At 46.2% G+C, this 144,179-nt stretch overlaps 2 protein-coding genes across 4 annotated transcripts in view; one reads left to right on the top strand and one right to left on the bottom strand.

Moving 5' to 3' along the window:
* The window catches only part of KATNAL2 (katanin catalytic subunit A1 like 2), a 71,070-nt gene extending 36,019 nt beyond the window's left edge, over positions 1–35,051 (bottom strand). The window contains exons 1-6 of one of the 3 annotated variants that reach the window (XM_077283205.1): positions 34,893–35,051; positions 19,868–19,938; positions 17,585–17,751; positions 17,236–17,281; positions 1,994–2,117; positions 1,720–1,815 (exon numbers count right to left, since the gene is read on the bottom strand). In XM_077283205.1, the coding sequence (XP_077139320.1) occupies positions 1,720–1,815; positions 1,994–2,117; positions 17,236–17,281; positions 17,585–17,751; positions 19,868–19,938; positions 34,893–34,943 (555 nt within the window). In that variant the 5' untranslated portion in view covers positions 34,944–35,051. Of the gene's footprint in view, positions 1–1,719; positions 1,816–1,993; positions 2,118–17,235; positions 17,282–17,584; positions 17,752–19,867; positions 19,939–34,545; positions 34,678–34,892 lie in introns of those variants that run through there. The other 2 variants (XM_077283214.1, XM_077283223.1) reach the window with 2 other exon arrangements.
* Positions 35,052–63,291: 28,240 nt separating this feature from the next.
* Positions 63,292–143,974, top strand: LOC143804776 (factor XIIa inhibitor-like). Its single transcript, XM_077283189.1, has 8 exons — positions 63,292–63,511; positions 63,597–63,700; positions 102,609–103,125; positions 110,414–110,554; positions 126,690–126,890; positions 129,980–130,122; positions 131,408–131,630; positions 143,016–143,974. The coding sequence occupies exons 2-8, from the start codon at positions 63,614–63,616 to the stop codon at positions 143,267–143,269; spliced, it is 1,566 nt and encodes a 521-aa protein (XP_077139304.1). The 5' UTR covers positions 63,292–63,511; positions 63,597–63,613; the 3' UTR covers positions 143,270–143,974.
* Positions 143,975–144,179: the final 205 nt, after the last annotated feature.

Here is a 144,179-nt window from a genome sequence, read left to right as displayed (position 1 = left end):
TCGTAAACACTGGCATGTACTTGAGAGAGACAGAGAACTGAGGGGCAGAACTGGAGGAGGCCCTTTGATTTCCAACAGACGAGGGACTCGTCTCAGGGACACTTTGGTGCGTAACCGGTTGACAGATGACAGGACTACTTGGTTAGAACGCTCCGTTCCCACAGGCAATTTTCGATGCGGCAATTGCCGCTACTGTCGTTCTCATATCGTAGGACAGTCCGTGACGATTGGCCCGATTACACACATTGTACGCCAATTTATCTCTTGCAGGACAGAGTTTGTGGTGTACGTTGTTCTCTGTCCTTGCAAGAGATTTTAAATTGGTAAAACGATTCGTAAACTGTTTACACGTTTTAGAGAACATTGCAATTCGATTCTGTCAGGCAAGGGCGCCCCGAGATTGATTCAACATGTTAGAGAGATCCATGGAGATAATCCTGAAGTGTTAACTTTTGCAGGCGTAGAAAGAGTTTCCCTCCCAATACAGGGAGGTGATCTTCACAAAATATTATTACGCACAGAAGCTAGATGGATTATGCGCACACAGGCTACTGGCCCAGCTGGCATGAATGATAAGATAGATATGTCTATTTTCCTTTAAACCAGTGTTGGAATTAGGATGTATTAATTTGGCTTCGTTCTGTCTTTTCATTCTAGATTGATTATCTCACATAAATTGTTTGCATGTTTTCTTTTTGTTTCCCCTACAGGCTTGTATAGGGTTAAGTGTCGCATTAAGAAGAGCAGCAGCGTACGATACACGTCGCCGAATATATTTTTGCCGCGGTTTATTATTTCTATTAATTGATTTGGCTTTCCTGCATATGTGTATTTACCTTGTGCTTCAATATGTGTTTTTAATTGTTTTTAACAGCACTTTGCACTTTTTTTGTTAGATGGGAGGTTGACACAGGTGGGGATTAGCTGCACTAACCTGTATATCTTGGCGTCACTTCCTCTCTAACATAGACCCGTTGAAGCGCCGAACCCAGGCGCGAAACGGCCGTCGTCTCGTCCGTTGCACTCCTGCACTTTGTTCTTCCCGTCCCCCGTGCCGTGAAGACCCTTTGTTTTTCACATGAATCAATAAAGAATCATTGAACTGCAAGACTGGTGAGTGCTATGGCGTTTCTTCTACATTTTGTTGTTGCCATGGATCTTATTGCCTCACGCTAGCACCTCCAGCCTTTGCCGAACATTCTGCAGTCTCCGGACTATTTTATGTTGTTGAATCTCGGTGTTTTCGAGGTTGTGCTGCTTTGGTTCTCTTTTCTATTTATATGAAAATAAATTATAACTCTCCTCACCTAGACCCCATTTCAGACTGGACACAAACACGTGTCAGCAGGATGCACAGCGACAGACTATTTGGGGCAAAACTTTGATAACTTGGTATAAAAAAAAAAAACAAACGAAAAACTTTGTGCCAGAATTCCTGGGTAAATGTGGCCCAATATGTCACCTGAAGTCTGGGTTGTCTGGTTTACTAAAAAAATTGCACAGAATGGATACAATTGTAGCAAACTCTCAGCTGTGAGAAGCTCCTGGCCTCTGGATATTTACACAAATTTGGAAGCCCCCTTTATTATTGTGACAAGGAATCCTAATAGTTGTTCCGGCGTCTCCATCTCATGCACACACATTCGTTCTGGCTGGAGGTCACAGTATCGCTGACACTTTTCTTTTATTCTCTTCTTGCTTCGCTTGAATTGTACTGACCCTTCGCTGTGAAACGCCTTCTCCTCCATTTTTATTTAAAGCTGAAACGTTTAAGCCAAAATCTGAGACCTCGGGAGGACTGGAGCCACCGTTCTCCTGCAAAATGAGGCAAGGATTAGAATCTGAAAAATTAGTGTCGGCAACATTCAGACGATGGATTTATCCATTGTCCAACAGTAGACATCATGATTGTCAGCAATATACGGGGTGAACAACACATCCCAGCAGTCTCAGGGGTACACAGCGACCCCCACGTGATTTCAGATCCCCCCACCTGTCTGGAGAGCTCTCTGGTTGATGCTTTCTCCGCCATCCTGGCGTGTGTCCTGGACACCGGGCGCTGGATGATGTTATGGTTGGTGATTCTCGGCAGACCCGGGGAGGAATTGCTGGCTGTTCTGGAAGAAAGGAAGGAGACAAATGTAATGCCCAATCATTTCCTAATTATCCCAACTTCACGCTCTCCCGCTTTAATACTCTGTGCTGCTTTCAGCACATACAGGGGCTTCTCACTAAATTAGAATATCATCAAAAAGTTATTTTTTTTCAGTACTTCAATACAAAAAGTGAAACTCATATATTATATAGAGTCATTACAGACAGCGTGATCTATTTCACGTGTTTATTTCTGTTAATGTTGATGATTATCGACAGGGCGTGGCCTAGCAGGAGATGTGAGAGGACGTGTGTCGGACCTCTCCCGCTGCCCGAACGGTGATCCGGACATATTAGAGGCTCCGCCGAACGCCAATTACCGGTGGAGGAGCTCCTGAGTATCAGGGGAGCGGTGAGCACCAGCCGCACAGCGCGGAAGCCACAGAATGACGCGCAAGAGGCAGAAAGAGGTCGGGATGGCGGGCAGCACGCGCTCCCAAGATGGCGCCGACAGCGCTGTGGAAGAGGCGGCAAAAGCAAGCGCTGCCTATCAGAAGCGGCTGGAGGTGATCGCCAGACTGGAGCAGTTTGCCAGGACAGAAGGTGCAGTACAGCTGATGCAGGGAGCCGGTGGAGAGGGGACAGGAGGAGCGGCGGACTCAGGGGAGCAGGTGTGTGAGCAGGCTGGGGCACAGGCAGAGGGGAAGATGAGCGGATCCCCCATGACACCCATCAATGTACCAGTTATGAGAAGTGCCCCACTGACTGAGTTAGCTGAGCTGACCCCGGATTATGCTGCTCAAATGGGGAATGTGTGTGCTGATGGGACTGGGGAGCCGACCCTGAAAGATATCTTTTCTGCGGTAATGTTCTGTAAGTCTGCTTTGACGACCCTAAGGGTATGTGCACACGTTGCAGATTTCTTGCAGAAATTTCCTGAAGAAAACCGGAAATTTTCTGCAAGAAATCCGCATTTTTTTTTTTGCGTTTTTTTTCCGTTTTTTTTGCGTTTTTTTAGCATTCTGCAATCGTAATTAGCTTGCAGAATGCTAAAGTTTTACAAGCGATCTGTAGCATCGCTTGGAAAACTGACTGACAAGTTGGTCACACTTGTCAAACATAGCGTTTGACAAGTGTGACCAACTTGTTACTATAGATGCTGCTTTTGCAGCATCTATAGTAAAAGATAGAACGTTTAAAAATAATAAAAAAAATAAAAAAAATGCTTATACTCACCCGCAGACATCAGATCTCCTCACCGGCGTCCGTTCCGTATAGATGGTGTGTGCGCGCAGGGCCTTCCATGACGTCACGGTCACGGGAGCGGTCTCGGCCAATCACAGGACAGTGACGTCATTCGGCAAGGTCCTTCACCGCACACCAGCTACAGGAACCGAAGCCAGCGTGCAGCACAGAGGCGGGAACACTTCGGGGGCCATCAGAGGGTGAGTATAGGACTATTTTTTATTTTAATTCTTATTTTTTTACCAATTATATGGTGCCCAGTGCGTGGAGGAGAGTCTCCTCTCCTCCACCCTGGGTACCAACCGCACATAATCTGCTTACTTCCCGCATCGTGGGCACAGCCCCGTGCGGGAAGTAAGCAGATCAATGGACCCCTAGGTGTGCGGAATCCCCTGCAATTCCGCATTTTAATGAACATGTTGCTTTTTTTTCCGCGATGCGATTTTTTCGCGGAAAAAAAGGCTACATTTGCACAAAAAATGTGGAATACACTGAAAATAATGGGAGGCATATGTTAGCGTTTTTTTCGCGTTTTTATCACGTTTTTATAGCGAAAAAACGCGAAAAAAACGCGAAAAATACTGAACGTGTGCACATGGCCTAACTGTCCAGGTGGATGACCTGAAAGGGGAGGTTACCTCTTTTCGCTCAGCTATGCATAAGATGGAGGGGAGAGTTCAATTGTTGGAGGAACGTGTGGGAGGAGCGGAAGATCAGATTGCTGAACTGGCAAAAAGAGAGAAAAAATATGTCCAGCGCATAGCGGAGTTGGAGCTTAAAACTGACGATTTAGAGAATCGGTCGCGCAGGAACAACTTGAGAATTATTGGTGTGCCTGAAAAGGCAGAAGGAAACAACCCCACTGAGTTTATAGAGACATGGCTGAAAACTAAGGTTGGAGGGGACAGTCTCACTAAACTTTTTGCGGTCGAAAGAGCTCACCGGGTGCCGACCAGACCTCTGCCCCCTGGCTCTGCCCCACGGACCTTTCTTGCTAAAATCCTGAATTACAGAGACCGGGATATTCTGCTAAGGAGGGCCAGGAATATGGAGGAACTGTCTATCGACGGCAACCGAGTATCTATATATCCTGATTATTCTACAATTGTACAGAAGCTCAGGATGAAGTTCGGAGAGGCTAAAAGACGCTTACGTGAACTGGGCCTGGTTTATTCTATGCTGTTTCCGGCTAAATTACGTGTGGTGGCCATGGACAAGGTCCACTTTTTTCAAAATCCTGAGGAAGCATCACATTGGCTGGACTTGAATGCAAAACGTATTGGAGCGGAAAAGACCCGCTGAGGAGGGTCAAATGTGGTCTTCTGGCTATTGTGATGGGTTGGGGGGAGAAAATTGAGTTGATGGTTAATACTGATTTGCTACTAAAAGAATTTGATGTATGGTTCTTGTGCGCTAAGGTTGTGTTCGGCGGCGCAACTGTTTATATATCCTGTTTCTAAAGGGTGGGGGGAGGAACGACTGGAAGATAGTGGGAAATCTACTGTTGGTTGGTATTGGCTTCTGAGCCACTGCTGGGATAGCAACAGCGTTCCCCTTTCTCATACAGAGAGGGAGTAGGAGATTATATGTTGTCTGTTATAACGTTTTGGGGGAGGAAGTTATTGAGGGAAGGGAAGGGTAGGGTTAGGGGTTATTTTGTAATAATGAGGGCTTGGGGGGGAGGTTTGGGTAAGAGGGCTCAGTTTAGGGGGGGTAAAGAAGACCAATGGAAAGAAGAAGAGAAGGTTAATTATTATGCAAAATGATGGGAGATAGAGTTAAAATTTTGAGCTGGAATATTAGAGGTCTATCCAATGATACAAAACGTAAGGCTATTTTGCAATATATTGTAAAACAGAGACCCTCGCTGGTGTGCCTTCAAGAAACTCACTTAGTAAAAGAAAAAACGGGTATATTGCATAAAAGATGGGTGAGGAAGGCCTACCATGCGACATTCTCGGCCTATGCTAGGGGAGTGTCAATACTTGTGCATACTAGTGTACCGTTCGAGGAGGTAGAGGTGGTAATAGATAGTGATGGACAATATGTATTCCTTGTGTGTAAGGTGTTCGCTAGACTGATATGTGTCGTGTCAGTGTATATTCCTCCACCGTACTCAGGGAAAAAACGACAGGAAATCCTAAATATATCTGGTAGGTGGGGAGGAGTCCCATTGCTCATAATAGGGGATGTTAACAATATCATTGACGATCACTGGGATAGGGGGCAGCATGCTATGTTGAGGAAGGAGGGGAATTTGACAGCGTTCGGTAGTTATTTGAAAGAAGTGGCATGGAAAGACTTGTGGAGAGTGCGTAATACTGATACATACTGTTTCTCATGCTATTCAGCGACATACGGCTCTCTATCTCGTATTGACATGGCCCTAGGTAACGAAGAAATGGATAGGTTGGTACAAGAGGTGGATTATCTGCCTAGAATAGTGTCGGATCATAGTCCAGTGGTGGTAACACTGCAAATTGAAGGCCTTGGGGGGATGGCTAAATTGGGTTGGAAGATTAACCCCTTTTGGTTACAAATTATTGATATGGGGAAGATCGGGGAAGGGATAAAGGAATTCTTTAAATTTAATGATGGTAGTGCAGCGAAACATGTGGTTTGGGACACCATGAAGGCTTATTTGAGGGGTATATTATCTAAAGAGATATCTAGGCATAAAACACAAACAAGGGAATCTGATAAAGTGATATTGGAGGAATTGAGGGCAGCGGAGGCTGCATTGAGTAGTTTACGTTCACAGGACACCGTGAATCGTATGAAAACGGCTCAGGAGGAGGTTAACAAATTACATCTACGCAAAGCAGAGAGGGCGAGAGCTTTCCAAAAAGAGGCCTTTTACGCGGAAGGAGAGAAGGTGGGTCACCTTCTCTCAGTGGTGACGTCTGCACAGAGGGATTTGACACATGTACATGCTCTAGAATTAGAGAATGGTAGTATCGTAACACAGGGGGCCCAAATCTTGGAAGGTTTTAAGAGATTTTATAGCAAACTGTATGCATCACACACCGGGCAGAGAGAAGGTGAAATTGACAGATTTTTAGAGGACGCAAATTTACCTAAATTAGAAGCTGAGGATAGAGATTGGTTAGATGGGCCGCTTACGGTGGAGGAGTTGGAGGGTGCCTTGAGGTCCATGGCGGGGGGGAAGGCTCCAGGGGCTGACGGCGTCCCTGTTGAAATCTATGGTGTCCTTTCTGAGGAGTTGTTGACCAGATTGTTGGGAGTCTTTGAGGAGTCACTGGAGAGGGGAATATTGCCTGCTTCCATGAGGGAGGCCATTATTGTGGTCATCCCAAAACCTGATAAGAATCCAAGACTGCCGGAGTCATATAGACCAATATCACTCTTAACAACAGATGTTAAGATTTTGGCTAAAGCCTTGGTGAACAGACTGACCCGGGTGATAGAAAAGGTGGTCCATTCGGACCAATCGGGCTTTATGCCTAATAAATCCAATGCCATCAACTTGAGAAGGTTATTTCTTAATATGCAGATACCGGCGGAGAATGCTGGGGGGAGGGTGGTGGTCTCCCTTGATGCACATAAAGCCTTCGATAGTATAGAATGGCAATACCTGTGGTCGGTTCTGAGTTGCTTTGGGTTTGGGCCAGTTTTTGTGTCGTGGGTGAGGCTCCTGTACTCCTCTCCAGTGGCTAAGATCAGGGTGAACAATGCAATGTCAGACGGCTTTCAGCTGTTTCGGGGTACGTGGCAGGGATGCCCGTTGTCCCCGTTGCGGTTTGCTCTAGCGGTGGAACCTCTAGAAGCGGCTATCAGACGGTCTCAGTTAATAAAAGGGTTTGTGTATGGGAAAATGGAGGAAAAAATTGCTCTGTATGCCGACGACATTCTGCTTTTTCTTGAGGGTCCTGGGGAACCTTTGAGGAATGTAATTTCATTAATTTAAGAATTTGGGCACATTTCAGGGTTGATTATCAATTGGGACAAATCAAGTGTTTTACAGGTGGACAGAGGAGTGGATTGTACGAGGGAGGTGGAAGAAGGTACAAAATTAAGGGTGGTTTCACAATTTAAATATCTAGGGATCCAGGTGTCCCTGCCCTTGACTAGATTTGAGGAGCTCAATCTTGAACCATTAATAACCAAACTACGTGCCAAAATCTCAGCGTGGAATAAGTTGCATTTGTCGGTGGTGGGTAGAGTAAATCTCCTTAAGATGGTTGTGATGCCACAGGTTTTGTATATTTTACATAATTCTCCGGTTTGGATCCCACGGACTAGATTCCGTAGACTTAAATCATTATTTGGAGAGTTGGTATGGGGTGGGAGGTGCCCGAGAATTAGGCAAGAGATACTGCAGAGACCAAAAGATGAGGGGGGACTTGCCCTGCCTAATCCCTGGTTGTACTTTTTGTCGGCGCAAAGCCAACATCTTAGGGGATGGGGGAAAGGGCTTGAGGAAGGCCGGGGTCATAACAGTCTGATATATATTATTGGCATGTGGCCCTTATGTCAGGGCCTAGAAGCAGGACTATTCAAGAAATTGGGAACTCGTCTTCACACCATAAATTTAATTCATAAGGTATGGCAGACAATTAAACGAATAAGGGGGGTTGTGGGATTCACGGAATTTTCACCTATTTGGGATAACCCTTCCTTTCAAGAATTCAACCATATGGAAGGAAAGGGGGAATGGAGGGAAAAAGGCATTGGGTTGATAAGTCAGTTGATGCAGAATAGGAGCCTTAAACCTTTTGATGTGCTACAGCAGGAGTTCCAGTTCCCGGGGTTAAAATTATATCAATACAGACGGGTTCAGAACGCATTTCAGGCACAGAAGAGGAGGGGGCCTATAGTGATCCTGAAGGATCTAATGTTAGACTTTATACTAAATAACAATGGAACAAAGGGGGCTATATCCGAAGTATATGGTGATCTGCTACACACCTTTCTACTAGATTACCCTATAAAGGCCAGAGGGAAGTGGGAGGCCGAATTGGGGGAAATAGACGATGATAGGTGGGAGTCTATCTTAGAATACGTACCCAGGTTATCGATGAGTGAACCTGGGAGAATGTCACAATTGTATGTGATAAATAGGGCCTATAGGACACCTGATATGTTGTTTAAAGCCGAGTTGAAAGACGATTCTGGGTGTCCTAGGTGCTCCCAGTCTCAGGCGGGCATACTACACATGTTATGGCTTTGTCCCAGACTATTTGCGTTCTGGGTTGTGGTGCTAAACCAAATTGGGGTGATCTATGGGTGTTCGATTCCCAGGGATCCGGTGGTGTGTGTACTTGGGTATGTGGAGGAAATCCTGGCCGATGAAACTGCCAAAATGGCTATAGCTAGATTATTGTTCATTGCGAGAAAGGTGATTGCAAGGTATTGGATTAGAGAGGAACCTCCTACTAAACGTGAGTTTGTTGCACAGGCAAATCATATTGTCCAGCTCGAAAAAAGTATATATAATAAAAGGAATAGAATGGGCTTCTTTCAAAAGCTGTGGCAGCCATGGCTGGACGGGAATAATTGAGAGATTGTGATAAAAAGTTGCAAATACTATAATATGTATGTATTGTTTTCTGTTTTCTCTTCTTTCCAGGAGTAATGTTTGGTCGGAGATGGGTCTTCAGAGGGGAGGGGGGGGGGGGAAGGGTCGTTTCATTTAAAACAAAAACACAAATGTACCCTGTTTATTTGTATGGATACTGTTGTATTTATTATGTACGATAAAAATATCTGATTTAAAAAAAAAAAATGTTGATGATTATCGCTTACAGCCAATGAAAACCCAAAAGTTTTCATTGGCTATAAGCCATAATCATCAACATTAACAGAAATAAACACTTGAAATAGATCACTCTGTAATGACTCTATATAATATATGAGTTTCACTTTTTGTACTGAAGAACTGAAAAAAATTAACTTTTTTATGATATTCTAATTTAGTGAGAAGCACCTGTATGAATACTGTGATTTAGGCTACTTTCACACTAGCGTTAACTGCAAACCGTCTCAAAACGTCTTTTTTCAGAAAAAACGCATCCAGCAAAAGTTTTTGCTGGATGCGTTTTTTCCCCATAGACTTGTATTGGCGACGTATTGCGACGGATTGGCATACGTCGTGTCCGTTTTACGACATATGCGTCGAAATTTGGCGACACGTCGTCGGCAAAAAACGTTGATTGTAACGTTTTTTGTCTCCGCCTAAAAAAACGTGTCGCAACGTATCCTGCGGCATACGTCGTTGGCTGCAATGGAAGCCTATGAGCGACGGATGCGTCGGGACACGTCGTACGACGCAATACAGCGCTGCAATACGTTTTTTTTACACTGAGCATGCTCAGAAGCAGAATTTTGTTGCCAATTGGCCAGACACCCCCAAATCTATATAAACCTGGCCTGGGCCTTCAACCCCACATATGCCTGCAAGACCCAGAGAGGAGAAGACTGCCAGCAAGACCCCAGCCAGCCACAAGACCCCAGCCAGCCACAGGACCCCAGCCATAAGACCCCAGCCACAAGACCCCAGCCTGCCACAGGAGCCAGCCACATGAGCCAGCCACAGGAGCCAGCCACAGGAGCCAGCCACAGGACTCCAGCCACCATAGAGCCAGTGTGAGTATTGCAATTTTTGTGTGCATCTGTGTGCCTGTGCATTTGTGTGTGTATATGAGGTACTGACTACAGCAAGAGCTTAAAACCTGAAGAGAACCTGAGGCCTGCCATTGTCCTGCACCAGCCAGTGACATGCTAGAGTCCAGATCCACCATGATGCCAGCCACTGTGAAGACCTGCTGCTACAGCCAAAGGATTGTCAGCCTTTTGTATGTGTGTGTGTATGTGTGTATGCATCTTCTGATTGGGTTCACCTTTCTGCCTTTGTTGTACATATGTGTAATTGCATAAAGCTTATGTGCGTGCATGTGTGTGTGTGTATTTTTGTACGGCTGTGTGCTTTTGTAAGTATGTCTTCATGTGCCTGCACCTTATTATGCCTTTTCCAATCTTATGCCTGTTCATGTGGGAGGGTATGTGTCCACGTTCAGAATTGCATCAGGATTTGGTCAGGATTTTCCATCAGTATTTGTAAGCCAAAACCAGGAGTGGGTAATAAAAGCAAAAGTGTGCCTGTTTTCCTATTAAACTTTCCCTCTAATTGTTACACTCCTGGTTTTGGCTTACAAATACTGATGGAAAATCCTGACCAAATCCTGATGCGATCCGGAATGTGGACACATACCATGCATGTTTGTGTGCGTCTTGTTGATTGCATGTGCATTTGTCCATGCTTTAATTGGTTAATTGCCTTTTTCTGATGTATTGACTGTATAGTGGTCTGTGCAGCATGTGGTTTAAATGTGTTTTTTTTTTTTTGTTGTTTTTTAAATCTGATGTATTTTTTTAAAAGTCTAGTGGTCTGCAGCTTGTGGTTTGAATGTGAGTGTGGGTTTTTTTTCTATTTAAAAGTATTGATTTTACTTTACTGTTGAAACCATTTGCAGTTGATGTACTTGTATTTAAAATAAAGAGCATTTCAGCTCCTAATTGTGATAAAAAAAAAAAAGTTAAAAAAAACCCTAAAAATAAAATGTTTATTAAAAAAATGTTCGTAGTATCATTTCATAAAGGTAAATTTAAAACTGGTGTATGTACCAATGGTTACACATGCAATACAGAGTTGGTTGAGGGCTTATTTTTTAATAAAGGTTATACTGTAAAGGTTTTTTTGGGGGGGAGGTGATTTTTTAAAATAAAATGTGGCAAATATATTTTTGCATGGTGGGTTCACATTTCAAAATTTTATTTTTTGGGACATGGAAATGAATGCTATAACGTGCAACTTTTTTGGGGGGGTTTTGGTGTTCACCTGTAATGAACATTTCTGACATCATTTTAGCAGGGTGTTTATCGTTAAACATTACCTAGTTCAGGGGGTGGTCTAACTATAAATCCATTATACATATTATAGATACACCAGGACCGCAGGCACTGACCAGCCCACCAGGACCACACCCACACATCTTTCAAAGTAAGTTTTGAAGACCCCCAATCTGCTACTTCAATGTGTAGAGCAGATTGCAAGTGTCTTTTTAACTTACAGAAACACCAGGACCACAGCCGCTGCCTGCCTTGCCCACCAGGACCACAGCCGCTGACTGCCTTGCCCACCAGGACCACAGCTGCAGCAAGACACAGCAACAATGTCCTCTTCTGACAGCCCTCCTCCACAGCAACAGCGTGTATCGGTAAGTTAACACAAAAAATGTGGTTTTTTTTAGTTTTTTTAAATTACATTTTTATGGATAACTACATGCATAAATTATGTTTCAACAGGAAGCTGAATCAGATGAGGAGCTGTCAGAAGGGGGCGAGATGGGTGGAGAGATGCAAGTGGAGGAGGAACCAAGTGTAAGTAGTGGTGAAACAGTTGCTTCGCACATCACACTGCACCATACACAAAACAGATTTTCATACATAACTAAACACAGAAAATACATGCCTACATTACTGACAATTTGTTTCCTTTATTTCAGGCTGCTGCTGCTGCTCCTGCTGCTGCCGCTGAAGGTTCTCCCAGACACTCCCAGAGTCGGCGGACTCGTCGCCGCGGTCGGCCATCAGTGAGTTTTTTTTTTTTTTGGGAGGGGGATTCTATTGGTACTTTAGTGTTTCAGTGTAATAATTTGTTTGTTTTTCTTCTTCTTTTTTTTTGGCACAGGCTTCACAGCGTGCTCCCGCCGGAGAGTACGATGATGATGATGACATCGACATAGATAGTCTCATCGAGGAGGTTCGCGAGCGGGAGCCGCTGTGGAACATGGCTGACCGCAGGCATGCCGATACCGGTGTCACCCGTCGGCTCTGGGACGAAGTGTGTCACAACCTCTTTCCAAGGTGGGAGAGCCTTCATCCTCAGCAGCTGAGCAAACTAGGTAAGTATTCACTTTCCAGTGATGTTTTGAGCTGACTGTAATGTATTGCATTTACCAATTTTTTTTTCCTTATTATTCTTGTCTTCACAGGTGGAAAGGTTAGGAAGCGGTGGCGGTCACTGAGGGATCGCTTTAAGAGGGAATTCAACGCGGAGATGCAGGCCCCGAGTGGCTCTGCAGGAAGGAAGAGGAGCAAATATAAACATGGCCCGGCCCTCTCCTTCCTGAGGCGAACCATGCTGAGCAGAGTGTAAGTATTCTACAGCCCACTAATAACCATGTTAACCTGTCTACTTAGTTTGCTTTCAGTCAGGGCTTTTTCATATCAATATATTAATTTCTTTTGTTTTTTCTTTCACAGCACCTTCTCCAGCCACCGGGCGCCTGCATCTTCCTCTGCGCCCTCTGGAGCGATCCCTCCTGAGTCCGCCACTGAGGGCCACGTCGGTAGGCCCCACACCACTGACCCCTCCTCTGACCCCTCTGTCCCCTCCTCTGACCCCTCTGTCCCCTCCACTTCATCCGCCCCAAGCAGTGGAGCATTATTGCAGGCTTCATTGCTCGCATCTGATGCTGAACAGTTAGCGTTCCCTTTACCCCACCCCTCTGATCCTGCCACCTCGAGACCACCATTAGGTTCTTGGCGGCAGCGACAGAGGGGTCAGGAAAGGAGTTATGCTCCTGAGTTCTTACACCTGAATGCATCCTTCCAAGGCTCTTTCAAAATTTTGGGAGAGCAAGTGACTGCTGGTTTCAACATGGTGCAGTCACGCATCAGTGAAACAAGCCAGGAAACCAGCAGTCGCTTGGATAGGCTGCATTCAGCTGTAAGTCCCGATCTGGCCAATATTTTTTTCCAATCCATGCTCAGGAGCATGGAGAAGCTTTCTTTTGAGCAACAGATGCGGGTAATGAATACCTGCCATAATGCTCTACTGCAGGCCATTAACGAGCCCCAATCGACCCACACACCTCCCCACACATCCACTACAATTCCACCCCAGGCCCCACCCCAGGCCCCATTTCCACACCATGCCCAACCCCAGGCCCCATTTCCACACCATACCCCCCCATTACCAAACCCAGCCCCAATCCCCACACCAGCACCATTACCAAACCCAGCCACAAACCCCACGCCAGCCCCATTACCCAACCCAGTCCCACTACCCAACCCAGTCACAATACCCAACCCAGTCCCAACACCCAACCCAGTCCCCATACCCATCCCGGCCCCAAAACCAAATTCCTTCCCCACTGTTTTCTTCCTTGCCCAGCTTCCCTTCCCCAATAAATATTCCCCCTACCCCAACACCACCCCCCTCTGGTCAGCCTCCTGGTTTTACCCCCCCTTCCACTGCACCCCAAACAAGTAGGGTTTCCCCACCTATCGACGTGGTCCAACCTTCCAGCCCCTCCTCCCCTCGTATCTCCACCCCACACTTTCAAGACCTATAAATGGCTGTTTGTTAAAAAAGTTTTTACATTTTTGGGTAGAAAATAACTATTTTTATGAAAGTTTGAACAGAAAAAAAAAAAAAATAAAAAAAATAAATAAAAATAATATATTATATATATATATATATATATATATATATATATATATATATATATATATATATATGTTTTTGGGAAATAAAATAAATTTTTGAAAAAGAGTTCAAATAAAATTAAGTTTGATAAAAATTCTACTCTCTGTGTGTGTGGATTTATTAAGGTCATATGGTAACTAATAACAAAGGTAAAATAAAAATAAACACCAGACGTGTCACAGGTATAAAAAATTGGTTTTACTAGCAAGAAAACCACTCTTTTGTAATTTTTTTTTTTTTTACCTTTTTTTTTTTTTTTTTTTTTTTCTGAAGAAACACATTTTTTACATAAACAAACACATGGAAAACAGGTTAAACAATCATGTCTTGCCATGGGATCCGCCCGACAGGTGACACAAAATAATCGGCAAACTGGTCCCTCATCCTTGTAACAGAACCTGTAGAGCGAACCGAGCTGCTGCGGTAGTCCCACAAGGTGGTCTCCAACTCTTCGTCATCCAAGGAAACGGGCTCCTTTGAAAGGACAAAGTTGTGGAGCACCACACAGGCTTTAACTACCTCGTCTATAGTTGTGTTTTTCAGTTTGATAGCCGTCAGCAGAACTCGCAACTTCGCCGTCAATATGCCAAAAGAACACTCCACTACTCTTCGTGCTCTAGTAAGCCGGTAATTAAAGGGAACCTGTCACCACGTTTTTGGAAGATGGGATAAAAATAGCGTTAAATAGGGGCAGAGGTGGGCGTTACATTAGTGTGTTTGTTATGCGTTTATTACCCACCTAAGTTGCCGAAATACCTTTGCAAAGTCTCCGTTTTCGCCTGTCAATCAGGCTGGTCTGGTCAAAAGGGCGTTGTCTTCCCCCAGATTTTGCGTAGTTTTCCGTTGGTGGCGTAGTGGTGTGCGCATGCCCAAGGTCCCGAATCCACTGCCAGGGGATTTAAAAGAGCGCGCTGTTCGTTACTTCCTTGGTGATCGGTGGGCGCGGCCATCTTCCTTTGGCCGCGCGTGCGCAGAAGCGGCGCTCTGCTGGCCGCGGCTTCAGGAAAATGGCCGCCGCGATATCCATCTGCGCACGCGCGGCATCCCGCAGCCATTTTCCTGAAGCCGCGGCCAGCAGAGCGCCGCTTCTGCGCACGCGCGGCCAAAGGAAGATGGCCGCGCCCACCGATCACCAATGAAATCACGAACAGCGCGCTTTTTTAAATCCCCTGGCAGAGGATTCGGGACCTTGGGCATGCGCACACCACTACGCCACCAACGGAAAACTACGCAAAATCTGGGGGAAGACAAGACGCCCTTTTGACCAGACCAGCCTGATTGACAGGCGAAAACGGAGACTTTGCAAAGGTATTTCGGCAACTTAGGTGGGTAATAAACGCATAACAAACACACTAATGTAACGCCCACCTCTGCCCCTATTTAACGCTATTTTTATCCCATCTTCCAAAAACGTGGTGACAGGTTCCCTTTAAAGACCCGCTTGGTATGTGTTAAGTTCCGGCTACTGTATGGTTTCAGTAGGTGCGGCGACAGTTGAAAGGCTTCATCACCTACACAAACATATTCCATGGCTGGTTCACTTGTTCCTGGCAGTGGTCTGGCTGACGGGAAATCGTAGCTCTCTCCATAAAGGCAACGACCCATTGGTGAGTTTTTAAAAACTTGGGAATCGTTGGACCGTCCATACGCTCCTATGTCCACGGCAAGGAACCTGCAGTTGGAATCTGCAATAGCCATAAGGACGATGGAGAAATACTTCTTATAATTATAATACTCCGATCCTGTTCCTGCCGGTTTCGCAATCTGTATGCGTTTCCCGTCAACTGCACCTACACAATTAGGGAAATTGCAAATTTGCTGAAACTCTTCTGCACTTTGCAACCAGATTTCCATGGATGGTTGGGGGATATACTCTGGTTGCAAAGTGTTCCAAATAGCCCAACATGTGTCCTTCACTATTCCTGAAATAGTGGAAATGCCCAGCCGGAATTGGTAATGGAGCGAAGTCATAGATTCACCCGTAGCTAGGAAACTTTAAAAAAAAAAAAAAAATGTTAGAAAAAATTGCACAGACCAACAAGTTTCAATATTTAACTGTTAATTTTTTTTTAAGGACGGGACACACAATCAAACCAGCATGAAACCGGTGTAAAAAAAAAGTGGAATGTCCGCCAAGAAAACCAAAATTACATGCTGCAGAAAATAGTGCGCAGTATGCCAGCGCAGAATTGTCTGCAGCATGTAATATAACATTAAAAATAACCAATAACATGAAGAAAAGCAGTGGAATGTCCGCCAAGAAAACCAAAATTACATGCTGCAGAAAATAGTGCGCAGTATGTCAGCGCAGTATTGTCTGCAGCATGTAATATAACATTAAAAATGACCAATGACAGAAAAAAAAGCAGTTGCATGTCAACCAACCCCCCCCCCCCAAAAAAAAAACTGCAGAAAATGCAACGCAATATTTCAGCGCAGTATTTTCTGCAGTCTGTTATAGAACATTCAATATCAGCAATGACATTTAAAAAAAGCAGTGGAATGGCCGCAAAGAAAACCAAAATTACATGCTGCAGAAAATAGTGCGCAGTATGTCAGCGCAGTATTGTCTGCAGCATGTAATATAACATTAAAAATGACAGAAAAAAAAAGAGGCTTACCGCAGGGTCACCATCAGCCGCTCCGCCGGTGTGATGGCAAGCCTCATCCTTGTGTCCTGTCGTCGGATGACATCCTCCATTTTTGCAAGCAAAAAAAAATCAAAATTTTCCATCCTCATCCGCACGTAGTTATAGAATTTGTGTGGATTGTGCCGCAACTCCAAGTACAGAGTGGACTGGACACCCCGGGTCATCCGTAGTTCATTAATCGGATGAATCCACAGTCGCCTCCATCTCCGTTGCTGCAGAAGCATCCTCCGCCTTTCCGCTGCCGCCTCCTTCTCCCGCACTATGATGTCCAGGCGATTTGTCTCAAAGATAACGTCGGTAACCAAACTAGCAATCCTCACAAGAACACCTTCCATCGCTGCCACAAAACTAAAACCCTCAAAGATGGGCTGTAAATACAGTAACTATATAGTTTTCCATATTTTCCAGTAGCCAATCAAATTTGGGAGCCTCCCATTTTAAAAACGGATCCGTCGGAAAAACGGATGCAACGGATGGTAAAAACGGATGCAACGCATCCAGTATTTTCGACGGAAACGTTTAGCGGATTTGCGACGGATCCGTCGAAATGCTGGATGCGTGGCATACGTTTGTCACCGTTTTTTCACTTTTTTGACGCATCCGTTTTTTTCGGCAAAAAAGACGTTTTGAGACGGTTTGCAGTTAACGCTAGTGTGAAAGTAGCCTTAGCTACACATGTAACACAGCATATACGAGTAATACAGCAGGAGAAGACATAACGAGCAGATTTACCTTCTCAGTTTTCCTCCACTCCGAGGCTTTAGGAGCACTTTACCATCTATTAAAAAAAAAAAAAAGTAACATTTATTTGGAGATTACGGTAATCTGTCATGGCCGAAAGTGTTGGCACTCTTGAAATTGTTCAAGAAAATGAAGTATTTCTCACAGAACATTACTACAATGAAGGATGGCAGTAACGGGGCTGCCAGCTCGCATGGGTAATGGATCCATAAACTTTGACCATACGGACCCTCGCTTGGATCTCCCCACATTGGCTAAGCCATGTAAGTGGCTACACAGCAGTGATCGGACCTGGCTCCAGTTGCTGCTGTTATAGCCAGGCACCGGCAGTAAAACTCACCATTTTCTCCAACTTTTTTGGTGATTTTTGGGTATTTCTGGAATTTGACATAATAGTAACTCTCATATTCCATGAGGATGGTTTCCAGGTCAATGTTATCGCAGACTTCAAATCTTCTCAGGCTTAGTTTGCTTTCCTGCTCTAGGGCATTCGCCGAGTCCACGTAACTAGAAGAAAGGTGAACAGGCCGGTGTCAGCGTGACTTTGGGGGTAAACACTCTTTGGATTACTTACCGTATATTCTTAACATATGGATCCAGCACAACATTCACGGAAAACCTGCTCGGATTACAGCTACGGGGGAGACACAAGGTCGACATGACTGCTCTATTCAAAAAACTGTCCCACTAGCTTTCAATTCATCACTTTTTTTTTTTTTAAGATATTTTTTAGATTTTTTTTAGGCCCTGAGAACCCCCTGATGGCATCCAAGGCTCTTCATTTGATTAGCTGACCTTGTGGCGTGGCGCACGTCGTATCAAGCTAGGCCGGGCAAACAAAAAAAGGTTGCGCTGTCTTTTTTATTTATTTGTCATGTGACATGTCTGTATATGGTATAGTGCAAGCAAAAAGTTAAGGGGATGTGTAATCAGAAAATAAACTATTGATTAAATCAAGTTCTTAAATTAAATTATTTTTTCTTCATTTTTCCATATCGCGATATATATATAAAATCTTGCAGTTTTCACCCTGGTCGCTAAGTCTCCTACTGGACTCGTACTTCCTGTGCTTTTCAGCAGCCACATAGACATGGACACCGTTACATTGTCTCTTGCCCTTCTGACTGGTATATATGTATTTTCTGCTCATGTTCTGATGTGGGCAAAAGTCATTGTACAGGAGGAGGTGAGCTGTGATATCACCGATTGTGAATGGTGGATCCTGTGTTATCTACTGTATATAGAGGTGTGATCAGTCATTGTACAGGAGGAGGAGGAGGTGAGGTGTGACATCATCTATTGTGAATGGTGGATCCTGTGTTATCTTCTGTATATAGAGGTGTTATCAGTCACTGTACAGGAGGAGGAGGTGAGCTGTGAAATAATCTATTGTGAATGGTGGATCCTGTGTTATCTACTGTATATAGAGGTGTGATCAGTCATTGTACAGGAGGAGGAGGTGAGCTGTGATATCACCTATTGTGAATGGTGGATGCTGTGTTATCTACTGTATATAGAGGTGTTATCAGTCATTGTACAGGAGGAGGAGGTGAGCTGTGATATCACCTATTGTGAATGGTGGATTCTGTGTTATCTACTGTATATAGAGGTGTGATCAGTCATTGTACAGGAGGAGGAGGTGAGCTGTGATATCTATTGTGAATGGTGGATACTGTGTTATATTCTGTATATAGAGGTGTGATCAGTCATTGTACAGGAGGAGGAGGTGAGCTGTGAAACAATCTATTGTGAATGGTGGATCCTGTGTTATCTACTGTATATAGAGGTGTGATCAGTCATTGTACAGGAGGAGGAGGTGAGCTGTGATATCACCTATTGTGAATGGTGGATGCTGTGTTATCTACTGTATATAGAGGTGTTATCAGTCATTGTACAGGAGGAGGAGGTGAGCTGTGATATCTATTGTGAATGGTGGATTCTGTGTTATCTACTGTATATAGAGGTGTGATCAGTCATTGTACAGGAGGAGGAGGTGAGCTGTGACATCACCTATTGTATTGTGAATGGTGGATCCTGTGTTATCTACTGTATATAGAGGTGTTATCAGTCATTGTACAGGAGGAGGAGGTGAGCTGTGATATCACCTATTGTGAATGGTGGATGCTGTGTTATCTACTATATACAGAGCTGTTATCATTTATTGTAATCCTGTCTATGATGATAATGAAACTGCTGAGAAGTGATCTAAACAGAGCACAAAGTTGAAGTCCAGTATCAGCCTAGTGGCCATTGTGAAAGCTGCAAAAGTCCTACTTTTTTAAAATTGTATAATGTAAAAAAAATGCATACAATACGTATACAGTAAAAACCAAATTTAAGCAAATGGATGTTTTCCGATGACACATTCCCTTTCCCATTTTTTTAAAAAATCCAGTGGAACATTTCTATAAATGAAAGGATCCTTAAAGTTGATTTCCAGGATTACAACACAGATAGGTCATCAATATCAGATCGGTGGGGGAATGACGCTGCACCAGGGTCTGGGAGTTGGACCCCAATGATCTGATATTACCGACCTATTCAAGGGATATCGTAATGTTGGACGACCCCTCCAAGAATCGGATATCATGCCCTACATATGTGGACACAGTGCAATACCCACCCCTCCTGCAGCATGTAATGCATGATGAGTATGAGCAGGTTCTTCCTCCGAGCGTCCGTCCGCTGCTCATCCTAGAAGGACACGAGACATATTTATGTAAAGTGGTTGAAGAAACCCATCGCCAAACTTATCTACGGCTCCAGGATTTATCGCAACACAACTCAGTAAAAATGCCTTTCAGGACTATGGAAAAGTTGGATAGAGGCTATTGTGGTGGTCATATTCCCAGAAAACACAGTTTATACCAACCTCACCAGAGACGAAAAGCTAAGAGTTTCCAGTTACCGTGGCTTTAACTTTATATATAGTCAATTTGGAGATACTGTATAATCGGAGCGAGTAATGAGCACGAGGAGAGCGGCGATTATCACTCTGCAGCTAAAACGCCTGAGCGTTAACTAAGATAATGCATGAAAACTAATGAGTCCATTAAAACAAACTGCTACAAATAATTAGTGCACAAAAAAATAGGCAAAAAAGGAAGGAAAACTGTAAATAGAAAAACAAGCAATTAAGACTGTTAAGTGCAGAAGTCATTAAGCAAAGTTTATTAATGAGAGCGAGAAGGCGGGAGAGTCTCCAATACATGTAGGGTAAGAACAGAGCAGCTCCGCAGATCAGGATTCTCCTATACTTACCTGCACCCGCTGCAAAAAACAAATCAGACATTGTACAAGAGGAGGAGGTGAGCTGTGACATCAGCTATTGTGAATGGTGAATCCTGTGTTATCTACTGTATATAGAGGTATCAGCAGGGCCGGACTGGGACTAAAATTCAGCCCTGGCATTTGAAGTTACACAGGCCCACTTGTCACATGGTGACTGTATAATATCTTTGTACACTTGTAGGCAGGGCCGGTTTTAGGCAAAGTGGGGCCCTAGGCAAAGTTTAAAATGGGTCCCCAAATGCTAACATATTGCACATCACACAGAAGCCTTTCTGTTGTATTTACGTGCGCTGAGTTCAGGCCGCTAAACGAGTTTGATCGACAATACTGAAGTTGTTCAACGCTTGTTTCCCGGCCTCTTTCCACCAGCTGAGGAATAATGATGAGACAGAACGATCACTAATAGATCACCATACAGTATCATGTTTTCAGCAGCACATCTACAGTTTACACTGGCAATGTGCTGCTGACAACAAGGCTTTTTGTTCCAGCAAAAACAATCCGAATATGCAGCATTTTACTTGTTTAGTAAAATACACCCCATAGTCCTCCATATATTATAATGTGCTCCACAGTCCTCCATATAGTATAATACACTCCCTATAGTCCTCCATATATTAAAATACACTGCTCAGTCCTCCACATAGTATAATACACTCCTCATAGTCCTCCATATAGCATAATACAATCCTCATAGTCCTCCATATAGCATAATACAATCCTCATAGTGCTCCATATAGTATAATGCACCGCCACAGTCATCCATGTAGTACAATTCACTTCCCATAGTATAATGCACCCCATAGTTCTTCATATAGTATAACGTATTCCCCATAGTCCTCGATACAGTATAATGCAGCCCACATATAGTATAATGCAGCCACCCCAGAGTATAATGCAGCCACCCCAGAGTATAATGCAGCCACCCCAGAGTATAATGCAGCCACCCCACAGAGTATAATGCAGCCACCCCAGAGTATGTAACCCCATAGAATATAATACAGCCCACCTCCCCATAATATATAATGTAGCCCCCCATAGAATATAATGCAGCCCCCCATAGTATATAACGCAGCCTCCCCCATAGAATATAATATACCCCCACAATAGTATATAACACAGCCACATAGTACATAACATGGCCTCCCCCATAGAATATAATATACTCCCCATAGTATATAGCAAAGCCCGCATATTATATAGCACAAACCGCATAGTATACAGCACAGCCTGCATACTATAGCACAGCTCGCGTAGTAGATAACACAGCCCACACAGCAGTATTCAGCACAGAGCACAGCCCACAGAGAACTATATACAGCCCACAGTAGTATACAGCACAGAGCACAGCCCACAGAGAACTATATACAGCCCACAGCAGTATACAGCACAGAGCACAGCCCACAGAGAACTATATACAGCCCACAGCAGTATACAGCACAGAGCACAGCCCACAGAGAACTATATACAGCCCACATCTCTTCTCTTCCTCCCCTCACCTCCTCCGAGAATGGCCCCACAGTCCAGAAAAAAAAAAAAACTCTCCTCACCTCTCCTCGTGCCCAGCGTTGCTTCCTGGTTCCTGCTCCTGTCTCAGCAGCTGCAGTCTGCCCGGGACACAGCAGGTGTGCGATGATATGACATCATCGCGCACCCGCAGTGTCAGAGGCAGAGCGGGGAATGATGGGAGAGGAGCGTCTGTAGACGCTCTCTCCTCCATCATTGCATTCAACTGTACCGGCGTCTATACGCCGGTATAGTTGAATGCGACGGCGGGGGCGGCGGATTGAGCGGCCCACCACTGGCACCGGCCCTTCTGGCATTTGCCAGAAGTGCCCTATGGCCAGTCCGGCCCTGGGTATCAGTCATTGTACAGGAGGAGGAGGTGATCTGTGACATCACCTATTGTGAATGGTGGATCCTGTTATCTACTGTATATAGAGGTGTTATCAGTCATTGTACAGGAGGAGGAGGAGGTGAGCTGTGATATCAGCTACTGTGAATGGTGGATCCTGTGTTATCTACTGTATATAGAGGTGTTATCAGTCATTGTACAGGAGGAGGAGGTGATCTGTGACATCACCTATTGTGAATGGTGGATCCTGTTATCTACTGTATATAGAGGTGTTATCAGTCATTGTACAGGAGGAGGAGGTGAGCTGTGACATCACCTATTGTGAATGGTGGATCCTGTGTTATCTACTGTATATAGAGGTGTTATCAGTCATTGTACAGGAGGAGGAGGTGAGCTGTGACGTCACCTATTGTGAATGGTGGATTCTGTATTATCTACGGTATATTAGAGGTGTTGTCAGTCATTGTACAAGAGGAGGAGGTGAGCTGTGACATCACCTATTATGAATGGTGGATCCTGTGTTATCTACTGTAAATAGAGGTGTTATCAGTCATTGTACAGGAGGAGGTGAGCTGTGACATCAGCTATTTTGAATAGTGGATACTGTGTTATCTACTGTATATAGAGGTGTTATCAGTCATTGTACAGGAGGAGGAGGTGAGCTGTGACATCAGCTATTGTGAATGGTGGATCCTGTGCTATCTACTGTATATAGAGGTGTTATCAGTCATTGTACAGGAGGAGGAGGTGAGCTGTGACATCAGCTATTGTGAATGGTGGATCCTGTGCTATCTACTGTATATAGAGGTGTTATCAGTCATTGTACAGGAGGAGGAGGTGAGCTGTGACATCACCTATTGTGAATGGTGGATGTTATGATCTGGTGACCTTGGAGCCGCATGAAACTTTCTCTGGAGTCGGTGGAACTCCTGAACTAACACCGCAACTAGAAGTAGCCGTGGGGTGTGCCTAACATGCCCTAGACACCTCGACACAGCCGGAGGACTTGATACCCCTATAGATGGAAATAGGAATGCTAGCTTGCCTCAGAGCAGACCCCCAAAGAATAGGCAGCCCCCCACGAATAATGACTGTGAGTAGGAGAGGAATAGACACACGCAGGTAGAAAACAGGATTTAGCAAAAGAGGCCACTCTAGCTAAATAGGAAAGGATAGGACAGATTACTAGGCGGTCAGTATTAAAACCCTTCCAAAAATATCCACAGCAGATAATACAAAAAGTTCCACAATCTAACTAAAGACATGGAATGTATATCTGCCACTCCAGAGAATCCAGCAAGACTGAGAAAATACTGACACAATCTAAGCTGGACAAGAAAACACAAAGAATAGCACTGAATTGTGAAGCACACAACATGTGTGCCACAGGAAAAAAAAAAACAGACACTTATCTTTGCTGATTTGGCAGAAAGGCAGAGGTCCTAAACCTCCCAACAATTGACAACTGGCAAGGACTAATGAATCCTGCACGCCTAAATACCCCAGTCAGAACTGCAATCAGCAGATACACCTGACCAGGACGGCAACTCAGGGCCAACTGCATTACCACCTACAACCACCGGAGGGAGCCCAAAAGCAGAATTCACAACAGGTGGATCCTGTGTTATCTACTGTATATAGAGGTATTATTAGTCATTGTACAGAAGGAGGAGGTGAGCTGTGACATCACCTATTGTGAATGGTGGATCCTGTGTTATCTACTGTATATAGAGGTGTCATCAGTCATTGTACAGGAAGAGGAGGTGAGCTGTGATATCACCTATTGTGAATGGTGGATCCTGTGTTATCTACTGTATATAGAGGTGTCATCAGTCATTGTACAGGAGGAGGTGAGCTATGATATCACCTATTGTGAATGGTGGATCTTGTGTTATCTACTGTACAAAGAGGTGTTATCAGTCATTGTACAGGAGGAGGAGGTGAGCTGTGACATCACCTGTTGTGAATGGTGGATCCTGTGTTATCTTCTGTATATAGAGGTGTTATCAGTAATTCTACAGGAGGAGGAGGTGGTGAGCTGTGACATCACATATTGTGAATGGTGGATCCTACGTTATCGTAACGACATGAGCAGACAGGACGCTGCGGCTGCATTGCTATAGCGAGCAAGGGAACGAGTGCAGCAGCACACAGGACTCTCTAAGGGTTTCTTCACATGTGACATTTTTGCTACGAAGTTTACCGCATATTTTTGCCTTGGGGAAAAAAACAGCAAGAAAGTGAATATGATTCTAAAATCTCGTTCACTCGCTCCTTATTTTTTCCCTTGAGGATTTGAACCATCAAAGTGTTTCTCTCACATCTGCAGCGCATCCATTCCTTCAGCGTTTTTCACCCATTTTAATGCATGGCAAAAAAAATGCAAATAAAAACGCAGTTATTTTACACAGCGCTTTCCCTGCCAACACTGAAGCAGATGAAAAAAAAAAACTTTGCAAAAATGCCACATGTGAACATAAAACTTTAGGTTATGTGCACAATTAATACAAGCATCTTGAAATGCAGGTTATACTTACAAAATCGAGGTACTAAGACCAGGGGTTTGATCAAAATGTTTGAGCCCATCTGCCAGTAACAAGGCAATCTATCAAGATGGAAACCTGCTCTATCAGACTTAGGGCTCATACTCATTTGCTAGGAAAACGGACGTGTGCAATCTGATAGAAAAAATGGATTGCACTCTGACCAATGTTAGTCTAGGAGACCCTGCTCATCTGCGATTTTTTTTTTTCAGCTCAGATCAGAAGAAAAAAAAATGTCAGCATGCTGCGATTGTCCTCATACCTTGGACGAGACTCGACAGTGCAAGTCAATGGGTGCGAGAAAAAAAAATGCAAGTGTCGTCTGATTTTCACACACTAATGTCCTTTGAAAAGCTGCAAATTCATCTGTCGCGTAAAGTCACAGGGTGATCCGACAGGATAGAATACATAGATATAAAGATGTCAGCGACACATACAATTAGTACACTGTGTGTGCAGCTTACTGTACATGTATTTTATTACTGAATAAATTTATTTTCTGAAAAAAAATGGTGTGGGATCCGCCGACATTTTATTAACCAGCAGAGGGAAAGCCAATGGCTGGTGGATGATATTTATAGCCTGGGAAGGAGGTAATACCCATGGAGATTCCCAGGCTATTAATATCAGCTCACAGCTGTATACTTTGCTGGTTATCAATTATAGGGTGACCCTACATCATTTTTCGAGGGGGTCCCCCATTTTAATAACAAAGAAAGGCTAAGTATACAGCTGTGAGCTGATATTAATAGCCTGGGAAGCTCCATGGACCCGTATTACCCCTTTCCCAGGCTATAAACATCTGCCCCAAGCTGTCAGCTTTCCCTCTGCTGGTTAGTGAAAAATGTTGGGGAATCACACACCATTTTTTTTTATTTCACAAAGTAAATTTATTCAGTAATAAAATACATGTACAAAAAGCTGCACACACAGTGTACTAATTGTATATGTCACGTGCATCTTTATATCTATCTATTCTATGTGTATATATCTATTCTATTCTGTCGGGTCACGCTGTGATTCTACTTTACGTGGCAGATGAATTACCGGCTTTTCAAAGGACATGGGGGATCCCACAGATTATTTTTTCAGAAAGGATTTTATTTACTAAAAAACAAAAAAAAACAACAAACGTACAGTAAACTACATACACAAAGCACTGATTATATATTGTACTCACATATATATATATATATATATATATATATATATATATCGAGAGTAAAGATAAAAGAAAAACAGCACAAAAAATCATTAAAAAATTAGACTTTTGCTGTGCAATACGGGGACAACCACCAGGGGGAGCGGAAGGGAGGTAACAGGAGCTCACCTGAAACGAAGATCTGAAGAGCTGGGCAAACACCGCTAGGGGGCAGTAGAGAGGTCGGACAAGCTAAATCAGCAACAGCCGGGAATGCAGTATCAGAGGAGAAGACAGAAGCAAGGTCTGAACTAAGCCAGGGGTCAGAAGCCAGTCAAGAGCGCGGTACCAAGAGGACGAGACGAAAACACAGCCAGAAACACGCCAAAGATCAGAGCCAGAGGAGACAATCCAAAACAGGAACGCAAGATGGAAGGGCAGGTCAGAAATCAAGCCAGGTCATACACAGCGGGGAACAGACACACAGGACGCACTAAGTTAGAGGTCAGGTATGGGGCAAATATGAATACAGGCAGACAGGTAGCAAAGGAGACACTCAGGGTACGCTAGGTTAGCTGCTCTAGTGGAAGACATGAACTATATCACTGACATCAGCTGCCAACAACAGAGCAGGGAAATAGCCACCCATACACCAGAGAGAGGCAGGAAAGGTTAACCCGCGCATGACCAGGTCAGGAAAGAGAGAGCCTGAAGTAAAACCTGACCTGGATCATGACAGTACCCTCCTCTCAACGGGGGAACACAGGAGCTCCAGGTTTCCCTGGATATCTGGCATGAAAGGCCCAGACAAACCGGTCCGCATGGTCCGATCGCGACGGAACCCACGACCGGTCCTCAGTACCATAACCCTTCCAATGAACAAGATAGTGAAGAGAACGAGGAACCATCCGAGAGTCCACAATCCGTTCCGTTCATACTCATCGTGGCCATCCACTGAGACCGGTGGCGGGAAGATGAAGACCCCTCAATGGAAGACCCCAACGGTTTCAAAAGGGCTTTATGGAATACATGGGAGATCCGTAGAGACAGTGGAAGGCGCAAACGGAAAGCCACAGGACTGACCACTTCCATAATCTCATAAGAACCAAGGAACTTAGGCCCCAAGTTTGCAGAAGGAACTTTAACCCCTTAGTGACAGAGCCAATTTGGTACTTAATGACCGAGCCAATTTTTACAATTCTGACCAGTGTCACTTTAAGAGGTTATAACTCTGGAACGCTTTATCGGATCCCACTGATTCTGAGACTGTTTTTTCGTGACATATTGTACTTCAAGTTAGTGGTAACATTTCTTCGATATTACTTGCGATTATTTATGAAAAAAATGGAAATATGGCGAAAATTTTTAAAATTTTGCAATTTTCAAACTTTGTATTTTTATGCCCTTAAATCAGAGAGATATGTCAAAAAAATAGTTAATAAATAACATTTCCCACATGTCTACTTTACATTAGCACAATTTTGGAAACAATTTTTTTTTTTGTTAGGGAGTTATAAGGGTTAAAAGTTGACCAGCAATTTCTCATTTTTACAACACCATTTTTTTTTAGGGACCACATCTCATTTGAAGTCATTTTGAGGGGTCTATATGATAGAAAATAACCAAGTGTGACACCATTCTAAAAACTGCACCCCTTAAGCTGCTCAAAACCACATTCAAGAAGTTTATTAACCCTTTACGTACTTCACAGGAACTGAAACAATGTGGAAGAAAAAAATGAACATTTAACTTTTTTTTGCAAACATTTTACTTCAGAACCATTTTTTTAAATTTTCACAAGTGTAAAAACAGAAATTTAACCACAAATTTTGTTGTGCAATTTTTCCTGAGTACGCCGATACCCCATATGTGGAGGTAAACCACTGTTTGGGCGCACCGCAGAGCTTGGAAGTGAAGGAGCACCGTTTGACTGTTTCAATGCAGAATTGGCTGGAATTGAGATCGGATGCCATGTCGCGTTTGGAGAGCCCCTGATGTGCCTAAACAGTGGAAACCCCCCACAAGTGATACCATTTTGGAAACTAGACCCCCCAAGGAACTTATCTAGATGTGTGGTGAGCACTTTGAACCCCCAAGTGCTTCACAGAAGTTTATAACGTAAAGCCGTGAAAATAAAAAAATCGCATTTTTTCTACAAAAATGATATTTTTGCCCCCAAATTTTTATTTTCACAAGGGTAACAGGAGAAATTAGACCACAAAAGTTGTTGTGCAATTTCTCCTGAGTACGTCAATACCCCATATGTGGGGGTAAACCACTGTTTGGGCGCACCGCAGAGCTTGGAAGAGAAGGAGTGTCGTTTTACTTTTTCAATGTAGAATTGGCTGGAATTGAGATCGGACGCCATGTCACGTTTGGAGAGCCGCTGATGTGCCTAAACAGTGGAGACCCCCCACAAATGACACCATTTTGGAAACTAGACCCCTTAAGGAACTTATCTAGATGTGTGGTGAGCACTTTAAACCCCCAGGTGCTTCACAGAAGTTTATAACGTAGAGCCGTGAAAATAAAAAAAAAAAAAAATCGCATTTTTTCTACAAAAATGATCTTTTTGCCTCCAAATTTTTATTTTACCAAGGGTAACAGGAGAAAATGGACACCAGAAGTTGTTATACAATTTGTCTTGAGTACGCCGACACCCCGTATGTGGGGGTAAACCACTGTTTGGGTGCATGGCTGAGCTCGGAAGCAAAGGAGCGCCATTTGACTTTTCAATGCAAAATTGACTGGAATTGAGATCGGACGCCATGTCGCGTTTGGAGAGCCCCTGATGTGCCTAAACAGTAGAAACCCCCCAAAAGTGACCCCATTTTGGAAACTAGACCCCCCATGGAACTTATCTAGATGTGTAGTGAGAACTTTGAATGCCCAAGTGCATCACAGAAGTTTATAATGCAGAGTCGAGAAAATAAAAAATATTTTTTTTTCCCACAAAAAAGATTTTTTTAGCCCCCAAATTTTTATTTTCACAAGGGTAACAAGAGAAATTGGACCCCAAAAGTTGTTGTCCAATTTGTCCTGAGTATGCTGGTACCCAATATGTGGGGGTAAACCACTGTTTGGGCGCACGGCAGAGCTCGGAAGAGAAGGAGCGCCATTTTGGAATTCAGACTTTGATAGAATTGTCTGTGGGTGTTATGTTGCGTTTGCAGAGCCCCTGATGTACCTAAACAGTAGAAACCCCCCACAAGTGACCAAATTTTGGAAACTAGACCCCCTAAGGAACTTATCTAGATATGTGGTGAGAACTTTGAATGCTCAAGTGCTTCACAGAAGTTTATAATGCAGAGTAGTGAAAATAAAAAAATATTTTTTTTTCCCACAAAAAAAGATTTTTAGCCCCCAAGTTTTTATTTTCACAAGGGTAACAGGAGAAATTGGACCCCAAAAGTTGTTGTCCAATTTATCCCGAGTACGCTGATGCCCCATATGTGGGGGTAAACCACTGTTTGGGCGCACGGCAGAGCTCAGAAAGGAGGGAGCACCATTTGACTTTTTTAGCGCAAAATTGGCTGTCGTGTTTGGAGACCCCCCTGATGTACCTAAACAGTGGAAACCCCCAAATTATAACTCCAACCCTAACTCCAACACACCCCTAACCCTAATCTTAACCCGATCCATAATCCTAATCACAACCCTAACGATAATCACAACCCTAACCCCAAAACAGCCCTAATCTCAACCCTAACCATAACCCTAATCAAAACCCTAAATCCAACACACCCCTAACCCTAATCCCAAACGTAACCCTAATCCCAACCCTAATCCAAACCCTAATCCCAACTCTAACCCTAACTTTAGCCCCAACCCTAACCCTAACTTTAGCCCCAACCCTAACCATAACTTTAGCCCCGTCGTCACAAAAAAAGTTCAATGTAACCTTTTTTTTGTACGTCGCGTCCGCCATTTCCGCGCATGCGTGGCCGTAACTCTGCCCCCTCCTCCCCAGGACATAGACTGGGCAGCGGATGCGTTGAAAAACTGCATCCGCTGCCCACGTTGTGCACAATTTTCACAACGTGCGTCGGTACGTCGGGCCGATGCATTGCGACCGCCCCGTACCGACGCAAGTGTGATAGAAGCCTAAGGCTACTTTCACACTAGCGTCGTACTCGGCCCATCGCAGTGTGCCGGGCCGACGTACCGACGCTAGCGTTGTAAGCGCCGCACAACGGGTGCAGCGGATGCTGTTTTTTCAACGCATCCGCTGCCCCATTGTGAGGGGAGGCGGGGGCGGAGTTCCGGCCGCGCATGCAGGGTCGGAAATGGCGGACACGTCGCACAAAAAAGTTACATGTAGCTTTTTTTGTGCCGACGGTCCGCCAAAGCACGACGCATCCGTCGCACGACGGATGCGACATGTGGCAATCCGTCGCAATGCGTCGCTAATGCAAGCCAATGGAGAAAAAACACATCCTGCAAGCACTTTTGCTGGATGCGTTTTTTCTCCGACGCATTGCGACGGAAGCCAAAAAACGCTAGTGTGAAAGTAGCCTAACCCTAACCCTAGCCCTAACCCTAAATTTAGCCCCAACCCTAACCCTAACTCTAGCCCTAACTCTAGCCCTAACCCTAACCCTAACTCTAACCCTAACTCTAACCCTAACTCTAACCCTAACCCTAACTCTAGCCCTAACCCTAACTCTAACCCTAACCCTAACTCTAACCCTAACCCTAACTCTAGCCCTAACCCTAACCCTAACTCTAACCCTAACTCTAACCCTAATTTTAGCCCCAACTCGTCTTCTCCTGCCGGCCGGCAGATGGCAGCAGATGGCGGGCGCACTGCGCATGCGCCCGCCATAAGGAAAAAGCCGGCTGGCAGGAGAAGACAGAAGAGGACCCAGGGACACCGGGTGAGTATTTTAGGGTCCCCGAATCCCCCTATTTCTCTGTCCTCTGATGTGTGATCACATCAGAGGACAGAGAAATACAGATCGCTTTTTTTTTTTTTTTTTGCGGTCGCCGGTAAACTGTTAATTACCGGCGATCGCAAAACAGGGGTCGGTGCAAACCGACCCCGATCATGTTCTTTGGGGTCTCGGCTACCCCCGGCAGCCGAGACCCCAAAGATCTTCCGGGTGCCGGGCGGCGGGCGTACTGCGCGTGCGCCCGCCATTTTTTCCCGGAAAAAAGATGGCGGCGCCCATGGGGACCCACGAGGAGCACCGGGGGAGGTAGGTAAGTATCGGGGGGCTATTGGGGGCCATCGGGGACCCTATTTCTCTGTCCTCCGATGTGCGATCACATCGGAGGACAGAGAAATTAAACGGCACATCGCGTTTTTTTTTTTTTGTTGCGACCGCCGGTAAACGGTTAATTACCGGCGATCGCAACTCGGGGGTCGGTAAAAAACCCCCGAATCATGTTCTCTGGGGTCTCGGCTACCCTCGGCAACCGAGACCCCAGAGAAAATCCGACTCTGGGGGGCGCTATTCACTTTTTCCACAGCGCCGTTAATTAACGGCGCTGTGGTTTAAGTACCCTTAGCGGCCGCCGTTAAAAGGCGTATCGGCGGTCGTTAAGGGGTTAAGTCTAATATTCCTGGTAGATAAGCAAACCTTATCCCTTACCGGAATACAGGCCCCATTGACCGTCTTTTGTCAGCAAAATATTTAAATTTGCCCTGAGCCTCCCCAATGTCCTTCTGGATCTCCTTCCACACCTCCCCCAACTGCCGGATAGCCATATCTGCCCCGGGACACCCAGAATCTAAATCGAGAAAATTCCCCAAAATGAGGGTGGAAACCATAATTGCAGAAAAACGGGGAGGTGCCCGTGGAGTGATTGATGCAGTTATTAAAAGAAAATTCTGCCAAAGGTAAAGAAGAACACCAATCATCCTGCTGGGCAGCGGTTAGACATCGCAAAATTTGCTCCAGAGACTGATTTGTCCTCTCAGTTTGACCATTAGTCTCCAGACGATAAGCGGACAAAAAGTCAAACAAATACCTAACCTTCTACAAATCGATCTCCAAAACTTGGGAGAAAAACTGTACCCCCCTATCCAGGACCACACTCAAAGACACACCATGCAACCGTACCACATGTTCCACAAACAATCTGGATAGAGTTTCACCATTGGGAAAAGCTGTCAAAGGCACAAAATGCGCCTGCTTACTAAATCTGTCCACGGCCACCCAGATGACAGTATTACCATTAGGAGAAAGATCGGTGATGAAATCCATGGACAGATGAGTCCATGGTCTATCTGGAATGGGCAAAGGCACCAATTCCCTGGCCGGCCGCTTATGGGAGTTTTTGGTATGAGCACATACCTCACAGGCAGACACAAACCTCACAACATCCGAGGACAACGACGACCACCAAAACAATCTAGCAATGGATTTACAGGTGGCCGAGATCCCAGGGTGTCCACTAAGGGCTGAGTCGTTGAACTCCCGGAGCACTCCGAGACAAAACTGAACAGGTACAAAAAGCTTATTAATGGGCCTGGATGGAGGCCCCAGAGACTGAGCTTCACAAATCTCCTGCTCCAACCCAGCGGAAATCCCAGCCACAACCACACCATGTTTAAGAAAGGAGGAAGGAGGTTCGGGAGGAGATATTGGGTCTAGACTACGAGACAAAGAATCCGCCTTAATATTTTTAGAACCCGGCTGGAAGGTGATCGAGAATTAGAATCGTGAAAAAAAAGTGACCATCTAGCCTGCCTAGGGGTCAGCCTCTTAGCAGACTCAATGTAGGCCAAATTTGTGGTCCATAATTACAGTGATTCAGTGAATCGCCCCCTCCAAAAAATGCCTCCATTCTTCAAACGCCAATTTAATGGCCAGAAGCTCCCGGTTCCCCACATCATAATTTCTTTCTGCAGGCAAGAACTTCTTAGAAAAGAAAGCACAAGGTCTTAAACTGGTCAGACTCACCACTGATCCACCGCCCATGTGTCTTCACGGACCCCGCAGCCCTTACCACATGGGCACTCTTTTTGGCTAAAGACTAGTGTCATACTGTTCTGGACTGAAATCGGAACTTTTTTTCCCGGTGATGGGTATGTGACCTTAGGGCTCATGGAGACAACAATGCACGGACTGGCTGCGGGTCTCTGAAATCCGAGCATGACTGCGTCATATATTTCTATGAGGCTGCCAGGCTGGGAAAACCTGAAGCCAGTCCGTGCACTGTCTAAAATTGTGTAACATATCTTCAGGAGCACAGCGCTCCCCAGCCTCTGACTTCCTGCCTGCCGGGGTGCGGTGCGCTCCTGATGACTGACAGGTTGGAGCAGTGACACGGTCATTCTCCCATGCTGCAAGCAGTGTGATCCAGTGACCGGCCGGCTTCAGAGCTTTATAGCATGGAGCTGATAAGACAGCAGAGGTGGTCGGTAACCTAGGCAATGAGCAGTAAATTATAAGATTAAAAGTAGCCATGTACTTGAGAATGGACAAGAATTTTAATAAGAGGTAAATTGAAAAGTTGCTTGCTTTTATGAGAACTTTGCAGTTTTATCCATTTAAAGGGGTGGTCCACCACTCGGAATACCCTTGCTGAATCCTTATATTCCCCCTCATAAAATAATAACACTTATGACATTTTATGCAATCCCTGCAGCCAATCAGCGCCGGCTTCCTACAGCTGTAATTGACATCCGGAGGGGTGGATGGGGGGATGCTGATTTGTGTATGGGAGGGGAGAGTGAAGCAGGCACTGATTGGCCACAGGGATTGCATGACACATTGTCACGTGAGCCCCGGAAGAGCCAGTGCTGACACACCGCTGGAAGGGCGCCGGCACCGGAGGGGAGTACATAGGGATTCAGAAGGGGTTGTCCGGGTAGAGGATAACCCCTTTAAGAAGTTGAGACAACCTCTTTTTAAAGGGTCAACATTACCCATTGCTGTAAATAAGGGACCAGACAGCCCCAGACCATCACCCCCCTCCTACCACGTTATTACAGGCGCTGTGCATTCTGTAGCCCAACATTCACCAAATCCAGATCTGCCCGTCAGTGCGCAGAACACGTTCCCTTCAGAGTCCAGTGGCGGCGGCTTTACACCACTCCATCCAAGGCTCGGCATTGTGCTTGGTGATGTAAGGCTGCAGGCAGCTACAACCCATTTGTAATGACATTGGCCCCATCCTATCGGACGCACGCTCCATATATCCTCACGGTGAGCTGTTCCTCCTTGACGCTTCCACTTCACATTGAATAAAATATATTTCCACATGGGACTCATCCAATATAGGAATCCTATGTGACCTCCATCTATCAGACATCTATGTGGCAAAGACTGTGGTCATACCCCTTTAATTGTTAAAAGAAAATCCCTTTTACGCAATTTTATGAAAACTCCATCATCACGCTGTGCGCGAGTCCCACCGCTCCCCCGCCTAAGTAATGACAATTTAAAATAATATTCCGTCACACACATTTTATTGACAGATGCAATCTGTGTAATATCCCAAATAAATATTTCATTAAACACCTGTATGACCAAATGTCCTGTCTAGAGAACAAGCGGTGACGGAGCGGCCATGCTTCGCCTCAGAGAGGAGCCACCTGCTCGGTGACAACCGAGGAGTCTCATGTGACCGCAGCGCGCAGGCGCACAACCACAGCCGGAAATGCACCCAGCTCCGTTACCATAACAACCCTTGTAAACTTTATAAACACAAAAAAAAACAAAATGCCAATCATGTGAGACTCGTAGAAACACCAGAGCGCTGATGTACCAGAGGGACTACAACTCCCAGCATACCCTGGGGGGCACGGACGTGCTGTGCTTTTCCCTCAGTACCGCTCAGCCTGTCGTCATACCCGCCCGGTACTCACCGCCTCTCTGCTCTGCGCCGCCGTCTTCACCGCCTGATAGGAGAGCTCCATGTCCTGCGCCGAAAATCACTCCTAGAACGGGAGCAGGGAGGGAGGAGCGTCCCGAAGAGTGACAAGTCGGCGGGCCTATAGGAGCAGAGCGTGCGGAGACGGCGTCGACTCTCAGCCAATCAGAGAACAGAGGCTGGGGGAGGCGGGGCGCTTAACCCATTCATTGCTGAAATAGTAATAACTTTATTATCGCGTGTCAAATAATACCGGATCGCACCGACCGCAGGCGACCGACCAATCAGTCCTTGTGAGGATGATGATTTTTTTTTTTTTCTATACTGTTATTAATATAAATTTTTCCTCTTCATTTTCCAACAGCCAAAAGAATTTTTTTTTTTTTTTTTAAGTCCATCTTGTATTTTTCAGGACAATGATTTTTCTTTTTATGTCACAGTTTTTGTCTACCTGTGATGTTGCAGCATTTATATATATTTTTTGAGGCTGAAGAGGGGGAGGAGGGGGTTGAAAAAAATTCTGTTTTATTTTGTTTTTGCAGCGTCCTATACAATGAATGGATGAGAATACGCATCTATAAGGGGCAGAAGTGCTGGTGATTGGGGGTCTCAGCGATCGGACCCCACCAATTCACAGGACGGGTGATAACCGGCTTCTTAGGCCACGTGCACACAATAATATAATAATAATAATCTTTATTTTTATATAGCGCTAACATATTCCGCAGCGCTTTACATTATGCACACATTATCATCGCTGTCCCCGATGGGGCTCACAATCTAAATTCCCTATCAGTATGTCTTTTTGAATGAGTTTTTAGTGTTGCAGATTTATTTTCTGCACCCGCTAAGTAAAATAGGTGACTTCCATGTTCCCCAAAAACTCATCGTGTGCACGCGGCCTAATGTAATGTGGCATTTAGAAATGATAAAACACCTTCATTTTGCAGCTCAGTACAATTTCAGAATTTTTCTCAAAGCTTTTCCTGTATTATTTTTTTTTGTCCCCATTGTGTGACAGATGTTTGCTGGGAGTCAGTTAGTGAAGTGCTACATTCATTTTTTAGGGATTTTTCAACTTTTTTTTTTCTTTTTAGAAATCACAACTTGCTCTTGGTGCGTTGGTGCGGGGCTGTGCTCAGGTTTTTTGCTTAACACTTGAAAAAAAAAAACTCAGTGTGAACTGGATCTTAGATAGGCCATGTGTGTACAGAAACTCTCCGAATCCTCCTCCAACTCTACGTTGAGCTCCACTCACAGCCCTAGTGCACGTGGCGAGGGATGAGCGACCATCGGAGGCTCCGGATCTGGTACCCGACCCGACCTTTAATCCAAAGAACTAGAACCAGAACACCATTGGAAATAATGGAGACCTGGACGAGCTTCCTCTCTCCTCTCTCTTCTTTCTCTCTGTCTTTGCTCTCTCCCCTCTCTCATCCTTTTGTCTGTATTTCTCTTCTCTTGCTCTCTATCTCTTTTGTTTCTCTTAATCTCTCTTCTCTAGCTCTCTTCGCTCTTTTCTGTCTCCTCTCTCTTTCTCTCTCCTTTCTCTCTCTTCTCTCTCCTGTGTCTCTTTCTTTCTCTCTCTTCTGTCCTGTCTCCTCTCTCTCCTTTCTCGCACTCTCTTTTTCTCTTCTCTTACTCTCTTCTCTCTCATCTCTTCTTTCTCTCTCCATCTCTCTCACTGTCCTCTCTCCTTTCTCTCTCTTCTCTTTCTGCTTTCTCTCTCCTTTCTCTCGCTTCCTTCTCTCTCTCCTCTCTTCTTTCTCTCTCCATCTCTCTCTGTCCTCTCTCCTTTCTCTCCCTCTCCTGTCTCTCGTTCCTGTCTCTTTCTTTTGCTCTCTCCTCTCTCTCCTGTCTCTTTCCTCTCTCTCCTCTCTTTCTTTCGCTCTCTCCTCCCTCTCCTGTTTCTTTCTTTCTCTCTTTCCTCTCCTCTCTCTTTCACTCTCTCCTGTCTCTTTCTTTCTCTCTCTTCTCTCTCTACCTTTCTCTCCGCTTTCTTTTAACTTTCTCTCTTTTCTCTGGTCTATCTCTCTCTCTTTTTGTCTTCTCTCTCTCTTCCCTCAAAACTCCGAACATTGCAATGGACTTCCGGGAGAAGTCCGTGTTTGGCGTTTAGCACCGGACACTAACTGCCCGGTACAAACCCCAAACTTTTAAGTTCAGTTTCGCTCATCCCTACACATGGCGTCTCCAGTCCCACAGCGGAGTTGCTGGAGTTTTCCTTCACAAATCCGATACAAGAACAAGCCGATGGCTTTTTTTTATTTAACCGGCTCCACCAGCGGTTTTGCCATTTTTTTCACGGCGGCATCGCCACCAGCATCTTTTTACTGCTGCAAAAAAAGAACATATTGTACAGCAATATCAAAACGACGTTGCTGTGCACATGTTCAGGCTTTTGTTACTTCTTTTACAAACTTTAGCTTTTGAAAACTGTGAATCTGTTCTAAGCAGTAACACGTTCATTCTTCAGGTGACTTCCACCGCTATAATACAAAGTACAGAGAAAAGACGTTGGTGGCACCACAAAAAAAGGACGGCAAAGCCACCAGAGCAGCCGCTCCAGGTAAAAGACCGCTGGCGTTATCCTAAAACAGCCGGAAAAAAAAGACGTCATGTTCACATTCCTCTAGTCTGCGTCCGTTCGGCTGGGTGGGGAGTTTCCACACCTAAAAGTCTTATTTTTAGGTCGGGGTCACACTTGCAAGTGAAATGTGAGAAACCACACGAGTCTCGCACCTCAATGCCCGGCACTCGGCACCGGAGTGTGCGGCTCCATGTATTTCTATGCAGCTGAACGCTCCGGTCCGAACCGCCGGCAGCAATGCTGGGTATTATTGAGGCGAGAGACTCATGCGAGTTCCTCACATTGCACTTGCAAGAGTGACCACGGCCTTAGTCACATTCTATGTCTTTTGGGGGTTTGGTTTAGAATCCATATGGAGATTGTTTTTTGGTGCATTTTTTAATCAATTTCCACTGCAGAAACGCATCTTTTTTACTCGTAAACTGAGCTGAGGTGCGGGTTTCAATTTCTCTTGTGGGTACGCTGAGACATCTGGGTAGTATTTCCCCACAGACTTTCATTAGATGTGGAAAATCTGCAGGTAAAAAAACTCACATTCTTAGTGTTTCCGAGGGGGAAACGCATAAAAACCGCATGTAATCCGCACCTTAGTATGTCAATAAAGTTTTGTCAAAGCCAAATACCAGGAAGTATCAAAAACAACGCAGCTTTATTTATAGCATCAGCAAAAACCGCAGCGTTAAAAACACAATAAAACCTCATGTTGAGAAATAACCAAGTCATCTAATCTACATTCTATATGGACCACCATACAGCGCTGTGCTCCGCTTTCTGGGACAGTCCCGTACAGAGGGAATGTAGCAGCAGCTGACCAGGCGCTATGCCACTCCATTCACAATGGACAGAAGTGCTGGAGGGGGGTCCTAGTTAGTGGTGTAACTTGAAACTCATGGACCCCGATGCGAAAGCACCAACGGGGCCCCCAAATATTTGAAATCTTTAATAGAAATAGTCTTTTTCTATAGGCCAAAGGGACTTTTAGGGCCGCCTAGGCTCAAGGGCTCGGGTGCAATTGCAACCCCTGCACCTGTTGTAGTTACGCCCCTAGTCCTAGTGCTCGGACCCCATCACTCCACAGGAGAGCTGACACTGGTAACACCTTATTGCTTATTGGAATGTTTTTGGGTTTTTTTCAGGCAACTTTTGAGGATCTAACAAACAGAATAAATGATCAGTTATGCAAAGAGAAGCAGAGGTTCCCCATTGATTATTATGGGATCTTTCTGGCTCCATTTCCTGCAGGAACAGATCACTTATTCAATCTATCTGTTCCAAAAATGGATCAGAGTGTCCAAACGGCCATGTGAACAGAGTATTTAACTGTATTATTCCATCCTCTTTCTGCAATATTCAGCCCGCAGGCTCAGTAAGTTTAAAAAAACAAACAGAGCTTTACTTACCCTCCTCGGGTGCAGAACTGCCTAAATCTGCGCCGTTTAGCTGCAGTGGTAACTACATGCTGCAGCCAATCACTGAGCTCAGAGGTGGATGCAGTTTGGACTTTTTTATTATCCCTGCTTAGAAATGACTCCACTTTATAGTGCAGCGCCCCAGAGTCCTGGTCGTTGCAGTACTGTGGCTCCGCCACTATGGGGAGCTATGGTGCGTCCGATGGCACTGAAGGAGTTCATCTGATCAGGTATCACAGACACCAATACATTTCACAGCCGGGCCTCCGGGGGGAGCTAAGGGTGCTATTCATTAGGCCACTCCCCACCATAGTGGGTAAACTGGGGGTCAGGCAGGAAGTTAGATCAGAAGCTGACTGGGTTGGAACCAGGCAACACCTTGTGGCAGAGGGTGTTGTAGGGGAAGATGCAGTAGGGTCTCTGTCAGGGGTGGGATCCTGACAGAGGCTTGGCAACGAGAACGAACGTAACGGGACCGTGCCTGCTCCGGGTAGCGGCGGTGCCCAAGAAAGGATTAGAAGAGAGATAGATTGTGCTGAGTGAGAAACGGGATCACGCAAAGGAGAAATACCAGTAGGAGTTGTGCTGTAAGACCGAAGCAACATCCTACTGAGGCGCACTACCGGTGGCCGGAACGCCGAGGGAGTAGAATAACATTCAGCTTCAAGCAATACTCCAAACAGCGGCAGGACAGTCAGTCTCAGGCGGGCTGTCTAACTCAAATCACCTATGCAGTCTTGGGGGGCAATTGTGGGAGAGGGGCGTCTCTAGGGTCCCGGAAGAACTCCAGGCCTACCCGTCAAACGGGTGCTGTTCCTACCCGAACCTCAGGGAGGGACGGAGGATTAGCAGAACATCATTTAATCGAGTTGTGAGGGAACACCAGAAACAGACACAACAGTCGTGGGGTACTTTCCGTAAGCACAGCAGGGAAGGACTACAACACATAGCGCTAGGGGGAAGGCACAGATTTCCTCCTGTGAAGAGAACTCTGGAAGTGCCATTGGACCGGCCGGACTTGCGTAGCCTGGTGAGCCGTATTCTGGATTGAGGACTCAGAGATCTTCAGTAAAGAGGTAAAGAGACTGCAACCTGGTGTCCTTGTTATTTATCGCGACCTGCACCCCACAACTGCACCGTTACAACACCTCTTATTTCACCGGACGTCCCCCACTGACAGACAGGGCCACGGACCGGGTCTAGCCACCGTGACAACCCCAGGACTGAGACCTAGAGGCCCGGCTCCGGGTACCCCTAGGCCCTGCGGCGGTGTGGGGGCACTCCAAACTTGGCGTCACGAACAGGATCTACTTTAGCCTGAAGAATCAGGTCATGTGTGCCTTGGAACTGTGATTTATTGTGCTTGGACTGTACTTTATTGCAAGGGCTGTGCTACGCCAATTGCCGCCAAAAGTTCCCGCCAAAACCGCCGCCATTACAGCGCTAAGAGGAGCGCAGGGAAGAAGAAGTGCGTGGAGTGGGCGTGAACAAGCTGAAGAGCGCGAAAGACAATGGCCGCCCAGTCTAAGTATTTCGGCCCCTTGAGGACGTGTCCGTCAGCAGCCGAGATCCGCCTCCTGATCCTCAATGGTGGGCAGAGACAGAGAAAACGAAACCGCCCACGAAGGAGAGAGCGGGAAAAGGACCAGGAAGAAGAATTCAGCGACATGGAGGACGCCATGGCCAGCCGCCCGGAGCCGGAGCGTGGGGTCGGAGCCGAGGACTCCCCCAGCTACCCGGAGAGGCACCGCAGCCAGACCTCCATAGTTGACGCTGACCTCCTGCAGACCGGAGCGGACGAGCTGATCCACCAACTCCCGCAGACGCAGCTGAGCACTGAGGCCGGGTGGAAGAGGACCATCATCGGGAGCCTCGCCAGACGTCTGTCGGCAGCCTCGTCTGGTCCGGAGCAAGAAAGAAGTTCCAGCGCTCCGAAGCCAGAAAGCAAGGCCCTGCCGGAAAGCGAGGTGCTGCAAGCAGAGATGACAGCGTCGCAGCACAAGGCCCCGCAGCCAGCGTTCCAGACCCCAGCGGAGACGGAGCAGACCGGCACCGGAGGAACCGCATCTGAAGCAGGTAGGAAGAGCCACCCTGCCCTGACGACCGACACCACTCCAGTGACTGCTGGTGCCACAGCTGCTGACTCCGTTCCAGTGACTGATCTTGCAGCAGCCGCTACCTCTGCTGCAGCAGATGCCCATACTCAAGCTGCGCAGACCTCCATCGCTGCGCATGATTTAATCGTACATGAAAGACGGATTAACGGCGTTTGTCCAGCACTGGGTGTAACCCTGGACCTCACTTTGCCCAGGCCAAGAAGGGTTAAGTGCCAGGTGCAGCACTGGAAGCCGTCCAACTAAGCCTCGGAAACCTGAAACTGTAAATAGTTAACTGTTTATTTCCTTGCTATTTTGCTGCTAAAACCCGTCCAGGGTTAATTCCTCATGGATCCCTTTGTTGACCCGGGATCCTTGTTGTTTTGTTTATTCTTTCTAAAGTTTTTGCACAAGTCTTAAGAACTGCAGTAATCATGGACCGTGCATGATACAAACTTTTCCTTGTAAATAGTTTGCACCTTATTAAAGGCGCTTCCTACTGGTTTTACTTAGAAAGAGACTCTTTGCGAAGATACCACACCGGAGCCTTTGCTGAGTATGGACTGGTAGCTAGAGAACCATTGCTACCTCCTAAAGACTTGGTCCCTGCTTAAAGGGACATCCATGTGTATATTTGAAGAACCGTATTGCTTTAAGATTGATGGATAGCAATAATGTCTTGATGAGCGAAAGTGATGATAATTCTTACATGTAAAAGTTATATGTATTTGATTGGTTAAATTACAGAAATGCAGATGATGTTTCCAGAAAGAAAGTAGTAATGAGGTGATAATGTTGATAAGAAACTGGGGATAGAAGGTAAACCCTGAGTCCTCCATAGTAAGTCAGTTATTGCAAAGAAAGAGTTAATAATGTGTTACAGAAGACTGTCATGATCTCAATGGCAAGAGAACATAGCATAAGCATATATAGAAACTAGCTCTTGGAAGATGGGAACTGAGCTGACCATGAACTAAACCTAACGCACAACTAGCAGTGGCCGGGTAGCATGCCTACGTTGATTCTAGATGCCCAGCACCAGCCGGAGGACTAAATAATGCTAGCAGAGGAAAATATCAGTCCTAGCTCACCTCTAGAGAAATACCCCGAAAGGAGACAGAGGCCCCCCACATGTATTGGCGGTGAATTAAGATGAAATAACAAACGTAGTAGGAAAATAGGTTTAGCAAATTTGAGGTCCACTTACTACATAGCAGAAGACAGAAAGGACACTTTCATGGTCAGCTGAAAACCCTATCAAAACACCATCCAGAAATTACTTTAAAACTCTGGCATTAACTCATAACACCAGAGTGGCAATTCCTGTTCACAAGAGCTTTCCAGACACAGTAACGAAACTACAGCTGTGAACTGGAACAAAAATGCAAAAACAAACATGGACAAGAGTCCAACTTATCTAGTAGTTGTCTAGGAGCAGGAACAAGCACAGAGAGGCTTCTGATAACATTGTTGACCGGCAAGCAACTAACAGAGCAGCAAGGTTATATAGCGACTCCCACATCTTGATGGGAACAGGTGAACAGAGAAGATGAAAACACCAGTTCAATTCCACCAGTAGCCACCGGGGGAGCCCAGAATCCAAATTCACAACAGTACCCCCCCCTCAAGGAGGGGGCACCGAACCCTCACCAGAACCACCAGGGCGATCAGGACGGGCCCTATGAAAGGCACGAACCAGATCAGAGGCATGAACATCAGATGCATTCACCCAAGAATTATCCTCCTGGCCGTATCCCTTCCACTTGACCAGATACTGGAGTCTCCGTCTGGAAACACGAGAGTCCAAGATTTTCTCCACAACGTACTCCAACTCACCCTCAACCAACACCGGAGCAGGAGGCTCAACGGAAGGCACAACCGGTACCTCATACCTGCGCAATAATGACCGATGAAAAACGTTATGAATCGAAAAGGATGCAGGGAGGTCCAAACGGAAGGAAACAGGGTTAAGAATCTCCAATATCTTATACGGGCCGATGAACTGAGGCTTAAACTTAGGAGAAGAGACCCTCATAGGGACAAAACGAGAAGACAACCACACCAAATCCCCAACACAAAGCCGAGGACCAACACGACGGTGGCGGTTGGCAAAAAGCTGAGTCTTCTCCTGGGACAACCTCAAATTGTCCACCACCTGCCCCCAGATCTGATGCAATCTCTCCACCACAGCATCCACTCCAGGACAATCCGAAGATTCCACCTGACCAGAGGAAAATCGAGGATGAAACCCCGAATTACAGAAAAACGGGGACACCAAAGTGGCAGAGCTGGCCCGATTATTGAGAGCGAACTCTGCCAATGGCAAAAAAGCAACCCAATCATCCTGGTCAGCAGACACAAAACACCTCAGATATGTCTCCAGGGTCTGATTAGTCCGCTCGGTCTGGCCATTCGTCTGAGGATGGAAAGCGGACGAAAAAGATAAATCTATGCCCATCCTAGCACAGAATGCCCGCCAAAATCTAGACACGAATTGGGTCCCTCTGTCAGAAATGATATTCTCAGGAATACCATGCAAACGAACAACATTTTGAAAAAACAGAGGAACCAACTCGGAAGAAGAAGGCAACTTGGGCAGAGGAACCAAATGGACCATCTTAGAGAAACGGTCACACACCACCCAGATGACAGACATCTTCTGAGAAACAGGCAGATCTGAAATAAAATCCATCGAGATGTGCGTCCAAGGCCTCTTAGGAATAGGCAAGGGCAACAACAATCCACTAGCCCGAGAGCAACAAGGCTTGGCCCGAGCACAAACGTCACAAGACTGCACAAAGCCTCGCACATCTCGTGACAGGGAAGGCCACCAGAAGGACCTTGCCACCAAATCCCTGGTACCAAAAATGCCAGGATGACCTGCCAACGCAGAAGAATGAATCTCAGAGATGACTCTACTGGTCCAATCATCAGGAACAAACAGTTTATCAGGTGGGCAACGATCCGGTCTATCCGCCTGAAACTCCTGCAAGGCCCGCCGCAGGTCTGGAGAAACGGCTGACAATACCACTCCATCCTTAAGGATACCTGTGGGCTCAGAGTTACCAGGCGAGTCAGGCTCAAAACTCCTAGAAAGGGCATCCGCCTTAACATTCTTAGAACCCGGTAGGTATGACACCACAAAATCAAACCGAGAGAAAAATAATGACCAGCGCGCCTGTCTAGGACTCAGGCGCCTGGCGGTCTCAAGATAAATCAAGTTTTTGTGGTCAGTCAATACCACCACCTGATGTCTGGCCCCCTCAAGCCAATGGCGCCACTCCTCAAAAGCCCACTTCATGGCCAAAAGCTCCCGATTCCCAACATCATAATTCCGCTCAGCGGGCGAAAATTTACGGGAAAAGAAGGCACAAGGCCTCATCACGGAGCAGTCAGAACTTTTCTGCGACAACACTGCCCCAGCTCCGATCTCAGAAGCGTCGACCTCAACCTGAAAAGGTAGAGCAACATCAGGCTGACGCAACACAGGGGCAGAGGAAAAACGGCGCTTAAGCTCCCGAAAGGCCTCCACAGCGTCAGGGGACCAATCAGCAACATCAGCACCCTTCTTAGTCAAATCGGTCAATGGCTTAGCAATATCCGAAAAACCAGCAATAAATCGACGATAAAAATTAGCAAAGCCCAAAAATTTCTGAAGACTCTTAAGAGAAGAGGGCTGCGTCCAATCACAAATAGCTTGAACCTTGACAGGATCCATTTCAATGGAAGAGGGAGAAAAAATATATCCCAAAAAGGAAATCCTCTGTACCCCAAAAACACACTTAGAACCCTTCACACACAAAGAACCAGACCGCAAAACCTGGAAAACCCTCCTGACTTGCTGGACATGAGAGTCCCAGTCATCCGAAAAAATCAGAATATCATCCAGATACACAATCATAAATTTGTCCAAACAATCGCGAAAAATATCATGCATAAAGGACTGGAAAACTGACGGAGCATTTGAAAGACCAAAAGGCATCACTAAATACTCAAAGTGGCCCTCGGGCATATTAAATGCGGTTTTCCACTCATCCCCCTGCCTGATTCGCACCAAATTATACGCCCCACGAAGGTCAATCTTAGAGAACCACTTGGCCCCCTTTATGCGAGCAAACAAATCAGTCAGCAACGGCAACGGATATTGATATTTTACAGTGATTTTATTCAAAAGCCGATAATCGATACATGGTCTCAAAGAGCCGTCTTTTTTTGACACAAAGAAAAAACCGGCTCCTAAGGGAGATGACGATGGACGAATATGTCCCTTTTCCAAGGACTCCTTTATATATTCTCGCATAGCAGCGTGTTCAGGCACAGACAGATTAAATAAACGACCCTTTGGGTATTTACTACCCGGGATTAAATCAATGGCACAATCGCACTCTCGGTGCGGAGGTAATGAACCAAGCTTGGATTCTTCAAAGACGTCACGATAGTCAGACAGGAACTCAGGAATTTCAGAGGGAATAGATGATGAAATGGACACCAAAGGTACGTCCCCATGAGTCCCCTTACATCCCCAGCTCAACACAGACATAGCTCTCCAGTCGAGGACTGGGTTGTGAGATTGCAGCCAAGGCAATCCTAGCACCAAATCATCATGTAGATTATACAGCACCAGAAAGCGAATGATCTCCTGGTGATCCGGATTAATACGCATAGTTACTTGTGTCCAGTATTGTGGTTTATTATTAGCCAATGGGGTGGAGTCAATCCCCTTCAGAGGAATAAGAGTCTCCAAAGGCTCTAAATCATACCCACAGCGATTGGCAAAGGACCAATCCATAAGACTCAAAGCGGCGCCAGAGTCGACATAGGCGTCCGTGGTAATAGATGACAAAGAGCAAATCAGGGTCACAGATAGAATAAACTTAGATGGTAAGGTGCAAATGGAAACAGATTTATCAAGCTTTTTAGTGCGCTTAGAGCATGCTGATATAACATGAGTAGAATCACCACAATAGAAACACAACCCATTTTTCCGTCTAAAATTCTGCCGCTCGCTTCGGGACAGAATTCTATCACACTGCATACTCTCTGGCGACTTCTCAGTGGACACCGCCAGATGGTGCACTGGTTTGCGCTCCCGCAAACGCCTATCGATCTGAATAGCCATTGTCATGGACTCATTCAGACCCGCAGGCACAGGGAACCCCACCATAACATCCTTAATGGCATCAGAGAGACCCTCTCTGAAAGTCGCCGCCAGGGCGCACTCATTCCACTGAGTAAGCACAGACCATTTACGGAATCTTTGGCAGTAAATTTCCGCTTCATCTTGCCCCTGAGATAGGGACATCAAAGTTTTTTCTGCCTGAAGCTCCAAATGAGGTTCGTCATAAAGCAACCCCAAGGCCAGAAAAAACGCATCCACATTGAGCAACGCAGGATCCCCTGGTGTCAATGAAAAAGCCCAGTCTTGAGGGTCGCCCCGGAGCAAGGAAATCACAATCCTGACCTGCTGTGCAGGGTCTCCGGCAGAGCGAGATTTCAGGGACAAAAATAATTTGCAATTATTTCGAAAATTCTGAAACCCAGATCTATTCCCCGAGAAAAATTCCGGCAAAGGAATTCTCGGCTCAGATACAGGTGCATGACAAACAAAGTCTTGCAAATTTTGTACCTTTATGGCGAGATTATTCAAACCTGCAGTTACACTCTGAAGATCCATTACAAACAGGTGGACACAGAGCCATTCAAAGATTAGAAGGAGAGAAAAAAAAAAAAAAAAAAAAAATTTCAGCAGACTACTTATTTCTCTCCTTTCTCAGCCAAGGATTTTAACCCTTTAGTGGGCCGGTCAAACTGTCATGATCTCAATGGCAAGAGAACATAGCATAAGCATATATAGAAACTAGCTCTTGGAAGATGGGAACTGAGCTGACCATGAACTAAACCTAACGCACAACTAGCAGTGGCCGGGTAGCATGCCTACGTTGATTCTAGATGCCCAGCACCAGCCGGAGGACTAAATAATGCTAGCAGAGGAAAATATCAGTCCTAGCTCACCTCTAGAGAAATACCCCGAAAGGAGACAGAGGCCCCCCACATGTATTGGCGGTGAATTAAGATGAAATAACAAACGTAGTAGGAAAATAGGTTTAGCAAATTTGAGGTCCACTTACTACATAGCAGAAGACAGAAAGGACACTTTCATGGTCAGCTGAAAACCCTATCAAAACACCATCCAGAAATTACTTTAAAACTCTGGCATTAACTCATAACACCAGAGTGGCAATTCCTGTTCACAAGAGCTTTCCAGACACAGTAACGAAACTACAGCTGTGAACTGGAACAAAAATGCAAAAACAAACATGGACAAGAGTCCAACTTATCTAGTAGTTGTCTAGGAGCAGGAACAAGCACAGAGAGGCTTCTGATAACATTGTTGACCGGCAAGCAACTAACAGAGCAGCAAGGTTATATAGCGACTCCCACATCTTGATGGGAACAGGTGAACAGAGAAGATGAAAACACCAGTTCAATTCCACCAGTAGCCACCGGGGGAGCCCAGAATCCAAATTCACAACAGAAGACAGAAAGTGAACCCGTAGGGGTTAGGTAGTGAGTCCTCCTAGGAGCTATACGTAGATGGCTCAGTGCTTCTAAAACTGAAAGTAATGTTATGATCTATACTGGGTATAGAAGTTGAAAAGGCAGTAGGCCCTGGCTGAACGGGGCGGTCCTGTAACAGAAAGGAGAGGCAGTAGGTCTGGTGCCGATAGGACAGGCGGTCCTGCAGATTCAAAGAAGGAGAATGAAAAGTTAACTTACCTTATAATTTGATTATAGGAAGGCCTTTGGAGGATACAGAGTGTATGTCCTTAAGGGCAATGTTAAAGTATTGTTCAGCAATTTTTGCACTTAGTAGAATACCCGGTTGGGTAACAGGAGTTATTTATAGCCTGTAATTTATAATGTTTAACCATGTTTTGTAACGTTCAAGTGTCCTCACCTCCCATAAAGGGAAGCTTGTTCAAGTATACGTATTGTTATTTGCACTCAACAAAAATTGTATGTCTTTTTGCTAAACTTGTATTGTTGTTTTCTTCCCAGTCCCGGAGTACTGTGTTTAACCAGGGGGGAGTGCAGCGCCCCAGAGTCCTGGTCGTTGCAGTACTGTGGCTCCGCCACTATGGGGAGCTATGGTGCGTCCGATGGCACTGAAGGAGTTCATCTGATCAGGTATCACAGACACCAATACATTTCACAGCCGGGCCTCCGGGGGGAGCTAAGGGTGCTATTCATTAGGCCACTCCCCACCATAGTGGGTAAACTGGGGGTCAGGCAGGAAGTTAGATCAGAAGCTGACTGGGTTGGAACCAGGCAACACCTTGTGGCAGAGGGTGTTGTAGGGGAAGATGCAGTAGGGTCTCTGTCAGGGGTGGGATCCTGACAGAGGCTTGGCAACGAGAACGAACGTAACGGGACCGTGCCTGCTCCGGGTAGCGGCGGTGCCCAAGAAAGGATTAGAAGAGAGATAGATTGTGCTGAGTGAGAAACGGGATCACGCAAAGGAGAATACCAGTAGGAGTCGTGCTGTAAGACTGGAGCAACACCCTACTGAGGCGCACTACCGGTGGCCGGAACGCCGAGGGAGTAGAATAACATTCAGCTTCAAGCAATACTCCAAACAGCGGCAGGACAGTCAGTCTCAGGCGGGCTGTCTAACTCAAATCACCTATGAAGTCTTGGGAGGCAATTGTGGGAGAGGGGCGTCTCTAGGGTCCCGGAAGAACTCCAGGCCTACCCGTCAAACGGGTGCCGTTCCTACCCGAACCTCAGGGAGGGACGGAGGATTAGCAGAACATCATTTAATCGAGTTGTGAGGGAACACCAGAAACAGACACAACAGTCGTGGGGTACTTTCCGTAAGCACAGCAGGGAAGGACTACAACACATAGCGCTAGGGGGAAGGCACAGATTTCCTCCTGTGAAGAGAACTCTGGAAGTGCCATTGGACCGGCCGGACTTGCGCAGCCTGGTGAGCCGTATTCTGGATTGAGGACTCAGAGATCTTCAGTAAAGAGGTAAAGAGACTGCAACCTGGTGTCCTTGTTATTTATCGCGACCTGCACCCCACAACTGCACCGTTACAACACCTCTTATTTCACCGGACGTCCCCCACTGACAGACAGGGCCACGGACCGGGTCTAGCCACCGTGACAACCCCAGGACTGAGACCTAAAGGCCTGGCTCCGGGTACCCCTAGGCCCTGCGGCGGTGTGGGGGCGCTCCAATACTCGCTCTGTATATTCATCACGTAAGAGTACAGAGAGATGATGAGGGTGGTGGACCGGCTGCGCTCCCTCCCCCGAAAGCAGTAGATGATCAGATCTCACATATGCACATGGCTATAAATCAGATTACAGCGCCCCCCGGCCCCCGGCCACATTTAGCCTGGACTTCTGCAGCTTTAAGTACTTTATACTTGGAAGTTAAAACCCTTCTCAGCATAAACCGTAGTAAATAACTTGGCTGTAGAGTTGGAGGAGGCTCGGTAAATACTGGCATATGGCCGCCGCCGGCAGGTTATTAAAGATTATATTTTATTCTGAGGAATAAACATTAGAGGGAAGAGCTCACAATTAATCTTTAAATGTTTTAAGCAAAACTAAGGCCCTTTCTGCGGATCTGGGGGCAGCGCCGTCCTCATCTCTTACCAAGGCAGATTGGAGGCGGCGAGGACGAACACCAGGTCGTCTGTGAACGAGAACGATGCAGATCCTCTGAATTGTGAAGTGCTGCGGAATATGTTGACGCTGTAGGAATAAAAATTAATGATTATTAAATACTTAATGATAACTTGGGTCAGTAGAACAGTGGGGGTCCATGAGACATATATCCAGTACAGGGGCTCTCCGGCGCCATCCACTTCTCTATCAGAAGTGAGCGGCGCTGATGACGTTACGACCCATACCTTCCCCTTATTGCAGAGGGGCGAACATTTTTTACTAGCCAAAGTTCTGCACCAGATTTATGCATCAACTATATTTACATAAGACATAAATGTAATGTCCAGAGTCAATAACTGGGTCACATTTTTTCCATTTTTTTCTGATGTTTTTCTATGAGTCATCATCGGAAATAATCAGGGGCGCAGTGCCACCTAGAGGGGAAGTTTGGTATTACTTAGTGCTATGAATAACCACCAAGTTTTCAAGAGGGAATAACATTAGGAAACGCTCTTTCCACGGCAGCCACATATAATAAAGGTCACTTCTACTAGTTACAAGAACAGACAATTAATTACAAATAAATTAACACAATAAAGTCATTATTAGTCTACATAAGGTCACACAATAAACTTTTACCAGCAGATACTTATCCATCATGCAATATCATCAGCATGCCTGCCAACGTATACGCACATTTTTACCATTCACCATTTTTTGCTTTTTGCATCTCTGAGGCTGTGTTCACACATAGCATAAATTCTGCATTTTTAATGCTGCTTTTTATCTGCACATTTCCTGCAGGTGTCGGCACCAAACTACACAATAGCAGTCTTCTCTGGTTATTGCATTTTTGCTGCATTTTTTAACAGTTTTTCTCCCTTATTTGATGAATTTTGGTCTAGATTTTATGCAGCTTTTTAAATGTGTTTTTATAGGACAGAAAAAGCTTTTTATTTTGCACTTAAAGAAGTTGTGTGCCCTTGAGGTACAAGTCTGCAGTCATTCTATGTGACTGCAGACTTGTGAATCCTCAGAGCGCGCAGTGGGTGCGATGTTTGGACTCTCCGAAGCCGATCCTTGTCAGTGGGCGACTGTGCAACCATAAGTATGCGAATTCCATACGTGCAGTCGGACTCATCTAGTCGGAATATGGCAGGAAGTATTATAGTTTCATTAATTTTTTTATATAAAGAAAATGCAGTTGAATTTTAAAGTGCAGAATGAAAGCATTTCTGTCCTATAAAAAAAAAACACATAAAAAACACGGCTTCACATCTGCACGCATCAATAACTGGGAAAAAGCAGAAAAAACCCCAGCAAAAACTCAATAATCTTATAAAATTGTTATTGCGCCATGTGCTGAGGAAAACTGGAGAAAACATGCCAATAAAAAGCAGTAGAAAATAACTTTCTGTGAACATGGCCTCAGTGTAATATTTTTATTAATTTTGGGGGGGTTTAATGGAGAAAAAAAATCAATAGCCCTATGTTTTTTTTTACACCATTTACCAGTCACTGTAAATAATCTATCCACTGTATTGTTCATTCAAAGGGAAACAAGGAGTGTACTGGGATTGGGTGGTAAAGGGGGGGCGTAGTAGTAAGATGAAGGGGCGGGGGCTGGGGCAGAAAGTGCGGGAAAGGATCAGTACCTCATTGTCAGTTGAGGTGAGAAGCCCACCCACCCTCCCTTTGTTTTCTGTTGTTTTGGGCCCTTCCTTTTTCGCTTGGGTAATTTGTTTTTCGAAGGTTTTTTCTCCTTCAAGTCCAGTTTGGGAGGTGGAGTTTTTTTAGCATTGTCACAGTGGCTTGTTTGCGGGGGGTGGGGTTCTTGGAGTTGATGTTTTATGGGGTTGATCTGGCTTTTGGTTACGGGCTCTGGACAGGGAGTTTACCTCGGGAGCTTTGGGGTTTGTTTGCCTGAAACGGGTTACATGGTGCCCTCGAGCTGGTGGTTACGGCTGAGGGTAAAAAAGTGGTTTAAATTTTTGTGGTGGCTTTTACCTATTGTGAGCCAGATTTTTTAGCTCCAAGAACCCTCCCCTCAAGTTTTTTACATATGTAATTGTATTATTTATGTCATTGTTTGTTAATAAAATGGCCGCTCTGGCCAATTTATCCAAAGAACTTAATGTGTGTTTCGTTTTAATTCTAATAAGTTTTAAGCGGAGTTTTTATTTAGTTTATGGTAGTTTTGGTGGAGGATTCGTTACAGAGAAGACCCAGTCTTGGCTATACGCGGTCATGATGGTTTCAATGTCTTTCTTCTCATCATTTGTTATAGGAAGGTAAGCTCTGCTTAGTCTATCTGCAATCAGCAAGTCTCTTCCTGGACAGAACCTGATGTCAAAATCATATTTTTGAAGTCGTAACAGCATGCTCCGTAGTCTCTTTGGGGGCATTTAGTAATGGTTTCTTTGTAATGCTCTCCAAAGGTTTGTGATCTGACTGCACTGTTACCCGTTGACCATAGGTGTGCTGGTGAAACTTCTCCATCCCAAATACCATAGCCAGTAGTTCCTTCTCAATCTGAGCATATCCCTGCTCTGTTGGTGTAAGGGCTCTGCTTGCAAATGTGAGTGGCTGTTTGTTCTGCATTAATGTAGCTCCAAGGCCTTTTTCTGAAGCATCACATTGTACCACCACTTCTCGATCTGGATCGAAATACTTTAGAGTTGCTGCATCTGCAATAGCCTTCTTTACTGATCGGAAAGCAGTCTCCTGGATTTCTGTCCATTCCCAGAGCACATCTTTGTGTGTTAACTGACTCAGTGGCTCACACATGTCTGACAGATGTCTGCAAAATTTGGAGAGATAATTTACCATACCCAAAACATCAGTAGGGGTAGGCAACTCTTACATTTCTCTCACCTTTTCAGGATCCACTTTGAAGTCAGACAATGTCAAATGTATACAACTTCTGTCATTTTTAGTTTGAATTTGTCCATGTTCAGCTTTATTTGATTTGCTCGGCATCTGTCCAAAAATTGTATCATCTTCTGATCGTGATTCTTGATTGCAGATTCCATATCTTCACTTTCTCCCACTTTCAGGATATCATCTGCTCTTGTTTTCACTCCAGGAAGTCCTTCCAAAGCCTGCATCAATTTGTGCTGGAACACCTCTGGAGCAGGTTTTAGTCCCATGGGCATTCTCAGCCATTTAAAGCATCCAAATGGTGAAGAACATATTGTCAGTAAACTTGATTCTTCAGCCAGTTCCACATGTCAGAATCAATTTTTTAAATCACATACAGAAAATATTTTAGCCTTTGATAGATCTGGTAGAACATCATCTAATGTCGGCACTTTTCAGTGCCTTGTTAAGTGGCTTAGGATCAATGCATATTCCTAACTTGCCTGATGGTTTCTGCACGATGACCAAGCTGCTGATCCCATCTGTGCGCTTATGGACTGGTGCTATCATGCCTCTTCTCTGTAACTCTTGCAGTTCTACTTTCAGTGGTTGCATTAAAGCTGCAGGTATTCTGGTAGGATGCACGGTGTTGTCAATTTCTAGCCTATATTTACCTTCAAAGCACCCATCACCTTCAAATAAATCAGCATACTTTGTTTTTATTTTCTGGATATCCAAATTGCTCTCTGCGTTTAGTGTGGTTTCTTGTATATACTGGGAATCTTCAACACACATAATGTTCTGAGACTGTACTTTTATTAAGTCCATTGCCTGAACTGCTTTTACTCCCAATATTGGTACATGGTTACCACCACGCAACACGGTAAATTCAACTCTATAACTCTTTCTGTTACATGGGTTCCGTATTTTGAGCTTACAGGTCCCCATCGGTTTCAGAACACTTTTGTTGTACATCACCAGTACCTTGTCAGTTGGCTCAATAGAAACCTGTTTGTTCACCAGAGCACATGGAAATACATTGCAGCTTGCTCCACAATCCAGCTGAAATCTAATGGCCTTCTCTTCCAACAAGAATGTTGCATAAAGCTGCTTGGCATCCTTGACTACCTGACTACATTGACTTCCTCTGCTGCAGGCCGCATTTATAGCCATGTAATGTCCTCTGCACTGTCAGTGTCACAGTGTGGAGCTGTCTGTACTGTTTGCCTGTTCGCCTGTTTGCCTGCAGACAGCTGACAAATGATTCTTCTTGCCACATGACCTGCAGGTTTCCCCATATGCTGGACACTTGTTTTTTTCTCTCTCATGTCTTTTCCCACAATACTTGCAGTGGACAGTGCTTATAGGGGAGCTTGGTCTTGTCTTTCCTTCCATAGATACTGCATGTACCTTATCATCATCATTCTCACTGGTGCCGGCCATCATCTTCAGGCTGTGTTTTGTCAGCTCAGCAGCCCTGCAGATTTGCATGCATCTCTCTAAAGTCATGTCTTCCTCTCTCAGTAATCTTTCCTTGAGGTGACTGTCTTTTATGCCACACACCATTCTGTCTTTGATTAAACTGTCCCTGATCTCTCCAAAGCCACATGTTTCTGCAAATCTCCTCAGCTCTGTCAGATATCTGTCCACATTTTCACCATCCTCCTCATGAAAAATGATATCTTTCCACTGTTTCATTCTTTGGGTCACAGTATTTATCAATTGCCCGCACAACATCTGCTAGGAGGAGGTTGTCTGTGGGAATAAGGTGTGGGCTAATTCTCTGCCATTTTCTCCAATTATGTAATAAAACAGCTTTACTTTTCGTTTGTCATCGGTGGGGGCCACTGTCAGATCCACATACAGTGTAAACTCTTCCTTCCAATGTTTCCAAGTCTTGGACAGATTACATGAAGTGACATATAGTGTCTGAGGGGGCTTCAGACCAGCCTCCATTTTGCCATAATGTCAGGGAATCTGTACTGTGCTGTGATCCTCTGTACAGTACCAGCCTCACACAAACTCTTGGCCCAGCTGCCACTATGTTCTGTTAGTCGCTTCCCATCATGGATCACACTGCGTTGGAAATTACAGGCTTTTTATTACATGAGGTGAAATCCTCCATTACATGAGTCTCTACAACAACTGAGCCAACAAGTTCCAACAACACAATAGAACACACAAAAAAAGTAGTGAGACCCCTTGAGGCCAAATCATCATATAACATACTGCTACAGGACATGTCCTGTTTTAAAGAGAGTTTCCTGCAACATAAGGATTTGTACTTTCTGTTTTTGCATGGAATATAGCAATTGGAGATCGCTTCAGTGGAATATTAAAGATTCCATATAGATCCTTCAAGGGTCAAGATGGACAATCTTTCTAAGAAAGGGAACCAAACGTTACCAACTTATATCTCAGAAGAGAGCAGAGTGTGAAAGTTCAGTCCGGTGAGGCAGGAGGGAGAGAAACATGTGTACTGTCTCCTCCAATCCTGGAGACCCTTCTAGGTTCATGTCCTGGGGCTCTCTGCTGCTGAGGGTTATATTCCAGCTTAGGGCCCCCAGGGAGTCCAGGCCAGTCCCATGATGTGATGGAGATGGGTGGGATCTTCAGATCTGCAATGAAAGATGATAAGTCACGAGGGCTTCGAAGAACATGAGTGCGTCCCTCCCGACGGACCAGAAACCAGAACGGTAATCCCCATGAATATAGGATGTTTCGCTTTCTCATGACCTCCAGAAGTGGTCTCAGGGCCCTTCTTTTTTGAATCATGTGCCACGACAAGTTCTGCAAAAACTGAATCCTTGTAAATGATAGGGTCCATGTTTCGGGCTTTCAATAGAATGCTTTCCTTCTGTTTATATCTGTAAACCTGACAAATTACGTCACAAGGTTTACTTTCTTCAGTGGATGTAGGATTCAGAGACCTATGTGCTCTATCTACTGTATATACTTGAGTATAAGCCGACCCGAGTATAAGCCGAGACCCCGAATTTTGCCACAAAAAACTGGGAAAACGTATTGACTCGAGTATAAGCCTAGGGTGGGAAGTGCAGCAGCTACTGATAAATTTCAAAAGTAAAAATAGATACCAATAAAAGTAAAATTAATTGAGACATCAGTAGGTTAAATGTTTTTGAATATCCATATTGAATCAGGAGCCCCATATAATGCTTCATACAGTTCATGATGGGCCCCATAAGATGCTCCATACGAAGAATATGCCCCATATAATGCTGCACAAATGTTAATAATGGCCCCATAAGATGCTCCATATTAAAATATGCCCCATATAATGCTGCATAAAAGGTTAATGATGGCCCCATAAGATGCTCCATAGAATAATATGCCCCATAAAACTTGATGGCCCCATAAGATTCTCCATAGAATAATATGCCCCATATGCTGCTCCATGAAGGTTGATGGCCCCATAAGATGCTCCATAGAATAATATGCCCCATATGTTGTTCCATAAAGGTTGATGGTCCCATAAGATGCTCCATAGAATAATATGCCCCATATAATGCTCCATAAAAGTTGATGGCCCCATAAGATGCTCCATAGAATAATATGCCTCGTATGCTGCTGCTGCGATAGCGGGGACACCGGCGCATTATGGGTGCAAAGTGTCGGAGTCGCCGCTGGCTCAGGCCCCTGGAACTTGCAATATTCACCTGTTCCCGATCCGCCGCCACGCTCCGCTGTCTTCCGGCTCTCTGCAGTGACTGTTCAGGCAGAGGGCATGCACTAAACACGTCATCGTGCCCTCTGACCTGAACTTCACAGCCAGAGGACGCGGAAGACAGAGCCCGGCGGTGGAACAGGGACAGATGAATATCGCATGGCTTACCCTCCCCCATTATACTCACCATCCTGGCGCGGTCTCTGCACTTCCCTGCTTCTCCAATGGTCTCCAGCGCCGGCAGCTTGTTCCTGTGTTCAGCGGTCACATGTTACCGCTCATTAAAGTAATGAATATGCGCTCCACGCCTATGGGAGTGGAGTTGCATCTATATTCATTACTTTATTGAGCGGTACCACGTGACCGCTGAACACAGGAAGAGCTGCCAGCTCTGGAGACCATCGGAGAAGCAGGGAGGAGGTATGATGTGACAGCCTCCACTCCTGCCGTTCCCCCTCCCCCGTCAACCCCCTGGGACAATGACTCGAGTATAAGCCGAGAGGGGCACTTTCAGCCTTAAAAAAATGGGTTGAAAATCTCAGCTTATGCTAGAGTATATACGGTAATTCTAATTCAGAGTCCTGGTGTGATCCCAGAATGGAGTTGAAAAGATATCTTAGGGTCTCATCTAAATCCTTCTGAGCCACTGTTTAAGGGAGCCCTATAACCCTGATATTGTTACGCCGTCCTTTGTTTTCAATGTCCTCTACAAGATCCGTCAAGTATTCTATTTGGTATGAATGACAAAAAAATAACTGTTTCATGAGAGATCAGGTTTTGTTCCATATTAGCTGGTATTTTCTGTGATAGACACCCTCTCAGTTGTTGCATTTCCCCTCCTAATAGAGGCAGCTTCAGCCCTGTATTATGATTACAGTCTAGATACATAGTTCTCCATATCCTCCCTGGTGGGGATAGCAGGTATGCGTGTTCTAAGATCTTCCCAGATTTTGTCAGTCTCTGTGATGTCTGCCTGTAAACTTCCCTCAGGGGCATCTGTGGGAGATGGGCACAGCATTACGGGGAAAACTTCCCTTTCAGGGGATGTAGGAGACACAGCCCTTGGGATGAACTCCACCATATGTGGAGATAAGGAACTAGCTGACTTATGGGCAGAGAGAGGGACATGAGGCTGAGGAGCCTGCGGAGTGCAGGGAATGTCTCTCCCCAGAAGCATCCACCTCCATCTTAGATTCTCCTGGCTTGTGTGGAGAGGGAGCTGCACTCCTAAGAAAGCAGATAATACTTGCTGGAGAGTCTGTGCGAGGGCACCCGGATGTCTGTAGTGTGTTCTTCTATTTCTTAGCCGGCCTTTACAGAGTTTTGGCAGAGTTTTGTAGCCCAGGCGAGGTCTGTGTCCAATCCAGGGACAGAAGAGAGGAAACACACGTCCTTACTCCTCTATAGCCAGGCCATGCCCCCCTACATTTTCATTTTTACCACTAATTTTGAGTGGGAACCACTCCCCCATAAAAGCCTCTACATCCTACAAAAAAACATATAGTTTGACTCATTACGCCTTGGATAGCGCATACTCGCACTATGCCAGTCTGGCTGGCGTACAATGCTCGCCAGTCGCCACTTAATGTGGCGCATCTTTGGAGCAGCGTATATCTACTTGAACTGTGCCAGAACTGTAACTCCAGTCAGGGCCTGGAGTAGCATTTCTGGCCTACAAAACAGCTGCAATTTAATGAATTTGACGGCAGGTATGACCATGCGCACTGCTGCTACCCCTGTTTTGGCAGCGCAGATTAAAACTGGTGTGAATACTCACTCTATGCAAAAATATGGCCCTAAAAGATTTCCATCATCACCTAACCAATTTTGGCACGTACATGTTGGGTTTTTTTTTCTGTAGTTTTTGATGCACTTTTACTTCATACTTGGAGGGTTCCCCTTTGGACTTGTCTCCTTATTTCGCTTATGAGTGCTATCCGTGGTTTTTATGGATGGCATTTGTACCCAGGCTATTCTATTAGGCCATGAACATGTTCAATTTATCTATCAGGCCGAGTGGTCCGTGGAAGAAATCGGAGACATGTCCGATTTTGATTTGAGGGGTCGGATCAAAATTAGCAGTGTAAGTCTATGGGTCCGTGAAAAAAATAGGTCCTCTCTCGGATGACATAATGGGGAATGAAGAAGGTGGGGAAACTTTTGTTTTTCTCTTCATGTCTGAGAAAAACTGAAGCCCTTCAAAATAATCGGACCAGTTTTTCTCTCGGATGTGGAGACATCGGTCGTGTGATCGTTCTCTATTGTGATGAAATTGGTTTGTTGCATGCTTATAAGTTGTTAATTATTTGTTGTTTCTTTTCCATTACTGGTCTACAATCCATACAGAGGATAAGAGTATTCCTTTATAATAGCCATTTTTTCCTTTTGGTGTTTCATTGATGTTTCATTCTACTCCGAACTGTAAAATGCTGCAGCATATGTTGCTACTACTAAAATAAAAATCTTAATTTTTAATAAACCTTTTGTACACTGCATATCTGTCTTTGGATGACACTGGACATTACATAGGATTTTGTCTGGTTGACTTCATTACTTTTGCATTAATCATTTGCTTAAACTGTTGTTTACAAAAGGCTTCACAAACACAGAGTAAAAGAAAAGGACAAAGGTGATTTTAGATGATGCAGAAATGAAAACAGACAAGTAGAAAAAAAATAGAAAACTGTCAAATTGATGTTGGCATTTTTACTACATATTACTTTGGATTTTTTGGGGAAGAAATTTAGGATTGCAGTGCAAAATAAAAGTAAGTGTGAACCTGGTCAAGTTATTTGACCAAGGCAATGTTTAGGAAAACCCGTTAAGGGTTATTATTTTTGGAGTGGACTACAGGATGGTAGTGTTGCAGTCTGCTCCCTCCAGGCCGGGTCTTACAAGTGGCCCATGGCCACAAATTCCATTTAAAAACCCTGCAGCAAAGGGTTATGTTTGTCAGTGTTTGCAAACTGCAGAGCAGGTGGCTCTGCAACATCCAGCTTAGGTGTGCAGTAACAAAGAGCCAAGAGCAGCAAATGCCTGGAACCCCTGAGCGTGACACAGTGGTCGCCCTCGGCAAACCAGTCTTGGATACAGACTGTTAAGAAGCCCTGGCTGCGATCTGGAGGAAACTGTGCACTGTTTATTTTGTGAGTTTCTTTGAACATTAAAATACATTTGCTTTGAACTTTCGGTCCCTCCCTGTCTGTCACACTGCACCAACTCCGCTGCACTACAATTAATGAAAATTAAATTCTATCACATCATTAGAATAATTTTTTTTTCAACTTGCTGGACAAAAGTCTACTTGTAGCCATCTGCAGACTTTGCAAACAGTGTGATAGCTTTTGGGTATTGCAGTATAATATATCCTGTTAACACTAGTGAGAAAAAAAAAGCAGGTTATTTCTGTTCCTTCATAATTTTCTGTTGATGTTCTGCTATAATCAGTGATGGTGTAAAGTATTAATCCACCAGTTTCAACATTCCCAAGTCAATAGCAACCACCTACAGGAAAATATTACCTGCAAAAAGCAGTCTAGTCGCCTGTAGCTTTACCTGTTTACATGGTTCGTCATGTAGTCCCTTCCTATTAGATTCTGTAGCCTTCCGCAAGTTAATGATGATTGCTCAGCCAAGGTGAAAAATACCCTGATGCTACTATTTTTGTTTTCCAAAGGTCTGTCTAGCTCTGCGTTATGACACGTCAAGATTTCTTTGACTCAGTAAAGAGGCAAACCTTGGATAGCTTTCCACGTTCACTAGGACACTAAACAAACAGTATGAGATGGAAGCAATTTTTTTAGCCTACAGATAGAGAAAAAAAAACAATGCTTAACCTTGGGTCAATGACAAAGACCTACTCTAAGCAACTGTCGGATCCTGAGGAAGGCAGGACCGAAACGCGCGTCGGGGCGGGCGCACACTCCTCAGAGATCCCTGCTGTTACGTGCATAGTAGTGCTTCTTACTATGTGATTGCCTACACATGGCTGTATATGTCTTTATATTATTGCTATTTAGCATTACCTCCTAAGCAGAGATTTAACTGTTATGCTATCATGTTTCATGACATTCCTGTTTTTGACTGATTGTATACTATAATGACTGTCAATTTTGTCATGCTACTTACCATGTTATATGCAGTTCTGCCCAATTGTGTGCGCCCTAGTCTCTCACAGCACATCATGTGACACGTGTTATATTCCCTTCCCTCCAAACCTGTTATCTCTTTTAATCAATAAACTATATCTTGTTCATTATTTTGAACCGGTATAGTTTTTTCTTCTCCGTTTTTGCCACTGTTGGTTTCTATGTAGACTGCTCCATCTTACCAAGATAAGGAATGAGCCAGCATTCTATACATTTCTGGTTCCACATGCTAAAATAGTGGACCAACATTGCCCCCTGACGAAGGATTTATTCCGAAACGTGCGTCGGGGTGCGTTCCTGCTTCCACCCACCTGTCTGCACAGGTAATATCTCCAATATCGCCATGAGTCATTAATACTGCCATGCCTGCATAGTCATTTAATATATACCAGGGCACAGTCACTACTGTTTTATTGCTTGTTCTTTATATTTAATGTGTTATACATTATTATTTAATTTCACCATTCCGTACACCTACAGTGGTATTACTTTTAGATTAGTACTGGGATTCACTTAGGCTGGTTTCACATTTGCATTGGGCAGAGCTGCGGAGGGCAGCATACTTCCTCCACTGCCGCACCTCTTCCATTCAGCTCCGCCTACATTAGCATGCATCCTGCATACCTATCTTTAGCATTGGGTATGCAGGCCATGCGGATGTATGCGGATGCGTCCGCATGTGTCGTTTTGACGCTGCGCTGAACGCAACATGTTGCATTTTGTTGTGGTCGGCAGGCGCATCAAAACGATGCATGCGGATGCATCCGCATACATCCGGAGTCTTTTGGCCACATCCAGGGTGCACTGAGCACATTAATAAGTATAATTGATTAAACTTCAGAGGCAGCGCTGAGAACACTAAGTGCAATTTTTTTTTAGAAGTGTTATATCCCCTACAAGGCTTGATGCTCAGTTTTTACTGTCAGTTTTGACTGATGGACTCCCTTTAACATGCAGAGGAATCCAACATGCAGGTCTTCAGCAAGGAATAAGGAGCTTCCAACCCACAAATCATTACACAGTTGTGCAACATCACTCTAACAAGTCTGCAGTTGATGATTGGCCAATCTATGCGCTAAGTACCTTCTTTTTTACTGTATTTTTTATAGCAATTTTGCAGATGAAGATTTCATGTATACATTAAAGCGAACCTCTCACCTGGTTTGGCCGATATAAGATGTGGCCACCGCGTTTCAGGGCATATCTACAGCATTCTATAATGCTGTAGAAAAGATCCTGATCCCACCTGAAAGATAAGAAAAATAAGTTTTATTATACTCACCCGGGGGCAGTCTGGTCCGATGGGTGTCACAGGTCCGGGTCCGGCACCTCCCATCTTCTTATGATCGCCGCCCTCCTGCTTGCTTCATGGCTCCCCGGCATCACGCTCCTGTGCAGGCATACTTATCTGACCTGCTGATGGCAGAGTGCAGTGCACAGGCACCCGGAAAGGTCAGAGGCCCAGCGCCTGCACACTGCAGTACCTTGCTCTGTCTCAGTTATGGCAGCACCTTCATACCAGTAGGCCAGTCCCCTCAACTTGAACAAACTACTTTGCAGGGCAGCTCGGAGTACAGATCTGTGCATGCTTTGCTTCTCTCTGGCCCTTTCTAAATCATCGGGGCAATAGACATTAGTAGTGAGTATTGCTTATGCCCACTTAATAGCTAGCTGTGGCACAGGCCTTTCTATTGGACAGCTCATACATACATCTGAAACAGATATTTGTTATGCACTCTTTATGCTCCCAGGGTGTCACGGGTGTGTCAGAGGCTGCAGACAGTCGCATAGCATCTGGCTGCAGTAGGTCTCTGTGGTTGGCATTGCAGACACCTTCCTGGTCCTTCTGACTCTTGGACTCAGTGGCAACCTCCCCCCGGCTCTAATTGACACACCTGGACTGGGTATTTATAGATTTCCTGTCTGCATCTGTGAATTGCTGGTGATATTTCCATTTTCCCCCGTTGAGACTTGGAGCTATAGCAGTCGGCTATCTTAGTCTTTGGTGCTGTTGGAGGACTTCTGTGTTACCTCAGTGAGTCTACTCAAGATATGTGTTCCCCTTGTTTGTCTATCCCAGCTGTGTTTAGTGGTACTGGGGTTTGACTAGTGTACCTTGTCCTTCCCTAAGCAAGGCTTAGCCACAGGGTCAGGCAGGGATTAGGTTCCTGCTCGGCGATAGGTGTAGAACCTGTATAGGGATGTTTAGGGCAGACAGGGTGACTTTAGGTCTGCCTAGAGGTCCCACTCCCCCCTTCCCTAGTGTTCAGCTCCCTTCCCCAACCCCTTCGTGTTGCGCTTAGTCTTCCCACACTGTGAGTGACACGGTCATGGGCATATAGTCTACTGCTGACCCCACATTGTCCCATGACATCTCATTGCATTATAAACACACTGTGCAATCCTCGCAACCAAGCAAAACAGTGGCACCCAGCCTAGGCATTAGATGACCAAAGGTGATTTTTTTTCCATGTTATGTATTTGCTCACACATCACCAATCATTCACATGACACATATGGAACTTCTCCATTTGTTGCAGCATTCATGTAGCAATGCAACAAAGGCTGATATGTCTACCACTGTAAACAGGTGTACCTTACTGAGATAAGAGCTACGCAGCAATAACATGTTGCAGTCTGTAAAAGTAACTGCAGATTTTTCATTTCAGCCTGGACGACCAAATTAATACTATGAAATTGTCCTGGTTCTTGAGGAGTTAATGTATTGTATTGCCAACAAGATGAAATTAAAAGAATCTGGACAGAATTAAATGAATTGCTTTTATTGGGGAGGTGCTTACTAGAGGGAGGAACTTTTTGGAAGTCAGTGCATTTACCGGAATTTGAGAGAATGTTTAACTAGTATTGTCATCCCTCCCAATATCATTCTGTGAATCTGACTGATAAATACATGTGCACTGAGCTTTTTGGGACAACACCTAGAGAACATGCCTGACAAAGAGACCTAACGATTTGGAATCCCGAAAATTTGTGTTGTAACATCATTTATTCTATCTTTATTAGTCATTTAAAAGTCATCAACAGGATTATTTTTTTGTTTCTTTTTTTCGAGAGCAATCAAACTTCTCGAGATAAGAGACACACAACTAGAGATCAGCAGAGGACCACAAAGCTTAACATCGGAGGAGGTAAGAAAGAATCAAAACCATACAACTGTTGTTACTTTACCGAAAGTTGCATTGAAATTGAAGCATTCTATGTTTTTGTTTTCAGATACTTTAATATCTACGATGCAACTTATGATCCACGTGGTTTTCCTTTTTGCAACTGCAATGTGCAAGAACAACGGGTCTCTCTCACATCAACCCAAGTCTGAGGTTAGCGCAAAATACGCAATCAGAACTGTATAGCGCATCTGTCCAATTGTCTGTGCGTTACATGTGTACTGTACTCTTTATTTGCAGGTCACGATGCTAAAATAGTATACCTTCCGTCTGTTGACATTTTAGAACACTGGGGCAAATTTATTAATGCTTTCTAATATTGAGACTGCATGAAATATAGGGTATGTAATTTTAGGGTATGTGCACACGGCTATTTTTACAGGAGGGTAGGCTCTGGCTTAGAAAGCCGAAAAGCGGATAAAAGAAGTGGCCATGCCAGTCTACAGACAGCTTCATTTTGGAAGCAGCTCAATTTTTTATATGTACAAGTTTGTTTAAAAAAAAAAAGAGCTTTATACTTTTACACTTTATAAAAACACAGCTGACCTTTTCCTGAAACGCCTTCCTGTTGCTAAAAGACATTTGCAAATACCCGTAAAATGCACCATATACTGTATATCACAGTGGATCATAAATTTGGCAGCATTTGACACATCTTTTACATTGACAATAATTCTTAAAGGGAATCTGTCGATAGGATCAACCCTTCTAAGCCATCTACAGTTGCTTCTCACAAAACTAGAATACCATCAAAAAGTTAATTTATTTCAGTTCTTCAATGCAAAAAATGAAGCTCATATTATATAGAGTCATTACAAACAGAGCGATCTACTTCAAGTGTTTATTTCTGTTAATCTTGATGATTATGGCTTACAGCCAATGAAAACCCAAAAGTCATTATCTCAGTAAATTAGAATACTTTATAACGCCAGATAGAAAAAGGATATTAAAATCTGAAATGTTGGCCTACTGAAATGTATGCTCAGTAAATGCACTCAATACTTGGTCGGGGCTATTTTTGCATCAATTACTGCATCAATGTGGTGTGGCATGAAGGCGATCAGCCTGTGGCACTGCTGAGGGTTATGGAAGCCCAGGTTGCTTTGATAGCAGCCTTCAGCTCGTCTGCATTGTTGGGTCTGGTGTCTCTCATCTTCCTCTTGACAATACTCCATAGATTCTCTATAGGGTTAAGGTCAGGAGAGTTTGCTGCCAACCAAGCACAGTGATACTGTTGTTTTTAAAACCAGATATTGGTACTTTTGATAGTGTTGACAGGTGCCAAGTCCTGCTGGAGAATGAAATTTCCACCTCCAAAAAGCTTGTCAGCAGAGGGAAGCATGAAGTTAAAATTTCCTGGTAGATGGCTGCGCTGACTTTGGTCTTGATAAAACACAGTGGACCTTTAAAATTTTAAAATGGGCGCGTGTCCAGCCTCCCGGCTTGTGATTGGTTGATCGCGGCGCAACCAATCACAAGCTGGGACGTCACGGGAGGCTGGACACGCGCCCATTTTAAAATGCGCGCGTGTCCAGCCTCCCGTGACGTCACGGCTTGTGATTGGTTGCGTGTCCCATGTGACTGCGACGCAACCAATCACAAAGCCGGGACGTAATTTTAAAATCCTTAAGGACCTGAAATTACGTCACGGCTTGCTGTGATTGGTTGCGTCTCCCATGTGACTGCGACGCAACCAATCACAACGCCGGAACGTAATTTTAAAATCCTGAAGGACCTGAAATTACGTCACGGCTTGCTGTGATTGGTTGCGTGCCGGTCACATGGGCGGCACGCAACCAATCACAAGCCGGGACTCACGTAAAGGAAAGAAAAGCGCGAATTTTAAACAAAGAACGCTGCCGCTTCCCTCGGTAAGGTGCAGGCTGCGTCGGAGAGGTGAGTATAGCAATATTTTTTATTTTAATTCTCTCTTTTACACATTTTTACATTAATGTTGTTTCGATACCGATACCCGATATCACAAAAATATCGGATCTCGGTATCGGAATTCCGATACAGCAAGTATCGGCCGATACCCGATACTTGCAGTATCGGAATGCTCAACACTAGTGTTGAGCGATACCTTCCGATATCGGAAAGTATCGGTATCGGAAAGTATCGGCCGATACCGTCAAAGTATCGGATCTAATCCGATACCGATACCCGATCCTAATGCAAGTCAATGGGACGAAAATATCGGAATTAAACTAAACCCTTTATTTCCTTGTAGGTTAATTCTACATGAAGGAAAACAACTAAGAATAATGTAGGATGTATTGGGGGAGGTGGCGGAGACATTAAAGGCACAGAGGTTTAGCCCAATCAAATAGAATAGCAGGATTTTTATATTTTTTTTGATGACGTTCGGTGTTAGAAAGATTTTGACTATGTTAATTTTTTATTTATTTTGTCAGATATTGATGTTTCACTACTTCCACGCCCTTCACCTTCTTTTTTACTTCTCCCACACATTCTTCTTCATTATCCTCATCATCAGCTTCTTTGACATCACCTTCTTCACCTTGTTCATCTTCTTCTTCATCTTCTACCTATTTTTTTTTGGGTTACATTGTTCATATTCTTTTTATTCAACTATTATCTTCTTCATATTCAACTTTTTCATCATATTCTTATTTGTGACAGGCATTCCCATAGTTGTTATCTATAAAAGTTTGAAGATTACACCTTCCGTTCTGCCTGTCACAAAAGAGTTACATTTGTCCGCCTTCAGTTTGGCCTGCAGCATCAGGCTTTATCCAGGGGCACCACGAGGAGGAACGGACTCACCCCCATACACTGCTTAGTCTTCTTCTGCTTATAATTTAGATAATATCTTTTGCTCTGATATTTAGTCTTATGCTTAATGTTTTTCTGCTCTTTGTTCTGCAGCCTCTTGTTCTTCTGCTTCTCGGTCTTCCAGGTCGTCGTCGTCTCCGGGGTCGTCGTCATCGGGGTGGTCTTCAGGGTCATCGTCTTTAGGGTCTTGAACTTGGAAATGTAGCAGAAGGTACAAGAAGGCTGAGAAAATGCCGAGAACCAGCTGATGGAACTGGAACCCGGTTACTAAGCAGGAGGTACCCGTGCCTGAAAGCACTACCAAGGACCACCTGACGTTGGTGGAACTCGGATACCCAGAGGGAGGCACCTAAGCCAAAGGCTCTGCCCGGAACCAGCTGACGGTACTGGAACCAGGATGGGGAGCAGAAGGTACAAGAGCAAAAGACACTCCCGAGAACCAGCTGACGGTACTGGAACCCGGATGGGTAGCCGAAGGTCCAAGAGCCAATGGAACTACCGAGGACCAGCTGACGTTACTGGAACCCGGTTACTAAGCAGGAGGTACCCGTGCCTGAAAGCACTACCAAGGACCACCTGACGTTGGTGGAACTCGGATACCCAGAGGGAGGCACCTAAGCCAAAGGCTCTGCCCGGAACCAGCTGACGGTACTGGAACCAGGATGGGGAGCAGAAGGTACAAGAGCAAAAGACACTCCCGAGAACCAGCTGACGGTACTGGAACCCGGATGGGTAGCCGAAGGTCCAAGAGCCAATGGAACTACCGAGGACCAGCTGACGTTACTGGAACCCGGTTACTAAGCAGGAGGTACCCGTGCCTGAAAGCACTACCAAGGACCACCTGACGTTGGTGGAACTCGGATACCCAGAGGGAGGCACCTAAGCCAAAGGCTTTGCCTGGAACCAGCTGACGGTACTGGAACCAGGATGGGGAGCAGAAGGTACAAGAGCAAAAGACACTGCCGAGAACCAACTGATGGTACTGGAACCCGGATGGGTAGCCGAAGGTCCAAGAGCCAATGGAACTACCGAGGACCAGCTGACGTTACTGGAACCCGGTTACTAAGCAGGAGGTACCCGTGCCTGAAAGCACTACCAAGGACCACCTGACGTTGGTGGAACTCGGATACCCAGAGGGAGGCACCTAAGCCAAAGGCTCTGCCCGGAACCAGCTGACGGTGCTGGAAGCAGGATGGGGACCTATTCAAGCTTGTCTTCCTAGAGCCCCAACTAGCGGTGTTGGAGCAAAGGGTCAGCAGGGGGATCAGAGTGTAGGCCGAAGCCTGAACTGGCGGCAGCTTTGGGTCTGTTGTGTCTGCGTGGCTGTTGCAGGACACGTTGCGGGCTACACAGCAGGGGAACAGCTGGCGGTGCTGAACCCCACTGACACATTGGCTGGTGTTTTTCTCTGTGCAGCTAGCACATCTGGGCCCCAACTTGCGGTGGTAGAGCCCAGGGTCAGCAGGAGGAGCAGGGGGAGCGGAGTGTAGGCCAAAGCCTAATTGAACCAATTTCAAAGGTAACCTTTAACCCCCCCTCAGGTGTTACAAACTAGAAGAGCCACAGCTTATGCAGCAGTAGTGCTGCACAAGTCAAAGGTTGCTCTTTTAATTTTGCTCCTTGCACACGCTGAATGAAACACATATAACATTTAGCCCTTTATACAGTCAAACTGTGTTGGAGGCGAGAGTTCCCTACGTAATGAGACGCAGCACAGATGTCAAGAATCCCACCTTGGTGCTGTGCGCAGCCTCCTGAGCGTTGTTATTTGCTGTACAGGAGTCTGCGCTGTCGTGTTATCCCTTGGCCTTGCGCTGTTAGCGCTGCCCATCTTCTGACATCATTTAATGTCGGCCGTTGCAGTTTGCGATGCCCATGAATCCCAGCCCCGCACTGTCTTTACATAGTTAAAACACTGCGGGGCTGGGATTCATGGCCTGGCGCAGTACATATGTTCGCCTCTCACACTCGGGTCCTTACACCCGCTTCAGACTGTGCGGCGTCAGCTGATCCCTTATCGCATGCCACGGCCATGAAGCCGCACAGTCTGAAGAAGGCGGAAGGAGATGAGGGACAGGCGAACATATGCACTGCTCATGCCCATCAATCACACCCTCGCAGTCCAAATAAATAAGACACCGAGGGGCGTTGTGTGGGTCAGGGCGGCCGCAGAGGCGCAGGCAGCCAAACAATGATGCCAGAAGACGGGCAGCGCTACCAAGGGGGTTGCAGCGTGTCATTACAAAAGAAAGTCACACCTCCGGGATGGTTAAATGGTCACAGAGGACACATTTTAGACATGTTGTGCAGTTCCACATGTGCGAGGAGAATAAGTTTATGAGCCACCTTGCACACATGCAGCATTACTGCCGTACAAGGTGGCTGTAAAACATAGAAACGCCTGGGGGAGGGGGGACAGGTTCCCTTCAATTTCAGTTCTTGTGTCTGCGTGGCTGTTGCAGGACACGTTGCCGGCTACACAGCAGGGGAACAGCTGGCGGTGCTGAACCCCACTGACACATTGGCTGGTGTTTTTCTCTGTGCAGCTAGCACATCTGGGCCCCAACTGGCGGTGTTAGAGCCCAGGGTCAGCAGGAGGAGGAGAGGGAGCAGAGTGTAGGCCGAAGCCTGCACTGGCGGCAGCTTTGGGTCTGTTGTGTCTGCGTGGCTGTTGCAGGACACGTTGCCGGCTACACAGCAGGGGAACAGCTGGCGGTGCTGAACCCCACTGACACATTGGCGAGGTGTTTGGCTCTGTGCAGCCAGCACTTCCGAACAGCAACTAGCGGTGTTGGAGCCCGGGCTCTGCAGGTGGAGCAGAGTGTAGGCCGAAGCCTAATTGAACCGATTTTAAAAGTAACCTTTAACCCCCCCTCAGGGGTTAAAAACTACAAGAGCCACAGCTTGGGCAGCAGTAATGCTGCACAAGTCAAAGGTTGCTCTTTTAATTTTGCTCCTTGCACACGCTGAAAGGAACATGTATAACATTTAGCCCTTTATACAGTCAAACTGTGTTGGAGGCGAGAGTTCCCCTCGTAATGAGACGCAGCACAGATGTCAAGAATCCCACCTTGGTGCTGGGCGCGGCCTCCTGAGCGTTGTTATTTGCTGTACAGGAGTCTGCGCTGTCGTGTTATCCCTTGGCCTTGCGCTGTTAGCGCTGCCCATCTTCTGACATCATTTAATGTCGGCCGTTGCGGTTTGCGATGCCCATGAATCCCAGCCCCGCAGTGTCTTTACATAGTTAAAACACTGCGGGGCTGGGATTCATGGCCTGGCGCAGTACATATGTTCGCCTCTCACACTCGGGTCCTTACACCCGCTTCAGACTGTGCGGCGTCAGCTGATCCCTTATCGCATGCCACGGCCATGAAGCCGCACAGTCTGAAGAAGGCGGAAGGAGATGAGGGACAGGCGAACATATGCACTGCTCATGCCCATCAATCACACCCTCGCAGTCCAAATAAATAAGACACCGAGGGGCGTTGTGTGGGTCAGGGCAGCCGCAGAGGCGCAGGCAGCCAAACAATGATGCCAGAAGACGGGCAGCGCTACCAAGGGGGTTGCAGCGTGTCATTATAAAGGAAAGTCACACCTCCGGGACGGTTAAATGGTCACAGAGGACACATTTTAGACGTGTTGTTCAGTTCCACATGTGCGAGGAGAATAAGTTTATGAGCCACCTTGCACACATGCAGCATTACTGCCGTACAAGGTGGCTGTAAAACATAGAAATGCCTGGGGGAGGGGGGACAGGTTCCCTTCAATTTCAGTTCTTGTGTCTGCGTGGCTGTTGCAGGACACATTGCCGGCTACACAGCAGGGGAACAGCTGGCGGTGCTGAACCCCACTGACACATTGGCTGGTGTTTTTCTCTGTGCAGCTAGCACATCTGGGCCCCAACTGGCGGTGTTAGAGCCCAGGGTCAGCAGGAGGAGGAGAGGGAGCAGAGTGTAGGCCGAAGCCTGCACTGGCGGCAGCTTTGGGTCTGTTGTGTCTGCGTGGCTGTTGCAGGACACGTTGCCGGCTACACAGCAGGGGAACAGCTGGCGGTGCTGAACCCCACTGACACATTGGCGAGGTGTTTGGCTCTGTGCAGCCAGCACTTCCGAACAGCAACTAGCGGTGTTGGAGCCCGGGCTCTGCAGGTGGAGCAGAGTGTAGGCCGAAGCCTAATTGAACCGATTTTAAAAGTAACCTTTAACCCCCCCTCAGGGGTTAAAAACTACAAGAGCCACAGCTTGGGCAGCAGTAATGCTGCACAAGTCAAAGGTTGCTCTTTTAATTTTGCTCCTTGCACACGCTGAAAGGAACATGTATAACATTTAGCCCTTTATACAGTCAAACTGTGTTGGAGGCGAGAGTTCCCCTCGTAATGAGACGCAGCACAGATGTCAAGAATCCCACCTTGGTGCTGGGCGCGGCCTCCTGAGCGTTGTTATTTGCTGTACAGGAGTCTGCGCTGTCGTGTTATCCCTTGGCCTTGCGCTGTTAGCGCTGCCCATCTTCTGACATCATTTAATGTCGGCCGTTGCGGTTTGCGATGCCCATGAATCCCAGCCCCGCAGTGTCTTTACATAGTTAAAACACTGCGGGGCTGGGATTCATGGCCTGGCGCAGTACATATGTTCGCCTCTCACACTCGGGTCCTTACACCCGCTTCAGACTGTGCGGCGTCAGCTGATCCCTTATCGCATGCCACGGCCATGAAGCCGCACAGTCTGAAGAAGGCGGAAGGAGATGAGGGACAGGCGAACATATGCACTGCTCATGCCCATCAATCACACCCTCGCAGTCCAAATAAATAAGACACCGAGGGGCGTTGTGTGGGTCAGGGCGGCCGCAGAGGCGCAGGCAGCCATACAATGATGCCAGAAGACGGGCAGCGCTACCAAGGGGGTTGCAGCGTGTCATTACAAAGGAAAGTCACACCTCCGGGATGGTTAAATGGTCACAGAGGACACATTTTAGACGTGTTGTTCAGTTCCACATGTGCGAGGAGAATAAGTTTATGAGCCACCTTGCACACATGCAGCATTACTGCCGTACAAGGTGGCTGTAAAACATAGAAACGCCTGGGGGAGGGGGGACAGGTTCCCTTCAATTTCAGTTCTTGTGTCTGCGTGGCTGTTGCAGGACACGTTGCCGGCTACACAGCAGGGGAACAGCTGGCGGTGCTGAACCCCACTGACACATTGGCTGGTGTTTTTCTCTGTGCAGCTAGCACATCTGGGCCCCAACTGGCGGTGTTAGAGCCCAGGGTCAGCAGGAGGAGGAGAGGGAGCAGAGTGTAGGCTGAAGCCTGCACTGGCGGCAGCTTTGGGTCTGTTGTGTCTGCGTGGCTGTTGCAGCACACGTTGCCGGCTACACAGCAGGGGAACAGCTGGCGGTGCTGAACCCCACTGACACATTGGCTGGTGTTTTCCTCTGTGCAGCTAGCACATCTGGGTCCCAACTGGCGGTGTTAGAGCCCAGGGTCAGCAGGAGGAGGAGAGGGAGCAGAGTGTAGGCCGAAGCCTGCACTGGAGCAAGTTGAAAGGGAACCTTTAACCCCCCCCCAGGCGTTTGTAGCTGAAAGAGCCATCGTGTACAGCACTAATGCTGGAAAAGGTAAACTTAGCTATTTTAATTATGGTCCTTGCACATGCTGAACCTAACACTTATGAAATGTGTCCCCTCCTACCGTTATACCGTCCGGTAGGTGGAACTTTCCTTTGTCATGTGACGCAGCACAGCCGTCATTCTTACCCCCTTGGCGCCGTGCGCCGCCTCCTCAGCGTTGTTTGAATCTGTCCCGGAGCCTGCGCTGTTAGGTTAGCCCTTGGCCATGCACACATTTTGCGCTGCCCGTCATCTGACATCATTTGGTGTCAGACTGGCTGCGCCTGTGCGGCTGCGCTGGCCTAGAGCCCGCCTCGCAGTGTCGTCTAATGTAATCCCACCGCAGGCTTGGGATCCGTGGCCATGCGCAGTGCATATCCTCGCCTCTCACTCCCCTCCCTACGGCTTCTTCAGACTGTGCGGTGTCACGGCCGTGGCATGCTATTAGGGATCAGCTGACACCGCACAGTCTGAAGAAGCCGTAGGGAGATGAGTGAGAGGCGGAGGTTCAGATATGCACTGCGCATGTCCATGGATCTCAGGCCCCCAGTGGGATTAAATCAGAAGACACTGCGAGGCGGGATCTCGGCCAGCGCGGCCGCACAGGCGCAGCCAGCCTGACACCAAATGATGTCAGAAGACGGGCATCGCAAAATGTGTGCATGGCCAAGGGCTAACCTAACAGCGCAGGCTCTGGGACAGATTCAAACAACGCTGAGGAGGCGGCGCACGGCGCCAAGGGGGTAAGAATGACGGCTGTGCTGTGTCACATGACAAAGGAAAGTTCCACCTACCGGACGGTATAACGGTAGGAGGGGGACACATTTCATAAGTGTTAGGTTCAGCATGTGCAAGGAGCACCACAAAAAGAGGCACTTTTTCCCTTTGCATCATTACTGCTGCACAAGCTGGCTCCTTCAGTAACAGACGCCGGGGGGGGGGGGGCAGGTTCCCTTAAATTTAACTTGTTGTGCCTGCGTGGCGGTCGCAGTACACGTTGCCGTATACACAGCAGGGGAACAGCTGGCGGTGCTGAACCCCACTAACACATTGGCGAGGTGTTTGGCTCTGTGCGGACAGCACTTCTGGACAGCAACTAGCGGTGTTGGAGCCCAGGGACAGGAGGAGGAGGTGGAGGAGATAGGAGGGATTGCCACACACACAGCAGGGGAGCAGCAGGCTTTACTGAACCCCACTAACACATTGGCGAGGTGTTTGGCTCTGTGCGGACAGCACTTCTGGACAGCAACTAGCGGTGTTGGAGCCCAGGGACAGGAGGAGGAGGAGGTGGAGGAGATAGGAGGGATTGCCACACACACAGCAGGGGAGCAGCAGGCTTTACTGAACCCCACTAACACATTGGCGAGGTGTTTGGCTCTGTGCGGACAGCACTTCTGGACAGCAACTAGCGGTGTTGGAGCCCAGGGACAGGAGGAGGAGGAGGTGGAGGAGATAGGAGGGATTGCCACACACACAGCAGGGGAGCAGCAGGCTTTACTGAACCCCACTAACACATTGGCGAGGTGTTTGGCTCTGTGCGGACAGCACTTCTGGACAGCAACTAGCGGTGTTGGAGCCCAGGGACAGGAGGAGGAGGTGGAGGAGATAGGAGGGATTGCCACACACACAGCAGGGGAGCAGCAGGCTTTACTGAACCCCACTAACACATTGGCGAGGTGTTTGGCTCTGTGCGGACAGCACTTCTGGACAGCAACTAGCGGTGTTGGAGCCCAGGGACAGGAGGAGGAGGAGGTGGAGGAGATAGGAGGGATTGCCACACACACAGCAGGGGAGCAGCAGGCTTTACTGAACCCCACTAACACATTGGCGAGGTGTTTGGCTCTGTGTGGACAGCACTTCTGGACAGCAACTAGCGGTGTTGGAGCCCAGGGACAGGAGGAGGAGGAGGTGGAGGAGATAGGAGGGATTGCCACACACACAGCAGGGGAGCAGCAGGCTTTACTGAACCCCACTAACACATTGCCGAGGTGTATGGCTCTGTGCGGACAGCACTTCTGGACAGCAACTAGCGGTGTTGGAGCCCAGGGACAGGAGGAGGAGGTGGAGGAGATAGGAGGGATTGCCACACACACAGCAGGGGAGCAGCAGGCTTTACTGAACCCCACTAACACATTGGCGAGGTGTTTGGCTCTGTGCGGACAGCACTTCTGGACAGCAACTAGCGGTGTTGGAGCCCAGGGACTGGAGGAGGAGGAGGTGGAGGAGATAGGAGGGATTGCCACACACACAGCAGGGGAGCAGCAGGCTTTACTGAACCCCACTAACACATTGGCGAGGTGTTTGGCTCTGTGCGGACAGCACTTCTGGACAGCAACTAGCGGTGTTGGAGCCCAGGGACAGGAGGAGGAGGAGGTGGAGGAGATAGGAGGGATTGCCACACACACAGCAGGGGAGCAGCAGGCTTTACTGAACCCCACTAACACATTGGCGAGGTGTTTGGCTCTGTGCGGACAGCACTTCTGGACAGCAACTAGCGGTGTTGGAGCCCAGGGACAGGAGGAGGAGGAGGTGGAGGAGATAGGAGGGAATGCCACACACACAGCAGGGGAACAGCTGGCGGTGCTGAACCCCACTAACACATTGGTGAGGTGTTTGGATCTGTGCGGACAGCACTTCTGGACATCAACTAGCGGTGTTGGAGCCCAGGGACAGGAGGAGGAGGAGGAGGTGGAGGAGATAGGAGGGATTGCCACACACACAGCAGGGGAACAGCTGGTGGTGCTGAACCCCACTAACACATTGGCGAGGTGTTTGGCTCTGTGCGGACAGCACTTCTGGACATCAACTAGTGGTGTTGGAGCCCAGGGACAGGAGGAGGAGGAGGAGGTGGAGGAGATAGAAGGGTTTGCCACACACACAGCAGGGGAACAGCTGGCGGTGCTGAACCCCACTAACACATTGGCGAGGTGTTTGGCTCTGTGCGGACAGCACTTCTGGACAGCAACTAGCGGTGTTGGAGCCCAGGGACAGGAGGAGGAGGAGGAGGTGGAGGAGATAGGAGGGATTGCAACACACACAGCAGGGGAGCAGCAGGCTTTACTGAACCCCACTAACACATTGGCGAGGTGTTTGGCTCTGTGCGGACAGCACTTCTGGACAGCAACTAGTGGTGTTGGAGCCTAGGGACAGGAGGAGGAGGAGGTGGAGGATATAGGAGGGATTGCCACACACACAGCAGGGGAGCAGCAGGCTTTACTGAACCCCACTAACACATTGGCGAGGTGTTTGGCTCTGTGCGCACAGCACTTCTGGACAGCAACTAGCGGTGTTGGAGCCCAGGGACAGGAGGAGGAGGAGGTGGAGGAGATAGGAGGGATTGCCACACACACAGCAGGGGAGCAGCAGGCTTTACTGAACCCCACTAACACATTGGCGAGGTGTTTGGCTCTGTGCGGACAGCACTTCTGGACAGCAACTAGCGGTGTTGGAGCCCAGGGACAGGAGGAGGAGGAGGAGGTGGAGGAGATAGGAGGGATTGCCACACACACAGCAGGGGAACAGCTGGCGGTGCTGAACCCCACTAACACATTGGCGAGGTGTTTGGCTCTGTGCGGACAGCACTTCTGGACATCAACTAGCGGTGTTGGAGCCCACGGACAGGAGGAGGAGGAGGTGGAGGAGATAGGAGGGATTGCCACACACACAGCAGGGGAACAGCTGGCGGTGCTGAACCCCACTAACACATTGGCGAGGTGTTTGGCTCTGTGCGTACAGCACTTCTGGACATCAACTAGCGGTGTTGGAGCCCAGGGACAGGAGGAGGAGAAGGAGGTGGAGGAGATAGGAGGGATTGCCACACACACAGCAGGGGAACAGCTGGCGGTGCTGAACCCCACTAACACATTGGCGAGGTGTTTGGCTCTGTGCGGACAGCACTTCTGGACATCAACTAGCGGTGTTGGAACCCAGGGACAGGAGGAGGAGGTGGAGGAGATAGGAAGGATTGCCACACACACAGCAGGGGAACAGCTGGCGGTGCTGAACCCCACTAACACATTGGCGAGGTGTTTGGCTCTGTGCGGACAGCACTTCTGGACATCAACTAGCGGTGTTGGAGCCCAGGGACAGGAGGAGGAGGAGGAGGTGGAGGAGATAGGAGGGATTGCCACACACACAGCAGGGGAGCAGCAGGCTTTACTGAACCCCACTAACACATTGGCGAGGTGTTTGGCTCTGTGCGGACAGCACTTCTGGACATCAACTAGCGGTGTTGGAGCCCAGGGACAGGAGGAGGAGGAGGTGGAGGAGATAGGAGGGATTGCCACACACACAGCAGGGGAGCAGCAGGCTTTACTGAACCCCACTAACACATTGGCGAGGTGTTTGGCTCTGTGCGGACAGCACTTCTGGACAGCAACTAGCGGTGTTGGAGCCCAGGGACAGGAGGAGGAGGAGGTGGAGGAGATAGGAGGGATTGCCACACACACAGCAGGGGAACAGCTGGCGGTGCTGAACCCCACTAACACATTGGCGAGGTGTTTGGCTCTGTGTGGACAGCACTTCTGGACAGCAACTAGCGGTGTTGGAGCCCAGGGACAGGAGGAGGAGGAGGTGGAGGAGACAGGAGGGATTGCCACACACACAGCAGGGGAGCAGCAGGCTTTACTGAACCCCACTAACACATTGGCGAGGTGTTTGGCTCTGTGCGGACAGCACTTCTGGACAGCAACTAGCGGTGTTGGAGCCCAGGGACAGGAGGAGGAGGAGGAGGTGGAGGAGATAGGAGGGATTGCCACACACACAGCAGGGGAACAGCTGGCGGTGCTGAACCCCACTAACACATTGACGAGGTGTTTGGCTCTGTGCGGACAGCACTTCTGGACATCAACTAGCGGTGTTGGAGCCCAGGGACAGGAGGAGGAGGAGGAGGTGGAGGAGATAGAAGGGTTTGCCACACACACAGCAGGGGAACAGCTGGCGGTGCTGAACCCCACTAACACATTGGCGAGGTGTTTGGCTCTGTGCGGACAGCACTTCTGGACAGCAACTAGCGGTGTTGGAGCCCAGGGACAGGAGGAGGAGGAGGAGGTGGAGGAGATAGGAGGGATTGCAACACACACAGCAGGGGAGCAGCAGGCTTTACTGAACCCCACTAACACATTGGCGAGGTGTTTGGCTCTGTGCGGACAGCACTTCTGGACAGCAACTAGTGGTGTTGGAGCCTAGGGACAGGAGGAGGAGGAGGTGGAGGATATAGGAGGGATTGCCACACACACAGCAGGGGAGCAGCAGGCTTTACTGAACCCCACTAACACATTGGCGAGGTGTTTGGCTCTGTGCGCACAGCACTTCTGGACAGCAACTAGCGGTGTTGGAGCCCAGGGACAGGAGGAGGAGGAGGTGGAGGAGATAGGAGGGATTGCCACACACACAGCAGGGGAGCAGCAGGCTTTACTGAACCCCACTAACACATTGGCGAGGTGTTTGGCTCTGTGCGGACAGCACTTCTGGACAGCAACTAGCGGTGTTGGAGCCCAGGGACAGGAGGAGGAGGAGGAGGTGGAGGAGATAGGAGGGATTGCCACACACACAGCAGGGGAACAGCTGGCGGTGCTGAACCCCACTAACACATTGGCGAGGTGTTTGGCTCTGTGCGGACAGCACTTCTGGACATCAACTAGCGGTGTTGGAGCCCACGGACAGGAGGAGGAGGAGGTGGAGGAGATAGGAGGGATTGCCACACACACAGCAGGGGAACAGCTGGCGGTGCTGAACCCCACTAACACATTGGCGAGGTGTTTGGCTCTGTGCGTACAGCACTTCTGGACATCAACTAGCGGTGTTGGAGCCCAGGGACAGGAGGAGGAGAAGGAGGTGGAGGAGATAGGAGGGATTGCCACACACACAGCAGGGGAACAGCTGGCGGTGCTGAACCCCACTAACACATTGGCGAGGTGTTTGGCTCTGTGCGGACAGCACTTCTGGACATCAACTAGCGGTGTTGGAACCCAGGGACAGGAGGAGGAGGTGGAGGAGATAGGAAGGATTGCCACACACACAGCAGGGGAACAGCTGGCGGTGCTGAACCCCACTAACACATTGGCGAGGTGTTTGGCTCTGTGCGGACAGCACTTCTGGACATCAACTAGCGGTGTTGGAGCCCAGGGACAGGAGGAGGAGGAGGAGGTGGAGGAGATAGGAGGGATTGCCACACACACAGCAGGGGAGCAGCAGGCTTTACTGAACCCCACTAACACATTGGCGAGGTGTTTGGCTCTGTGCGGACAGCACTTCTGGACATCAACTAGCGGTGTTGGAGCCCAGGGACAGGAGGAGGAGAAGGAGGTGGAGGAGATAGGAGGGATTGCCACACACACAGCAGGGGAACAGCTGGCGGTGCTGAACCCCACTAACACATTGGCGAGGTGTTTGGCTCTGTGCGGACAGCACTTCTGGACATCAACTAGCGGTGTTGGAACCCAGGGACAGGAGGAGGAGGTGGAGGAGATAGGAAGGATTGCCACACACACAGCAGGGGAACAGCTGGCGGTGCTGAACCCCACTAACACATTGGCGAGGTGTTTGGCTCTGTGCGGACAGCACTTCTGGACATCAACTAGCGGTGTTGGAGCCCAGGGACAGGAGGAGGAGGAGGAGGTGGAGGAGATAGGAGGGATTGCCACACACACAGCAGGGGAGCAGCAGGCTTTACTGAACCCCACTAACACATTGGCGAGGTGTTTGGCTCTGTGCGGACAGCACTTCTGGACATCAACTAGCGGTGTTGGAGCCCAGGGACAGGAGGAGGAGGAGGTGGAGGAGATAGGAGGGATTGCCACACACACAGCAGGGGAGCAGCAGGCTTTACTGAACCCCACTAACACATTGGCGAGGTGTTTGGCTCTGTGCGGACAGCACTTCTGGACAGCAACTAGCGGTGTTGGAGCCCAGGGACAGGAGGAGGAGGAGGTGGAGGAGATAGGAGGGATTGCCACACACACAGCAGGGGAACAGCTGGCGGTGCTGAACCCCACTAACACATTGGCGAGGTGTTTGGCTCTGTGTGGACAGCACTTCTGGACAGCAACTAGCGGTGTTGGAGCCCAGGGACAGGAGGAGGAGGAGGTGGAGGAGACAGGAGGGATTGCCACACACACAGCAGGGGAGCAGCAGGCTTTACTGAACCCCACTAACACATTGGCGAGGTGTTTGGCTCTGTGCGGACAGCACTTCTGGACAGCAACTAGCGGTGTTGGAGCCCAGGGACAGGAGGAGGAGGAGGAGGTGGAGGAGATAGGAGGGATTGCCACACACACAGCAGGGGAACAGCTGGCGGTGCTGAACCCCACTAACACATTGACGAGGTGTTTGGCTCTGTGCGGACAGCACTTCTGGACATCAACTAGCGGTGTTGGAGCCCAGGGACAGGAGGAGGAGGAGTGTTATGATCCTAATGGCAGAGGATCTCAGGAGTACCAGCTAAGTCTGCAAACACAAAAAACCAGCTCATAGGGAAGTGGTAACTAGGCTGACCATATACCTGATCCTAGCACAAACAACTAGCAGCAGCCGGGGAACGTACCTACGTTGGTTCTAGACGTCTCGCGCCAGCCGGAGAACTAACTAACCCTTTCAGAGAAAATAAGACCTCTCTTGCCTCAAGAGAAAAGACCCCAAAGTTATAATACAAGCCCCCCACAAATAATAACGGTGAGGTAAGAAGAAATGACAAACGTAAGAATGAACTAGATTTAGCAAAGAGAGGCCCACTGACTAATAGCAGAAAATAGAAAGATGACTTATACGGTCAGCAAAAAACCCTACAAAATATCCACGTTGAATATCCAAGAACCCCCGCACCGACTAACGGTGTGGGGGGAGAATAACAGCCCCCCTAGAGCTTCCAGCAAAATCAGCAATCACATTTTAAACAAAGCTGGAACAAAATAAGGAAAATTCAAATGCACAAAAATAAGAAAGCAGGACTTAGCTTATCTAGCAAAATCAGGAGACCAGGAGACAGGAGAAAACAGACATGGTCTGATAACAACGAATCCAGGCACAATACAGAGTATCCAGGAAGTTTATATAGGCACACCCATGCAAAACGAACCAGGTGAGTGCCAACCTGGGGAATGACACTCCAGGTGCCATACCGCTAATGACCACAAGAGAGAGCCAAGAACTATAGTTCACAACAGTATCCCCCCTTTATGGAGGGGTCACCGAACCCTCACCAAGACCACCAGGGCGATCAGGATGAGCAGCGTGAAAGGCACGAACCAAATCGGCCACATGAACATCAGAGGCGACCACCCAGGAATTGTCCTCCTGACCATAGCCCTTCCATTTGACCAGATACTGAAGCCTCCGTCTAGAGAGACGAGAGTCCAAGATCTTCTCCACCACATACTCCAACTCGCCCTCAACCAACACCGGAGCAGGAGGCTCAACAGCAGGAACCATAGGCACCACGTACCGCCATAACAAAGACCTATGGAACACATTATGAATGGCAAACGACACCGGAAGATCCAAACGAAACGACACCGGATTAAGGACTTCCAAAATTTTATAAGGACCAATAAAGCGAGGCTTAAACTTAGGAGAGGAAACCTTCAGAGGGACATACCGAGAAGACAACCAAACCAAATCCCCAACACGAAGTCGGGGACCCACACCGCGGCGGCGGTTGGCAAAGCGCTGAGCCTTCTCCTGTGACAACTTCAAGTTGTCCACCACAAGATTCCAAATCCGCTGCAACCTATCCACCACGGAGTCCACCCCAGGACAGTCAGAAGGTTCAACATGACCCGAGGAAAACCGCGGATGAAAACCAGAGTTGCAGAAAAATGGCGAAACCAAAGTAGCGGAACTTGCCCGATTATTAAGGGCAAACTCAGCCAATGGCAAGAAAGCCACCCAATCATCCTGATCCGCAGAAACAAAACATCTCAAATAAGCCTCCAGCGTCTGATTAGTTCGCTCCGTTTGGCCATTAGTCTGAGGATGAAAGGCAGATGAAAATGACAAATCCATGCCCATCCTAGCACAAAAGGATCGCCTGAATCTGGACACAAACTGGGATCCTCTGTCAGACACGATATTCTCAGGAATGCCGTGCAAACGAACCACATTCTGAAAGAACAAAGGAACCAAATCGGAAGAGGAAGGCAACTTAGGCAAGGGCACCAAATGGACCATCTTGGAAAAACGATCACAGACCACCCAGATGACAGACATTCCTTGAGACACCGGAAGATCTGAAATGAAATCCATGGAAATGTGCGTCCAAGGCCTCTTTGGGACGGGCAAGGGCAAAAGTAACCCGCTGGCACGAGAACAGCAAGGCTTAGCCCGAGCACAAATCCCACAGGACTGCACAAAAGATCGCACATCCCGCGACAGGGACGGCCACCAAAAGGACCTAGCCACCAAATCTCTGGTACCAAAAATCCCAGGATGCCCTGCCAACACTGAGGAATGAACCTCGGAAATAACTCTACTGGTCCATTTATCAGGAACAAACAATCTGTCAGGTGGGCAAGAGTCAGGTCTACCAGCCTGAAATCTCTGCAACACACGTCGCAAATCAGGAGAAATGGCCGACAAGATCACTCCCTCTTTAAGAATACCTGCTGGCTCTGAGACTCCAGGAGAGTCAGGCACAAAACTCCTAGAAAGAGCATCAGCCTTCACATTCTTTGAACCAGGCAGGTACGAGACAACAAAGTCAAAACGGGAGAAAAACAATGACCAACGAGCCTGTCTAGGATTCAGGCGCTTAGCGGACTCGAGGTACATCAGATTTTTGTGATCAGTCAAGACCACCACACGATGCTTAGCTCCCTCGAGCCAATGACGCCACTCCTCAAATGCCCACTTCATAGCCAACAACTCCCGATTACCAACATCATAGTTCCGCTCAGCAGGCGAAAACTTCCTAGAAAAAAAAGCACATGGTCTCATCACAGAGCAACCAGAGCCTTTCTGCGACAAAACAGCCCCTGCACCGATCTCAGAAGCGTCTACTTCAACCTGAAAGGGAAGTGAGACATCAGGCTGGCACAAAACAGGCGCCGAAGTAAACCGGCGCTTCACCTCCCGGAAGGCCTCCACGGCTGCAGAAGCCCAATTAGCAACATCAGAACCTTTCTTGGTCATATCCGTCAAAGGTTTTGCAATGCTAGAAAAATTAGCAATAAAACGACGGTAGAAATTAGCAAAACCCAAGAACTTCTGAAGACTCTTAACGGACGTGGGTTGAGTGCAATCATGAATAGCTCGGACCTTGACTGGGTCCATCTCCACAGTAGAAGGTGCAAAAATAAAACCCAAAAAGGAAACCTTCTGCACTCCGAAGAGACACTTTGGGCCCTTCACAAACAAAGCATTATCACGCAAAACCTGAAACACCATCCTGACCTGCTTTACATGAGAATCCCAATCATCAGAGAAAACCAGAATATCATCCAGATAAACAATCATAAATTTATCCAGATACTTCCGAAAAATGTCATGCATAAAGGACTGAAACACTGAGGGGGCATTAGAAAGCCCAAAAGGCATCACCAAGTACTCAAAATGACCTTCGGGGGTATTGAACGCAGTTTTCCATTCATCTCCCTGCTTAATGCGCACAAGGTTGTACGCACCGCGAAGATCTATCTTGGTGAACCACTTGGCACCCTTAATCCGAGCAAACAAGTCCGACAATAGTGGCAAAGGATACTGAAATTTGACAGTGATTTTATTCAAAAGCCGATAGTCTATACATGGTCTCAAAGACCCGTCTTTCTTGGCCACAAAAAAGAATCCCGCACCAAGAGGGGAAGAGGATGGACGAATATGTCCCTTCTCCAAAGACTCCTTAACCCCTTCCTGACATCCGACGTACTATCCCGTCGAGGTGGGGTGGGCCCGTATGACCGCCGACGGGATAGTACGTCCAGCGCGATCGGCGGCGCTCACGGGGGGAGCGCGGCCGATCGCGGCCGGGTGTCAGCTGCCTATCGCAGCTGACATCCGGCACTATGTGCCAGGAGCGGTCACGGACCGCTCCCGGCACATTAACCCCCGGCACATCGCGATCAAACATGATCGCGATGTGCCGGCGGTGCAGGGAAGCATCGCGCAGGGAGGGGGCTCCCTGCGGGCTTCCCTGAGCCCCCCGCAGCAACGCGATGTGATCGCGTTGCTGCGAGGGTCTTACCTCCCTCCCTGCCTGCTCCAGACCCGGATCCAAGATGGCCGCGGATCCGGGTCCTGCAGGGAGGGAGGTGGCTTCACAGAAGCCTGCTCAGAGCAGGCACTGTGAAGCAGCCTGCACTTCTCGCAGATCGGTGATCTGTCAGAGTGCTATGCAAACTGGCAGATCACTGATCTGTATTGTCCCCCCTGGGGCAAAGTAAAAAAGTAAAAAAACAATTTTCCAAATGTGTAAAAAAAATAAAAAAAAAAATATCCAAAATAATGAAAAAAAAAAAAAAAATTCCCATAAATACATTTCTTTATCTAAATAATAAAAAAAAACAATAAAAGTACACATATTTAGTATCGCCGCGTCCGTAACGACCCGACCTATAAAACTGGCCCACTAGTTAACCCCTTCAGTAAACACCGTAAGAAAAAAAAAAAAAAAACAGGCAAAAAACAACGCTTTATTATCATACCGCCGAACAAAAAGTGGAATAACATGCGATCAAAAAGACAGATATAAATAACCATGGTACCGCTGAAAGCGTCATCTTGTCCCGCAAATAACGAGCTGCCATACAGCATGATAAGCAAAAAAATAAAAAAGTTATAGTCCTGAGAATAAAGCGATGCAAAAATAATTATTTTTTCCATAAAATAGTTTTTATCGTATAAAAGCGCCAAAACATAAAAAAATAATATACATGAGGTATCGCTGTAATCGTACTGACCCGAAGAATAAAACTGCTTTATCAATTTTACCAAACGCGGAACAGTATAAACGCCTCTCCCAAAAGAAATTCATGAATAGCTGGTTTTTGGTCATTCTGCCTCACAAAAATCGGAATAAAAAGCGATCAAAAAATGTGACGTGCCCAAAAAGTTACCAATAAAAACGTCAACTCGTCCCACAAAAAACAAGACCTCACATGACTCTGTGGACCAAAATATGGAAAATTTATAGCTCTCAAAATGTGGTAACGCAAAAAATATTTTTTGCAATAAAAAGCGTCTTTCAGTGTGTGACGGCTGCCAATCATAAAAATCCGCTAAAAAACTCGCTATAAAAGTAAATCAAACCCCCCTTCATCACCCCCTTAGTTAGGGAAAAATAAAAAAAATGTATTTATTTCCATTTTCCCATTAGGGTTAGGGTTAGGGCTAGGGTTGGGGCTAGGGTTAAGGCTACAGTTAGGGTTGGGGCTAAAGTTAGGGTTAGGGTTGGGGCTAAAGTTAGGGTTAGGGTTGGGGCTAAAGTTACGGTTAGGGTTTAGATTACATTTACGGTTGGGAATAGGGTTGGGATTAGGGTTAGGGGTGTGTCAGGGTTAGAGGTGTGGTTAGGGTTACTGTTGGGATTAGGGTTAGGGGTGTGCTTGGATTAGGGTTTCAGTTATAATTGGGGGGTTTCCACTGTTTCGGCACATCAGGGGCTCTCCAAACGCGACATGGCATCCGATCTCAATTCCAGCCAATTCTGCGTTGAAAAAGTAAAACAGTGCTCCTTCCCTTCCGAGCTCTCCCGTGTGCCCAAACAGGGGTTTACCCCAACATATGGGGTATCAGCGTACTCAGGACAAATAGGACAACAACCTTTGGGGTCCAATTTCTCCTGTTACCCCTGGGAAAATACAAAACTGGGGGTTAAAAAATAATTTTTGTGGGAAAAAAAAAGATTTTTTATTTTCACGGCTCTGCGTTATAAACTGTAGTGAAACACTTGGGGGTTCAAAGTTCTTACAACACATCTAGATAAGTTCCTTGGGGGGTCTAGTTTCCAAAATGGGGTCACTTGTGCGGGGCTTCTACTGTTTAGGTACATTAGGGGCTCTGCAAACGCAACGTGACGCCTGCAGACCATTCCATCTAAGTCTGCATTCCAAATGGCGCTCCTTCCCTTCCGAGCCCTCCCATGCATCCAAACGGTGGTTCCCCCCACATATGGGGTATCAGCGCACTCAGGACAAATTGGACAACAACTTTTGGGGTCCAATTTCTCCTGTTACCCTCGGGAAAATACAAAACTGGGGGTTGAAAAATAATTTTTGTGGGAAAAAAGTTTTGTTTTATTTTTACGGCTCTGCATTATAAACTTCTGTGAAGCCCTTGGTGGGCCAAAGCACTCACCACACATCTAGATAAGTTCCTTAGGGGGTCTACTTTCCAACATGGTGTCACTTGTGGGGGGTTTCTACTGTTTAGGTACATTAGGGGCTCTGCAAACGCAATGTGACGCCTGCAGACCATTCCATCTAAGTCTGCATTCCAAATGGCGCTCCTTCACTTCCGAGCCCTTCCATGCGTCCAAATGGTGGTTCCCCCCCACATATGGGGTATCAGCGCACTCAGGACAAATTGGACAACAAAGTTTGGGGTCCAATTTCTCCTGTTACCCTCGGGAAAATACAAAACTGGGGGCTGAAAAATAATTTTTGTGGGAAAAAATTTTTGTTTTATTTTTACGGCTCTGCATTATTAACTTCTGTGAAGCCCTTGGTGGGTCAAAGCACTCACCACACATCTAGATAAGTTCCTTAGGGGGTCTACTTTCCAAAATGGTGTCACTTGTGGGGGGTTTCAATGTTTAGGCGCATCAGTGGCTCTCCAAACGCAACATGGCGTCCCATCTCAATTCCTGTCAATTTTGCATTGAAAAGTCAAACGGCACTCCTTCCCTTCCGAGGTCTCCCATGCGCCCAAACAGTGGTTTATCCCCACATATGGGGTATCAGCGTACTCAGGACAAATTGTACAACAACTCTTGGGGTCCATTTTCTCCTGTTACCCTTGGTAAAATAAAACAAATTGGAGCTGAAGTAAATTTTTTGTGAAAAAAAGTTAAATGTTCATTTTTATTTAAACATTCCAAAAATTCCTGTGAAGCACCAGAAGGGTTAATAAACTTCTTGAATGTGGTTTTGAGCACCTTGAGGGGTGCAGTTTTTAGAATGGTGTCACACTTGGGTATTTTCTATCATATAGACCCCTCAAAATGACTTCAAATGAGATGTGGTCCCTAAAAAAAAATGGTGTTGTAAAAATGAGAAATTGCTGGTCAACTTTTAACCCTTATAACTCCCTAACAAAAAAAAATTTTGGTTCCAAAATTGTGCTGATGTAAAGTAGACATGTGGGAAATGTTACTTATTAAGTATTTTGTGTGACATATCTCTGTGATTTAAGGGCATAAAAATTCAAAGTTGGAAAATTGCAAAATTTTCAAAATTTTCGCCAAATTTCCATTTTTTTTGCAAATAATCGCAGGTAATATCAAAGAAATTTTACCACTATCATGAAGTAAAATATGTCACGAGAAAACAATGTCAGAATCGCCAAGATCCGTTGAAGCGTTCCAGAGTTATAACCTCATAAAGGGACAGTGGTCAGAATTGTAAAAATTGGCCCGGTCATTAACGTGCAAACCACCCTTGGGGGTGAAGGGGTTAATATAAGCACGCATCGCGGCATGCTCAGGTACAGACAGATTAAATAGTCGTCCCTTAGGAAATTTACTACCAGGAATCAAATCTATAGCGCAGTCACAGTCCCTATGAGGAGGAAGGGCACTGGACCTGGACTCACTGAATACATCCTGATAGTCCAACAAATACTCAGGGACTTCAGAAGGAGTAGAAGAAGCAATAGACACCGACGAGGAATCGCAATGAATTCCCTGACAACCCCAACTTGACACGGACATTGCCTTCCAATCCAAAACTGGATTATGGGTCTGTAACCATGGCAGACCCAAAACGACCAAATCCTGCATTTTATGCAAAACAAGAAAACGAATCACCTCCCGATGTTCAGGAGACATGCACATGGTCACTTGTGTCCAATACTGCGGTTTATTCTCCGCCAGTGGCGTAGCATCAATTCCTCTAAGAGGAATAGGATTTTCTAAAGGCTCTAGGACAAAACCACAGCGCTTGGCAAACGATAAATCCATAAGACTCAGGGCAGCACCTGAATCCACAAATGCCATAACAGGGTAGGAAGATAATGAGCAAATCAAAGTCACAGACAAAATGAACTTAGGCTGCAAATTTCCAATGGCGACAGGACTAACAGCCTTTGATGGCCGTTTAGAGCATGCCGAGATAACATGTGTAGAATCACCGCAGTAAAAACACAACCCATTCTGACGCCTATGATTTTGCCGTTCGGTTCTAGTCAGGATTCTATCACATTGCATTGAGTCAGGTGTCCGTTCAGACAACACTGCCAGAGGATTAGCAGTTTTGCGCTCCCGCAAACGCCGATCAACCTGGATGGCCAGAGCCATAGAATCATTCAGACTTGTAGGAATGGGAAAACCCACCATCACATTCTTAATGGCTTCAGAAAGGCCATTTCTGAAATTTGCGGCCAGAGCACACTCATTCCATTGAGTAAGCACGGACCATTTCTGAAATTTTTGGCAGTACACCTCAGCTTCATCCTGGCCCTGAGAGATAGCCAGCAAGGCTTTTTCTGCCTGAATTTCAAGATTGGGTTCCTCGTAAAGCAACCCGAGCGCCAGAAAAAACGCATCAATATTTGCCAATGCCGGATCTCCTGGCGCCAATGAGAGAGCCCAATCCTGAGGGTCGCCACGCAAGAAGGAGATAACAATTTTAACTTGTTGAGCTGAGTCTCCAGACGAACGAGGTCTCAAAGATAGAAACAATTTACAATTATTCCTAAAATTCCCAAATTTAAATCGATCTCCAGAGAACAGCTCAGGAATAGGTATCTTAGGTTCTGACATAGGACTGTTAATAACAAAATCCTGAATGCCCTGCACACATGCAGCAAGCTGATCCACACTAGTAATCAGAGTCTGAACATTCATGTCTGCAGCAGAGCTTCAAGCCATTCAGAGATAAAGGGGAGGAAGAAAAAAAAAACAAAAACTCAGACTTCTTTTCTTATAATCCCGCTTCAGCAATGCACTTTATGGCCTGGATTACTGTTATGATCCTAATGGCAGAGGATCTCAGGAGTACCAGCTAAGTCTGCAAACACAAAAAACCAGCTCATAGGGAAGTGGTAACTAGGCTGACCGTATACCTGATCCTAGCACAAACAACTAGCAGCAGCCGGGGAACGTACCTACGTTGGTTCTAGACGTCTCGCGCCAGCCGGAGAACTAACTAACCCTTTCAGAGAAAATAAGACCTCTCTTGCCTCAAGAGAAAAGACCCCAAAGTTATAATACAAGCCCCCCACAAATAATAACGGTGAGGTAAGAAGAAATGACAAACGTAAGAATGAACTAGATTTAGCAAAGAGAGGCCCACTGACTAATAGCAGAAAATAGAAAGATGTCTTATACGGTCAGCAAAAAACCCTACAAAATATCCACGCTGAATATCCAAGAACCCCCGCACCGACTAACGGTGTGGGGGGAGAATAACAGCCCCCCTAGAGCTTCCAGCAAAATCAGCAATCACATTTTAAACAAAGCTGGAACAAAATAAGGAAAATTCAAATGCACAAAAATAAGAAAGCAGGACTTAGCTTATCTAGCAAAATCAGGAGACCAGGAGACAGGAGAAAACAGACATGGTCTGATAACAATGAATCCAGGCACAATACAGAGTATCCAGGAAGTTTATATAGGCACACCCATGCAAAACGAACCAGGTGAGTGCCAACCTGGGGATTGACACTCCAGGTGCCATACCGCTAATGACCACAAGAGGGAGCCAAGAACTATAGTTCACAGCAGAGGAGGTGGAGGAGATAGGAGGGATTGCCACACACACAGCTGGGGAACAGCTGACGTTACTGAACCCCAATAACAGAGGAGCAACTGTTGACTGTGCGTACAGCACTACCAGGCAACAACTAGCAGTGTTGGAGCCCAGGGACAGCAGGAGAAGCAGAGGAACACAATGTAGGCCGAAGCCTGATTGGAGAAAGTCGAAAGGGAACCTTTAACCCCCCCCCAAGGCGTTAGTAGCTGAAAGAGCCAGCTTGTGCAGCACAAAAGATGCAAAAGGAAAAGGTGGCTCTTTTCATTATGCTCCTTGCAAACACAGAACTAAACACTTATAAAATGTGTCCCCTGAAACCGTGAGACCGTCCCGGAGGTGGGACTTTCCTTCGTAATATGACGCAGCACAGCTGTCATTCCTACCCCCTTGGCGCTGTGCCCCGGCTCCTCAGCGTTGTTTGATTCCGTCCCGGAGCCTGCGCTGTTATGTTATCCCTTGGCCAGGCACACTTAGCGCTGCCCATCTTCTGACATCATTTGGTGTCAGGCTGGCTGCGCCTGTGCGGTTGCGCTTGCTGAGAGCCCGCCTCGCAGTGTCGTCTAATGTAATCCCACCGCGGGCCTGGGATCCGTGGCCATGCCCAGTGCATATCCTCGCCTCTCACTCCCCTCCCTACGGCTTCTTCAGACTGTGCGGCGTCACGGCCGTGGCATGCTATTAGGGATCAGCTGACGGCGCACAGCCTGAAGAAGGCATAGGGAGATGAGTGAGAGGCGGAGGTTGAGATATGCACTGCGCATGTCCATGGATCTCAGGCCCGCAGTGGGATCAAATCAGAAGACACTGCGAGGCGGGCTCTCGGCCAGCGCGGCCGCACAGGCGCAGCCAGCCTGACACCAAATGATGTCAGAAGAGGGGCAGCGCTAAGTGTGCCTGGCCAAGGGATAACGTAACAGCACAGGCTTCGAGACAGAATCAAACAACGCTGAGGAGCCGGCGCACGGCGCCGGGGGGGGGGGGTAAGAATGACGGCTGTGCTGCGTCACATTACGAAGGAAAGTCCCACCTCCGGGACGGTTTTACGGTATTGGTGGACACATTTTATAAGTGTTAAGTTCTGCGTGTGCAAGGAGCATAATGAAAATAGCTACCTTTTCCTTGTGCATCATTACTGCTGCACAAGGTGGCTCTTTCAGTAACAAACGCCTTGGGGGGGGGGACAGGTTCCCTTACATTTCAGTTGTTGTGTCAGCGTGGCGGTCGCTGGACACATTGCCGGCTACACAGCTGGGGATCAGCTGACGTTACTGAAACCCAATAACACTGGGTCGTATGTTTTGACTGTGCAGACGGCACTTCTGAGCCTCAACTGGCAGTGTTGGAGCCCAGGAATTTAAGTTCAGGTGGTAGAAAGATGAACACAACAGGAGACCTGGATAACGTAGACAGTCACCTAATTATTTAATCAGGAAGAGGAGTGGCAAATTCCTGCGAGATCCAGGCCTTGTTCATTTTCAGGAAAGTAAGCCGGTCAACGTTATCGGAGGATAGTCGCATGCGACGGTCAGTTAGTACATAATACATAATACATAATACACTAGCCGCAGGGCAAGCCAGCACCTCCAATGCATACTGGCTTAGCTCTGGCCTTGTATCCAGCTTTGAGACCCAAAACTTGAAAGGTGAAGAGCCGTCTGGGAGTACAGCAAGAGGGCAAGACATGTAGTCTGTCACCATCTGACAGAACCGTTGCCTCCTGCTGACTGGAGCCGTCGGTGATGGTGTAGACTTTTGTGGCGGGCACAGAAAACTGTGCCACAGTTGGGCCATACTGGTCTTGCCTTGGGCAGAGGCACTGCTTCTGCTCCCTCTTTGTGCAGAGCCTCCACCACTGCCTGGACACACTGAGCTGCTTTGTAATGCACTAGCAGCACTTCTCTCAGTTGGAATGGAGAAGATGATGGAATTCACCAGTGTGTCTTGGTACTCCCGCATTTTTCGCTCCCGGTTCAACGGTGTGATGAGGCTTTCTACGTTGTCCCGGTAGCGAGGATCGAGGAGGGTGAACACCCAATAATCAGACATGTTGAGAATGTGGGCGATGCGGCGGTCGTTTCTCAGGCACTGCAGCATGTAATCCACCATGTGCTGCAGACTGCCAACTGCCCAAGAAACGCTGTCCCCTGCTGGAGGCGTGATCTCTGCCCGCTCGTCATCACCCCACCCTCGCTGTACACACTGAGTACTGGACAATTGTGTAACTCCCTCCTCTGGACGGATGTCTTCCTCCTCCATTGACTCCTCCTCATCCTCCTCACAAACTGTCCCCTGCCTACGCGTTTGTGAGGAACCACGTGGCGCTGACTGTCCAGAAGATGATGGAAATGGTGAATCCTCATCCTCCACCTCTTCCACAACATCATCCCTTAGCGCTTGCAGTGATTTTTCAAGCAGGCAGATAAGGGGGACAGTCATGCTGACTAGTGCATCATCTGCACTCGCCATCCGTGTGGAATAATCGAAGGGACGCAAAACCTGGCAGATGTCATTCATAGTGGCCCACTCTGTGGTTGTGAAGTCTGAACGGCGCGGAGTGCGACTTCTTTGCGCCTGATGCAGCTGGTACTCCATTACAGCTTGCTGCTGCTCACACAACCGCTCCAACATATGTAACGTGGAATTCCACCTGGTAGGTAGGTCACATATGATGCGATGTTCCGGCAGGTGGTGTCGGCGCTGCAGAGCCGCAATGCGCGCTTTTGCCGTGCTGGAACGCCGCAAGTGAGCACACTCTAGGCGGACCTTGCTCAGCAGTGCATCAAGATCCGGATAGTCCCTCAAAAAACTCTGCACAACCAAATTGAGCACATGTGCCAGACATGGGATGTGAGTGAGGTTGCCGAGGCCCAGAGCTGCCACCAGATTTCGGCCATTATCACACACTACCATGCCTGGCTGGAGATTCGCTGGCACAAACCACACATCGCTCTCCTGCTTGATGGCATTCCAGAGCTCCTGCGCTGTGTGGCTTCGATTCCCCAAAGAAATTAATTTCAAGACGGCCTGTTGACGTTTGGCCACGGCTGTGCTCATGTCGGTCGTAACAGGTAAACGTTCATTACGGGTCCATGTGGAGGTGGACTGTGATGGCTCCTGCAGCGATGATTCTGAGGAACTGGTGTAAGAGGAGGAGTCAATGCGTACAGAATGGATTCCTGCAATCCTTGGAGTGGGCAGGACACGTCCTGCGCCACTCGCACGATCTGTACCCGGCTCAACGACATTAACTCAATGGGCAGTGAGGGAAAGGTATCGCCCCTGTCCATGTTGACTGGTCCACGCATCGGTGGTGAGGTGGACCTTGCTACTGACGGCGTTCAGTAGCGCGTGTTTTATGTGTCCCTCCACATGCTTGTGCAGGGCAGGGACGGCTTGCCTGCTGAAGTAAAAGCGGCTGGGCACATTGTACTGGGGGACTGCCAATGACATCAAGTCACGGAAGCTGTCAGTCTCCACCAGCCTGAATGACAGCATTTCCAGTGACAGAAGTTTGGCAATGCCTGCAGTCAGAGCCTGTGCTCGTGGGTGGTTGGACGAGAAAGGCCACCTTTTCTCCCATGCCTGTACTACCGATGGCTGTAGACTGGGCTGGGAGTGTGTGGATGACTGGGAAAGTGGTGCTGCGGGTGGAATTACAGCGGGTCTCTGAACAACAGGGCCAGAGGTTCTTCCATGGCGATCCTGGGAGGAAGCCGAACCAGCTGCGTGTGAGCTGGAGGAAGAGGCAACACGAGCTGAAGAGGTGGTAGCTTGTTATGATCCCAATGGCAGAGGATCTCAGAGGTTACAACAAAGTCTGCAAACACAAAAATACCAGCTCATAGGGAAGTGGTAACTAGGCTGACCGTATACCTGATCCTAGCACAACAACTAGCACCAGCCGGAGAACTAACTAACCCTATAAGGGAAAATAAGACCTTTCTTGCCTCCAGAGAAAAGACCCCAAAGTTAAATAGAAGCCCCCAACAAATAATAACGGTGAGGTAAGAAGAAAAGACAAACGTAAGAATGAACTAGGTTTTAGCAAAGAGAGGCCCACTGACTAATAGCAGAATATAGGAAGATGACTTATACGGTCAGCAAAAAACCCTATCAAAATATCCACGCTGAATATTCAAGAACCCCCAAACCGACTAACGGTGTGGGGGGAGAATATCAGCCCCCCTAGAGCGTCCAGCAATATCAGGAATCACATTTTGTACAAGCTGGACAAAAATTAGGACAATGCAAATAACCAAAAATAAGGAAGAAGGACTTAGCTTATCTTGCAAAGAACCAGGACCAGCAGACAGGAGCAAACAGAAATGAACTGATTACAACGATGCCAGGCACCAGACTGAGAATCCAGGAAGTTTAAATAGCAACACCCCTGGCCTAACGAACCAGGTGGGTACCAAGCTGGGGAAAGACAATCCCAGTGCCATACCACTAGTGACCACAAGAGGGAGCCAAGAAGTATAGTTCACAACAGTAGCTGCCGCTGTTGGTTGGCCTAGCTCTTCAGTGTGTTTTTCTAATTCCGCTGCATGCCTGGTGCGCACATGTTTCCACATGTTGGAGGTATTGAGGTTGCTGACATTTCGACCTCTTTTGACTTTGTGATGACACACCTTGCATTTGACATAGCAAATGTCATCTGCAACTGTGTCAAAAAAGGACCAGGCACTGCAAGTCTTGGGAGCGCCCTTTTTGGCTTTTGGAAGAGACATGCTCCTAACGGGTGCCAAAGCGGAGGCTGCAGGATCCGCAGTCTTCCCCCTCCCTCTCCCTCTTTGGGCCGTACGGGGAATCTCTTCCTCAGAGCTGCTCCCACCACCTTCCTGTCCCTCACGCCAAGATGGGTCAAGGACCTCATCATCTACACTACCCTCTGCCCCCAACTGCTCCTCCTGGGTAGTCTCAGCAGCAGAGCACGCACCAGAAAGTGGCACCTGAGTGTCATCATCAGCGGATGCGGCCTGCGATGTGGTGACCGGAGGCACTGGCCCACCCGCCTCTTCAGAGGAAGAGAGAAAAAGCTGTTGGGCATCACTGCACCCTGCCTCTTCTTCCATTTCTCCAATGCTGCTTGGCTGGCCCCCTGTTTCCAAGCCAAGAGATTCAGAGAACAGAAGTAGAGACGGCTCCTGTCCTGGGCTCTCTGTCTGCCTGGGCAATTTGGCAGGTGGTGAAGAGACAGATGGCTGCTCTCCAGTGCTCTGTGTCTGAGAGGATGTGGCACTAATTGAAGTTGATGCATTAGCTGCCATCCATCCGACAACGGCTTCAATTTGGTCTTCACGCAGCAGCGGTGTACGGCGCTCTGCGACAAAGCTGCGCATGAAGGACTGTTCCCTGGTGAAAGTGGGTGCTGATGAGTCACCGGTGCCCGCAGCAGGCACAGAGTCCCCACGTCCTCTCCCTGCTCCGTGCCCACGCCCACGTGCCTTACTCACTGCCTTCTTCATCTTGGTTGACTGATAAAGATAAGCAGAAAAGTACTAACGGCTTTGTGTGCTTATTCCTGAACAACTCCTAACAGGTATAAGAAACACTAATTTTCTAAAGTGTGGACTAGACTTTAATATGAGCTAATGTGGCCTACACAAATGTAAAGTGGTGTCACTGGTGTGTTTGTTGAACTTTATTATTTATTTATTTTTTGGGGGCTGAACTGACAACAGAGAGAGCTGCAGTCACACGGAGACCGTGCAGACAGCCGTAAACGGTGCTGCAAGGCCCAAAAACACTCCTCTTCGTTATCCTATGTAGTGTTTTTCCACAAGTTAGCTGGAGACGGGTGGAAAGACACTAATAGGAATTTTTTGAAAAAATGTGCAGCAGCCTGCACTACTTAAAACGAAAGGAAAATGGATTTTACGGTATGACGCAGTGAAGAACCCTGAGCTGGAGACAACCAGGCTATGGCTGCTCACAGAATATAGGGCGAGCTGCAGTCACACGGAGACCGTGCAGACAGCCGTAAACGGCGCTGCAAGGCCCAAAAACCCTCCTCTACGTTATCCTATGTAGTGTTTTTCCACAAGTTAGCTGGAGACGGGTGGAAAGACACTAATAGGAATTTTTTGAAAAAATGTGCAGCAGCCTGCACTACTTAAAACAAAAGGAAAATGGATTTTACGGTATGACGCAGTGAAGAACCCTGAGCTGGAGACAACCAGGCTATGGCTGCTCACAGACTACAGGGCGAGCTGAAGTCACACGGAGACCGTGCAGACAGCCGTAAACGGCGCTGCAAGGCCCAAAAACCCTCCTCTACGTTATCCTATGTAGTGTTTTTCCACAAGTTAGCTGGAGACGGGTGGAAAGACACTAATAGGAATTTTTTGAAAAAATGTGCAGCAGCCTGCACTACTTAAAACAAAAGGAAAATGGATTTTACGGTATGACGCAGTGAAGAACCCTGAGCTGGAGACAACCAGGCTATGGCTGCTCACAGACTACAGGGCGAGCTGCAGTCACACGGAGACCGTGCAGACAGCCGTAAACGGCGCTGCAAGGCCCAAAAACCCTCCTCTACGTTATCCTATGTAGTGTTTTTCCACAAGTTAGCTGGAGACGGGTGGAAAGACACTAATAGGAATTTTTTGAAAAAATGTGCAGCAGCCTGCACTACTTAAAACAAAAGGAAAATGGATTTTACGGTATGACGCAGTGAAGAACCCTGAGCTGGAGACAACCAGGCTATGGCTGCTCACAGACTACAGGGCGAGCTGCAGTCACACGAGACCGTGCAGACAGCCGTAAACGGCGCTGCAAGGCCCAAAAACCCTCCTCTACGTTAGCCTATGTAGTGTTTTTCCACAAGTTAGCTGGAGACGGGTGGAAAGACACTAATAGGAATTTTTTGAAAAAATGTGCAGCAGCCTGCACTACTTCAAAAAAAAAAAAAAACAGTATGAGGCAATGAACCACCCTCCCTGAACTGAATACAACCAGCTATGGATGGCCTATGGCTGCACTCAGACTAGAGAGTGGGCTGCACTCACACACATACACACAGACCTTGCAGATCGCTGTGAAAACAGCGCTACAAGGCAAAAGCAAGGTGATTAGTAGGTGAACACAGCGGTTGCTAAATTAGCCTTTGAAAAGCACAAAGAAGCAAATCGCTATCTCTAAACTGGCCCTCAGTCAGCAAACAGCGTCCTGTCACTAACTGAATTCACAGCAGAGTGAGCGCAAAATGGCGCCAGCGACTTTTAAACTGCAGCATGACATCATTTCAGCAGCCAATCACAGCCTTGCCAGTAGTTTCATGCCCTCCATGCTAAACAGGATGTGCCCACACTTGGAATCATTCTCATTGGCTGATTTCTGTAAAATTTGTGCAGTTTGAATCCTGGGAACTTCCGATTCCGGTATCCGATACGCGGCAAGTATCGGATCTCGGTATCGGAATTCCGATACCGCTAAGTATCGGCCGATACCCGATACTTGCGGTATCGGAATGCTCAACACTACTCTCCACTCTTCCTCCAGACTCTGGGACCTTGATTTCCAAATGAAATGCAAAATTTACTTTCATCTGAAAACACCTTGGACCCCTGAGCAACAGTCCAGTTCTTTTTCCCCTTGGACCAGGTAAGACGCTTCTGGCGTTGTCTATTGGTCATGAGTGGCCTGACAAAAGGAATGTGACACTTGTAGACCATGTCCTGGGTACGTCTGTATGTGATGGCTCTTGAAGCAATGACTCCAGCAGCCGTCCACTCCTTGTGAATCTCCCCCAAATTTTTGAATAGCCTTTTCTTAGCAATCCTTTCAAGGCTGCAGTTATCCCGGTTGCTTGTCACCTTTTTCTACCACATTTTTTCCTTCCACTCAACTTTCCATTAATCTGCTTGGATACAGCACACTGTGAACAGCCGGCTTCTTTAGCAATGACCTTTTGTGGCTTCCCCTCCTTGTGGAGTGTGTCACTGACTGCCTTCTGGACATCTGTCAAGTCAGCAGTCTTCCCCATGATTGTGAAGCCTACTGAAACAGACTAAAAAGGGACCTTTTTATACGCTTAGGAAGCCTTTGCAGGTGTGTTTTGTTAATCATTCTAAATTACTGAGATAATGACTTTTGGGTTTTCACTGGCTGTAAGCCATAATCATCAACATTAACAGAAATAAACACTTGAAATTACTCTGTGTGTAATTGGAGCGCCCCCAGACGCAAGGCCGTGGGGTACTCGGTACCGGGCCTCTCTGTCTCAGTTCTGGGGTTGTCACGGTGGCTAGACTCGGTCCGTGACCCTGCTAAGGGGCGTCCAATGAAAGGTGTAGGTAGTGGTGCGTGGTGCAGTTTGCGGTGAATAACGAGGACACAGGGTTGCAGTCTCTTTACCTCTTTACTGAAGGCTTCAAGATCCTCAATCCAAAGTACGGTTAACAGGGCTGTCTGAGACCAGCCGGTCCGATGGCACCTCCAGAGTTCCCTTTGCAGGGGGAAATCTGTGCCTACCTTCTAGCGCCTGTGTGTTGTAGTACTTCCCTGCTGAGCACCACGGGATAGTCCTCACAACTGTTGTGTCTGTTTCTGATGTTCTTTCCCACAACTTATGTCTGTTCTGATGTTCTTCTCCGTCCCCCAGATGATATGGATAGGACGCACCCGTATGACGGGTAGGCCTGGAGTTCTTCCGGGACCCTAGTGACGCCCCTCTCCCACAGTTGCCCCCTATGTCTGCTTAGGTGATTTAGGTGAGACAGCCAACCTATAATTAACTGTCCTGCCATTGGTTTGAAGTAATGCTTGGAGCCCAATACTTCCTCGGCGTTCCGGCCACCGGCTACACGCCTCAGTAGGATGTTGCCTCGATCTTACAGCACGACTCCTACTGGTGTTATCTCGTTTTTGCTTTGATCTCATTTCTCACTCTCCACAATAAACCTCGCTTCTTGTCCTTTCTTGAGATACCGCCGCGATGTAGTGCAGGCGCGGTTCCTTAATGTTCTGTCCTTTTCGCTAGGCCTCTGTCAGGATCCCACCCCTGACAGGGACCCCCCTGAATCTTCCCCTGCAACACCCTCTGCCACAGGATGTTGCCTGGTTCCAACCCAGTCAGCTTCTCCCTAACTTTCTATCCAACCCCCAGTTTTACCAGATTGTGAGGAGTGGCCTAATACATAACACCCTTAGGTCCCCCTGGAGGCCAGGAAGTGTATTGGTGCCTGTGATACCTGGTCAGGTGAACTCCTTCAGTGCCATCAGACATACCATCACTCCCCTTAGCGGCGGAGCGACAGTACTGCAACGACCAGGACTCTGGGGCGCTGCACTCCCCCCGGTTAAATCCAGTACTCCTGGACTGGGAAGAAAACAACAATACATGTCAGCAAAAGACATACAAATTTTGAAAATGCAATAAACAAGTAAATTTGAACAGAGCTTCCCTTTATGGGAGGTAAGGACACTTGAACGTTACAAATAAAACATGGTTAAACATTTTTAAATAACACACTATAAATAACTTTTGTTACCCAACCGGGTATTCTACTAAGTGCAATTTCTGAACAATAATTTAACTTGGCCTCTAAGGACGTATAAGGTGGATCCACTAAAGGCCTACTATAAAACTCCTAAAATATAAATTAACTTTTCTTCATTTCTCCCTTCTAAGTGCAATACTTTCTTCTTGATTTCTGATTTGTCTTATGCAGGACTGACTGTCTATCTGCCCAGGCCTACTGCCTCTTTTCTTAGCACAGTAACACTGAACCATCTCTCTATGGCTCCTAGGAGGACTCACCCACTAACCCCTATGGGTTCACTTCCTGTCCTCAATTTCTAACAACATTATTAAACAATTTCTATAACTAACTAGCTACACATAACTTTCTATGTAAAACATTATTACTGTTCACTCTCTTTTACAGCAACATGGTACATTAAGTGCAAATGGTGAACATTCCCTTTAAGAGGGAACCAAGTCTCTCTGAGGTAGTGCAACTGCTCAAGTTGCAAGTCCATGTAAGGCAGGAACTCTGGTACTGTTTCCAGGAACAGTTTCTTCGCAAAGAGTTCTTTTTCTTGTAAAACCAGTAGAGGGCACCCTTAATAGGGTGCAAACTGTTTACATCACAGTTTGTGAACCATTCACCGTCCATGATTCGGCAGTCTTTTCCAAATAGGGGGTTAAAAGGAGCAAAAAGTGAAAACAAAAACAAAAATAAAAAGCAATAGGGATCCCGGGTAAACAAAGGGATCCCTTTAAGAATAACCCTAGTCGGGTTTAGAGCAGCAAAAAGCAGGGAAACAAACAGTTAACTATTTACATACTCGTGGTTCCGAGGTTTACTCTCGCTCTGGCGGTCGTAGCTCCGCATAGACCTCGCTCGGCAAGGTGATCGGCGAGATCGGGGCCTTTAAGAAGTGCTCCATACCCGTGGCCCGATCCCAGGGTGTAAGGCGCTGGAGTCTATAGGTCCCAGGGAGAGGGGTACCACGACGGGGCCTATCAGCAGGTCCTCTGCTGGCGAGGCAGGGTCGTTCTTCATACCTGCTTCAGATGCGGTCCCTCTGGTGCCGATCTGCTCCGTCTCCGCTGGGATCTGGAACGCTGGTTGTGGGGCCTTGCGCTGTGGCGTTGTCATCTCCGTTTGCAGCATCTCGCTTTCTGGCAGGGCCTTGCTTTCTGGCTTCGGAGCGCTGGAACTTCTTTCTTGCTCCGGACCAGACGAGGCTGCCGACAGATGTCTGGTGAGGCTCCCTATGCAGATCTTCTTCCACCCGGTCTCAGTGCTCAGCTGCGTCCGTCGGAGTTGGTCACTGAGCTCATCCACTCCAGCCTGCAGGAAGTCAATATCGGCGGTGGAGGCCTGGTCACGGTGTCCCTCCGGGTAGCTGGGGGAGTCCTCTGCTCCGACCCGACGCTCCGGTTCCGGGCAGCTCGCCATGGCGTCCTCCACGTGGTTCGCTCCTTCTTCTTCGTCCTTTTCCCGCTCTCTCCTTCGTGGGCGGTTGTGCTTTCTTTGCCTCCGCCCTCCATTAAGGATTAGGAGGCGGATCTCGGCTGCTGACGGACACGTCCTCGAGGGACAGAAATACTTAGACTGGGCGGCCATTGTCTTTCGCGCTCTTCAGCTTGTTTACGCCCACTTCCACGCCCTTCTTCTTCTCCTGTGCTCCTCTTAGCGCTGTAATGGCGGCGGTTTTGGTGGGAATCAGCAATGCACAGTCTTTGCAATAAGTCACAGTTCAAGCACAATTCTGACACAATTCCAAGGCACACATGACCTGATTCTTCAGGCTTAAGTAGATCCTGTTCGTGACGCCAAGTTTGGAGCGCCCCCAGACGCAGGGCCGTGGGGTACTCGGTACCAGGCCTCTCTGTCTCAGTTCTGGGGTTGTCACGGTGGCTAGACCCGGTCCGTGACCCTGCTAAGGGGTGTCCAATGAAAGGTGTAGGTAGTGGTGCGTGGTGCAGTTCGCGGTGAATAACGAGGACAAAGGGTTGCAGTCTCTTTACCTCTTTACTGAAGGCTTCAAGATCCTCAATCCAAAGTACGGTTAACAGGGCTGTCTGAGACCGGCCGGTCCGATGGCACCCCAAGAGTTCCCTTTGCAGGGGGAAATCTGTGCCTACCTTCTAGCGCCTGTATGTTGTAGTACTTCCCTGCTGAGCACCACGGGATAGTCCTCACAACTGTTGTGTCTGTTTCTGATGTTCTTTCCCACAACTTATGTCTGTTCTGATGTTCTTCTCCGTCCCCCAGATGATATGGATAGGATGCACCCGTATGACAGGTAGGCCTGGAGTTCTTCCGGGACCCTAGTGACACCCCTCTCCCACAGTTGCCCCCTATGTCTGCTTAGGTGATTTAGGTGAGACAGCCAACCTATAATTAACTGTCCTGCCATTGGTTTGAAGTAATGCTTGGAGCCCAATACTTCCTCGGCGTTCCGGCCACCGGCTACGCACCTCAGTAGGATGTTGCCTCGATCTTACAGCACGACTCCTACTGGTGTTATCTCCTTTTTGCTTTGATCTCGTTTCTCACTCTCCACAATAAACCTCGCTTCTTGTCCTTTGTTGAGATGTAGTGCAGGCGCGGTTCCTTAACGTTCTGTCCTTTTCGCTAGGCCTCTGTCAGGATCCCACTCCTGACAGGGACCCCCTGAATCTTCCCCTGCAACACCCTCTGCCACAGGATGTTGCCTGGTTCCAACCCAGTCAGCTTCTCCCTAACTTTCTATCCAACCCCCAGTTTTACCAGATTGTGAGGAGTGGCCTAATACATAGCACCCTTAGCTCCCCCTGGAGGCCAGACTATGAAGTGTATTGGTGCCTGTGATACCTGGTCAGGTGAACTCCTTCAGTGCCATCAGACGTACCATCACTCCCCTTAGCGGCGGAGCGACAGTACTGCAACGACCAGGACACTGGGGCGCTGCATAATGACTCTATATAATATATGAATTTCACTGTTTGTATTGAAGAACTTAAAGAAATGTACTTTTTGATGATATTCTAATTTTGTGAGAAGCACCTGTATATGGGCATGTAGGTCATAGGAAGCTGAATAGTGTGATTCCGTGATCTGATGTCTTATTCCAGAGAAATCCACATTTTTCTTAATAAGTAAATGAGCTGTTAAGAACTATGGACCAGACATAGATCTCCCTGTAAATCTGCCTCCAGGGATTATTGTAAATGTAAGGAGGCATTACCAGTGTGAGACATGTAGATCAGGAGAGAAGACTGTCAGTCATTACATGTCTCACACTGGTAATGCCCCTTTCATTTAATATAAGTTCTGGAGGCAAATATTCAGGGAGTTCGCCTGTTTTGTTTTTTTGAATTTTTTTATATATTCGCATTTGTGGAGAGAGTTTATGGTCTCCAGATGTTTTCAGCTGATCCATCAATTCCAACTTGAGTAACAAAATAGCAAAATTTTGGCTCACTTGTACATTAGTTCCTCCCACCCCTACCCCCTGAGTGATTTTAAGTAATATATATCTGAAATTTGGCAAAAAAAATATTGGAATATGGAACTTTTTGTGCTTAAGTTGTAGATAAAAAGGATAAAGATCATAGAATCATAGAATGTTAGAGTTGGAAGGGACCTCCAGGGTCATCGTGTCCAATCCCCTGCTAAGTGCAGGATTTACTAAACCATCTCAGACAGATGTCTGTCCAGCCTCTGTTTGAAGACTTCCATTGAAGGAGAACTCACCACCTCTCGTGGCAGCATGTTCTACTCATTGATCACCCTCACTGTCAAAAATTTTTTTCTAACATCTAATCTGTATCTTCTCCCTTTCAGTTTCATTCCATTGCTTCTAGTGTGCAAATGAGAATAATGATGATCCCTCTACACTGTGACAGCCCTTCAGATATTTGTAGACAACTATTAAGTCTCCTGTTAACCTTCTTTTTTACAAGCTAAACATTCCCAGATCCCTTAACCGTTCCTCGTAGGACATAGTTTGCAGTCCACTCACTATCCTGGCAGCTCTTTTCTGAACTTGCTCCAGTTAAGATATAAATAAAGAGTATTTTTTATTTTGTGCAAAATTCATGAGCGAGCGCCCTTTTGAAGAATTTGCCTACAAACCCCCCAAAAAACTCATCTTGGAAGACCACAAGAAAAAAAAAGTGACTTAAAGACCCCCACAATTGATGAATCAGAGCCCGTATGGTTAAAACATGTGCAACATGTGGTCATACTATTAATATTTTCTTGCCGAAAATAAACCTTTTACTGTGCAGATGTGACATGTACTTTTCTGTTTCGTTTATAATTTAGGAATTCATTACTGTTCCGGACGTAAATTTGGTAGAAAAAGGTCTCAATGAAGAGGCTTCTCCAGACGTACATAATGTCGGAAACCCGCAGGAATCGTCAGAGAGTATAAATAGAGTTCCTATAAATCTGAAGGATCCGCCAACAGGACCGGAATGGATAAAAGAAGCAGCAAGATCTTCAGTTCATTCGGAAAATAATTTAGACGCTGATGCCGAAGCAATGAATAGAGTTCCCTCTGTAAAGGACCAATCTGCCACCAAAAGTAACCAAACCGAAGACGAGGAAGATATGGAAACACCTCTGACAACGGTGCAAACATCAACAGCAACTCCAGAGTTTAATTGTTCTTCGATGTGGCCAGAATGTGCCAATCCTCACAATGCCACCGAGGAGGTGTCGAGACAACTGAGCAGATTCACCCTGGATATGTACAAAACACTGTCACAACGTGACGAAACATCGAATCTCGTGATAGCTCCAATAAGCATTGCACTGGCGCTGTCACAGCTAATGCTGGGTAAGGAACATAGACGTTTTTATGATTAATGAAAACTATTTTTTTTAAGCTAAAATTCCTTTTTTTAATCACATTTTACATCATTTCCCTTCTACATCCTCAGCGTTAACCTGTCTATTTGTGGCTGCAGAATGAGTTATCTGACGATCCATCAGTGAACTCATTCTGACAGCCCATTTGGAGAGTTTCTAACGGCTCATTCAAAGGCAGTTTTTCACGTAAGCGTGCAATCCGGTTTTTTTTTCACAGATAGAACTCGTACCTATAGGTGTCGAACTGGGATGGCAAAGGCCCACCAGTAATATTGATTCTTCAGGCCCACTAATAACCTGACTCTATTATACAACTTTATTTTTGCTTTTTATGTAGTATTATCTTGGCTAGTTTGTTTAATTTTCTGCAAATTGTCAATCAAGTGAAATAGTACTACGCAATCAGAGATTTTCTCACAAGGCTGGCCTACCAGAGGATTCTCCTGTTCTCCCGTGGGCCAGTCCGAACCTGCCTATGATATGGGAAAATATCAGAGACATGTCCAATTATTGACCCGAGCGTCAAATCAAAATCTGCAGTGTCAGTTTTTGGGTCTGTGAAAATCATTGGACTGCACTCCGATGACAAACGAGAAGGTGGAGAAACATTGTTTTTTTCTACTTTGAGTACAACTAATGACACTCAGACTACAGTCTGATCAGAATAATCTGTCCATTTTTCTTGTACGTGGAAAATACTGATGTCTGAATGAGGCCTTACCCTTATCTGTGATTTTATTAGCTCCTCTCTGCTGATTTATGACTACAGAAGAGAACACGGAAGCAAAGAGTCTGCAAAAGCCAAATGGTGTCAAATTTTGAATGAAATGAAATTGCAAAAATTTATATTTTTTTTTTATCTGAAATGCATGCATTGAAATAAAAAAAAAAAAATTGTCCCCAAAGGTGGACATCCCCTTTAGTAAACAAATGTTTACACAATGCAGAAGGGATTTGTGCATTCATTGTTTAAAACGATGCTAGAATTGAACGTATCAGGGCATGTGCATTAAGTATTTGGGGCAGAAATTTCTGTACGATTTCTGCATCTTTTGGCAAAAAAACCCAAAACACAATGTAAATTACACATGTTTTTGCTGTGTCCTGGTGCAGATTTTTCCCCACTCATTAGTACGGGCGACATCTGCAGCAAAAACTGAAAGAATTGACATTCTGGAGAATTAAATCTGCATCAAATCTGCAAGGAAAAAAAAAAAAAAGCAAAGTGGGCAGGAGACTTTGGGATTCTCATTCACTTTCCTGTCATCAGGAAAGCGTTCGGGTTTTGTGACAAAACTGAGCAGAAATAAAACACACAGCCTTAAAGAGTAACCAATTATTTTTTTATAAATTAAAGTGTAACTGTCATTTTATTAAAGTTTTGTTGTATATTTCAGGTGCTACATAGTGTTTATGTTTACTGATGAGCGAGCGTGCTGGGATAAGGTGTTATCTGAGCATGCTCGGGTGCTAACCGAGTGTCTTCCGTGTGCTCGAAAAATACATTTGAGTCCCCGCTCCTGCATGTCTCGCGGCTCTTCAACAGCTGCAACACATGCAAGGATTGTCTGTTTGTTAGGAGTCCCTGTAGGTTTTGCAGCTGCCCAACAGCCGCGAGACATGCAGCCGCGAGGACTCGAACATAATTTACGAGCACGCCGAAGACACTTGATTAACACCAGAGCATGCTCAGATAACTCCTTATGCAATCACGTTCACTCATCACTTTTTATGATCAGTGGGGGTCCAAGACTCCAGACCAGGGGCTTGGGGTAGGGCAACCAGTCAGAACCAGCACTATTTTCAACTGGAGGTGCATCCGCCAAAACAATCTCCACCGTTGTGGAGCAGAGAGCCACTGGCTCCCTGACTTACATTTACTCTACATCCACAACACAAGCCTATCAGAGGCCCGCAGCAGCAGAGCACCCTGGAGTCATGTCTTAGGCATGGCCTGTGATGTGAAACCGGCATGATGTCATTGCACCGCCTGCGCAGCTGCAGGCCTCTGATAGACCCCTAAAATCCCCTAAAGGGATTAAAAACTAATTTATAAAACAAAAAAGGATTACATTTTAAAATTATCTAAAAATTTCTCCACCCATCTTCCCAATAGAAAAAAAAAGAAATTAATAATATATAGTTGTGCTCAAAAGTTTACATGCCCAGGCAGAATGTTTGCTTTCTTGGCCTTTTTTCAGAGAATATGAATGATAACACCAAATGATTTAAAAAGAGAATACACAGTAGTTTGACAATAAATGGCTTCACCCAACCACTAACCATGAGTGGAGAAAATGTCTTGGTGTTATAATTCATATTCTCTGAAAAAAGGTAAAGAGCAAAAATCTACCGGGGTATGTAAACTTTTGAGCACAACTGTATATACACTGCTCAAAAAAATAAAGAGAACACTAAAATCCCACATCCTAGATATCACTGAATGAAATATTCCAGTTGTAAATCAACATAAATCACAACTAATATCCCATGGTGGTCTGGAGTTGGAATAATACTCAAAATCAAAGTGGAAAATGAAGTTACAGGCTGATCCAACTTCAGTAGAAATGCCTCAAGACAAAGAAATGATGCTGAGTAGTGTGTATGGCCTCCACGTGCCTGTATGATCTCCCTACAACTCCTGGGCATGCTCCTGATGAGGCGGCGGATGGTCTCCGGAGGGATCTCCTACCAGACCTGGACTAAAGCATCCACCAACTCCTGGACAGTCTGTGTTGCAACATGATGTTGGTGGATGGTGCGAGACATGATGTCCCAGATGTGTCCAATCAGATTCAGGTCTGGGGAACAGGCGGGCCAGTCCATAGCTTCAATGCCTTCATCTTGCAGGAACTGCTGACACACTCCAGCCACGAGGTCTGGCATTGTCCTGCATTAGAAGGAACCCAGGGCCAACCGCACCAACATATGGTCTCACAAGGGGTCTGAGGATCTCATCTCAGTACCTAATGGCAGTCAGGCTAACTCTGGTGAGCACATGGAGGGCTGTGTGGCCCTCTGAAGAAATGCCACCCCACACCATTACTGACCCACTGCCAAACTGGTCATGCAGAAGGATGTTGCAGGCAGCAGATCGCTCTCCACGGTGTCTCCAGACTCTGTCACGTCTGTCACATGTGCTCAGTGTGAACCTGCTTTCATCTGTGAAGAGCACAGGGCGCCAGTGGCGAATTTGCCAATCCTGGTGTTCTGTGGCAAATGCCAAGCGTCCTGCATGGTGTTGAGCTTTGAAGACAACCCCCATCTGTGGACGTCGGGCACTCAGACCATCCTCATGGAGTCGGTTTCTAACTGTTTGTGCAGACACATGCACATTTGTGGCCTGCTGGAGGTCATTTTGCAGGGCTCTGGCAGTGCCCTTCCTGTTCCTCCTTGCACAAAGGCTGAGGTAGCGGTCCTGCTGCTGGGTTGTTGCCCTCCTACGGCCCCCTCCACATCTCCTGGTATACTGGCCTGTCTCCTGGTAGCGCCTCCAGCCTCTGGACACTACGCTGACAGACACAGCAAACCTTCTTGCCACAGCTCGCACTGATGTGCCATCCTGGATGAGCTGCACCACCTGAGCCACTTGTGTGGGTTGTAGAGTCCGTCTCATGCAACCACGAGTGTCAAAGCACAACCAACATTCAAAAGTGACAAAAACCTCAGCCAGAAAGCATTGGTACTGAGATATGGTCTGTGGTCCCCACCTGCAGAATCACTCCTTTATTGAGTGTGTCTTGATAATTGCCAATAATTTCCATCTGTTGTCTATTCCATTTGCACAGCAGCATGTGAAATTGATTGTCAATCAGTGTTGCTTCCTAAGTGGACAGTCTGATTTCACAGAAGTTTGATTTACTTGGAGTTATATTCTGTTGTTTAAGTGTTCCCTTTATTTTTTTGAGCAGTGTATATATATGTACATCTAGTATATAATTTTGGTATCGTCGCATTCTGAAAAGTTGGATCTATCAAAATGTGGAGCTAATTGCCCCATATGATAAACACTGTAAAGAGAAAAAAAAGTAAAAATGCCAGAATTCTGTTTTTTATTTTTCATCTTGCCCCCTAAAACAAATGCAATAAATTGGTATAAATAATAACGTCAGCTCGCCGTGCAAAAACAAGCCCTCACTCAGCTCCATCAATTAAAAATTAAAATGTTGTTACCAGTCTCGGAAAATGCCAGCCCAAGGTAATTTTTTTTTTTTTTTTACGAAATTCTGATTTTTTTTTCATCACTTAACCCCTTACCATCATATGACATACTAGTATGTGATAAGTCGGTTCACTGACTTACGGTACTGAGCTGACATCTTTGCCAGCAGATGATGGCTGTGTTTCTCAGCTATCATGTGCCTCTAACAGCCGCAGGTGGAGCGGAGCTTGAATTGGCTAAATGTGCTTTTTTTGCAATTTCTCTGTAATTTTTTCCAGCATTCCAGTACTTCACATGATAAAATGGATGGCGTCATTCAAATGTACAACTCGCCCCACACAAAACGAGCTTTCGCACTGCTGTGTCCACACAAAAGTTAGGCTGGGGTCACACTTAACGTATGAAAAATCAGTCCTAGTCTCACTGCCGAGAGTCGCACAAGTGTTCTCCGTATGATTATCCATGTGTAATGCATTTGCAATGCGATGATGTGATTTTCTCGCACCTATGTAGGGTGGGCGAAATAAGTATTTGATCCCTTGCTGATTTTGTAAGTTTTCTCACTGACAAAGACATGAAAAGTCTATAATTTTATTGATAGGTTAATTTCACATTGAGAGATAGAATATCAAAATAAAATCCAGAAAATCACATTGTATAAATTATATAAATTTATTTGCATTTTGCAGTGAGAAATAAGTATTTGATCCCCTACCAATTATTAAGAGTTCTGGCTCCCACAGATCAGTTAGACACTCCTAATCAACTCGTTACCTGCATTAAAGACAGCTGTCTTACATAGTCACCTTAAAAGACTCCGGTGCACAGACTCAATTAATCAGTCAGACTCTAACCTCTACAACATGGGCAAGACCAAAGAGCTTTCTAAGAATGTCAGGGACAAGATCATAGACCTGCACAAAGTTGTATTTGCATTTTGCAGTGTGAAATAAGTATTTGATTCTTCTGGCATACAAGACTTAATACTTTGTGGCAAAACCCTTGTTGGCAAGCACAGTAGTCAGACGTTTTTTGTAGTTGATGATGAGGTTTGCGCACATGTCAGGAGGAATTCTGGTCCACTCCTCTTTGCAGGTCATCTCTAAATCAGTAAGATTTTGAGGCTGTCGCTTGGCAACTCGGTAGCTTCAACTCCCTCCATAATGGGATGGGAGACTGGCTAGGCCACTCCATGACCTTAATGTGCTTCTTTTTGAGCCACTCCTTTGTTGCCTTGGATGTATGTTTTGGGTCATTGTCTTGCTGAAAGGCCCAGCCACGACCCATTTTTAATGTCCTGGTGAAGGAAAGGAAGTTCTCAAGATTTTACAGTACATGACTCCATCCATTCTCCCATTGATGCAGTGAAGTAGTCCCGTGCCTTTAGCAGAGAAACACCCCAAAACATAATGTTTCCACCTCCATGCCTGACAGTGGGGATGGTGTTCTTTTGGTCATAGGCAGCATTTCTCTTCCTTCAAACATGGCGAGTTGAGTTAATGCCAAAGACCTCAATTTTTGTCTCATCTGACCACAGCACCTTCACTCACAGAATCATCCAGGTGTTCATTGGCAAACTTCAGACAGGCCTGCACATGTACCTTCTTGAGCAGGGGGACCTTGCGGGCCCTGCATGATTTTAAACCTTTACGGCGTAATGTGTTACCAATGGTTTTCTTGGTGACTGTGGTCCCAGCTGCCTTGAGATCATTAATATGTTCCCCCGTGTAGTTTTAGGCTGATCTCTCACCTTCCTCATGATCAAGGATACCCCACGAGGTGAGATTTTGCACGGTGCCCCAGATCGATGTCGATTAACAGTCATTTTGTATTTCTTCCATTTTCTTACTATTGCACCAACAGTTGTCTCCTTCTCACCCAGCATCTTACTTACGGTTTTGTAGCCCATTCCAGCTTTGTGTAGGTCTATGATCTTGTCCCTGACATTCTTAGAAAGCTCTTTGGTCTTGCCCATGTTGTAGAGGTTAGAGTCTGACTAATTGAGTTTGTGGGCAGGAGTTTTTTATAAAGGTGACTATGTAAGGCAGCTGTCTTTAGTGCAGGTAGCGAGTTGATTAGGAGCATCTAACTGGTCTGTAGGAGCCAGAACTCTTAATGGTTGGTAGGGGATCAAATACTTATTTCCCACTGCAAAATGCAAATAAATTTATGGAATTTATACAATGTGATTTTCAGGATTTTATTTTTGATATTCTATCTCTCAATGTTAAAATTAACATATCCTTAAAATAATAGACTGTTCATGTCTTTGTCAGTGGACATACTTACAAAATCAGCAAGGGATCAAATACTTATTTCCCCCACTGTATCCGTGTGACATCTGTATGACTTGCGTATGGCTTTACATTTCTCACTGCTTTTCCTCTTTGAATTTAATGGCTCAATGGGCTGAAATGATGAAAATGTGTGCGTATTTGTCACAAGCTAGACGGATGATCCGTGTGGTGTCCGAATTTTTCTTGCACCCATAAGCTTGCATTGGCGAGTCTCGGACGATATCTGCGTACAATCACAGCATGCTACAACCTTAAACGCATGTCGAATACGCCTGAGAAAAAATACGGTGATGTGAGCTGCCCCATAGATTAACACTGGTCCGAGTGCTATACGGTGTTTTCTCGCATAGCACTCGTCCGTATTCTGCAGTATTGTGACCCTGGCCTTAAGCAGTTATGGCTCTTGGAAGAAGGGAAGGAAAAAAACAAAAATCAAAAAATCATGTTCTTTAAAGGGTTAAATATTGTCTGATTTCACAGTGTTGTTGCCTCTGCAGTAAAGTAAAGCAAAACTGTACCGGTGGTTGAAAAACACAATTTCAGGCCAAACTTTTCTTTAAAATCACAGAATGAATTTTTGTAGGGTTTTTAAAGTAATTTCTCATTGATTTCAATAGAGAGCAATATACGGTACTTCTACTTGGCACCAATTGGAACCATGTGAGTTTCTGTCTCTTACTTCTCTCAAAAATGTTTTCTAGATGATTCTTTCCATAAAAAAGTATAAAACTTAAAATATGACAATTTTTTTTGTGAATTTATTATTTTTTTTTATTATTGACTTTTTTGTTTTTCAGGATCTAGTGGAAAAACAAGGGAATTAATGCTGAAAATATTATATCGCGATATAGAAAATCCGCAGTGTGTACATCACGCCATGCAGAACTTGACCAATGTTCAATCATTTATTGCCGCAAATGAAATTTTCTTCAGTAAAGGTGAGAAATGCACGGGAAACAGTAAGCAAGATTTTTTTTTTTTTTTTAAAGAAATTACATCATTTACGCATAGAGGCATCCACATAGATGTAAGTATTAATTTACTAGTAAACCTGAACTTTCTTTCAGTGGGTTATACTGTGCAAGATTAGCAATTTTCCATTTAAAGGAATCTGTTGCCAGGTTTTTGTTATGTAACCTAAAGGCAGCACGGTGTAGGGGCTGAGACTCTGATTCCTGTGATGTGTCACTTACTGGGCTGCTGGGTGGAGTTTTAATAAAATCCCTGTTTTGTCTCCTGTAGATCTAGCAGAGCTCAGAATGCTTAGCTGTCTATAACCCCGCCCACACAACTGATTGGCAACTTCCTGCATGCATTGTCAGCAAGCTACCAATCAGTGGTGGGGGTCACACAAAGTAGCTAGACTGTCTGCACATGAGACCTGGTCTTCCAGTGATAATCTCCTGCTGATAAAACACTGATTATTTTGAAACTACAGCACACAGCCTAATATGTGATACTTCCCTGTAATCAGGGTTTCTTTCCCTACATTATGCTTCTCTCAGATTAAATAGCAAATACCTGGTGACAGATTTACGTAACACATACTCTTCAAGGCTAATAATTTGATTTTACTGTAAGGGAAGTAGCCATCACAGTATCTGAGACATGCAGAAGTAGAGCTGAGTGTTGTAGCTTCAAAAGCATCCAGCAGCTATAGGGGTTCACACAGTCCCAGGAGACAGGGAGTGGATAGCAGAGCCCCAAGGAGATTGTGGGGAACTTGTTTACTATTCTGGCAGCATCCAAAGGGATGAGTGGTGTGTGATCTGTCTCTCACAAAAGTCCAGGCAAGTGAACCATAGGGAAACAGGATTCCATGAAAGAGTGAAGCTGGGATAACCCCTGTACTGCTATTTGAGAAAGTCTATCAGGAGCAGGAAGATAATGACTGGAAGGAATTGTGTCACAGGGATCATCTCCCTCAGCAAACATCCCCCCTCCATCTTACTGTGCTAGAAGGAATGCTGTGGACTACTGTGCCTTTGTAAAGAGTCTTGATCTGTGCTGAACTGTGCTATCAAAAGAGACTGTTAGTCAATATGCATCTAAGAAGCAGCTGTCCTGTTTATGAAGCCTGTGCTTAAGAGACTTGAATTGTACTGGACATGCTGTGATATTAACCTACACTGTTCATGTTCATGAGGACTCTGTCAATTGTACCTGTGTGAGCAAGTGGATCCATCTTGTGCCTGAGGAAGCTGCAGTACATGGTCGCCCTGAGTAATGGTTCCCCCAGAGCTCCAAAGAATTCATAAGACCTGTCCTGGCCCTATCTGAACCTAGCGGCATGCACGTAACATATCATCTGTGCAATGTATAAAAAATTGAAATTCAGCATGAGAAAAAAAATGAAAAATCCATGAAAATTAAATAATACCATATATACTCGAGTATAAGCCAAGAATTTTAGCCCATTTTTTAAGGCTGAAATTGCCCCTCTCAGCTTATACTCGAGTCATTCCCAGGGGTCGGCAGGGGAGGGGAAGTGGCAGCTGTCTAATCATACTCACCTGCTCCTGGCGCGGTCTCTGCATGTCCCTGGTTCTCCGGGTGCTGACCGCACCTTCCTGTATTGAGCGGTCACATGATACCGCTCATTACAGTAATGAATGTGGACCCGACTCCACTCCCATAGTGTTGGAGCCGCATATTCATTACTGTAATGAGCGGTACCATGTGACTGATGGCCTGAGGCTTGTTTATAGGGACCCTAGAGATGCCCCGACCCCCACAAGTTGCCACCGTGTCTTCCTAAGTATTAAGGTCGGGCAGCCAACTTGGAATTAACTGTCCTGCCAGTCTCTGAAGCAATGGCGTAGAGCACTTTACTCCCTCTGTATTCTGGCTACCAGATCCCGCACCAGAAGGATGCCGCTTCTCTTCGGTCCCTATCCTCTCTGGTATCCACTTGTTGCTATGCCTTCGTTTCTCACTCACTGCAATACACTTCCTTTCAATGTCTCTTTGGATGCTGCCGCACGTGGGGCAGGCGCAGCTCCGTGGACCCTCGTACTCCTCAGACCACAGTCTGGATCTGGCTGGAACCCACTCCAGCCAGCTTCTGCCAAACTACGTCGGGCTCTCACTGACTAACTTCCTAACCAACCCACCAGTTTTACCTAACTGTGAGGAGTGGCCTAGTAGATAGAACCTTTGCTCCCCCTGGTGGACTGGAGTGTGAAGTGTGTTGTGTGTGCTTGTAATACCTGGACAGAAGATCTCCTTTATCGCCATCAGACGTAATATCACTCCCCCTGGTGGAAGAATGACATTACTGCAACGACCAGGACTCTGGGGCGCTGCACTCCCCCCCGTTAAATCCAGCACTCTCGGGCTGGGAAAAGAAAACATCAATGCATTAGCAAAAAGAAATACAACATTTTTGAATGCTATAAAACAAGTTAATTTAACAGTTCTTCCCTTTATGGGAGGTGAGGACACTTGAACGTTGCAATCAATAACATATTTACATTGTGCGTACGACTTTAAATTAAGTAAATAACAATTATTAACTAACTAACTATGAACGACCATCACCCATACGGGTATACTATCTATTAGGTGCAAGTACAAATGGTGTCTTTCTTTCTTTAAGTGCAAGTACCCTCTAAGGGCATACTATAAAACTTCAAAGTGCAAATCAACATTTTCTTTATTCCTCTTTCGCCTTCACGTATGCAGGACTATCTGTCTACCCCCACGGGTCACTGCATCTTTCTTCAGTTTATTCCTATAAAACCTAACATTTACTTTAACTTCAATTTTATTCAAAGTACATCATTAAACATTTCTATTCCTAGCTACATTCTATCACTATGTAAAACATTAATGCTATCTAACTATTTAAGGCAACATTATCACTCTTGGAGAAAGTGCAACAACTAACATTCCCTTTAATAGGAAATCTCCAGTCTCTTCTGAGGTAGTGCAAACAATCAACATACAAGTCAGTTATCAACTTGTAAAACAGCAAGAACTTTCACGCTGTCATCAGGAACAGTCTCTTCGAAAAGCTCTTTCTTGTAAAACCAGTAGAGAGCACCTTTAAGAAAGTGCAAACTATTTACAGGAACAGTTTATGATCATGCACAGTCCATGATTCTGCAGTTCTTTGGTATAAAACAACTTGTGCAAAACAGGTTTAAATTTGGAATCCTCCTGGAACTGAGGATCCCATTAAGGCAAATAACCCTGGACGGGTTTAGTCTTGAAAAAGCAGCAAAACAAACAGGAAAAGTTTTTAAAGAACTTTTTTCCTTCCTTCTTCAGGGATTTGAGGTTTATTGGAACCATTCGGGAGGTAGTACGGTGGGGGTAGTCCTTTTGGATATTGGCTACCACCTGGTACTACATAGAGTGCGCCTGCACTCCTGATGGGAGTCTGTGTAGCTTGAGTATGGGCATTTGCTTCAGCAAAGGTAGCGGCTGCTGCCAGATCAGTCACTGGAATGGAGTCAGTAGCGGTGGCACGAGCAGTCGCTGGAGTGGTGTTGGTCATCAGGGCAGGGTCGTTCTTCATACCTGCTTCATATGCGGTCCCTCTGGTGCCGGTCTGCTCTGTTTCCCTGGGGTCTAGAATGCTGGTTGCAGGGCCTTGTGCTGCGGCGTTGTCATCTCTGTTTGCAGCATCTTGCTTTCCGGCAGGGCCTTGCTTTCTGGCTTCGGAGCACTGGAACTTCTTTCTTGCTCCGGACCAGACGAGGCTGCTGACAGATGTCTGGTGAGGCTCCTGATGAAGGTCTTCTTCCACCCGGCCGCAACTTCCAGCTCCTGGCACACGAGCTGACAGGTGCGTTCTTCCTCTTCTTTCCGCAGGAGGTCCGGATTCATCGTCGGTGAAGGGTGCAGTTCTTGCAGGCTCTGGCTGGGAGAGTCCTCATGCTCCATCCCATGCTCAGGGGTCCACTCACCTCCCTCCGCCATGTTGGTTTTTAGCACCTCCTTCTTCCTCACATCACAGTCTTGGCGGAGGGCGGGCATATTTTTCGCGCCGCTCTGCTGGACCTGCCCACGATGGCACGCCCTTCTTCTTCTGCAATCCTTGTGGCGCTGTAATGGCGGCGGTTTTGGCGGCAAATGGCAATACACAGTCTTTACGCAAATCACAGTTCCAATACAACTCTGGCACAGTTCTTAGGGGCACATGACCTGTTTCTCAGGCTTAAGTAGATCCTGTTCGTGATGCCAAGATTTAATGGAGCACCCCCACGTAAGGGCAATGGGGTACTCGGCACCGGGTCCTTCGGTTCGGGGGATGTCACGGTGGCCCGACCCGGTCCGTGGCCCTTTGAGGGACATCCAATAAACAGAATAGAGTTTTTATGGTTTTGGGAAAGGTCTTTAAAGGGGAAGTTCGTGACACCACCTGTGATACTTGGTCAGGGTGACCGACGCTGCTTAGGGGTCCGCTGGGGTGATGTTATGGCAGCAAGATGGTGTACCTTCCCACAGGTGAAGTGTATCCCCAGGGCTTCCCAGAGAGTAGATGGTGATGGTGGAAGTTGCAAGGCGCAGGAAATAACGAGGACACAAGGTTGCAGTCTCTTTACCTTTTACTGAAGGCTTCAGTGACCACAGTCCATGGCACCGGATCACAGGGTAGGCAGAGTCCGGCTGGTCTGAAGGCAAATCCAGAGTCTCCTTGTCCAGGTGGAATTCAATAGCCTTCCTATGCGCACAGTAACACAGTAGGTTCCCACTTGCATAAGCTCTAATGAGGTCCTCACTGTTATTACTCCTCTCACTGTTCCCCGTGGTCGGATAGAACAAAACCCGTATGACTGATGGCCTGAGACTTGTTTATAGGGACCCTAGAGATGCCCCGACCCCCACAAGCTGCCACCATGTCTTCCTAGGTATTAAGGTCGGGCAGCCAACTTGGAATTGACTGTCCTGCCGGTCTCTGGAGCAAGGCTTGGAGACAGTTGCTCCCTCGGTATTCCGGCCACCGGCTTCGCGCACCAGGAGGATGCTGCTTCTCTTGGCCACTATCCTCCCTGGTATTCTCTTGTTGCTATGCCTTCGTTTCTCACTCACTGCAATACACTTCCTTTCAATGTCTTTCTTTGGATGCTGCCGCAGATGGGGCAGGCGCAGCTCCGTGGACCCTCGTCCTCCTCAGACCGCAGTCTGGATCTGACTGGAACCCACTCCAGCCAGCTTTTGCCAAACTCCATCGGGCTCTCACTGACTAACTTCCTAACCAACCCACCAGTTTTACCTATCTGTGAGGAGTGGCCTAGTAGATAGAACCTTTGCTCCCCCTGGTGGACTGGAGTGTGAAGTGTGTTGTGTGTGGTTGTGATACCTGGACAGAAGATCTCCTTTATCGCCATCACACGTAATATCACTCCCCCTGGTGGAAGAATGACATTACTGCAACGACCAGGACTTTGGGGCGCTGCACTTGGAGAAGGGCAACTGTTGTCCCTATCTTCAAAAAGGAAAGAAGATAGATCCAGTAAATTACAGGCCAGTGAGTCTTACTTCTAAACCAGGAAAGATCTTTGAACAAGTTATTAAACAACATGTATGTAACTGCTTGGATAAGAATGAAGTAATTAACCACAGCCAGCATGGGTTTATAGCAAACAAGTCATGCCAGACTAAGTTAATTTCCTTCTATGATGGAATCACTGACTGGGTAGATCAGGGAAATGCGGTAGACATAATATATCTTGCCTTCAGAAAAGCATTTGATAAAATATCTCATTCTATCCTTATTCAAAAAATGACCAAGTATGGGATTGACAAGGATATGGTTAGGTAGATTAATTATTGGCTCAGTGATCGTTCTCAAAGAGTGGTAATAAATGATTGCATATCCAATTGGAAGAGTGTTTCAAGTGGGGAACCACAAGGCTCTTTCCTGGCCCCAGTGTTGTTTAACATTTTTATAAATGATCTAGAAAAGGGAAACTAATCGAATTTGCAAAGCTAAGAGGGATAGCTAAAACTAGAGAAGAGAAGGATCAAGATAAGCTTCAACAATAGGCAGCAACTAATTGAATGGTATTTAGCAGGGAGAAATGCAAGATTCTACATCTGGCAAGAAAAATGAAATTTACATCTACAGAATGGGAGGAATAGAACTAAGCAACAGCATGTGTGAAAAAGACTTGGGTATACTAATAGATCACAGACTGAACATGAGTCAACAGTGGGATGCAGCAGCAAAAAAGGCAAACACAGTTCTAGGATGTTTTAGGAGAAGCATAGAGTCTAGATTATGTGAAGTAATTATTGCCCTCTACTACTCCTTGGTCAGGCATCATCTGGAATACTATGTACAGTTCTAGGCACAACATTTAAAAAATAAGACAAAGACATTGAAAAACTGGACCTAGTTAAGAGAAGAGCTACCAGGATGATGAGTGGACTGCAAAGTATGTCCAATGAGGAATGGTTAAAGGAATGTTTAGCTTGCAAAAAAGACGACTAAGAAAAGATTTAATAAATGTCTACAAATATCTGAAGGGTTGCCAAAATGTAGAAGGATAATATTTATTCTCATTTGCACATAAAAACATGAGAAGCAATGGAATTAAACTGACAGGGAGAAGATACCGATTAGATATTAGAAAACAATTATTGACAGTGAATATGATCAATGTGTGGAACAGGCTTCCACAAGAGCTGGTGAGTTCTCCTTCAATAGAAGTCTTCAAAACAGAGGCTGAACAGACATCTGTCTCTGATGGTTTTGTGACTCCTGCATTGAGCAGGGGGTTGGACACGATAACCTAGGAGGTCCCTTCCAACGCCAACATTCTATGATTCTATGAAAACACCGGATCCACCATTCACAATAGGTGATGTCATAGTTGATCTGTTCCTTCTCCATTTATATGGACCTTTGCACACGCTCATTAGATGCTTCAATACAAAAGAAAGGGTCAGAGTCTGTTCATTGTGGCTAATGTACAGTACATGTGTTATTTCCTGAAAAATTTCTATTTTTTGATCTTTAATACAGATTGTGATACGGAAAAATAATGAGTCTACAAATTTTTTGAAAGAACACATTAAATACAGTTGTGCTCAAAAGTTTACATACCCCGGCAGAATTTTTGCTTTCTTGACCTTTTTTCAGAGAATATGAATGATAACATCAAAACTTTTTCTCCACTCATGGTTAGTGGTTGAGTGAAGCCATTTATTGTCAAACTACTGTGTTTTCCTTTTTAAATAATAATGACAACCCAAAACATCCAAATGACCCTGATCAAAAGTTCACATACCCCATTTCTTAATACCGTGTATTGCTCCCTCTAACATCAATGACAGCTTGAAGTCTTTTGTGGTAGTTGTGGATGAGGTTCTTTATTTTCTCAGATGGTAAAGCTGCCCACTCTTCTTGGCAAAAAGCCTCCAGTTCCTGTAAATTCCCAGACTGTTCAGCATGAACTGCGCGTTTGAGATCTCCCCAGAGTGGCTCAATGATATTGAGGTCAGGAGACTGAGATGGCCACTTCAGAAACCTCACTAGGTTCTGCTGTAGCCAATGACAGGTCAACTTGGCCTTGTGTTTTGGATCGTTGTCATGTTGGAATGTCCAAGTATGTCCCATGCTCAGCTTCCGGGCTGATGATTGCAAATTTGCCTCCAGTATTTCCTTATAACGTGCTGCATTCATCTTTCCTTCAACTTTGACCAAGTCTCCTGTGCCTTTGTAGCTCACACTTTCCAAAAACATCAGCAATCCACCTCCATGCTTTGCAGTAGGAATGATATTCATCATAGACCTTGTTGACCTCTCTCCAAATGTAACATTTATGGTTGTGGCCAAAATGTTAAATTTTGGTCTCATCACTCCAAATTACCTTGTTCCAGAAGTTTTGAGGCTTGTGTTTGTGCTGTTTTGCGTATTGTAGGCGAGATACTTTGTGGCATTTGCTTAGTAATGGCTTTCTTCTGGTGACTCAAACATGTAGTCCAATTTTCTTCAAGTGCCTCCTTATTGTGCATCTTGAAACAGCCACACCGCTAGTTTTCAGAGTCCCATATTTCAGCTGATGTTATTTGTGGGTATTTATTTTCATCCCAAACAATTTTCCTGGTAGTTGTGGATGACATTTGTGTTGGTCTACCTGACTGTGGTCTTGTTTTTACAGAGACCCTGATTTTCCATTTGTTAATCACAGTTTGAATGCTGCTGACTGGCATTATCAATTCCCTGGATATCTTTTTGTATCCCTTTCTTGTTTTATACAGTTAACTACCTTTTCCCTTTGATGCGTTGACAATTCTTTTGCTTTCCCCATGACTGACAATCCAGACACGTCAGTGGCTGGATGAAAGATGCAAGAGTATGTTTGGATCCCAGAAACTCACTCAGCTTTTATACACATGTAGAGACCGCAGATAAAGAAGGATGCAGGGACAAATGGGAGCCAGAAAGCAAACAGCGTTTTTAACTTTTCTTTTAACTTCCAACCAAAAAGATAACAACAGTTTTCCACGCAGGGAACTTAAGTACAAGTCTACAATATCACAGTAAATCCTATCTACTATATAGGAGGCCTGAACTATACCCGAAGAACGCGGCAGCGCCTTACTAGTACCTCCCCTACTAAGGTAAAGTCAACAACGTTCACTTATCAGTGCTGTTTCAGCGATGTAGTCCCGGTGGTGAGGCTCCGTCAGCGACGTAGTCCTAGTGGTGAGGGAAGGCGGTGTCCTCCGACGTCGAGCCCAGGTGTAGATTCGAGTCCAGAATGTCTTTTGCGGTGCTGCGTTACCTCCCGCAGGCGGACGTTGATCCGGGGTAACAGTTTCCACGTCCAGAGAGGAGTCTTTTTGAGGAGAATTAGCAGAATTATCAGTATCAGTCACAGCTAAGAAAAACCCAGGAGGGCCCGGAGCACTCGGTGGCAAGATGCTCCCGGGGAGCGCGGTAATACTGTCCCTGAGCTGATCAGCACTACCCCTCTGCCTGGGGGGTCGCTGACGACGAATGCGCCTCTTTTTGGGGGCTCTGGTAATTGCCCGCAGTGTCTGTTGCACGTTTTCCCCCTGCTTCCAGCGAGTCTCACTGCGGCCTGCACACACACAACAACTGCGCTGCAGTTTCCTCTCCTCAGAGATTTCCCGCGCTTCTCTGCCCCTGCTTTCGCGCGTTTTGCTTTTTATCCTTTCCTCTCCCTGCGTCACTCTGCCTCCTGTCACATGAGCCTGGCTTCCCATGCACCCCTCAAATCCGTCCCCCGGAACCCCGACTCCCGGCAACAATGGTTCCACCCGTCTGCACAGCTCACCAGGTCCCTGTCCCCTACATTCCCCCACCCTGTATGCTCGCCAGTCCCCGGGCGAGGCCTTCGCACTGACAGGTCGCCCACCTGACGGGTTGTTCCACACTTGGGTCTGTCTAGTGTGTAAGTCAGGACTGTAGCGAGTTGGGGGTCTACCGGCAGTAGAACGTTCAGAACGTCGTGGCTCGGGTCCTTGTGTAGGGGGAATGTCGTCAGCGGAAGGGTGACTGGTCAGGGGTAGTGTAGTAGTCGAGATAGGGGGAGTATTTTGATGCCGTTCTTCTTCTTCATCATCTTCTTCGTCCCACCAATGGTTGTTGGGGGACTCAGTCGTAGGTGGCTCTTCCCTGATTGCGGATTCCGGGGTGTCCGAGTCAACAGAGAGACACAACCGGAGCATGTTGCGATGAAGAATGCGAGTACCTGTACTTCCGGGGGCCTCAGACTGCACTTCATATACAGGTCCATGCGGGTCTATACGGCGAAGCACCCGATAGGGTGTTTTTTCCCAACGATGGTCTAACTTGTTTTGCGGTCTTTGCTCTCGAACGAGTACTCGATCACCTGGCCGGAACTCTGAGGGTTTTGCTGTAGGGGTGCTCCGATGCTCCACTTCCCGAATTCGAGTGTGTACCAGTCGGTGTAAGGTCTGCAGCCGATGCCGATGATCACGCACCCACGAAGCCATCCCTGTTCGGGGGCCTTCTTCCTCCGAAGACAGTTCCAGATCTGTCATGCCTTTTCCTGGGCGCCCAAAGACCACTTCATACGGGGTGCGTCCTGTGACTTGATGAACTCTATTGTTGTAGACCCACACTAGGTCAGACACATACTCCGGCCAGCGGGCCTTCTGATCTTGTTCTAGCGCACGCAGCATTTGAAGCAAAGTCCGGTTAAACCGCTCACAAGCCCCATTTCCCTGGGGGTGATACGGTGTGGTGCGTGACTTATCAATGCCGTAGAGGCGATGCAGCTCTTCCATGACTTTGCCCAAGAAACAGGCGCCTTGATCCGAATGTATTCGCCTCGGACAGCCGTAAACTTGAATAAAGTTCTTACAGATAGCGCTCGCCGCCGACTCAGCTGTCTGATCACGGGTAGGGGTGACTACCGCGAATTTTGAAAAATGATCTACCATAACGAGGCAGTGTTCGTAGCCTTGATGCGCTGCTCCAATGGTAATGTAGTCTATCATTAATACTTCAAAAAGGGCAGACGTCGTGATGCTCTGCACAGGCGTCCTTTCCTCCGGTGACTTGGTTAGCTCACATTGTCGACATTGTCTACAGGCAGTTTGTACTTCCGCAAGCAGCCGAGGATGATAGAACCGAGTTTGCAGCCACTTAAACGTCCTCTTCACTCCGAAGTGTGCCCCGGACTCATGAGCTTCTTTAGCAACTGCGGCCACCACGGGCCCTGGTAAGACCATCTGCCAGGTCGGCTCGGAATCTGCCTGAGCCATGGTTAAGTGGCATAAGAGCCCGTCCTGAAGAGTTAGGCGCTCCCACTGCCGCAGAAGAAGGTTCAGGTCGGACGGGAGAGTTTGTCCAGGGGTTCTCACGGGCAATAGGCCATTCGTTATCCACTGTCGCAATGGAGCTAGTTCCTGGTCTTCCTGTTGCAGCCGTATCCATTCGTCCCGACTCTGAACCAACAGTCCTGTAGCCGTTCCGTTCCCGGTCTGTTCCCGGCTCATAGCCGTCCGAGCAGCGCCCCCGATGGCGTAGGGGATTTCTTCTCCCTCCAGCTCCTCATCTCGGTTAGTTCTTGGGGGGTTCTTCCGCAGACGAGATAACGCGTCAGCATGAACATTCTCCGCTCCTCGCTTGTAGAGGATACGGTATCTGTACTTGGCCATCCGGGCTACCCAGCGCTGTTCCAGGGCACCCAATTTCGCATTTTCCAGATGTGCCAATGGGTTGTTATCCGTGCGTATCAGCACCTCGGAACCGGCCAGGTACTCAGCGAACCGCTCCGTCATAGCCCACACCACGGCCAGCAGCTCCACCTTGAAAGAACTGTAATTGTCCGGGTTCAACTCAGAGTCATGAAGAGACCGACTCGCATAGGCGATCACTCTCTCCCGCCCATCCTGAACCTGAGACAACACAGCCCCCAATCCCTGAGAGCTGCCATCGGTGTGTAGGATGAACGGTTGCGAAAAGTCCGCATAAGCCAACACCGGCGGCTCCATGAGAGCTGTCTTCAAGTCCCGGAACGCTGCTTCTTGTGGCTCCTGCCATTGTATCTTCTTTCCCCGTTCCTTGGGGGAGCTTCCTTTCAGCAGGACTTGTAGATTGTGAGAACGGCGAGCAAAGTTCTTCACGAAGCGCCGGTAGTACCCAGCGAGGCCCAAGAACGCCCGTACATCCTTGGCGGTCTCCGGTGTGGGCCACTCCTGGATTGCGGCAATCTTCTCCTGCGATGGCCAGACTCCTTCGGCGGACACCACATGCCCCAGGTACTCGATCTGTTCCCGGAACAAGTGACACTTCTGGGGCTTCACCTTAAGCCCGTATTTCAGCAACCGGTCTAGTACCTGCTCCAGTCGGCACAGATGTTCCTCGAATGTTGGAGCATAGATGATGATGTCATCCAGATAAATGAGAGTGGCCTCGAAGTTCAAATCCCCCAGACACCGCTCCATTAATCGTTGGAAGGTGCCTGGAGCGTTGGCCAGCCCAAACGGCATTCGATTGAACTCGAATAGTCCCATGGGAAGGATAAACGCTGTCTTAGGACGATCTGCTTCTGTCATCGGGACCTGCCAGTATCCGCTGGCTAGGTCTAAGGTGGAAAAATATTTGGCCCGACCCAGCACGGAGAGAGACTCCTCGATACGGGGAAGTGGATAAGAGTCTCGGACGGTGCATGCATTTAGCTTACGATAGTCCACACAGAACCGGAGCGTGCCGTCCTTTTTCCGCACCAGCACGATCGGGGCAGCCCACGGGCTCTGACTCTCGCGGATCACTCCCTTTTGTAGCATCTGGCCTAACAACGTCTTTACTTCCTGGTACATCTGCGGGGGAATCTGTCTGTACCGCTCCCTGATGGGCACTGTATCTCCGGTCGGAATTCCATGTTCGATGGCCGTGGTACAGCCAAAATCATCTTCGTGTTGTGCGAACACTTTAGCATAATGTCCAAGGAGTCGCTGCACTTGTGAGATCTGTGATGGATCCAGGCCCGACAATTCCGTCCGCATGTGCTCCAGAATAGTTTGACCCTTTCGAAACGCTATTGGCTCAGGATCCTGCGTAGACCGGACACTGACCATCCAGGGATCAGGGGAATCCACCATTAACTGCAAAGTATCTGGAGGGGGCATCACTTCTAAAGGTCGTAACACTTTGGCCATCTCACTTCGGACCCGTAGCACGACATCGTGTTCGTCCACATTCACACATCGCACTGGTACGGCCCCATTTTTAACAGTAGCCAGGGATCGGGCCACCAGCAGTCCTGTGGGCAAAGGGGATGTAAAGGTGGGCTCAATCTGTACTTGTACTCCTTCTAGAGGGATGCGAGCTCGTATGGGCAGGGATATAACAGTCTGTCCTGGGGGGAACGTCACCTTTGCTGTCGGGGAAGTAATTACTCTCCCTAGTATGTCTCCCTCCTGACAGGTCTCTTGTACCCGGACTTCCCTCACTAACTGTCTGAACACGGAGCCCTGAGGTGTACTGGTCCCCCACTGATTGAGTGTCTCTTGCGTAGTCTCCCCTAACAGAAAACTGCCAAAATCTTTCAATACGTTCATCCCCAAGGTCACAGTATGTTGTGGGCCGGGGTCTCCCCGTGTTAACACAACCCCCCGGCGGCCCAGGTCCTTCCCACATAAAGATATTTGCATCCAGGTGACCCCTTCCACTGGGATGGGCAGCTGATTGGCGGCCTGTAACCGAATTACGGGACCCCATTGGGGTCTGACTGTCAAAGGAAAGTGTTTTCTAAAATAAGCCTCGGGCATTGTCGTGACTTGGGACCCGGTGTCCACCAGACAACGGACAGCCCGCCCTTCAAACTCTGCCCAAACCAGGGGGCAGCTGGCAACCAAATTTCCGGGACTTTCACCACCCATCCGCGGGGACTCTGGCTCCGAGCGTCGTCCCCTTAGCTCGGAGCCCTCTAGTTTAACGCCTGACGGGACGAGGCCCTCCCTCTCCGGGGGCACTCCCGTGCGAAATGTCCTGCCTCCCCGCAACCATAGCAAGCACCGGGGACCGGATAATATCCTGGACGAGCGCCACGAGCTGGACTCCCAGACCATTGCCCCCGGGGTAGCTCCCTTGGGCTTCGCGCATTCTTTTTAACTTCAGCCAGTTCGTCTCTGATTTGTTTGAGCTCCTGCCGCATCTCCTGAACCCACGACGGCTCACCCCCTCCTGGTGCAGCGGTCTGGATAACCCGAGTCTCTCCTGTCAGGACCGTCACCCCCCTCTCTTGCTCCCGGGTGCGGGCCTCATTGCCTATGTCGGAGAAAGTCAGGCGCGGGTCGACCCGCACTCGTTCACGTAGAGCCTGTTTGGTCAACTCATCTCGCAGTCCCGTCACCAGTTGGTCGCGCAGGGTCACGTCAACATGTCCCATCCCCATACCATCTTTCTGCACGATTGCAATGTTTAGCTCTTGCAGAGCATTCATGTACTGAATGACAGTCTCGCCTTCTTTTTGTCGCCGTCCAAACAACCGGGCCCGCAGCTCTCCCACGTCGGTGGGATCCCCGTGCGTCCCCTCTAACACATTTAACACCCCGGTAAAAGTATTCCGCTCTGTGGGGGGTCTCAACATCACTGAATCTCGGGCCTCTCCATCTAAGGCCATAATGGCCACCTCTGCTTCCAGGGCCGGGGTCATAGGATGCATCCTCAGCAGCCCCCGCATCCTTTCAGTCCAACTCCACAACAACATGTTGCTCCCATTAAACTTGGGCAGGTTATTCAACATGGCCCCCAATGAGAGAGACGCTCTCGGCCCAGCCCCATCCTCCGTATCTTCTGGCTCCCTCTTTGGATCCTGCATCCTGCCGACTACGCCAAATGTAGAGACCGCAGATAAAGAAGGATGCAGGGACAAATGGGAGCCAGAAAGCAAACAGCGTTTTTAACTTTTCTTTTAACTTCCAACCAAAAAGATAACAACAGTTTTCCACGCAGGGAACTTAAGTACAAGTCTACAATATCACAGTAAATCCTATCTACTATATAGGAGGCCTGAACTATACCCGAAGAACGCGGCAGCGCCTTACTAGTACCTCCCCTACTAAGGTAAAGTCAACAACGTTCACTTATCAGTGCTGTTTCAGCGATGTAGTCCCGGTGGTGAGGCTCCGTCAGCGACGTAGTCCTAGTGGTGAGGGAAGGCGGTGTCCTCCGACGTCGAGCCCAGGTGTAGATTCGAGTCCAGAATGTCTTTTGCGGTGCTGCGTTACCTCCCGCAGGCGGACGTTGATCCGGGGTAACAGTTTCCACGTCCAGAGAGGAGTCTTTTTGAGGAGAATTAGCAGAATTATCAGTATCAGTCACAGCTAAGAAAAACCCAGGAGGGCCCGGAGCACTCGGTGGCAAGATGCTCCCGGGGAGCGCAGTAATACTGTCCCTGAGCTGATCAGCACTACCCCTCTGCCTGGGGGGTCGCTGACGACGAATGTGCCTCTTTTTGGGGGCTCTGGTAATTGCCCGCAGTGTCTGTTGCACGTTTTCCCCCTGCTTCCAGCGAGTCTCACTGCGGCCTGCACACACACAACAACTGCGCTGCAGTTTCCTCTCCTCAGAGATTTCCCGCGCTTCTCTGCCCCTGCTTTCGCGCGTTTTGCTTTTTATCCTCTCCTCTCCCTGCGTCACTCTGCCTCCTGTCACATGAGCCTGGCTTCCCATGCGCCCCTCAAATCCGTCCCCCGGAACCCCGACTCCCGGCAACAATGGTTCCACCCGTCTGCACAGCTCACCAGGTCCCTGTCCCCTACACACACACTGATTACAAGCAAACAGGTCACAGGTGAGGATGTCACTTTTAGTAGCCATTCAAATCCATTTGTGTCCACTTCTGTGCATGTTATCAGGCCAAAATCACCAGGGTATGTGAACTTTTGATCAGGGTCATTTGGATGTTTTTGGGTTGTCATTATGATTTAAAACGAGAAAACACAGTAGTTTGACATTAAATGGCTTCACCCAACCACTAACCATGAGTGGAGAAAAAGTTTTGGTGCTATCATTCATATTCTCTGAAAAAAGGCCAAGAAAGCAAAAATTCTGCTGTGTTATGTAAACCTTTGAGCATAACTGTACAAAAACCTGATTTAATCAATAGATTGCTTTCTGATGACAACTTCCCTTTAAGCACAAAGTCATTTTATAGACAACCTTTCATTGGATTATTTAAATGTAAATTAAGTACTTTCTCCAATTGTCCCTGATCCATTGTTTTTTTTTCTGTGCCTCTCTGTTTCAAAGTTATACCCCCAAAAAATAATAATGTAAATTTTCCTTTCACCAACTGGGTGTACACTACAGAACTTCTCTGAAGGAAGAGAAAAAGCAAACACCCACAGAGAAGTTCTGTGGTATACGCCCAGTTGGTTGAAGGAAAAATTAGCATTTTTATTTTCAGGGGGCGTAACTTTGGAATGGGGGGCATAGAAGAAAAAGAAAAATTGTTTCATAGTGAGTGGAAGAGCAGCAATTGGAGGAAGTTAATTTAAAATCCAGTGAATGGTCTCCTTTAATTACTGTGATGTGGTGAAAGGATAATAAAGTACTAATGTTCTGATCTCCAGAAAAGACTGGCACTTTTATGTAATAATGTCTCTTTCCAGATTTTTCTTTAAAGGAAGAGTTTAGCAGCCAATCAGAACGATTTTACGGAAGTAAAGGGATACAATTACAAAAAGATAAAAAGAAGAACTTGAGCAAAATTAACAACTGGGTTTCGAAAGTAACAAAGAACCTGATCCCAAGTTTGTTCAAAGAGCTTCCAGACTTTGAACTGATGCTGATCAGCGTGATCTATTACCAAGGTAAGTCTGCAGGCACAGGTGTGTAATGCCCCCCACCTGCATGGCCTGTATGCACGCTCAGCATGCAAGACTCTACAGCTAAACAAAAAGCATCGAAAGTTTGCTCAACAACATTTAGCAGGAAAAGGTCGAAAATCCAGCTTCACAAACTTTTTCTTTTTAAATAAACATTTTCTTTATTAGTGAATAATAGTGATCCAGTGAAAAACAAAATGGTTAAAATTCCAAATTCATAGCATGGCTACAGGATCCATGGAGAAGGAATGACTTCTCCTTGTAGCCATGCTATGAATTTGAAGTTTTAACCATTTTTTTCACTGATTTACTATTATTCACTAGAAAAGAAAATATATATTAAAAAAAATAAAAAACATTTGTGAAGCTGGATTTTCTACCTTTTCCTACCATTGATTGCTTCAAGGTATAGACCACTACCGTGGAAAGAACTAAATGGAAATCCTAGGATGAATTGAGCTGCTAATCACTGACACTTCCAAGATGTCTTATTATCCGGAGCAGTGTTGCTCTTCATATTTCATATATTCCATGTCTGCATGATTTAGCACTATAGAGTGCAACTTTTTTTGCTTATTTTATGAATTTATGGACATCTATGGTTTGATTTCTTTGTCTGTGTGGATTGGATGCGTTGTTACCGACATCTGGTGAGAATTTCATGTCAATAGCACCTTTAGAAATACAGCTCTGGCAAAATTTAAGAGACCACTGCAAAATGTTCAGTTTGTCTGATTTTTCTCTTTATAGGTATATTTTTGAGTAAAATGTAAATTGTTCTTTTATTCTATAAACTTCTGACAACATGTATCCGAAGTTCCAAGCAATACATTTTGTACTTCTTTTCTGAAAAGGAGAAATAGTCAAAAATAAAAAACAAACAAACCCCAGTGCTTTCAGACCTCAAATAATGCAAAGAAAACAAGTTCATAATCATTTAGAAACAACAATACTAACATTTTATCTCAGGAAGAGTTCAGAAATCAATATTTTGTGGAATAACCATGATTTTTAATCACAGCTTTCATGCGTCTTGGCATGCTTGCCGCCTGTCTTTCACACTGCTTTTGCCATTCCTGGTACAAAAATGTAAGCAGTTCCTCTTTGTTTGATGTCTTGTGACTATCCATCATCCTCTTGATTACATTCCAGAGGTTTTTAATGGGGCTCCGGTCTGGAGAATGGGCTGCCCATGACAGAGTTTTGATGTGGTGGTCTCTTAATTTTTTCCAGAGCTGTATATTTACATAGAAAATTGGTGACACGTTCAATACCTATTTCACCCCCTGAATAACTTTACGTATATACTGTATATATGCACATGTTGTCAAAACTGTTGGTACCCCTCATTTAATGACAGAAAAACCCACAATGGTCACAGAAATAACTTGAATCTGACAAAACTAATAATCAAAGATCTATGAAAATGAACAAATGAAAGTCAGACATTGCTTTTCAACCATGCTTTGACAGAATTAAAAAAAAAATAAAACTCACGAAATAGACCTGGACAGAAATGATGGTACTCTTAACTTAATATTTTGTTGCACAACCTTTTGAGGCAATCACTGCAATCAAATGATTCCTGTAGCTGTCAATGTGACTTCTGCACCTCTTGACAGGTATTTTGGCCACTCTTTGAGAGCAAACTGCTCCAGTTGTCTCGTGTCTGAAGGTTGCCTTTTCCAGACGCCATGTTTCAGCTATTTCCAAAGATGCTCAATAGGATGTAGGTCAGGGCTCATAGAAGGCCACTTCAGAATAGTCCAATGTTTTCCTCTTAGCCATTTTGGGGTGTTGTTAGCTGTATGTTTTGGGTCATTATCCTGTTGCAAGACCCATGACCTATGACTGAGACTAAGTTTTCTGACGGGGCAGCACATTTCTCTCTAGAATCCCTTGATAGTCTTGATATTTCATTGTACCCTTCACAGATTCTAGACACCCTGCACCAGATGCAGCAAAGCAGCCCCAGAACATATCAGAGCCTCCTCCATGTTTCACAGTAGGGACAGTGTTCTTTTCTTGATATGCTTCATTTTTTCGTCTGTGAATATAGAGCTGATGTGCCTTGCCAAAAAGTTTCATTTTTGTCTCATCTGTCCATAGGACATTCTCCCAGAAGCTTTGTGGCTTGTCAACATGTAGTTTGTCAAATTTGTGTGTTTTGTTTTATGACTTTGGCTCATACAATGACGGATGGTGCGATCTGATATTGATGTTCCTTGAGCTTGAAGTTCACTTTTAATCTGTTTAGAAGTTTGGGCTCTTCTGTTACCATTCGTATTATTCGTCTCTTTGATTTGTCATCAATTTTCCTCCTGCGGCCACGTCCAGGGAGGTTGGCTACAGTCCCATGGATCTTACATTTCTGAATAATATGTGCAACTGTAGTCACAGGAACATCAAGCTGCTTGGAGATGGTCTTATAACTTTTACCTTTAATATGTTTGTCTATAATTTTCTTTCTAATCTCCTGAGACAACTCTTTCCTTCGCTTCCTCTGGTCCATGTTGAGTGTGATACACACCATGTCACCAAACAGCACAGTGAGTATCTGCAGCCTTATATACAGGCCCACTCAATGATTCCAAGATTGGAGACAACTGTGATGCTAGTTAGTGGACACACCGTGATTTAACATGTCCCTTTTGTCACATTATTTTCAGGGGCACCATCATTTCTGTCCAGGCCTATTTCATGAGTTTTATTTTTTTTTAAATTCTGTGGAAGCATGGTTGAAAAGCAATGTCTGACTTTCATTTGTTAATTTTCATAGATCTTTTATTTAGTATTACTTTTGTCAGATTCAAGTTATTTCTGTGACCATTGTGTGTTTTTTCTGTCATTAGACGAGGGGTACCAACAATTTTGACCACGTATGTAGGATTACTGCAGTGAGGCAAGGACTCTTAATAAATCTTTCACTAAATGTTTACAGCCATTGTTTCGTTTTTCCAGTTTGCTGGCACAAAATGTTGCGGATGAAGAACATATTGCTGATAGCTTTTATGCTAGTATTACACTTTTTTTTTGCTTACCATTGTCGTTGTATTATTATTTTTTTTCCATAGGGAAATGGATGAATCAGTTTGATCCAAAGCTTACGAAGAAAGAAAATTTCAAAACGACATCCTCAGGTTCTGTTCGGGTCCCCATGATGAATAATCACAAATATCCTCTACAAAGTTTACGAGATGCACATCTGCAGGCTCAGGTATGTAATACTCTATCGCCATTATGTGCAGGAATAACATTTCATCCTAAATGGCTTGAACTTGAGCCAAGTGTGAAGCTTAGTCTGATGGCACGAGTGATACCTGGAAACTGAGAACCCGTCTCTATTCTGGTGTACTAACTTTGGCAGTGCTGTTTTCTGTTACTTTGAAACCCGCAATGTTGGCTTTTAACACGGCCAACAAACAAGGGGTTTCTAGCGGGTCTCTATCCTTCCAGGGTTTTAGTAGGTGGTCATGACATATCAGGAAGGGCTTCCTATCCCCTGGTCGTTGTATTTTACAGTTGACCTCTACCACCTTTTCCACCGCCTTTTAGAGTCCCTGCCTCTTGGTATGGAATTTGCTCTTCCCTATGGGCACTAACACAAGTACCTGATCCCTAGGTTTAAATTGTCTCACTCAGCTGTCCGATTATACCCCCTGGATTGTGCCTCTTGTACGTTGAGGAGGTGCTCTTTTATCTGGCTTCTCCCTTTGGCCCCTCAACACAAAAGAACATTATGCCCGGTCAGATGCAGAAATCTATTATCGTCTCCTGGGGTACACTGTTCAACACACTAACATTTTACAGAATACTTTGCACCATTAAGTCACTACTCTGGGCAGTCCCAAAGTTGTCCTGGACTTCTACAGGTCAGTGATATTGGCTTCAAGGGATGCTTCCTCATCCTCCGCTCTAGGCAGTACAGTGAATTGAAATTCACCAGTTACATAGTGTGACCTTGTTAAGAAAGCCGACTCCTTGCAGCACATTGGACTACTGGGTGCTACAGCTTTAGCCCATAAGTCCAAGAATGAAAGAAAATCTCGCCTGACAACAATGGCATGCGATAAGTCCTAGACATTTCCTACTTGGTGGGACACAGAAGCGCAATCTATGCGTATAATTCTTGGTGTCTGCATAGATACACTCCATCCCCAACCTCTTCTCTGGGACTGGCACATGATTGTGGCAGTTAATAGGGTACCGTAACCAAACTCCTTGAGTCCAGGTGTCCAGTCACAGTAACACCATTCAACGTCACGTGGCACAGCTGAGGTCCCTCACCAGGGTGAAGTATGGTACCGCATGCGAGATGTGCAAACAATGAGAAGCATCAGCCTACGGAGCAGTACATTGGTTCTTGGACTTTGGCACGGTTTACTAATATAACATGTTTGATATAGATCTGTCAATGCATTTCATTGCAGAACCATAGAAATGATACTTGTCTATTACATTATATTGGTAAAAAGATATACTTCTTTAACCATTTTATCTAGGTCGCCAGATTACCATTATCTGACAACTACAGCCTCATCATCTTTTTGCCTCTATCACAAGGAAAAGAAGGATTAAAAAATTTAGAAAGTCAACTTACAGAAGAAATTTTGAATTTGCTGATTACACAGCTAGAGGAAAAATCTCCGCGTGCCACAACCATATCTATTCCAAAGCTGAAACTTGACTCAGAATTTCGCTTAACAGAAACATTAAGTTTACTTGGTGAGTGATAACAAAGTTTACATCTACATGAGCTTTTCTCACCTCCCATTCTGTATCCAGAAACATTAATATAGAGTCTTCCCCGCGTTTGTGTGGTCAGACCCTGATGTCAGGGGGGAGATCGGTCTCACAATCTCTGTTCTAGTTCGTCCAAAAGGTGTTTGATAGGTTTGGGGTCCAGGCTCTGTGAGGCTGCTCATGTTCTTCCCTCCAAACTACCCCAACCATTTCTGTATGTAGCTGGTCCACTGGGCACAGTCATGGGACACAGAAAAGGGTCTTCCCCAAACTGTTCCCACTAAGCTGGAGGCTACAATTGTCCACAATGTGTTGTGCTGATTCATTAAGATTTCTCTTCAGTGGAACTAAGTGGTTGAGGCCGAAGTCTGAAAAATAAGCCCATAGCATTATCCTCCTCCACCAAACTGTACAGTGGGCACAATGTGGTCAAGCAGGTAACATTCTTCTGGCATTCACCAAACCCAGACTCATCCATCAGATGCCAGATAGAGATGCAAGATTCTATTTAGAGAATCAAGAGTGCAGTACCAAATAAAATGTGCCATTGCTATAGGGTCTGAGAAAGTGTAGGTGGAACCAGTTGCACCTTTTTTTGTCATGCATGTGTCTAAAAGTGCACTTACACTGAATGATTAACATAAAGAAATGTTCCTAGAATTGCTCGTTTTGTGATAAATAGGGATGAGCGGACCCGTGGAAGTTCGAGTTCTGGTATCCGTTTGAACTTTATGTCCAAAGTTTTGGCTCGGGTACCAGAACTTTACTTGAACATTAACCCAAACCCCATTTGGTACGAATCCTGAACTTTAAAGTTCGGGTCCGCTCATCTCTAGTTATAATCCTTAAGTGTAAAAAGGCTGGTGATCACTGATGAAAGAGCAAAACTCTCATTAATCAGGTGAAATTATTTCTAAGCTTGCTTAAAATCATCATTCTCGGCAGTGCATCATCCTTTGTAAAATGGACTTGAGCTGCAGAGAACAACAGCAGCCTATGCACATTGAATGATCTATTACTGATTGATCAGTGTGCATTGTTTAGCGCTGGCTGCCTGTGTAAACAGGCTTTTAAATTGTAAATATTTACCGATCGATGGTCGTTTAGCGCTGAGGATCCATTCATGTGAACAGTTCCTTAATCAGGATGCTGCTGTAATCATTTAGTTTCTCCTCCTCTGAATCTGGACCTTGGAGGATGAGCCCCAGAATCTGTGTGTGATTCATTCATATACAGTGGGTACGGTAAGTATTCAGACCCCTTTAAATTTTTCACTCTTTGTTTCATTGCAGCCATTTGGTAAATTCAAAAAAGTTCATTTTTGTTCACATTAATGTACACTCTGCACCCCATCTTGACTGAAACCCCCCCCAGAAATGTAGAGTTTTTTGCAAATGTATTAAAAAAGAAAAACTGAAATATCAGATGGTCATAAGTATTCAGGCCCTTTGCTCAGACACTCATATTTAAGTCACATGCTGTCCATTTCCTTGTGATCCTCCTTGAGATGGTTCTACTCCTTCATTGGAGTCCAGCTGATAAGGCTTGATTTGGAAAGGTACACACCTGTCTATATAAGACCTCACATCTCACAGTGCATGTCAGACCAAATGAGGATCATGAGGTCAAAGGAACTGACCAAGGAGCTCAGAGACAGAATTGTGGCAAGGCACAGATCTGGCCAAGGTTACAACAGACTTTCTACAGTACTAAAGGTTCCTAAGAGCCCAGTGGCCTCCATAATCCTTAAAAGAAAGAATAAACTTCTTTCATTTAAGGATTATGGAGGCCACTGGGCTCTTAGGAATCATTAGTACTGCAGAAATTCTGGATCACCAAAAGTCTTCCTAGACCTGGCCATCCAGCCAAACTGAGCAATCGTGGGAGAAGAGACTTGGTGAGAGTAAGTCGCCCACCAGGGCCGTGGGGTACTCGGTACCGGGTCTTCGTTCACAGGGGGATGTCACGGTGGCGACCCGGTCCGTGGACTTGGGCGCCCATGTAAAAGGGAAAGGTCTTTTTAAAGGGAATAAAGTTTATGTTAATGACGCCACCCGTGGTATTCGGTCAGTGTGGACCAACGCTGCTTTAAGGGGTCCTCTGGGGTGATGTTATGGCAACTAGATGGTATAACTTCCCACACATGAAGTGTATCCCCAGCGCTCCCAGTGTGTAGATGGAAGATGGTGAATGGCGCAGTAAGGAACGAGGACACAGGTTTGCTCTTTACCTTGTTTACTGAAGTCTTCAGACAGCCACAGTCCAGGCCACCAGATCTCGGGGCAGGCAGGGTTCGGCCGGCTTGGAGGCAAGTTAGGAGTCCCCTTACCCAGGTGGAAATCAAAGCCTCCCTCTAGCGCCATGGTGTTGTAGTCCCTTACTGCCTATGGCTTCACATAAGGTCCTCACAGGTATTCTCTCTTTCTGTCCCCCGTATAGGATAGGACACGACCCGTATGACTGGTGACTTGAGGTGGTTTATAGGGACTCTAGCATGCCCCAGGCTTTAAGGGTGTCACCGTGCCTCCTGGGTACTAAGGTGGACAGGGAACGTGGAGTTCAGCTGTCCTGCCGGTCTCTGATGTAAGTCGTGAAGAGCCTTACGATCCTCGGTGTTCCGGCTTCCGGTTTCTGCGCCTCAGAAGGAGGCAGCCTGGTCGGGGCTGGTCTCCCCCTGATATCCTCTCCTGTGCTTTGCTCTTCTACACGTTCACTGCAATGTATTCGGCTTTCTGAATGTCTCTTTCTGGGAACTGCTGCACTGCGGTCACACAGCTCTGTAAACCATCTTCTGCCTCAGACTGATCCAGTCTGTTTCCTGGCAAGACTGACTAACTTTCCCTACAGATTACCATATATATGGGGAGTCACCTAGTAAATAGGATCAAAAGCTCCCCCTGGTGGCCTGGAGTGTGAATGTGTTGCATGCTTGTGGTTACCTGGTTACAGTTATCCCTTCTTGCCTCCAAGCGTAACATCACTCTCCCCGTGAGGAAAGCAATGCTACTGTGACGACCAGGACCCTGGGGCGCCACAAGAGAGGTAAAGAATAACCCAAGATCACTGTGGCTGAGCTACAGAGATGCAGTAGGGAGATGGGAGAAAGTTCCACAATGTCAACTATCACTGCAGCCCTCCACCAATCGGGCCTTTATGGCAGAGTGACCCGACGGAAGCCTCTCCTCAGTGCAAGACATATGAAAGCCCGCATAGAGTTTGCTAAAAAACACATGAAGTACTCCCTGACTATGAGGAATACGATTCTCTAGTCTGATGAGACGTAGATAGACCTTTTTGGTGATAATTCTAAGCGGTATGTGTGGGGAAAACCAGGCACTGCTCATCACCTGCCCAATACAATCCCATCAGTGAAACATGGTGGTGGCAGCATCATGCTATGGAGGTGTTTTTCAGCTGCAGGGACAGGACGACTGGTTGCCCTTGAAGGAAACATGAATGTGACCAAGTACAGAGATATCCTGGATGAAAACCTCTTCCAGAGTGCTCTGCACCTTAGACTTGGCCGAAGGTTCACCTTCCAACAAGACAATGACCCTAAGCACACAGCTAAAATAACAAAGGAGTGGCTTCAGAACAACTCTGTGACCATTCTTGACTGGCCCAGCCAGAGCCCTGACCTAAACCCAACTGAGCATCTCTGGAGATACCTGAAAATGGCTGTCCACCAACGTTCACCAACCAACCTGATGGAACTGGAGAGGATCTGCAAGGAAGAATGGCAGAGGATCCCCAAATCCAGGTGTGAAAAACTTGTTACATCATTCCCAAGAAGACTCATGGCTGTACTAGCTCAAAGGTGCTTCTACTCAATACTGAGCAAAGGGTCTGAAGACTTATGACCATGTGATAATTCAGTTTGTTTTTTAAATACATTACATTACATTACTACATTTCTGATTTTTTCAGTCAAGATGAGATGCAGAGTGTACATTAATGGGAAAAAAATTAACTTTTTTGAATTTACCAAATGGCTGCAATGAAACAAAGAGTGAAAAATTTAAAGGGGTCTGAATACTTTCCGTACTCACTGTATAGGTAATTATTTCTATGCTTTTGTTGAAAAACTTTACCTAAATAAAAACTTGCAACTTTTACCATAGCAGACTTTAGCATTAAACCACAGGTTGCATTGCTATGTATAGGAGAATTTTCTCTTTCTAAATATCTAAATAATATTCTTCATCCTTACTGGCATACTGTACTGGTACATGGAGATACATCTCTATATATGAGTATATCTATATATACCAGTACACCTCTATCTAACTTTATATTAGAGATAAATACAAAAAACAGATTTTTTTATAATGAAAACAATTCCAGATTTTTTTTTACACTTTTTAAAATAAACATTTTTTTTATGGTGAATGGTAAATGTTAAAAAAATGCTTTATTTGATTATTTTTTTTCTCCATTAAATCAAAAAACAAATAACAGAAATGTAACTCAAAAAAATGTGTTTTGAAAACTGTCACTTAAAAAATAACTTCAGCTAATTTCGGACAAAAACAAATCCTCATATAGTGAAGTTAGCATAAAAATAATAACCTAAAGGCTGTTATAACTTTGAAGGAAAGAATGAAAAAAAATCGTATGAACAAGTAAATGGCAAAAATGTCAGTATATATGTACTGTATATTTTACATATGCTTGTACTACATACAGTATGTGGTCATAATCTGCAATGCATAAATGCATGTATAGTGTATTGATAAAGTCAAGACAGCAAAATATCTTTAGTATACGGGATAGGTCTCCGCCTAGTGGTCAGTTATAATCCGAGTCAGTACATAGCCTTTGTTAAAGGATATAACAGCTCCACCTAGTGGCTAAAGAGTGCAATTACAGCACACATGGATGGCAGTTATCCGTAATGAGCCCTTAAAAGCCAATTTAGCCATTAATAAATAGTATGTGTGCAAAAACCAGTGCGCATTAGAGAGCTATGTCAATAAAAATAATTGGAGGACAAGGAGTTGCGAGTACAAGTGCAAAGTATTTTTAACATTTCTTGGAAAAGTTAAAAGATGTGCAAACGAAGGTAAATTACCAACCTCAATATTCCCATCACATGTTATATTCAAGCCATATAAAGATAAAAAGGTAAGCGGTAGGGTGAGGTATCAGTAATCACCTTAATCCATTAATTAAATAGCTTGAAGGTTAAACTTCCTGAGGGAGTATGTCTCTTACCTATTCAGTATGGGAGAGATCAGGCAGGATGGTGGACAAAGCCCCGACGCGCGTTTCGCATATACATTCTTAGGCTTTCTCTTACCTTGTACTGCCATTTGCACTTTATTATAGAATACTTTATATATGCACGTTTTTCACTTTAGACTACTTACTATTATTATTTTTATTGACATAGGTCATACTAACGTGCACTGGTTTTTGCACACAGGCTATTTATTAATGGCTAAACTTGGCTGCTAAAGGCTCATTACGGATAACTGTCTTCATTGTGTGCCGTTATAGTACAATATAGCCAATAAGTGGAGCCAGGGGTGGATTAAGGGTAGCCAGGGCCCCGAGCTGTTCAGACACTGTGGGCCCCCCCCCCCGGTCATGTGACGGGGGTCATGTGACGGGGGTCATGTGACACCTGAACCAGATTATTCCAGAAAAATGGCCGGGCCCTACTCTACTGTAACCTATTAAATATTTGTTAAAATATCCAATACAATTTAGGTATATTTTGATTTATTTTTTCAATTTTTAAAATGATCAATATCACTTACAAGGAACAAATACCACCGCACCATGACCAGACCACAAATTACAACCACAGTGATCGAATAATATGACATACAAGGAACAAATACCACCGCACCATGTCAAGACCACATATTACCACCACTTGGTGACCAAATTGTGGCCATAATATCGACCAATACCTTGCATACATTGTTATGTTTTTGGTGCACTGTATATTTTTCCAGGGTGCGGCTGGGCCCTAGATGGCTCTGTACACTGTGGCCTCTGTTCAGACAGGATGCATATGGTTAGCCCGCTACATGGCGTCATTAATAGGCTTTGAGCCATATACTTTGCATTCCTGTGTGAACATGCCATATACAGACTATTTGTCTGCACAGGTGCACCAAGCGGCCAATTCCTGATTGTAGGGTGGCTGCAATATTGGTATTATTGCACCTGTGTATTTGCCATCTTAACTTGGGTCCGCTGTACCTTGGTTAGTGCAATTGTTGGAGGCCTTGAACAGGTAAGCATCTCTGCCTGTGTACTGGTGTTTTTTTGTTTAGAATAGTGGAGGTTTTTCCTTTTATGGTGTTTTTTTTTTTTCTTCACATACAAGGGACAAATACCACAACACCATTTCCAGACCACATATTACCACCACATAGTGACTGAATACTACAATACTGATCAGTAATAAAAAAAAACAACACAATACTATCACCATAAGTGCCAGTATACACAGGAGATCTGTACTTAGTATGCAGTGTCTGTGTAGAGAACCAAAGGACAAATGATGATCAAAGAGGCAATGATGTCAGTATAAAAACCACAATTTTATTTAAATAGATAAGTTAAAAAGCATACTGCCAATTTTAAGGAAATGGAACAACTAACATATATCACACCATCACTAGTGTTGACGCACAGCGCCACGTGACACCTAGCTAACTCCCATATTGGGTATAGTGGAGAGCAGTACTGAGAAAGTACAGACATATATTAGAATTATAAACCCATAATTATTATCCCATATGCCATCACGCTGACAATCACGTTAGCCTATCTCCTAATCATCATGACCCCATTGGGCCTAGACACGCTGGGAAGATATAATTACCCTTAAATGAATCGCGTCTTAGCTGCTGTGTCACCAGGCTGCGTGCGCCTGCCCCGACGCGCGTTTCGGACACCTTTTTCAAGGGGCCTACTGTGTGCACCCATCTCCGACATTATATAGCTCCGGGATGCAGCGTGGTACACCGCAAACCGGATGTGAAGTGCCCTCCCCCGGAAGTGACGCGTGCTGTTGCTCGGTCACCAGCGACGCCGGCAGGCGTCGACGTCATAGCGTGGGCGGAGCCAGAACAGGCATCCACCACGTCACAAGACGCCAAGAGCCCGCAGGCGCAGCTAGGAGCGGGCATCATGCACGTACAGAGGAGGACATACTAGGACGGAGAACACCTATAACGCTGCACACATATATATAACATTAGGTCACCATAACCTATGTTACTAATTATCCATTACCGGGCACCACTGATCTTCAAGTACATGGATGCAAAAATACACAACACATACTACAACATAATTAAACAAAAAACGGCAATATTAGCATAAATTCATATAACAGATAATCCAATTGTATTCAGATCTCCCATTAGAGTCCATATCTTGTTTGTTTTCATCCAATTTTTAGGATTCATTCTGCCACGGCCATTATTGCAAAACACATCGTGTCTGTGTAGAGGTAATACAGCGATCACTGGTGACATTATACACAGGAGCTCTCTATATAATGTATAGGTAATACAGTGATCACTGGTGACATTATACACAGGACCACTGTATATAGTATACAGTGTATAGTGTCAGTGTATAGGTAATACAGTGATCACTGGTGACATTGTACACATGACCTCTGTATATAGTATACAGTGTATAGTGTCAGTGTATAGGTAACACTGACTCACCAGTGACGTCTCTAGGCAAAGTCCTTCATCTTTCATCCAGCACAGACCGCCATCATTTCTTCCAGTCAGGACTCGTTTCTGCAGGAAATAACACAGTTATCTCGAGCTCTGCTTGCAGAACACATTACTTAATTTTTCCCAACTTCTACATTACACCACATGAAGAAAAAAAGGCGACATAGTGTCACTCTGCACAGTAACAGGACCGCCCCCCATTTAAAACAGTATACTCAAAAAATAAAATAAATACATCACTGCAGTAATAATATTTCTTAATTAGCCCCTATGTCCAGCATTGCCCCCAGACAGTGTGTTCAACAATCTGCCCCAGTATGTCCAGCAATCTGCCCCAGTGTGTCCAGCATATTACCCCCCAGTGTGTCCAGCATATTACCCCCAGTGTGTCCAGCAATCATCTGCCCCAGTGTGTCCTCCAGCATTGCCCCCAGTGTCTCCAGCATTGCCCCAGTGTCTCCAGCAATCTCCAGCAATCTGCCCCAGTGTCTCCAGCATTGCCCCCAGTGTCTCCAGCATTGCCCCAGTGTGTCCAGCAATCATTTGCCCCAGTGTGTCCAGCAATCTGCCTCAGTGTCTCCAGCATTGCCCCCAGTGTCTCCAGCATATTGCCCCGGGCCCCCCGGATTGCTGTTCGCAAAAAAAAAAAAAAACGAGTTCTCCTCACCTGACCAGCGCTCCAGGCGGCGAGCTCCCTCCAGCAGCGTGGACTTGCCGGCGACTGACAATGACGTCAGACGCCGGCAACATGTGTGCTGCACCTGCGGCCGACTTCAGCTGCCAGCCTCCAATTGGCTGGCGGCTGTTGTTAACTATTGACGTGCGGGCGTGCGCCTGAATGTCAATAGGAAACCGCCGCAGCGCCGGTAGGGGCCCGGTGAGAAGATGAGATGGGGCCCGATGCGGGCCCCCTCTCTCTGCCCACCGGGTCCGGGCCCATAAATTATACTACGCCAGTCTGACAGGGGCACATGCAGTAATGCCCTGATGGCGGCGGCCGGCGGGCAATATGTGCGGTAGCCCAGGGCCCCCCAACACCACTGGGCCCTGGGCTACCGCCCAGATTGACCCTCTTATAATCCGCTCCTGAGTGGAGCTGTTATATCCTTTACCAAAGGCTATGTACTGACTAGGATTATAACTGACTGTGACAAGCCTACAACAAGTATATATCATGATTGTCAAGTATTTAATAAGGTATGCATATGATTAAATACCACTTTTGTTCACTCTACAGACCTACCCCCTTTGCTTCAGCTTTTTAATTGTGTGTAATTTTTATTGTTATATTTAATATAGATTGATATTTTTATTAATTAATTTGGGCAGTTTAAGCTTTGCTGGTGTTTTCCTTTTGTATGACCTGTCTGGTCCTCGCCACATCTTCAGATCGCCCCGCTCACTATCTGAAGATGCAGCAAGGACCAGACGCGTGATGCAGAGGGGTCGGAGAAGTGAGTGATAGGGTGAGTATAAGGATTTTTTTTGTTTGTTTTTTACATACATTTATTATGTTCTGATGGCTGGATTAATTATTTATTAGTCTAATAATTATTTTACTAATCGTAAATTGTCTCTTCAGAGAGGAAGAGGACTAGAACTCTAGTGCCACCTATTGGAAGTAGCAATCCTAACAGTCAATGTCGACCCTTTAACGAGCCTTGTCACATGACTAATTGTAATAATTCTTTATTATACAAGGAGGAGATGGCATGATTACTGCATGCTAATATGTGATAGTAAATTGTAAGGGGGGAGTAATTCATTATTATACTAATGTGGCAGAATGATGGCTGATTTTACAGAGGCATATATGATATAATGCATCCCATTCTCGTGTTTTCAGAAATTGCCACCTTCTCCCTCATCCCAAGATCCGGAGCGCTGCTGCCTCCCTCCATGCCGCGCACACTGGGAGCAACCTTTTAGCTGTCAATCACATGAATTCTTCTACTTATTTAGTCTCAGACGTTGCATCACACACATATATAATGGGTGAAATAAGCACTGAACACGTCACCAATTTTCTAAGTAAATATATATTTCTAAAGGTGCTAGTATTGACATAAAATTTTCACCAGATGTCGATAACAATCCATCCAATCCACACAGGCAAAGAAAACCAAACCATAAATGTCCATAAATTTAGTTTTGTGCAATAATGAAAAAGTATTTAACACACAGAAAAAGGTGCAAAAAGCCCTGGAAAATCATGACAGCAGCTAATATCAGTAATTAGAAAGCAATCCTGCCACTTAGTGAACAATAATATCAGCTGGTGCAACTGATGACCTATAAAAAGGTGTCTCATTACCAAGGTGTCACAAAAGAAACATCTCAAAACCAGTGAGGTGTCGCAAGACCTTTGCAACCTTATTGCAGTAAAACATTCTGATGGCATTGGTTACAGAAGAATTTCTAAACTACTGAAGGTTCCAGTGAGCACTGTTGGGGCCATAATCTGGAAGTGGAAAGAACATCATTTCACCATAAACCGGCTATGACCAGGTGATGCCTACAAGATTTCAGGTAGAGTAGTGAACATAATTATCTGAAGAGTTGTCCAACAGCCAAGGACCACATGTGGAGAGTTACAGAAAGACCTGGAATCAGCGGGTACAATTGTTTCAAAGAAAACTATGAATAATCAACCTCTATGGCCTGTATGCACGCTCACCATGCAAGACTCCATTGCTGAACCTAAAGCATGTTCAAATGTGTATAAAGTTTGCACAACAACATTTAGGCCATTCTGTGAAATACTGGGAGAATATAGTCTGGTCAGCTGAGACCAAAATTTACCTCTTTGGATGCCATAATACACACCATGTTTGGAGGTCAAAAGGCACTGCACATCACCACAAAAACACCATACTAACAGTGAAGTTTGGAGGTGGGAACAACATGGCATGGGGCTGTTTTCAGCATACAGCACTGACAAACTTCATATCATTGAAGGAAGGATGAGTGGACAGATGTACATTCTTGATAAAAATCTACTGCCATCTATATAAGCAAGGAACCTCTCAATTGGTTTCAAAAAAAGAAAAAGCTGCTAGAATGGCTGAGCCGATCACCTGACCTTAACCCTATAGAACATTTATGGAAGGAACTAAAGCTCAGAGTTCATAGAAGGAGCCCACGAAGCTTCAGAATTTGAAGAATGTTTTTGTGGAAGAATGGGCCAAAATGACACCTGAGCAATGCCTGCGACTACTTTCTCCATACAGGAGGCATCTTGAAGCGGTCATCACCAACAAAGATTTTTGTGCGAAGAATTAAATACATTTCAGTAAGAATGTTCAAAACTTTTTCCCTGTGTCATTTCTCATTATTACGCATAACTTAATTTATAGTCATCTATGGTGATATCATTGCCGACATCGGGTGAGAATTTCATGTCAATGGCACCTTTAGAAATATAGTTACTTAGAAAATTGGCTTTCAATACTTATTTCATCCGCTGCATGCTATTGTTTCAGTTTCTTGTTGTTTGGCGGTGTGGGCCATTTCATTTTGCTATGTTAGGCTCCTGACCCCAATGCAAAATGTGTTAAAGGACCCAATATAACATGTCATGTTGTACTTTTTTACGTAAATTAAGCCTTGGAACTTTCTAATACCACACAATAAATGATTTGTTTTTGCCTCACAGGTCTCTATGATCTTTTTGAAGCCCCAGAGTTCTGCGCCCTGTCAGATAAGAGTGAGCTTGTAATCAGCGATGTCCGTCATCGCGCTGTTTTGGAAATCAAAGAAAGTGGCGTAAAAGCTGCAGCTGCTACTTCCATCAGTGTTGCTCGCACGATGCCAGTGTTCTCAGTGGAAAGACCTTTTTTGTATGTTCTGGTTAATGACAAAAACAAAATCCCCATTATTATTGGGCGCGTAACTGACCCCAGTAAGTGACTTTAAGCCAAATCATACATAGAGTAAACTGCAATGCCTCTTATTTAGAGATGAACGAATCGATTTGAGGCGAATCAAGTTCACTTCACATTTCACATTAAAAAAAAAAACATTTTCAAGAATCCAAATACTTTTGATTTGCTTTAAAAATGTCCACCATTTTGCTGGATTCCAAAGGAATCCATTCCAGTCTTCTCTTCCATCCTCTTCAGCACCTCTGACATCACTTAAGGCCTCGTCAAATCTTTGGAGGCCAAAACAGAACATCGGACTGGAAGGAATGGCAGGTTGTCTAATTAGAAGATCAGAAAAAAGCCAGGTGAAGGCTGAGGAGAGTATTTACTTGTTTAGCCTACAATTATTATAGAGACCCCAGAGTATAACAAGGGACATTTGGTTTACACCAAAAAAATTCAATGTAAATCGGATTTCATATCCGAATTTGAGCAAATTTGCCGAATTCAAATTTTAGCAGATTCGTTCATCTCCAATTATATTTCTTTAATACAACTCAACTGTAACCGGATCCTTTCCTATTAGCTTTAATTCAATTAATATATATTTATATAGGTACACAGCTCATAAAAATATAAGAATATGTGATATGCACAGCAATGCTTAAAGAATAAACGCTCAATAATCCTCTCGTGTTTGACTGTCCTGGCCAAAAAATCAGTAATGGTCAATAAAGAATAGTATATATCACATTTGTGCTGTGTGTTTACTGTGCCCAAAAAAAATCTACACATGTGCCAACTGTGTCTATAGGGTTACATTACGGCCGGGTTCACATTGAATTTTACCCTTATATCAGTGACTCCGTCGGGGCCTACGTCTGAAGTCCTGCAAAATGAGATTGGAATATATGCACTGATGGCACTATTGACTGCAAGGATGCAGACAAAGCCAC

This window comes from Ranitomeya variabilis, chromosome 1 (genome assembly GCF_051348905.1).
Source record: "Ranitomeya variabilis isolate aRanVar5 chromosome 1, aRanVar5.hap1, whole genome shotgun sequence".
NCBI classification, from domain to species: Eukaryota; Metazoa; Chordata; class Amphibia; order Anura; family Dendrobatidae; genus Ranitomeya; species Ranitomeya variabilis.
The sequence above is the reverse complement of the archived record's forward strand: the minus strand, read 5'-3'. Positions and strand labels throughout refer to the sequence as shown.

What these genes read in the sequence shown, in the direction of transcription:
- LOC143804776 (XM_077283189.1), top strand. Translation starts at nt 63,614, where the DNA reads ATGCAACTTATGATCCACGTGGTTTTCCTTTTTGCAACTGCAATGTGC. An exon ending in CAGCGTGATCTATTACCAAG is followed by an intron (nt 126,891 to 129,979) that starts GTAAGTCTGCAG and finishes TTTTTTCCATAG; the next exon opens with GGAAATGGATGAATCAGTTT. An exon ending in ATGCACATCTGCAGGCTCAG is followed by an intron (nt 130,123 to 131,407) that starts GTATGTAATACT and finishes CATTTTATCTAG; the next exon opens with GTCGCCAGATTACCATTATC.